The following is a 144,179-nucleotide window of genomic DNA, read 5'->3' as shown; positions in this document are numbered from 1 at the left end:
GTCCACCAAAGCCACTCCAGGCAAACGCTTTCTTCTTGACCTCCACTCAGGCCTGCCCTGGACCTCAGCTCAGAGTAGCTTGAATGTAATTGGCCGTCATCCTTCTGTTTCAGATGACCATCGTTCGGAGTATGCTATGGAGGGGTTTTTCTAGGAATTCTATTCAAAGGACTAAAGAGCTAATTGAAAGATGGAAACTACTAAAATAACCTTACAGAATAAAGCATATACAGTTTAAATATATACTTACTTCCACCCCAAAACTGTAAATGTGTGACGATGTGCGTCAGGTGTTGCATGTCTTGCTGAAACACTTGGTTAGGTGTAGCAAAGAAAATTGGGCCTCCGTCATATCCAGACTTTCCTGTGTGTTCATGACTTTGTGCCCCATCCAGTTCCTACTCCCTCCTGATAGGCACATGCTTTATGCCTTTATACTGACTCTGGGGGATCCTCAGCCTCTCTCATACTGCAATTTCTCAGTGTTTAGACTTGAAGTACAGTCACTTCATCGGCCATTCATATAGTTTAGCTATCTAAGACTCCACAAGCTATTACACAAATCCCTGCAAATCTCAAACTTAATTGCATTTATTTCCACCAAATTACTCTCAGCAAAAACATTAGCAGGAGCTGTGTATTACTCAAGGATAAATTCTCCACTTTCAGGTTGGATTCTCCTCAGTCCTAACACTTTCTGAATCCCACTACTGGAAATAGTCATGGGCATGGCAACCTGAGGGTTTGCCACTTAATCATTTCATATCCAGGTTTTTCATGCCTCCCTGTAATTCTGTTTACTCGATTATGTGAACCAGGAAATTAGCTCCTTGGTGCATGGTGAGATTTGTCTGTGGTCCCAGCAGCAGCTCCCCTTGTTCCCACACTCCTACAGCCCTGGATGCTGCTGCCATTGCCTCATCTTCTCCTCTTCTTTTCTTTTTTTCTTTCTTTCTTTTTTTTTTTTTTTTTTTTTTGAGACGGAGTCTTGCTCTGTCGCCCAGGCTGGAGTGCAGTGGCATGATCTCGGCTCACTGCAAGCTCCGCCTCCCGAGTTCACGCCATTCTCCTGCCTTAGCCTCCCGAGTAGCTGGGACTACAGGTGCCTGCCACCTCGCCCGGTTAATTTTTTTTATTTTTAGTAGAGACGGGGTTTCACCGAGTTAGCGAGGATGTTTTCGATCTCCTGACCCTGTGATCCGCCCGCCTCAGCCTCCCAAAGTGCTGGGATTACAGGCGTGAGCCACCATGCCCGGCCCCTCTCTTATTTCTAATCTGTGACTTGCCTTTTTCTCTTTTTTCATTTCTTTTTTCTTTTCTTTTTTTTTTGTAGAGATGGGGTTTTGCTGTGTTGCCCAGGCTGGTCTTGAACTCCTGGACTCAAGTGACCCACCTGCCTGGGCTTTTCAAAGTTCTGGAATTACAGGCATGAGCCACTGAGCTTCACCTTCCCTCTTTTATTTCTAAAAGCATAGCAACTTCTTCCAAAATGGTAAGGAATAAAATGTGAATAGCTAAAATGTTGCATGTTCTAGCATGTAAAATACTGGAGCAGGGATCTTTTAGATACTACCTAATGTGTTCTTTTGGTGGTGTGCTTTATTTCAATTAAATGTTCCCCAATTAGCATGCCAAACACATTCATATGTTACAATTTGATTTGGGTGCTATCATTGTAACACAAACTAGCATCTTTTTAAAAAAACTGAGTGGTTATTGGTTACATACGTGGGTGTGATTTTATATTTTGCCACCAGCTAAATATGTGTGTAATAGTGAGAAAATGCAGTTTGGTAATAAAGATTTTTCTTTTATAAGACAACGCCCAGAAACATTGCTATGTCACTGCCAGAAACAAGAAGCAGTGTGGCAAAAATCTCAACATTAGGAAAGTCTCAACATTAGCTGGGTTCTCCCAAAATCAAAAGCCAAACAAAGCAAAGCTCTGTGCCAGTGTCCTATGTGGAAGTGTAATGTCAGGGAAGAAGAGTGAAGGGGAAAGGAGAGTGAGGAAGGGAAGGAGGGAAAACAAATTCCAGTCTGTATGTTACTCAACTGGCCGTAGCTTCTCCAGGAAACACAGCTGGTTGCTCTGTCTCATGGGAATCAGCCAACCTGCTGTTTGAAGCCACCGTGTCCACCGGGGAGAAGAAGAGCACCCATTTTTTGGCCAGGCTTTTCTCCAACTCCAGCCTGTCTCATGAAGGCTTAATGTTCCTTTGGGTTATGGAAGTCAGCATCTCTGGGAGGTGCTGGAGACCAGCTCCTCCAGGGGTCCAAGCAGGGCAGACCTGCTGCGGGTCTCACTGTAGCAGGTGCATCAGAGATCATGCCTCAGCCTGGCTCTCATGTCCCACAAATTCCTGGAAGATGACTGCTGTCAGAAAATGAGACAATGACAGGGATGGTTCCAGAGTTTTAGGACTGTGAGAACAACACAAGCTGCTGCAGGGGTCATGCAAACCCTAGTGGAATCCTGGGAGGGCAGGTGGGTCTGAGCAGATGTGAGAAGAGTCATAAGCACGGCCCGATGCATGAGCAGAGCAGGGCATGCGCATCACTGATCCCTTGGTTGTTGCTATGTAACCTCGAGAAGGTCAGGTCATCTCTTTGTGCCCCAGTGGTTGGAGCTGCAAATCCTCAGAAAGGGAGAGGGAAGAAGCCAAACACTGTCCCTGTGTGAAGGAACAGGGCTGGAAGTTCTCCTAGACTCACAGAACTGGAAGGTGATCTGTGATAATCTGGTCCAATGCCCTCATTTTCCACACGAGAAGCAGTCACAGAGGAGGGCCTAGGTCTTCTTTCAGGTATTTTTGAAGTATCTTACACCCATTCAACATTTACTTTTGACAAATAACTCTCACAGTTATCATCTCATTTGATTCTTTTCACGGCCGTTAAAGTAAACTCAGTAGACATTATCCGTATCTGCCAGTACTAGAAATGGAATCTGTGTCTGGACTGCAAAATAAGGATCTTGCTATTACACTTTCTCTCCTGTTTTTCTTGCAGCCCCTTTCAGCTGGATGTGGAAAGGCTTTCTAAGGCATTCTAATCAACCTACACTTGTTGTCTAAGGAGCCCAATGGTTTCCTGTCTGTTAACTCATCCAGTACTCAGTGGATAATAAATTCTAAGTGTTTTAAGTATTTTGGACAATGTGTTTAATCTGTGTTTCCTGGCAGGGAGTCAGGGTGGATTGGCCCAGGTGGTGTTAGTCCCATGAGCTACATTGTGACAGAGGGAATAGCAATTTGTTATTGGCACACATACAAATAGTAAATATCGATTGGGTCCAAGACAGGATGCCAAGAATCCGAGTTGGAGAATAATATTTGGAGATGAAATATAGCATCCAAGCCAGCAATGTAAGAGGTAGGTTTTAGTGGTTAAAGGGCAGAACCAAGGGTTCAGGGAACAAGAGCCCAAGGAATAGGGAGGTTGAAATAAAAGAGGAGAGAGATCTGAGTAAATGAACAAGAAGAGATGGTGGCAGGTTTTGACGTGTTCTGAGAATATATAGCATGGCTGAGTGGAGTCCATTTGAAGAGCTGGTCACAGAACACAAATAATGCATTTTCTGCTGTCCAGTGGAAAATTCTGAATTTGATAATTCTTTTTTAAGTGCTTACTTTGGCTAAATATTTAAGGTTCAACTCTTAAAGTGCTTACATTGCATAAAGAAATATAAAGTATATACATATTCCTAAATCACAGGATAGTGTAAGTACCACATGAATAGTATAAACAACATACTCTAGTTATTCAGAGGAATAAGAGGTCTTTGAAGAGAAGAACATCATGCTTTGTGAATATTTATCTGGAGGCAGAATACAAAATAGATTGCAGGTGAAGTGACTGAGACAGAGAAATCAGTTACGAGATTATGGTAATAGTCCAGGCACGAGAAGAGTTTAGTACACACCTTAGCAGTAAATATGTTTTGGATTTACCCATTTAAGTCATCTTATTAGATTTATTTCCTTAAGGAAAAGGGCAAATATGAAGTACATTTAGCTCGTTAAGTCCATATGGAACTGAATATCTTTTTTTTTTTTTTTTGAAACGAAGTCTCGCTCTGTTGCCCAGGTTGGAGTGCAATGGTGCGATCTCAGCTCACTGCAACCTCTGCCTCCCGGGTTCAAGCAATTCTTCTGCCTTAGCCTCCCAAGTAGGTGCCCGCTGCCATGCCCAGCTAATTTTTGTATTTTTAGAGGGTTTCACCATCTTGGTCAGGCTGGTCTGAATATCTTTTGAGTCACCCTCTCTTCATATACTGGGTTTGCTTTGTTCAGAAGGGCTGGAAATTAGCAGGCAGGTGTTAAATAAAAGAGCAATTATATTTGGAGGAGATGGTATGGTAACATATTTGTGCCTACATAAATTTTGAAATCAGACACATCTGAATTCAAACTCCAAATGTGTTTACCAGTTTGTAATCTCGGGTAAATCACTTAAAAGTTATCTGAACCTGCTTTCTCATCTGTAATATGGGAATAATAATATCAACCTAGTTGTCTTAAAGTAAAATTCAAATGAAACTGCATTATAGCTATCTCTCTAGACAGCCAACGCTCTAGAAATATAACCTCTTGTTACTGTACAATCATTTAACAGGTCACATTTCTGAGTCATCTTTCAGGCTAATGATGACTCTGGAAGATGAGCTGTAACTATGGAGCTCAGAGAACTACATTGGGCAGGACTGTATCCCTTTCCTATTAGGCATAATTGAAGTTGCTGTGAAAACGAATATTGCATCCATCTATTTCATGCTGTGAACTTTACTTTTAAATCATGGTAAGTTCCTCGCTTTTATACTTGAAACTAAGACTATCAAGTCAATTTAACATCTATATCAACACAAAATCAAGTGTCAATCCACGTTATCTATCTTAATAGCTCCAACACTTAAAAATAGTTTTGAAAGGTTTAAATTAAAATACCAGGTACAAAAGTGTATGTCTGCCTTAGCATCTTTTTGAAGCGATTTCTTCTGTGTGTGAACATGTGAGTGCACATAGTTTTGCTGATTAGATCTAAGACATGTCTGAGAATAATTAGACCTCCAAGAATGTGGAAGAGGATTACCTGTTTCTCCTTAGTTTCATGTGACTAAACCCAATGAAGAAGATAATATCCCTGAAAACACTTTGATGCAGAATTTAGGCTACGAAGGAGGAGGGGGACACATAAAGCTGAGAGAGACAGAGGTTTGTTAACAGAAGTGGTTGGTATCCATCAGGTGTTCTGGTCTTTTACCCTGTGATGACTAAGTAAAGCAGGCATCTAATGGAGTTCAACTGTTATCTTTGGTGTTTCCAGGCCCTTCATTAGGGAATCTTTATCCATCTTTTTCCTCTTTCCTGACCGCCAAAACTGGCTATAAATATCAGCACCCATATACACACAAAGACAAAAATTCTTAGATTAATATCAATCTGAGATTACTAAGCCATTTATTTGTATAAAACAGCATTGGGATTGACATGGTTTGGCTGTGTCCCCACCCAAATCTCATTTTAAATTCTAGTTCCCATAATCGCCATGGGTCGTGGGAAGGACCAGGTGGAGATAATTGAATCGTGGGGGCAGTTTCCCCCATGCTATTCTCATGATAGTGAGTGAGTGCTCATGAGATCTGATGGTTTTATAAGGGGATTTCCCCTACTTCACTTAGCACTTCTCCTTGCTGCTGCCATGTGAAGAAGGACGTGTTTGCTTCCCCTTCTGCCATGATTGTAAGTTTCCTGAGGCCTCCCCAGCCACGCTGAACTGTGAGTCAATTAAACCTCTTTCCTTTATAAATTACCAGTGTCGGGTATGTCTTTATTAGCAGTGTGACAATGGACTATTACAAAGATTCATCCAGAAAACAAAAATGAATTATCTATAAGAACCTACAGTTTTAAACAAATGTCAAAGCTGCCTCTTCTATGAGAAGAATGAGGAAAAACTTTAACATATAAAAATATAACTTGTTGGCCAAGTCAGGAAAAATTTAAAAACATGGTAAACATGTTGGTTTGCAGCATGTCTCCAGGAAGCGTATTTCAGACCCATTGGCTCCAGTTTGAGGGGATAGTACAGAAAAGAACAACAACAAAAGAAACTCCCTGAAAAAACTGGCTTATTAAACAGCTCACTGAATACTAAGGATAAGGCTTAATGATCTGTGTGACTCTTCCAGGCACAGACCACCTAGCTTGCATCAGCAAATGCCTTTGATTAGCCTGGCCAGCAGAAATAACCTACTGAGCCTTGAGTAGATGTGGCAGACAGAAATCTAAACATCACCCAAAGCAGTGAAGTCCCAGGCATTAATCTTCAACAAATATTTATTGAAATCTGGCAGTCCTGACATGCTTATTCCAGGAGAAGCTGACAAACTAAAAGAGGGAGAAAGAGAGACAGGCATGTGACCGAGCACAATTTATTTTCACAAGCTGTATGCTAGAGAACAAAGACCTAGGAGAGCACATCAAAAAAGGCACTATGTTCTGGCTTGGGGCTTGGAGTTGTCTGGAAGAACTCACAGAAGTGATGACATTCGAAGAAGGCCTGAGGAAGTAAAGAAATTCACTAGGCAGAGAAAAAGGGGAAGGACATTTTACATCAGAGTGGGAACAGCATGAGCATGTCATGGCAGCAAATAGCATATGGCACTTTTATGACAGAATGTAGGATGCAGAGGTGGGAAGGTGGCAGAGGACATTCAAAAGTGATGTTGCAGTCATATTCTGAGGGATCTGACAGGCGAGCTGTTAAGAAATATGGACTCTATAAGTATTATGAAATCATTGAATCATTCATTCATTGAAATGGTATTTTCGGAGGACCTACTATGTGCTAAGTACTGTGTCAGCCTCCGAAGATTAAAATGAAAAGGAAGGCCCTCCAGGGACTCAGAATCTCATAGGGAGAAAGGCAGGCAAACAGTCCCAGAACGGCTAAGTTTCATGCGAAGACAAAGGGGGGTGTACTGGGGAACTGGGGAGAAGAGATTTAGTCTGCCTGAAAAGTTTGGGAAGAATCACATAGACAACTATGTACGTAGATTTTTTTGTGAGTGCCGGGAACTGTTGTACTACACATGTGCATATATTCATTTAATTGCACAACCATGCACGAGATAGGCTCTCTTGTGTTCTCATCGTGGTCTTATGTAGGTTGTGACAGAAACAGAGAGTTTCAGTGAGTTGTGTGTTCACATGGCTTGTGGGCAGTAGAAGTAGGATTTTAAGCTGGCAGCCTGGTTTCAAGCCTGGACATTTAAAGACTGCACCCTATTGTCTCTTCAGGACAAAATTAATTTGATACGCGACTTATGGTGAGAAAGTTGCCTGCCTTTTGCCTTCGTTCTTTTCTCCTGTCCTTCCTCTACCTCCCTCCTTCTTTCTCCCTTCTCTTTTTCTTGCTTTCTAAATCCCAAACTACATTCCTCCAAATCCCAGGATTCTCAGAGGTAGGGGTGTGTGTGTGTGTGTGTGTGTGTGTGTGTGTGTATTTAAGTAGAAGAGTAAGGCAGTTGGTCGGGGAGGTTCAGAGGCCAGGGAAGTCTCTTCTGCTCTTTGATCCTTACTTCCCAGTTTACGAGGTCAGGGTGGAAAGAGGATCAGAGGAGATGGCCTCCGAGGATTCCTAAGACATTTTGTGCTTGGAACACAGCTCAACAATGAAAGAAATTATTACTGCTTCCAAAGTAATAATGAGGGAACGCTGATACCTTTCAAGGAAGGAAAGTGTATTATCATCTGCTGAATGTGAAAGAGACTTGGAAACAATCGCCAGTAATCTTCAGGGCCTCCTAGAGAAAACTTCTACAGTTTAATATGAGGGCACCCCTCAAACACAGTGAAATACATGAAATTGAAATGGCACCACCCACCTCTCTCAGCACCTATCCTACAGCCTACTCTTTCTTCCAGCTAGCAATCAGCTAATTCCCGTGGATGTGCTAACTGATGACAGCAGGGAGATTTACTGGGATGAGGAACCCTTAAACACCAAAAAAACCTCTAAGATCAGACGGAATAACAGGTTAATAGAGTGAATCCAGGCATGGTGACAGGCATGAGACAGATACTTGAGAGAGAAGAGTTTGCACAGAACCATTAAATTTACATCCCACGGAGGGCTCCTAATGTGTCTAGGTGTACTGCAAGCCCTCCACAGCCACTCTATATCCTCTGCGTGATGAGGTGGGGCATAAGAAAACACATTCTTTAATTAATCTATTAATATAGTTTGAATATTTGTCCCACCCGAATCTCATTTTGAATTGCAATCCCCAGTGTTGCAGGTGGGGCCTGGAGGGAGGTGTTTGGATAACTGGGGCAGATCCCTAATACAGCTTGGGCCATCCCCTTAGTGATAAATGAACTCTCTTTCTGAGCTCACAGGAGATCTGGCCATTTAAAAGAGTGTGGCACTTCCTCTCCCCCGACTCTCTCTCTCTCTCTCTTGCTGCTCATTTCGCCATGTGAAGTGCCTGCTCCCCCTGTCCCTTTCACCATGAGTAAAAGTTTCTGGAGGTCCCCCCAGAAGCAGATGCTGCTGTGCTTCCTGTACAGCCTACAGAACTGTGAGCCAATTAGATTTCTTTTCTTGTAAATTACCCAGTCTCAGGTGTTTCTTTATAGCAGTACAAGAATGACCTAAGGTACCTATACTTTCACATGCTCACAAAACCTTCAGGATTTCCTGGGAAGACAAACTTGTATTTCCAAAATAAACTTTGGAGCTTGAAAATAAAAGCGGTCTGCTACTTTCCCGCATTTGGAGGTGAGCCTGCATCAGCAGCCCATGGCCATGAAAAGAGGCTCTTGGGAGTTGGTTGGTTTCACAGGATACTGATGGTGGAGAATGACTCCCAGGCCACCAGCACAGGTGCAGGAAGCACAGGCAGTTCATGTTGGAGGGGGGTGTTCATGGCAAAACCTACCAGGGGATTACAAAGTAATACAACCTCATTTATAAGGAAAAGATAAATACGGTGATCCTCAGGCATTTGCTTCAGTCGAGTAAAATAGAAATTCAGTAGCCTCGTTGCCCATAAGCTGAACACAGAAAAGGCCCTTCATCTCTACTAATGTTTTGTTGCCCTAGAGATGATGGTTTGCTGGGGAAGAATTTTGCATTAAAAAGCCCCCTTCTTGTTTCTTTTTCAAATTTGGAGAAGGAAAAATTACACATAAGGAAATTTGGTTTCAAAAATTCACAGGTGTAAGTATCAGTTAGCTTTTGCTGAATAACAAACAGCCCCAGAAATTTGTGACCTAACAAAACAACCATTCACTTAGCTCATGATTCTGTAGGTCAGTAATTTCAGCTCATCCACGTGACCCTTTGGGTCTTGACTGGGCTCACTCATGTGTCTGAGGTCAGCTGCCAGATGGGCAGCTCAGGCTCTGGGGGCTTCTGGCTGTCAGCAGGGCCAATAGAAAAACTGCAGGATAGCCTGGGCACGCATATAGGGAAGGGCAGAATTGTGCCCATTTTTGCAACTAACAGTGATACTATTGTGTGCCTCTATAAGACACAAAAATATTGAGGGTAGAAAAGAAGACAGAAATCTTGACATTATAGCTATTTCTTTATTACTGTTCTTACTGAAACAGAATCAGTTTCAAGAGAAGCTTGTTTTCTTTACACCAGCCTAAATCACCTTAGCATATAATATTATATAAAATAGTATAGAATATATTATTATATATTATGTGTATATAAAAGAAATATATTAAATATACATTTGTATTTGTATATTATAGAAATATATAACATATTTATATATTATAGAAATATATATTTATATATTTACTGTATTTCTACTTTAATATATAATATATTTCTTCTTAGTTATAAATATAATTATAAATATAATTCTTATTATATATTATATAATATGTAATATACTGTACATATTATATACTATACATTATTATGTTATATATTATAATTCTTATATGTATTAGATGAAATAAATGCATATGTTATGTTAATGTATATATCTATATATTATTATATATTATTTAAATCTATTATATATAGCATATAATATTACATTAAAATATACTTTTAGCTTGTTTTACTTTCTTCCTATGACTTCACCTTACTAGTCTTTCTAGTCAACTTCCATCTATTGTCAAGATTGGGCTATCACTGAAGAGAAAAGAGGGATCAAATTAAATATTAACATGTGTAATTCCTGCCAGCAATGGAATTGTTCATTTAATGCTTAGAAAACATAAACAATGTGCTCAAAGTTGTTTAAATGGGGAAAGAGTACAAAACCCCAATGTCTTGATGGTTAGTTTAATTCTCTATTTTTTAGACCATGCTGATTACCTGAGCTGATTTTTATGAAACCAACCTAATGATGTAGTTATTTTATTTTTCAGGGGGCAGAGTGTTCATGAACAGTGTCAGGTCCGAAGGAGAGCTCTGTGCTAGAATAAAACAAAATCACCCAGTAGATCAGAATCTACTGACGAATACTTCAAGTGGCTAATGCTGCTTGCCGGTTTCAGCAGCTCTGGTCGGCTTTGGCCCCTATGCCTGTACTGTTGGCTAGAATTTTTGGGGGGTTCTGGGGACTTTGTAGCTGGCAGTAGTGTTCATGCCTCTACTCTACTGGCAATAGCAATTAGAACTGGTCCAGGCTGCACAAAAGAGAAAACCACAAATTACAATTGCATGAGCATCATTTTCTCATGGAACTGTTCTCGCATCACAGAAGTTGAGTTAGGCAGACAGGGCCAGGAAGGAGCCTCGTAGGTTCACTAGCAACCCAGATTTTGTCTGTCTGCAACTTTAGCTTGTCACTTCTATCCTCAGGGGCATCATAAGGCTTCTAAAGCTCCAGCCATTCTACCTGCCATCCAAGCAGTGAGAAGAGGAGAGGGAGAGGAAGAGGAGAGGGAGAGGAGAACAGCTTTCTATACAGCATTCCTGGATGTCTCGCCCAACATTTGTTGGACGTTATGGGATGTGCCATCATACTTGTTGGCCAGGACTTAGTTAAATGGCTACACCTTGCTATAAGGAAGTCTGGGAAATACAGTCTTTCAGCTAGATACTTTCCCCCTGGACTGAATAAAAGCTGGGTTCTCTTACAAAGCACAAAAAGGGGACCGAATATTGGTTAGGCACCTGTTAATCTTTCACATAGGCCCACGCGAGATAGCTAGGGTTTGGTGAAATAAAATGCTGTTTCTCCTCAAAATACTTCTCTCTTCCTGATTGGGGAGGGGCCCTGTTCTCTGCAGAGAAATTCTTTCTCATGACAGGGCCAATATATCTGCCAAAAGACAGCAACAGGACTTCCCAATCGTAAATTTAAGGGAGACTTTTTAAAAACTAAAATACAGTTGAACTCATGCGATTTTTTTTTTGCCATGAAGTTTCTTGTTAAGCATTGAACATTTAAAAGTAAATTTTGCCTAATGTGAAATAAGAAGAATGTTACTTGAAGCAACAAAAAATATAAAGTATCATTAGTCATTAGGAAATGGAAACTTTAATGAGATACCATTACATACCTACTGAACTGGCTACAATGAAAAATACTGACTACGGTATTTTAAAAGATTATTTATTAATAGTGGTCCAGGGGAGCAATTGGAACCCATGTCATTGCTGGTGGAGAGATAAAATTGTACAGCCATTTTGGAAACCTGACTGGTGGTTTTGAAAGATTAAACTCACTCTTACCATATTACCCCCAAATTCTACTTCTAGACATTGGCTCCAAAGAGCTGAAAACAAATGTCCACACAAAGTCTTGAACACCAGTGTCCATAGCAGCCTTAAACTAGAAGCAACAGGTATGTGTCAGCAGGTGAATGTGCATCAACAGGTGAACGGATAAATTGTATGATAGTCACAGAAAGGAATATTACTCAGCACTAAAAAGGGTTGAACTTCTGCCATATGCGATGACACTGGTGAATCTCAAAAATGTTAAAATATACTAAGCAAAAGAAACCAGAGACACAAGAGTACACACTGTATTCTTCCACTTACCGAGCATTCTGGAAAAGGCAGAATTATTGCAAGAGAGAGCAGATCATTTGTGACAGTGGGCCAAGGGTTGAGGAGACTGATGACAGTGTAATAAGAATGTTTAAATCTTAATTGTAGTGGTAATTATATGAGTATATTACTTGTCAAAATTCATTGAAGTGGGCGTAATTTATTGCTTGTAAGTTATACATCAATCAAGTTGATTTTCAAAAGCAGCATCAGGATACTCCTCAAAAGAAATTACCCTCTTGCCCCCAAATAGCCTGTCATTAGCAAGGCCATTGGTGTCCACCCGGGAACCACATGACCCCTATTAGCTCAGGGATCCTGGACTGCAGAGAAGAACCTCACTTTCCCCAGGAGCTGGGAGCGGTGCAGGTAGTACCCCAAGGTGCTAAGTGTGTGTCATGGACCGAATTGTGTCCCTTATATTGTGTACCCATATATTGAAGCCCTAAACCACAGTGCCCCAGAATGTGACTATATTTGGTGATAGGGCCTTTTAACAGATGATTAAGCTAAAATGAGGCCATTAGATTGTGTCCTAATCCAAGCTGACTTATGCCCCTATAGAAAAAAAATATTAAGACACAAGAGACACCAGTGAAATGCACAAAGCAGGAAGATGACTTAAGGTCACAGGGAGAAGGCAGCCATCTACAAGCCACAGAGAGGTCTCAAAAGAAATCTACCCTGCTGACACTTTGATCTTGGACTTCTAGCCTCCAAAACTGTGAGACAACAAACTGATGTTGTTTAAGCTACCCAGTCTGTGGTATTTTACTATGGCAACCCTTGAAAACTACTACAGTGTATATTTGAGAATGGTTAGTGAGACAAATCCTTTAGCTGATGTAATGGGAAATGAGCCAGGGGCTGCCTGAAAATTAATTTCTAAGTAGACACCACCCAAAGGACTGTGTGCATGATCATAGCTGTTTCCTTAACCTGTATCTAGGAAGAGTCATTAATGACAAGGTTGTCAAATGTTGAGCATAGAAGGGACTACTTGACGCAGGGTATGCAAATGGGCTAAACTCCGGGGCCAGGATGACTCCTCAAGCTTAATGAGAGCCTCATGTGAACTGCTTACTCCCAGGTCCTCGACGTCATGTCCAAGTGGGGGTTGTACCAATTCCAGAAAAACTCTAAAGAAATGAGCTATCTGCTTTATACCACTGCGTCTGTCTTTGCATATATTCTTAGGAGATTTGTAAAATCTCTATCACTATTGAAGTGCGGGTGAGCTTGTGGTATAGGTTAAAAGCAACAATTACGGCAACATGGAGATGGGAATGGGAATGATCTTAACTGTGTGGTGTTGACTCATTAAATCCGTTTTTCCCGAGGCCCCACACTTGACTAGGTCCTAGAAGGTCAAATGCATCTGGGAAAAGCTACATATTCTAATGTCCTCTTGCAGATTCACAGGGAATATTTGCACATTAAAGGAATTGAAGAACGCTATATTTTAAAACTCAAAGAAAATATTTCCCAAAGCCTTATGATCAGAACCCCCTTTTTCTCCCCTACCTTTTGTTTCTCACATAGGACATTTTACAAGTCCATGAAATGTACTTTAGGAAATACTACATAAAATGAAAAGTTGATTAAATCACTACAGATGTACTTTCCAAAGGTCACTGCTATATTGGTGTCATATGCATGAAGTGATGACATCCTGATAGGTTTTATGTATGCATTTTACCTTAATTCAATAATTGTATTTCTATGAAGGTAAGATATGGGTGTACATTCAAATACAAAAATTAGTTTCTACATGTAGGGTTAATTTTACACTGTATAAATTTCTAATTTACATTCATAATTTGTCCTTTGCAGATGCAAAATTTGGTACCAAAATGATCATGTAGGAAAGCAGTCCGATGCTGGCAAAATAAACTACTCTGGGTATAATTAGCCACCTGGCATTCAATAAGTGCAGTTGACTAACTGGCTGGCTTACAAGTGGAGGCTGGAACTATTTCACTCTGTTTCCTCCCTGATACCATTTGTGGAGAAAATTTTTTAGGCATAATTTTTAGGGCAAAAATAGGAACATTAGGAAAACATATGAAATCTCCCAAAAGTAATTGCTTGGTCATCCAGGCTGGAGTGCAGTGGTGGGAACACGGCTCACTGCAGCCTTGACCTCCTGGGCTCAGGTGATTCTCCTGCCTCAGCCCCCCAAGTAGCTGGGACTACAGGCAAGAGCACCATGCCTGGCTAATTTTTGTATTTTATTGTAGAGATGGGATTTTGCCATGTTGCTCAGGCTGGTCTCAAACTCCTGAGCTCAAGCGATCCTCCTTCCTCGGCATTCCAAAGTGTTGGGATTACAGGCGTGAACCACCTTGCCCTAAAGTAATTTAATGACTGGCAGAAACTTGTTTTGGCCTAAGCCATTTTAAAAACGTTCAAAAGTGCAAACAACATATTTGCTATAGCATGTTCATTCCATAATGATCTTTGATTTTAAGATCAGTTCATTACAATCATTGATTGATTCCTGCCAGTGGCTTTGGAAAGCACATGGCTACTAAGTCAATAAAGGAACAATGCTAGGATGACCTGAATATAAATATTTAATAAGTTCAAGTATAGTCTTGGTGTGTCTTTCTTTCTTAGATCTGGATATGTCTGTGTTTACATAACCATGCAAAAGTGGCCAAAATATGCTTTTCAAAGTTATAGGCAACTGGTTACGTTCCCCAGTGGCACTCAGAATTCCCAGCTGTTCTGGGACTAAGCCAGATGTAACCCTGAATTTGATTAGAAACATTAATATTAGAAAAACTGACTATGTGATTATGACCAACACTAGGCATTACCACAGACCTCGGACAATTCCAATGAGAAAGAAAAAGTCAATTGAATGAGAAAAGAGTAAAAAGAATCAGAGTTTGGAAGCTCTTAATAGTCCACAGTTTTACTGAGTAGATATTAAGGCCTATACCCCTTATCCATTATGTGTAGAAATAATATCACTTCTATCCAGTGTATGTGAGGATGTATAAAAATTTACTTAGACTTTGCATGAAGCCATAACAGACATAAAACATATATCAAAAATTATGGACATTTCTTCCATATCATTTAGAATAACTGAGAAGGCCATATCATTTTCAATGCTATCAATGGATGACTGGAAGAAAGAAAGGAAAGAATTGGCAATTTGAACTTCACGCTAGGGGTAAGAGGATTTTCAAAGGGGTTCATTAATTTTAAAAAATGCTTATGGTATTGCCTTCACTGAAATGTGTTTATAATTAATCACTATTTTGTGGTTGAAGTGATTTTGAAATGTGTAATATGCTTTACATTGGTGCCCTACTGTATGTAGACTCTACTCCAGCTGCTCATTGGAATGGCCCAGCAGCGCTGGGAGTCATGGCTCATACCTGTAATTCCAACACTTTGGGAGGCATAGTCAGGCAGATCACTTCAACTCAGGAGTTCAAGACCAGCCTGGGTAACATGGTGAAAGCCCAACTCTACCAAAAATTACAAAAAATGAGGCTGTTGTGCTAACGCGTGCCTGCGGTGCCAGCTACCTGGGAGGCTGAGGCAGGAGAATTGCCTGATCCTGGGAGGCAGAGGTTGCAGTGAGCCAAGGTGGTGCCACTGCACTCTAGCCTAGGTGACAAAATGAGACCTTGTGTCAAAAAAAAAAAAAAAAAAAAAAAAAAGGAAAAAGAAAAGAATGTCTCAGGGGCCTTTGAAAGAACACCCAGGTACTCCACTACCTCTGCCAGAATAACTAAACTCTCACAGAGGGTAAGCACCAGGCAGGCCTCTACATTTTCCAAAGATCTGTCTACCCTGCTCTGTGATTCTGTGACCAGAGGGAGTGTAGGACTGCTGGACTATAATTCTTACCATTAGAGAATTATTCCATGCAGCCTCATGAATGCTAACCAATAATATTTACGTCTATTTGCGATACTCTTCATTAGAACAAGCTAATACACATTTTAAAAAATAAATGATGTGCTTGAGTGGATCACAAGGGAAAATCCTAAAATACCCCCAGTAATCGCCCTCATCAGTTTGCCCTAGATTAATTTTCAAAAAATTGAAATGTATATGTTAATGTGATATAAATCTATGTAAATTATATAACCACATAATTAGCATCTTGAGGTTCTTTGCTAAGTTTCTCTTAAGCTGTAGCTGTGAAGCTAAAAATTCTCAAACTGGCTGCAGAGGGAGGATGGTTTCCAATTAGGGTGTTTTCTCTTAACTAAATCATTAAGAGCTCAGTTGATTTGAACAGCCTGTGGGTAAGAAAAGAGAAAAATGGTAATGTCCTCATTAGGGAATAATATGTTCATGCAGGAAAAGAATTAAGAATTCACAAAGATAAAAGAAAGAGAAATGGAAATGGTTTTTAAAGTATGATATCTCTTTAGTGGAATTCTGTTCCATGCCATCACTTAAAGAGATGAAGAAGTTTTGGCTTCTTCATATATTTGATATTAGTCCAAAGTGATTCATTCTAATTCAGAATGCATCAACTCATTTAGACCTATAGAGATTCAAGGAAAAAATATGTATTGGAAGTAAAATACGTTCTTTACAATATATTCTGTTTTGTACTAAATAACTGTCCAAATGTATTCACAGAGTGAGTTTACTTAGCTTTGACTTTGAGTCACTTAAAAGGGTACAGAGTTATTCCAAATACTGCTTATTAAGCTTTAGGTTTTTCTCTAGTTTTTGGCTTCCTTTATGGATCATATTTACCCCAGCTACTTTAGGAGATTATGAAGACTCACACAACTGCAGATTTAACTATTTTAGAATATTATTTATCAGCTGAAAATAATTTTAGGCCAAAAAATTCTTGAAACCAGAAATCTCTTTCAATGTGCCAGATTAATTTCAAGGATGATCTATTCATTGACAATGTTCTATAAAGCATTGTGGGTTAATTAAATAACTCATCTGGTAGAAATCCTGGAATTCAGAGGACACAGTTAATCCAACTTCAAAGAATATAAAAAAATAAGATAAACAAGAGGAAATGGAAAATAAATGAACATAAAATGACGCCGTAGTTTCCTCCTATAAACTGGTCATGGTTCTTTTCAAATGTCACTTGGTGTCTTTTTCATATTTAGGATGAAAAGATAAGACAAAAGCAGAAAACACACTCAAGTAGTTAAGTTTCAATGATATTTAAAAGCAGGAGACTACAACAGAACGCTGATGTGGCAGAGTTTAAAAAAGACGACATGTGCCTCGAGACAGATGTGCAGTTAACAAAAGTTGTCCTTTGTTGTTTTGGTTTTTTGGTTCTGTTTCATCCTGAAGGCTCAGGAAAAAAGACAAGAATATTTATGAAAGGAAACAGATCCTACCCAATTATCTCTCCACAACCTTTATTACTTTAAGATACCATTGATGAAAGAGCCAAGTTGACAACTCTGAGACATTTAGGAAAAAAATTGATCAGATTTGAGACTTACCACAAGAGGCTTCCCATGCAAGCAGAGTGAGCCCCAGGTCTCTCTGGAAATTACCAAAAAGATATTTTGAAAAGTGTACAACCATACCTGTGTTGTTAGTGGCCCAGAAACATTAAGGAATACCTAGAAGATAGAAGTGGATGGATAAATTTAATGCAAAAAGAAGAGGAAACTGTAGCTAAAGTTTCTGTAGTTAAAGAAATAACATTACCAAGAAGAAGCGAATGTTTGAGGAAAACGGAGCATAAGTAATAGAAAGACCAAGCTGGAAAATCCTCATTACTAATTTCAGAGAAAATAGAATTTGCTCAATAAACAGAATAGAACCTTAAAAACGGTCACAGTGTTTCAGAGAGACTGATCTAGAGGATATCACGGGAAACACGTGAGAAAAGGTTATTTGCTTATTTATGTATTCACCAATTTGAAAAATGTCTATTAGTGTCTATCACGTGCCAGGCACCATTCTAGATATCAGGGATAAGGGAGTAACCAAAACAGAAAAAAAATTTCTGCCCTCTTTAAAATTAAAAAAGGGCATGATATTCACTAATTAATTAATAAGATGTGGTATATCATCAGTACATAAAATATTATGGAGAAAAATAAAGCAGAGAATGGAGTAAGAGAGTGATTGGTGGGGTTGGAATCTTAAATAGAAGGACCACAAAAGACATCACTGAGATCTGAATGAATTGGGGAAGCAAGTCACCCACATATCTGGCGGAAGAGTATTCCAGGTGTAAGGGAGAAGTGCAAATGTCCTGGGGTGAGTGTGGTTGAAATAGAGTGAGGGAGAAGGTGATGTGTGGAAGAGGTGATAAAAGAATTGGCGGGGGTCCCTATCAAACAGGACTTAATAGGCCATGGCAAAGACTTCAAATTTTATTCTGAATGAGATGGGAAGCCATTGGAGTATTTAAAGCAGAGGAATGCAATGATGTTACTTACATTTAAAAAAAAAATCACTCTGAACTTCTTCTATGTGGAGAACAGATATTGGGGACAGGGAGGGCAAGGGATATGACGAGTTAGGTTATTTTCATAGTCCAGTTGAAGGCCAGGTGCAGTGGCTTGTGCCTGTAATCTGAGCACTTTGGGAGGCTGAGGCAGGTGGATCACAAGGTCAGGAGTTCAAGATCATCCTGGACAACATGGCGAAACCCTATCGCTACTAAAAACACAAAAATTAGCCAGGTGTGGTGGTGTGTACCTGTAATCCCAGCTACTCAGGAGGCTGAGGCAGGAGAATCGCTTGAACCCAGGAGGCAGAGTCTGCAGTGAGCTGAGATCGTGCCACTGCACTCCAGCCTGAGCGACAGAGCGAGACTCTGTATCAAAAAATAAATAGATAAAAATTAAAACATAGTCTAGTTGAGGGGTGATGTGCCTTAGATCTGGACGTTATAGATAAATAAACTTGGTGAGAAGTAATTGAATTCTGGCCTGGTGGAAGTTTGAATAAAGTGTGCTTGGAAATAAAAATATATGATTTCCTGAAACATACATATATACATTCATTTATACATACATCAGTGGATAGGCTGAATTTAAAAACTGGACAATTTATCACACTATTCAGAATGGAAAAAAAAAGCAGAGTTGAAATTATTAATCTAGAAGGTGAAGTTAAGGAAACATCGTTATAATACCCAAAAGACAAAAAGATTAAAATTTAAAAAAAAATTTAAAAGCCATAGAGGATAGATGCAGGGGATTAAAAATATATCCAGTAGGAATTTTCAGCAAGGAAAAACAGGGAAAAGAAGAGAAGAAATAAGGAAGTAACAGAAAGAAAACTCTTGGAGATTAAAAAACAGAACAGGAATCTTCCGACTGGAATTTCAAATACTAAGACAGGCTAACGAAAACAACAAAAAGCTTCTTGGACAGAGAACTCTAGAGAGAAAGCAAGGTCTCTTACAAAGGAATGATAACAGACTAGCATCAAACTTCTAACTAGAAACCCTAGGTATTTTAGGTTAAAAAAAATTCAAAGTTCTGAGGGAAAACATATTTTGATTCTAGAATATCTTCATTCAGTCAAAATAACAATCAAATGTGAAGGCAAAACAAAACACGTTCGGACATGAAAATTGGATGAAAATATTGCTCTACAGTACTTGTTAGGAACAATGAAAGGTCTGAGAGTTTACCCTACTTGCAAGCTAAGTTAGTCTACCAATTTCAGAGATGCTGGCAGAAGAAATGAGACTCCCAGTCAGAGACAAACAACTTCATTATTCACCGCACAGCAGGCAGCATGAGCTTCCTGTTTGCACTGGTACCTTTGTGCCTCCATAGGGGAGACACAGGGCTGCCCAGGTCGGTGCTGTGTTTACAGTGGGTCTGCATCACAGCCAAGGAACCCTGAGTTTAGGAAACCCCCAATGTTACGGAGGCTGCCAGTACCCCCAGCCACCTTTTCCTGTGGAGGAAGAAGCTATCTTTATTATCCTGGTCAGGAATCAAACTTGCTCTCTGCTGCAGAGGAAGACACTAATCTTGCTGTACAAATGTCCTTGAAAAGAGAGTCCTGGATAACACATGGAGAATTGCCTCCCACCCCTGCAACAATATTCTAGCAAGATAAAGGAATAATCCAAGAAAGAGGGCAATACAGGATACACTGATGTAAAAATTAGTTACCGTTGAATATGACCAGGAGAAATGTATAACATTAGAAAGAAAATAAAATGGAATCGCTCTGAGATGGTTGGAAGACACCCCGTTGACCAGCAGAGTTGAAGTTGCATAGCCTTACATTTACATCTCATTCTATCTGGCTTATGGATGGAACCACATTCTAATTCTATAATGGATAAAGTTTGCATGACTTTTTAATGTGATAAATAACATTTATTTGGTTTGCTTATTCATTTTTTTTTTTTTTTTTAAGATTCAACCTTCAGACCAAGTCTGGAAGTTCTAATTACAAAACACAATCTCAGCATTACAAACTTAAACTTCTACAGCCAGATGTGACAAAATAAAAAGGATAAAACTTAACTTCCCACCACAAAAAAACTAGACAAAAAGGTGTGAAATAATTGTTTCAGACACTGACCAGCAGGCAGCCCAGCACTATGATGTCTAAAAAAAGGAAAACAAAGGAAGCCCTATGATAGTCCCATATTTCTGGCTGCAAGCAATTTCCCAAATGAAGGCATAGGTAGTGGAATTCCAGACAGGGCCCAGTGGCCTCAGTGGGTTGAGGAGACAGAGATCAGGGTTAGAGGTTGAGGTAGTCAGAGCTTGAAGGGCAGAGACACAGGAAAGAACAGAGTGATACCAAAGTGAAATTTCAGAAATCTGTGCAGTTATGCTCCAGAGTCTTTGCTGACTACTGGGCCATGCCTGCAAAGAGTATCTCTCTATAAAACGGTGCAAAAAATGAGTAGGTGAGCTGAACATTTCCAAGATCTCACAGCAGACAGACATTCTAGATCAGAAAGACCAGAATGGAGAGTACTCAGTGATCACTCAGGACATTTAGTAAAGGCCTCAGATGGGTCACTTGTTGGCAGTAACAGAAAGGCTGCACTATTCCTGGAATAAAGGAAGAAAAAGCACGCTCTTGCTACCAAAAACGTAAAAAACAGTCCCTGAAGGATCAACTGCCATGCATGGAAGTTAACTGCATGCCAAAACACAGTTCAGCTCTCATAAAAGGAAAACAATACAATTCGGAGACTTAATACAAACGTGCAACCTCTAGAGTTACTTGATATGCCAAGAAGCAGGCAAATGCAACACACTACCAGAAGAAAAATCAGAAAATAGAAACAGACCCAGAAATTATTGCATGGATCGAGTTACCATACAAGGACATTGAAATAGATTTTCTAACTATGTACAAGTATTTAAAAGAAATATGCTCACATCAAAGAGAGAAATGAGAGACATAAAGTAGAACAGAATGGACCTTCTCGAGATGAACACTGCAATATCCGAAACAACAAAGTAGCCAGATAACATTAACAGCAGATTAGACACTGAAGAAGAAAAGATCAATGAACTCGAAAGAATAGTGATAGAATCTATCCAGAATGTGACGCATAGAGTGGGGAAAATTCTGAAATGCAAAATGAGAAGAGCCTCAATGACCTAGGAGACAATATTCAACAGTCTAACCATGTATACCTGGTGTTCCAAAAATAGAAAAGAAGAGGAAGCAGAAAAAAGTTTGAGGAAACAATGGTCAGAAATTTTCCAGATTTGTTGAAAAGTTTAAACCCATAGATCCAATCTGTCTCAAATAGATTAAATACAGTGCCCTTTCTCTCTCTCTGTTTCTCTCTCTACCTGTAACACACATACACCCCAAGTCATTTCATAATCAAATGACTGAAAATCAGTGGTAAAGAAAAAAAAATCTTAAAGGCAGAGACAGATATATCAGCATTGAAAGGAGACATGGAAGAATTTCTTAGAACTTTGAAATAGAAAAGGCCTTTCTAAGTATGACATGAAATTCAGAAACCATTAAAAAAAGGTTAAAAATTTTGAAAATACTCAGTTCTGTGAAAATGATGCCATGTTTGCAAATGGTTTCATTTTTCTCCTGGGTGTGAAGAAGACTGTGGTTCCCACCTCTCTGACAATTTTGGCAAAGAGATTTTGTTAGTTGTGGCTAGTGGAATATGGACTGAATTGACATACACCTCTTCTAGGACTGGCCCAGAAGAGTCTCCCATGCATGATCACAGTCCTCTCCTCTTTCTCCTTTTACAATAAACTTGGAGGTTTCTGTTGATAATGGCAGTGTCATAGATGGATAGAGCCTGGCTTTTAAATGACTACAAGGTTCAGAGTCCCTATCAGTGCCCCCGTCCCCTCCTGGCAAACAGTATTGACTATAATGAGAGTAAGCAATAAATTTTATTGTACTAAGCTAAGTGAACTATTCAGATTGTATGTTAATAGCAGCTAACATTTTTTTTTTTTCTTTTTCCTGAGACGAAGTCTTGCTCTGTTGTCCAGGCTGGAGTGCAGTGGTGCAATCTCAGCTCACTGCAACCACTGCCTCCCAGGTTCAAACAGTTCTCTTGCCTCAGCCTCCTGAGTAGCTGGGATTACAGGTGGGAGCCATCATGCCCAGCTATTTTTTTTTTTGTATTTTTAGTAGAGACAGGGTTTCACCATGTTGGCCAGGCTGGTCTCGAACTCCTGACCTTGCGATCCCAAAGTGCTGGGATTACAGGCATGAGCCACCGCACCTGGCCAACAGCAGTTAGCATTTCTTACCCTGACAAACATGCATAATATTTTTAAACTTCTACATGGCAAAAGGAAGATACAAATTGTAAAAATGTGTAATATATATCTTAAAGACCTGAAAATCAGTAAGAAAAAACCAACAGCACAATAGAAAAACAGGCAAAAGTTATAAATAAAAAGCGTGCAGGAAAAAATACAAATAGCATTTAAACACACCAGAAGATTCTCAACCTCACTCATCATGAAATAAATGCTAATTAAAATTGCACTTTGGCTTCTATTTTTTAAAGGCAAAGTGAAGCTCATTTTTAACTGAAACTTAAATACATTTAAAATAATAATTTATAAATTTCAAAAATAAATAAAAATGTCCCTCCAAAACGTACATATGTACTTAGACATATGTTATTACTCTAATATAAAGTCATATTAGGTAAAGCTAAAATTGTAAAGTGTTATTCAAGAAATTAAATAACATTAAAATTAGAAGCATGTGATTAATCTTGAAAGCATTTTAATGCAAATATATTATTGAATCTTTTAATGTATGATCTTAAGAAAGAAAGTGAATCACAGCACCACTGTTGAGTCATCAGTGGTATATTGAGCAAATGTGTTCAGCTGCTGAAAAAGCTCTTTCTGACCTCATACCAGTCTTGGGATGGTGAGCAAACAGCATTCCAGATCTCTTCTATCGACACCATCAACTTCAAACACTTCTATCTTGTTAACATAGAGGAGACATTTTTCAACAACTTTTTTTTTTTTTTTTTTTTTTTTTGGTAGCAGAGACTGAGATATTTTCATGAGTTGGAAACTGCAGTCCATCTCTGATTCATCTTTGTTTTATTTAATTCCATCAACTAGGGATGGAATTTCCAATATATTGTCAGCTGCAGCATTTTCAACATTGCCTCATTGATGATTCAATTCTTTGGAAGTCTTTGAACTACAGTGAGGTTTAGGCTTGCAATAGAAGCTTTGTAACATCATATCAGACAATTTTCTGGGGCTCATGCAGCCTCAGTCCTATCTCAACTTGCACAGCATATAGTCTTTTTTTGGGGGGGATATAAATTCATATAATTATGTAATTCTGAATTTAGAATGATTCGCAAAAATAATGGTTTTTTGTCATCCCATACCATATTTTACTACTTTAAAAGCACAATATGCTGGAAAATGGGATTAGAAAAACCGAGCATTATAACTTCTTCCATTTTCATATTCTGTAAATTGGCAGTAATAACTCATAGCTTTTGTGGGAGGATTACAGAGAGGATGAAAATAAAATATCTGGTGCATAGAAGGTACTCAATTCATCTTAGTTTGGTTTGTTTTTCTATTTTTCAAATAAAGATACAAGTATTTCTGTAGGACAAATTTGAGGTAGTATAAAAGAAAGGTGGAATTTTAGTCGTGCTGGATGAGTACTTTGATCAGCAGTGTTCCCTGCTGAAAAGAACACTGTTTTAACAGGGTCTTGTCAGCTCTATTGAGACTTTCTTCAATAATGTGTGATACCAATAGAATTGCCCCAGCTGGGCTCAGTGGCTCATACCTGTAGTCCCAGCTACTCAGGAAGCTAAGGTGGGGGGAATCACTTGAGCCCAGAAGTTCGAGTCCAGCCCGAGCAACATAGTGAGATCCCCATTTCTAAAAAAATAAAAAGTAAAATAGAAGTGTCCCAATAGCAAAGAAAATGGAGGCAGTTTAAGTTGGAATTTAGTGGTGTTAAAGCTAGGAGGCAAGTTCTCATCATGGTTTTACATAGAGTGATTTTGGTTGCAGGGATCATCTTACTAAAATGGTATTAATCATGACGCTTGCCAAATCTCATTCTCTCTTTGTCTCTGTCTCTCTTTGCTTCTCTGTCTCTCTCTCTCACAAACACACACACACATGCACATGCTCTAGTGTAAAGACAATTGCTAAATTCATGGAAGGATTTTGAGAAAAGTTGACATGTATGAGCATGGTTCTTAATATCATGTTTATCAGGAATTATTTCCAAAGATTAAAGAAAAGACAATTTACCATCAACTCATGGCCTGATTCAGGACAGACTTTTCAAGCATTTGGAATCAAATTTGGCTGTAAGACCAAAGTAGTTTCAAAACCTTGGCTCTCTTGAATTATCATAGCTACAAGCACGTTCTCACACTGAGACCCTCAACCCCCATCTTACATTCTAACACCGCTCAAGTAAACGGCACTCCCCACGGCTCACCACATAACTCCCACAGTGTGCTGGTTGGGAAAGAACACCCAAAGCCTGGCAGAATGACAGCAACCACTTCGCCTGTTTTCCCCAGCACTCCGGGGAGGAATAGCTGCTCTCAAGGTCAGATCTCACTAATAACTGAATATTTAAAAAATTTAAGCAAAGGTTTTTTCTGCATGACGTTTAATAAAATGGCACATAAGTGATAAAAGCAGGGCATCCTAATAACTCAGAGAGCCACAGGATACAGCACAGAACTTGCAAAGGACCCAGTTCATCATGGCCAGTTGACATAATATTCTGAGTAGAGGAATGCCTTGTTTCAAACAGTCAAACAGTGGCAGATGGAGTTCAGAATAGATGCTATGAAAAATTCCCCTAGTCACAGAGCAGTCCTGAGGAGATTTCAGATCACTTGCCCTGCCACCTCTCCATCTATTTTTGTCCGGCTGCACTCGTGGTAACTATGCCACTGGAAACCCCCCGTGTCCTCAGCTATCTCTGCCGTGCTCCTCTGCTGGCAGCTGGAAGCTTCTGGAAGGAATGTGCCGAGGTCCATTGGAATATCTGCTGACATCATGTTTCTTGTTGCTAGAGTCCCAACTCTCAAATCAATGAGTCAGAGTGAAAAATCTTAGACAGGGCAACATACTTCTAAATTGTCATGTAAGTATTTGACCTCAAATGCTTCACAAGGGAATCTATAGGAATTGGAGGGGTTACTAGCTGATATATTCCCACAGAAATGAGTACTTGAATGTTTTGACAAGAGGGGATCTGTAAATGCCCTCTACTTTATTACACATTTATTTTCCTTTCTTTTCTTGTCTTTTTATTTCTTTTTGGTTTGTTTTTTGGCTGGTTGAAGACTGCTTGTCTCTCTTCTGGGGGTTCAGGGTATGATCATAATGGGTATGGTTTTTATTTTTTTAACATAAAATTCTAATATTGAATTTGCTTTACATTGAGTATCTTTTTCTTTTCTAACATTGGATGCATCAATGTATAATTTTATATTATTTTCATATGCATTTCTGACAATGTAGCTCAAGAGATATGTGGAGATGATAGTGATGTTATTACATTTGTCCAAAGAAAGATTGAATGAGAAACCTTGATGTGGTGCATATCCTCATTTTATTGGCCGCTCAAAGTGCATATATTACTTGAGAGGTAGAGGCGCCCATGGTAAAGAACAGTGACCCAGGAAGAAGCTATCTGGAGTTTGACACCGTGATCATGGTACCTGCCTCCGAGTTGAGAGTGGCAGCTGAGAAAGCATTTGGGAAAACACACGGTGCTGGGGTCTGACAGCCGTGAAAACTCAATATACGTGCTTCCATTTACTATTCAACACCACACTAGGAAATACAGGTGAGTGAGAATTGAAACCCATGTCTACACAGAAGACCTGGGAGATGACCTAAATGTTTGCAGAGTCTGAAACATAAACTAGAAATGTTCTCTTGACGACATCTCAAGTTCTTGTGTTTTGTCACCCTTGGCTTTTTACTCTGTAAACAGAAAAATACTCAGTTATTTGAACTTTCTTGTCACTGAGACTCTAGATAATTAAAGTTTCATATATCTGTCTGGAAAGATAGACATCAGGTACCCTGTTACATGGTGCTTTACTTGATGGCTATGTGTTTAGTAACATCAAAAGCATGTTTATTAAGCAGGGAAAGGAGAGACCGGATTGATGGTGGAGTCAGACATCGCTTGCCAATCTCCTCAGAAGGGTGTGGTAGTTTAAGTGTGGCTCAGAGAAGCACTGGAATTTGGAAACTCCCAAATTAAAGTAATAAGCATGTTGGGATTCAAATTTAGGCTGAAGAGAGGTGTTTGTCTGAGAAAACTCAACACCCTATGATATCTATAATTCTGCTCTTTGATATCATTTCACTTTTCAATTTCATAAGGAGTGTATGAAAATTCTGTCTCAAGTCAAATAAAAAGATTTTAAAAACAAGACTATATCTTGAAACTGTCCGCAAATGTTACCAGAACTGGTGGTTCCAAACACAGGAGTTGAATTTCTGGCAGAGTTTCTGTTATTAATTTCCATTGTTAGGTTTACAATTTTGTTCTAGAGGCCTGTTCTGACCCAAACCTGACCAACAGGTTCCCAATTATGTGTAAACTGAAAATGTGAAGGAGAAACAGCGGGTCGTGATTTAGTACACATTTTCATGCTAAAACCAAACCAAACCAAAACAATGCTAGAGATTGCAGAAACATAGAGTGTCTGTCTGGGAACACTGGGATACTTGTGTTTACATGCAGGCAAGCAGACATGTCACACACATGATTCCCGTCCACCATCTCCATCCAGAGCAGCCTGTGGTGAAGAGCATTCCATAAATCAGAGATGGAGGATTTCGAGGCTGATGTGTTTCTCAGAGCCCTTTGGCTGATTTAGATATGGGCTCTGTCTCTCTCCAGTTAAACACTTTCTATTCTCCATTTCAGGATTTGGGGAAATTAGGATTTGGGTGTCTTACCAGGGTCAGTATTGTGTACATGCTACTGCTGCTGCTGGTCACTCTACATTTAAGCCTTCTCATAATTCCTTTGATTAGAATTCAGACAGCTTTTTTAGCCATAAAAAAGAACTGAAATCATGTCCTCTGCAGAAACATGGATGGAGCTGGAGGACATTAGCCTAAGTGCACTAACTCAGAAACAGAAAACCAGATACCACATGTTCTCACTGGAAAGTGGGAGCTAAATAACCAGTATACATGGACATAAAGATGGAAATAACAGACACTGGGACTCCAAAGGGAGGAAGTTGGGTGGGAGGGTGAAGGCTGATAAATTACCTCTTGGATACAATGTTCACTATTAGAGTAACAGATATGTAACAAGCCTAATCCCCACCAATGCAATACACCCATGTGATAGAAATGCACATGTGCCCCGTGAATCTAAAAAGAAATAATTTTTTTAATATCTAAAAAATATTCATACAGCTTTTGATTTAAAATAAACAAATATTTTCCGACCAAATTACTTTTCTTCATTTTTATTTGTTTGCTGTCTCCTGCTTTGTTGAGGCCCAAAAGAAATGAGTTTGGACTGTTTATTTTTTATTACAGCCTCTGCCCCATTTATGCAAACTGGCCCTCCTCAGCCTGTTCTTTTTTTCTAATTTTTCTCTTAAGAAAAATGAAGCACATTGTGCCAAGAAAAATATTTCCTTTACTGAACATCTTCCAAGAATCTGAGATTTTGCTCCTAGTTTCTAAATGATACTTCAGAATCTCAGGAAGCCTCCACATTCTATCTCAACCTTCCATTTGGAAACCTTAGTGCCTTTATCTTTGCTGGAGCAGCAGTTTCCAAATGTCAAATACAGTTTATTTCATTTTAAGTAAAGGATTTCAAGTTAATATCTTTTTTTCAAATCTTTCTATCTCTTGGCCGAAACTATAGCTCTCCCTTGAATGATTCTTAGATGTGAGTAAGCCTTTTCCCAGGCTTATCATGTAATTACTGACCCCAAAGAACTCTTCCCCGCTCTGCCTTCCCCCACCTCTTTATTCGTCAGAGCTGAAATATCATAGTCGCTGGAATTCCATTCGGTTGATAACATTTGGTCCTAGGGGGTGTTTCCACATGCTGATCAAATATTGCCAATAGAACTCGATGACCTTGAAAAGGTTTGCAAATCTAGCTGCAGTATTTGAAATTCAAAAAGAGACAAATTCATGGATCCTTCTAGAAGGACATAACGTTCTCCTTCTCCAGCGCATTTTGTGTGTGTTTGGCTAGGATGGCAAGAGCTCCCACAGAAAACGGAGAGATGAAGGAGGGAAGATGAAAAACCCTTAAAAAAAAAAAAAAAAGAAGAAGAAGACAGAGGTCTAATGGGCAAATATCCAAGAAATGAGACAATTTTGGAAAAAGGCAGTCGAACTTTGAGGATTAATCATTCCTTGTCCTCATTTACATATTGCTCATTCTTTGCTTTGAGCCCCGAGGAGGCTAACGTAGACGAAGTGAGATACTTTCCTCAGCAGTTCTGTCCTGGTGACATTCCCATGATCTTCTCGTGGAGCGGGGACACTGCTCCTCTCCTGTGTTGTCGCTGTGGGCACAGCCACAGTACTTCAGGACCTGCACCTTTATACCTGATGCTATTGCAGGTGGCACATCTAAAGGATGTCCCTTTAAATTTACTCCCTTTAAAATAAGTCTCCACTGGCCAGGCATGGCGGCTCACATCTGTAATCCCAGCACTTTGGGAGGCTAAGGCGGGTGGATCACCTGAGGTCGGGAGTTCGAGACCAGCCTGACCAACATGCAGAAACCCCCATCTCTACTAAAAATACAAAAAATTAGCCGGGCGTGGTGGCACATGCCTGTAATCCCAGCTACTCAGGAGGCTGAGGCAGGAGAATTGCTTGAACAGGGGAGGTGGAGGTTGCGGTAAACCGAGATCATGCTATTGCACTCCAGCCTGGGCAACAAGAGTGAAACTCTGTCTCAAAAGAAATAAATAAATAAGTCTCCACTTTCCAACGGACTGTTGGAACATAGCTGGAAGGATAGGATCCTCCGTGCTTGACATTCCTGACACTGAACTCGCTGCCTATTGTCCTGTTTCTTACATGACCTCTGGGATATGAAGCAGTCCACAGGATAAATGGCATCAATTTTCCTCAAAAATGTGGGAGGGTGGGGGAGAAATTAAAGCAATATAACTTGTAACTTAAAATGTTTCTGTAACAAAAAGCGCAATGGTTCTATTTTCAAGTGGAATGTGGAAATTGCACTTTCTCTAATAGAACACAGGCTGCAAGAATGATAATAATGTTCAGGGGGTTTGCTTAGAGATGCTTTTCTGATGACTTCGGCAAAAATATTTCAGCAACACTGACTTAAATCAGCATAGATAAATGCACATCTTTAGTTATACTTATCTATTAATGGGTGGCAGGTTAAATACCTGTTTAAAAAAATAAGTTGTGATCACACAGGAGGGAAAAGAGCTTGAAGCTGGAGGAGCTGATGTTTCTAGAGCCTGGTGGATGAGAGAGATCCACTGAGAACTGCGGGTAGAGAAGAGTTGTTCAAAGAATAGAACTTTGAGAGTAATTTTCATTAAAAGAAGAAATCTACACCCTTAAATCCCAGGAGCTGTTCCAGTGAAATGAGGTTTTATTCCTTTTCATTTACAGTTTCTGGTGGTTTCTGCTCTGCTCTATTTTTTATCATTATTTTACTCAACTGAATGTGTTAAAACATTTTCTAATACTTTTTGGCTAAATTTACAATTGTAAGTGGTTTACTGAATTCCTTTGTGATCTCAGGGCCAATTTATTTTCTCTTCGTGGAACACATTGTTGAAATTAAATGTCAACTGACAGTATGATCCAATTTACAAAGATTTATACTAGATTTCCACAGAAATTTTATTTGCATTAATCAAGGTGGCCAAGAGATGCCTGGGCTTTCTCTCTGGCCTGCTCCCTCCCTCCCACAGTGGGGGTGCCTTCCACTTTGTACCCTGGAGGTGCAGGGCTGCACACGGGACAAAGGAAGAGAGAACCCTCTGCCCCTCCATGTCTCAAAGTTCTCTTAGGTGGTATGATTTGAGAGGTACCAGGATTTAGGAGCAGCCTATGTGACTTTTGTTCCTCTTCTGCTGATGTCTCATTCATTCCTTGAAGCTTCAATCAATCCTCTTAAAAAGAAAAGGAAACAAAAGAAAGTATTAACACAAATATTTGGAATATATGTGGACTTTGGTGTTATTGACAAATACGGTTTGTATTTCTGATCCACCACTTGTAGCAAAGACTGTATGGTTGCCTAATCACTTTGGATGAAAATAAAGACTCAGGCTGAGACAGGATGGAATGGTGGTTCTCACCAGGCTCCTGATAAAGGCTGTGTCGTTCTCTACATATGAAAACAGAGAAGTTTATCAGGCTCTCTTTTTTTTCTGCTGTTATAGACTCACATACTGTTCAGTGGAAGTGGAGGATGAGTAGGAGGGAAGGAACTGGCTCAAAGGCTACGGAAGGATTCAGAAAAGACTTGCAGAGAATAATAATATCTCAGGGGTGAAGCTTGAGCTGAAATTGCCATTAAAAGTTTCCATTGAGCACTGACCATGCGAATACTTCATACAGTAGTTCATTGATTCCTCACAGGAACACGATGCAATAGATATTGTCGTGATCATCCCAGCTTTCCATATGGAGAAATGGAGGCTTCATGAGTTGAACTGGCATGTCTAAAGTCAGCCTGCTTGTAAATGGCGAAGCTGTGAATTCAAATCAGACAAGCAGGTGTCTGAGCTCCCGGCTGCCCCGCTGCCATGCTGGACAATGATCAGCCACCCCAAAGTGCCTTCAGTCCCTCTGCAACTGGTTGGCCCAGCAATGGTAGGTGGCCATTTTGTCTATGTCCAGTGACATCCATGAACTGACCTACTGATGTCCAAAGACAGGAAGACAGAGGAGGAGATGGAAGGATGGGGAGGGCAGAAGGCATGACAAGGATGAGACAAGAATAGCTGGAGTGAGACTGCAGGGATCTTGGGATCTGCTGGGGCCCTGTTCAGTCTAAGGGTCAAGTAGAGTCATGGGACCCAGCCATGGGAAGGGAGCAGGCTGAGGTTCACATTGGCACCTTGGCCCTGATTTGCTCAGAGTTCCTGCAGGCCTGAAATAGAGGGGGAAAGGAAGCCTCCATCTGTCAGAAGTGCTTCCACAGTGGAACTGTAAGCAGCCTCAGGTTTCCTCCTGGCTTCTCTAGTGTTTTCTTAACACAGACCGCCAATTTTAGCTGTTAAGGAAAATGTATTTTTTTTTTAATGGAAGGACTTAGATTCTTATTCTTTCAAAAGGTTTTTGTTCATCTTTTGTGATATTCCTGAACATGCTTAGCCTTTTATTTTATACAAAGCTCACCCTCTCGCATACATGTAAAATTGAAATTGTTATAACAGATTATAGATGGGTGTTTTGTTTGTTTTAATGTGTAGTAAGCAATGTCTTGGGATGGTGCATTATTTTATTATGATGTAGCCATGTCACATAACAATAAATGTTGGAAAATAAAGGAAATATTAATAACTTCAAGTTACTAATATAAAGACTGTTATAATTTTGGTCTTTTCCTTCCAGTCTATTTTTTTCATACACATGTCATCATAATATTTGCATAATTTTACACTTCTCCTTTTTTCACTTATTATGTTGAAAGTGTAGTTCCATTTGGCTACATAGTCCTCATGTTATTTAAAAATGTTTAATATAGCATTAAGTAGCTACATCTTTTTCTTAACTATTATATTATTGGAAATTAAGTGGTGAGGCAAATTTTGATTAATAATATTTGTGACATTAAAAAAAGACATTGTGACTTTAAGGTAGAAACCAAAAACTTTTTTGTTAGCTATACTAGACAGCCAGTGCAGAAATGCTTGTGAAAATAAAACCATGGAATCCTTCTATGGTAACTACTGTTTTTCTTTCATAAGTTACTAGAAATTACAAACAGCTTGTATTTATGGATCACCTACTATGTGTTTGGCAGTAGTCTAAGTGCTTTTCAATATTAGCTAATTCATTTTATCCCCACCCTATTTAAGGAAAGCCCTATTTACAGCCCTATATCGATACACATAGCTAACACCTCTGAGACACAGAAGGCTAAGTTATCTGCCCAAGTCGATTCAGCTAACAGATGACAGAGTAGGGACCCAAATTTACGCTGCCTGATTCCACAGTTTGTGTTCTTACCACCATGTTTTTCTTTTATTCTATATTATTTTCCAATTGACAAGTAAATATTTTATATATATATATTTATGGAGTACAGCATGACATTTTGATAGATGTACACGTTGTGGAATGGTTAACTCAAGCCGTTGGATATGAGCATTACCTCAGATGCTTATCAGTTTTTTTTGTTTTTTGTTTTTTTTTTGCAGTAAGAACACTTAATGTCTTCTCTTCAGAAATATTCAAGGTAATAATACATAATGTGTTCTTATTTTTTGCAGTCAAATGAGGTGCAATAGACCTCTTGAACTTATTCCTCCTGCCTACCTGAAATTTTGTGTCCTTAGATCAACATCTCCCAACCTCCCCACCCCAAACCTCTGGTAACTATCATTTTTGTCCTCTCTTCTTATGAGTTTGACTTTTTTATACTCCATATATAAGTTGGGATATGTGGCATTTGTCTTTCTGTGCCAGGCTTATTTTACTTAACATGATACTTCCAGGTTTATCCATGTTGTCACAAATGACAAAATGTCTTTCTTTTTAAAGGTTGAATAGTATTCCATTGTGTATATACAGCACATTTTCTCTGTCCATTCATCCACTGATGGACGCTTAAGTTAATTCTATATCCAGGCTATTGTAAAAAGTGCTGCAATGAATGTAGGAGTGCAGGCATCTCTTTGATATACTGATTTCCTTTCCTTTGGATAAATACCCAAGTAGGTGGATTGCTGGTTAGTATGGTAATTCTATTTTTACTTTTTTGAGGAACTTCCACGCGGTTTTCCATAATGGCTCTACTAATTTACATTTTCACCAGCAGTGTACAGGGTTCCTTTCTCTCCACATTCTCACCAACATTTGTCACCTTCCATCTATTTGATAACGGCCATTCTAACAGATGTGAGGTGACATCTCATTGTGGGTTTTTTTTTTTGAGATGGAGTCTCGCTCTGTTGCCAGGCTGGAGTGCAGTGGTGCAATCTCAGCTCACTGTAACCTCTGCCTCCCGGGTTCAAGCTATTCCCTTGCCTCAGCCTCCTGAGTAGTTGAGACTACAGATGCACACCACCACGCCCCACTATTTTTTTTTTTTTTTGTATTTTAGTAGAAATGGAGTTTCACTATGTTGGCCAGGCTGGTCTTGATATCCTGACCTCATGATCCACTGGGCTTGGGCTCCCAAAGTGCTGGGATCACAGGCGTGAGCCACTGTGCCTGGCCCTCATTGTGGTTTTAATTTGCATTTTCCTGTTCATTAGTGATGCTGAGCATTTTTTTCATATACCTGTTGGCCATTTACACGTCTGTTTTTGAGAAATGTCTATTTAGGCTCTTTGTCTATTTTAATATCATGTTATTTGTCTTCTTACTATTGAGTTTTCTGAGTTCCTTACATGTTTTGGATATTAGTCCCTTATCAGATGCATGGTTTGCAAATATATTCTCCTATTCTATGGGTTATTTCTTCACTCTGTTGATGGTTTCCTTTGTTGTGTGGAAGCTTTCTAGTTTGAATTGATCCTATTTGTCTATTTTTGCCTTTGTTGCCTATGCTTCTGGTATCATATCCAAAAAATCTTTGCCTAGACCTTTGTCATGGAGCTTTCCCCATATGTTTTCTTCTAGTAGTTTTACAGTTTCACGTTTTACATTTAAGTCTTTAATTCACTTTGAATTGATTTCTGTATATGGTGTGAGATTAGGATCTAATTTCACTCTTCTGCATGTGAATATCCAGTTTTCCCAGGAATATTTATTGAAGAGACTGTCTTTTGCCCAATTGTGTGTTCTTATTGCCATCTTCATAAAAACCAATTGGCCATGAGTACGTGGATTTATTTCTGGGCTGTCTATTCCATCCCATTGGTTTATGTGTCTGTTTTTATGCCATCACCATGCTGTTTTGGCTAACATAGCTTTGTAGTATATTTTCAATACATGTAACATGATGCTTCCAGGTTTGTTCTTTTCGCTAAGGATTGCTTTGGCTATTTGGGGTCTTTTGTGGTTCCATACAAATTTTAGGATTGTTCTTCTGTTTCTGTGAAAAATGTTGATTTTGTATCCTGTGACTTTACTGAGTTTGTTATTAGTTCCAACACCATGTTTTTAAATTGGCAGAAAACCTGTGCACATTTTTGGAAAGAGCTTGACTTGGTAGGTTACACAGATCTGGATCCAGTTTTGACTCTGCTTCTTATCAGTTGTGCACGCTTTGGCAAGTTACTAAAGCTCTATGAACTTGAGTTTCTTTAGCCATAAAATAAAATTAAATTTATAAAGGTGATATAAAGTATAAATGAAATAATACAAGTAAAGTCCTTGGCACAGTAGTAGATGTCCAACCAATGTTAGTCCCCACCGCTTCTCTGATTGCCAGTCTGATCAGCAGCATGAGAAGGAGCAAGAGGACATTTCCCAAAGCTGATAATAGACGCTAAAGAAGCCTAAGCTTGGCCAGAGGTTGACACCATTCCTAGGCAGTCACTTATTCTTCCAAAGGCTGCTCTGAGACAACAGTTATTACCTGAGATTTTTTTTTATCTGAATAACAGGACAACCTTAATCACTATACAACTCCTCCTCTTACCCTCCCATAGCTTCCCCATAACTTGTCACCCCTACCCCTGCCCCCCAAAAACCAGGAGGAGCCTCAAGCTCCTATTCTTTTCTATAGCTCAGGATGCAGTGTGAGCTTCAATCATCTGACCCTTCTTTGAGTCTCATATTTTTTGGGCCTCCTGAGCAGGGATATGTAATTAAAATTGTCTTTTTCCTCTTGTTTATTTGCCTTACGTTAACTTACTTCATAACCCAGCCAAAGAGCCTAAAAGGGTGGATGGAAGTCTGTTCGTATTTCCCTGCTCTCTTCTCTGGTGGTTAAGACAACTCATTTCTCTGAAAGGATTTTATTGTGGTTGTTCCTAATGATAAGTGACCCCTAGAAGTTTGCCTATGGCCTTTTCTGGTCCTAAGGTCAGAAGATTCCACACTAATATGAGCAGAGATCTAGGGGGTAATTTCTCATGCAACCCTAAGGATATTTCTCTTCTGGTGTCTTAATCTGTGCTGAATGATGGGGTGGGGGTCCTCCGAGGAAGAGGGAGCCATGCCCCAAAATAGGCCCAAGTGATCGATGTTCAGTTTGTTTATGTTCAGACCCGTCATGCTTTTGAAGGATAGCCTCGGCCTTGGGGTGGGCCGGGCTCTCCACTCTATTTTAGAATTGCCCACGACCTTGTGCCATTGTTCTGCCCCTCCGAATCTGGTCTCATACTTCCATGAAATCATGAGTATTTTCTATTTTCAGCAGAGAAACGAACAATGCGGGGAATATTCTCATTCTCTCTAACATGTAAACAAGCAGAGAAGAAAACAGCAGGGCTCTCCCCTCATTTCACTCCAGCCACACTGGGCTGTTTTCTGGTGTTTTCCTTGAGGTCCTTTGCTCATGCTGAAGTGCTTTCCCCTGTCTGGCTCCTCCTATGGCTTCTTTTCCTTCAAGCTTGGGCTTAGCAATTACATCCTCAGAGAAGTCATCCCTGACTTCATGACCTTAAAGAGTGTCAGGGCTTTATTAACATGCCACAGCACTCAGCTCTATCCCTTATTAGTACTGACCCAATTTGAAACGAATTCACTAACTTTGTACATGAAAGTGCTGATTTTTCTGCATGTGCCCGCAGACAAAGAGAGGGTGGAATCCGTGTACGTGGCCTTCTGCTCCATCCACCCAGGTGAGTGTCAGGCTGCAGCCTAGAGAAAAAGCTGGGGTCCAGAGTGGCTCCCAGCCATGTCAGAGATATTATGGGATAGATGCTGCATGGATTCAGATTGAATTGACTCAATTAGGCAGTACGAGTTAGTATGCTTTCATTTTAGATTCAGTACTTTTTGATAAACCTAGAAAGGAAGAAACAGGTGAGAGGATTTTATAGCAATTCATATATACTCATGGATTCTTTTGCCACAATCATACTTTAAAAATACAGTTTTGGCCGGTGGCAGTGGCTCACACCTGTAATCCTAGCACTTTAGGAGGCCAAGGCAGGTGGATCACCTGAGGTCGGAAGTTCGAGACGTGCCTGACCAACATGGCGAAACCCCGTCTCTACTAAAAATACAAACTTAGCTGGGCGTGGTGGCGCATGCCTATAGTCCCAGCTACTCGGGAGGCTGAGGCAGGAGAATTGCTTGAATCCAGGAGGCGGAGGTCGTGGTGAGCCAAGATTGTACCATTGCATACCAACCTGGCAACAAGGGTGAAACTCCATCTTAAAAAAAAAAAAAAAAAAAAAAAAGTACAGTTTTGGTCATGCCATTGTCCAGCTGAAAATCCTTGGTTATTTTCCATCTCTGAAAAAGCAAGTGTGAGACTCACTCCTCCTACATGTGGCAGTCAGCCAGATGCTGCTCCCTGGACGTCCCCGCCTCCCCTCCTCTGTCTCTTTGCACATGGCCTGCTATTTGCCCCAGGAGCCTTCCTCCCATTTTCATTTGGTTAACTGTTTGTGTTCCAGTGCCCATTTTAAACACAGTAACTCTCCGTAGCCTCCCTGATCCTTCAGCTAGGAAATGAGATGTTCCTAATCCATTCTTTCATAGGAAAAGCAAAAAGATAAAATGTATTGAGTTTGACTACACATCAGGCACCATTCTAGTTTCAGATATGTTCACAGATATAATTTCCGAAACAACTCCATGAGAGCGGAACCAAGGAGGACACCAAGGCACAAAGAGATGAAATAAATGTCTCCAGGCCACCTAGCTGGTAAGTGGTGGGTTTAGGATTAATGCCCAGAGAGTCTGGGCCCATAATGACTACCCTTCACAGGCCGAGCGTGGTGGCTCATGCCTGTAATCCCAACACTTTGGGAGGCCGAGGCGGGTGAATCATGAGGTCAGGAGATCGAGACCAGCCTGGCCAATATGGTGCAACCCTGTCTCTACTAAAAATACAAAAAATTAGCTGGGTATGGTGGCACGCAGCTGTAATCTCAACTACTTGGGAGGCTGAGGCAGGAGAATCACTTGAACCCGGGAGGTGAGGTTGCAGTGAGCCGAGATGGTGCCACTGCACTCCAGCCCAGGCGACAGTGCAAGACTGTTTCCAAAAAAAAACACTACCCTTCCTTCACCTTCTTGGTAAGGTTTTTATTGCCTTTTCCCCTAGCTTGGACTATGCCTTGATGCCTTGTTCATCTTTTTAGTTTTTAAGAGCGTGCAATAATGGGGGGCTTATAACAGATGATCACTAAGTATTGCTTAAATGAATACATTAATTAATATTCAACCTGGGAAAATCCTAGGTTGAACTTTTCAAAATCACATGAAATATTCAGTCTTCGTGTCAAATATTCTATTGCTCAGGCTGATTCATTTTCTTTTTCCCCCAGGCAAGCTTTCCCACTTCTGCCCAGACTTGGTATTCAGAAGCCCGGACGATGAAGCTCAGCCAGCGTAATAATGGGGGAACAGGGACAAAGCTCCCTCTGGCCTCTCTGAAGGAGAGCAGGGACTTTGCTTTGTGGGGCTGGGGGTGGGAGTTCAACAGAGTCTTTGCTGTTGTTCTACTCCTCCTAATCTAGTCTCCTACTTCCAACAAGTTATGAGTATTTTCTATTTTCAGCAGAATGTTTGTGTCCTCCCAGAATTCATATGTTGAAACCTCCCCCAATTCCTCCGTTGTGATGGTATTAGGAGGCGGAGCCTTTAGGAGGCAGTTAGGTCATGGGGACAGAGCCCTCATGAATGGGATTAGTGCCATGTGAAGACACAGCGAGAAAGTGCTATCTATGAGGAACAAGCCCTCATCAAACACCAAATCTGCCAGTGTCTGGATCTTGGACTTCCCAGCCTCCAAAACTACAAGAAATAAGTGTTTGTTGTTTATAAATCACCCAGGTCATGGTATTTTTGTTGTAGCAACTCAAATGGATTAAGACAGGCCTGATCACTGACCCACTTCTCCTTTGGCATTTTCATTTTTCTTTAGACCCTCAGCACATTTGCTTCTGCCCAGTACTTTCGGGAGTAATTCCAGAGTTGGGATGCCAAATATTTGGCAAGATATTGCCAGTCTTCATCCAACTTCTTTTCACAGAGATCTCTGATCAACCATAGATCCTCTCTCCTGCTAACCTTTAACATAACCTTAGAATCTTTCTCAGCCAAGCCTCCAGTAATCTAATTGAAATTGACACACAAAATGAAATATATTTGCCATCACTAGCTGGGCTTAAGCAAAGCATTTGGAGGAACCCATTCATGCAAGTAAGCCTACAGTGGCAGCAGCAGATCCTGCAATGTCTTGCCCAGATGCCCCTGTTCTTACAGTGTCAGTGCACAGTTGCTAGATTTCCATCTACAAGCCCCTGAGCTTCTCTGCTTGAGGGTCTTCAACAGCTAAAGGAATCCACTTTGCCATCTCCACACAGTAATCTAGAAATGCTAAGGGATTAATAATAAAAAGGTTGAATGGCTTGTGAGAATTGGTTGTATAAATACCCCAGCTCCCTCATCCCTCAGATATAACAACTGTGTAATGTAGCTCCTAGAGTACTCCAACAGAAGGATTTATGCTCCAATTACTCAAAGTGGTAATTTGCTTGATAATGAATGTTATTTTTTGGTTCTTTTGCTTTCCTGTTTTACGTCTCTACTCCCCTACTGTGTTTCCTGGGATTTCCTCCCAAATGAACTACTTGCATTCAAATGGTGGTCTTAGGGTCTGTTTAGGGGAGTACCCCAAGAGTCCAAAGAATGACATCACTGTCATGGCCCTCGTTATGCTCAAGAAATGTTGATTGGGAGATAAGTGCTTCTGATGGGAGCTCATAAGTAGGGATGAATGGCATGGGAGGGTGAGAACGAAGGGAGTCTAAAGTCAAGGAAAAGGAAAGGTCAAGGGGTTTGTTCAATAAGTTAGTGCTACTAGAGGTTCGGGAACATGGAAAGTAATTTGAGCTGTGTAGAGGACAGGAAGCCTGCAACCAAGTATTGCCTGCTGGGAAATCATGAAATCTGACTGAAAGAGTCATCCATATGAGCTCTTTTTTGTTCTATGCCCTTTCTTCTTGGGGAGCTTGCATATTCCCTAAGAAGAGAGATATAAATCATCATGGAAAACATTAAGAAGTAAACCATTGTGTAATGCCATTAGTTTTGAAGAGCAAGAATCCTATTTTCTCATTTCCTTTGGAAATCTAACTGAATATTCCATATGAAAAATTGCTTGAGGAAAGCGCTTAAAATCTGTTGCTATCCACCCTGCTCCTAATGTTTTCTTGTCATTATTTACGTACGCAAAAAGCATATAGATTAAGATGATGACCTTGTAGCTGACAAGTGAAATGGTATTATGATTGTTTTGGTTTGCACTATTGAATGTGCTGTTGTCTTTACCATAGAAGAAATACCTACGCCCAAATAATTGCCTGAAAGTCACTAGATCTTTTGACATAAAATGGTAAAATCTTTTAATAGATGATATAGTAAGACCAAGGATAAAGTGAGTTCAACAAAAATCAATTGCTATGAGATTGAGTTTGTCTACTTTGATGTTCCTTATCTTTTCTGCTGGGAAGAGGAGCAGATATTGTACCAAAACTAAGGATGGAGAAAGCACTGGGGGAGTTCTTTTGTCTTTTTCCATGCAGGCCTCTCCTAGAGCCTCTTCCTCCATGGGCCTGCGATAGGAGCCCAGCATGCAAGGTCGCTCAGGGAAGGACAGTCTTGGTGTAGCTCTCTGTGGGGAAAGGGGCAGGCATGGGGACAGGGAGAGAAGTATGTGTGAGAAAATAATACACACTTCTTATCATGCTAGGGAAAGGGAAGGGAGGAAAGGCAAGAATGGGGAAACTGGGGAGTTGCACAGTAGGGCTCATAAAATGGGATGTTTGCTTTGGGTTGGAATGGTAAGAATGCATGCAGCTCCATAGTACATGCTGTGCCCAAGAGGGCACATTTCAGTTGGAAGAGCTTAAAGAATGTGAGGAGGGCCACCACGTATAGAGAATGGGCGAATTTGGAGTGATTTCTGCAAACGCAAATCATTGCGTAATCATTACTGGTAATCAAATTACTGGATTACCAGTAAGGCTGACAGCACCGCCTGGCATGTATTTCAGTGGGACATTTAAGGTGAAGCTGGAGAAACTATACCCAAAAGACCTTATACGTACAATGACCGGGGTGTCTCAGAACGAGCTCTGGCTTGGAGAGAAGCAAAGAGAAGGGAATGAGAGGCAACCTAGAATTACAGAGAACCCTCCCCAACACTCAGCTTAGGCTGATCCCATCTTGGAAGAGTCAGACTGTACAGTTGAGGAAATGTACAGGTAAGGAAATGTACAGGTGAGGAAATGTACAGGTGAGGAAATGCATGACAGGTCACCAAGGTAATGAGTGGTGGAGGAGAAACTCAGCCCAGAACCATCTGGCCCACATTGGTGCCTTTTCTACATGGCAGTGGAAAAGATAGAGAGGAAGCTATAAAATCCAACACAAGATTGACTTGGTGAGGATGCACGCAAACCTGAAGTGTGAGCCTAGATCACGCCATTGCACTCCAGCCTGGATGACGGAGCAAGACTCCATCTCAAAAAAAAAAAAAAAAAAAAAAAAAAAAAAAAAAAAAAAAAAAAAAAAAAGCTGCTTGTGTCCGTCATTTTTTAAAGACATTAACCATGATTGTGATCTCAATGTGCATAGACAGAAGGGGTCCAGGCAGATCACTTCACCCAGACACCAATACTTCTTTCATTTGTGTCTCAGACTGGTGAATTTCCACAAAGCTCTTCCCTGAAAAAATTTGACAGTGACTTCCCCAGAGCTCAATTACACATGGAGCTTCTGAGTGCAACTTCACAGTCACACCTGACAGATAACTGAGGCCCTAGGGGTGAAACTCAGGCATTGGTAGTTTTTAAAGCTTCTCAAGTTATTCTGAGGTGCAGCTAAGGTTAAGAAGTTCTACTTAGGCTTAGTCCTTTTGGTTTGCCAAAGATTGTTTCTCAGATGGTGCAGTAAGATAGTTTTTCTTTCCTGAAGGATTGAGACCATTTCAGAAGAGAAGCACAATGATCTTGGTGTTCCACATGTCCTGATGGTGGATGCCCTCCCTCAATTCCCACCAGATGCAACATCTGCTTTTGTCTCCTGCGGCTATGTGGTGACGAGCCTCATTAATGTTGGAAGACAGCCTGGACCCAGGACTTCTTTATTGGGAAGGATGTGTCAGGACCTGTCTCTGCGATTTATGATGCAAAGGATGCCAGTGTCACCAAGCTTTGTGCTGAAACTTCATGCTATGTTGGGACTCTGACAAAATGAAACGCCAATATTTTCCTCCTCAAATTTGTTCTATACTTTTTGGTGAGCATTACTGAACAGTGTGTTGCTAAAATACCTGAATTTAGTTCGCTGTCTCTGATTAAAAAATCTTAAGCTGGTATGAGATTTGAGTCTCCTTCAGGCTCACTGTCAGCTCACAGGACTGTGTTGCTCTCCTAAGTAGTCCCGATTGCAAGTCTTGTTGTACACACATAGCAAAATAACTCCATGATCATCCACATGACTTTTAAAATGAATACAGTCTACAGAAATAGAAGAGCTTGTTGGATTTTTGAAAATAAATGCCATAAGCTTCCAAGTTCCTTGTTGTATGCTCTAACATGGCTGCATCAAAATTGTCAAATTGGCAAAAACTGACAAATCTCTGCTACTCTTGAGCTTGAAGGAGAATGTGGGTTTTGGAATCACACAGCCCTGGGCATCAGGCTTGATTTTGTCACTTACCACTGGGAAAGGGAAAGCTTCTTCAGCGCTTTTTAAAAGACAGTAGAAAATAGGGTCATCTTAGCTCCGCTGAGCCTGCCTTTTCTGGAATGCTCTCTTTACAATGAGGGGACCTCATCTCCCTGCTGCAGCCCAGGTGGATTCCCTTCCTCTAGTCACTCCAACATCAGAGACAGCCGGGTGCAGGTTGCTATCTCGTTCCTGAAACTAAGGTCCCCTAGCTACCAAGTTGGCCCTTTCAAATTGAGATCTGAAGCCATATTTCAGTTCTAGGCCTGCTCCACCAGTTCTCTCTCCTGGTATTTCTACTTCATGCACTCCAACACTCTTTTTATCTCTGATTCCATCTTTTCTTTAGGTTTTATTCCAGCTCCTATATTTCCAGGCAACCCTATCAGCTAATAGTCTTCCTACTTTCTCCTTATGGGCGTTTTAGAGTGAAGCTTCCTATTGGGCCACATCTTTGTAGGGAGCTAACAGTGCCCATCCATGGCTAGTTATGGTGAACGTGAGGAAGCCATATAAAGTAATGGTCAATAACAGGCCCGGGGACTCACCGGCTCTATTCTCAGCTCTGCTCCTCCGTGACTGTGTGACCGTGGGCAAGTGAACTGACCTTTTCACGTCTCTGTATAGTTGCCTTGTTTGGTCTATCCCATTGGGCAATCCCAAGTTGGATAATTATAGGTTAGTTGATGACTTCCAATTGATTGAGCTTAAGTTTCACTTTTCTCTGAGACGGGCATTGTAAGAAATAGCCCATGTTAAGTTGTAGTTGTGTTTGCAAGTCAAGCTTTCCGGGTCTAACTGGCTTCATGTACAAGGGGATTTCTTCAAGCCTGTTCGCCACTTTATGTTTTTTTTTTTAACACTACACAGTGGCAACGCTAAGGTAAGAACTTGAGTTTTGCTAGTAAGATGGTTAATTTTATGTGTCAACTTGACTGGATCACGAGATGGCCAGATATTTGGTTAAACATTATTTCTGGTTGTGTCTGTGGGGCTGTTTCCAGAAGAAATGGGCATGTGAATGGGTAGACCAAGGAAATGAATTGTCTGTGCCAGTGTGTGTGGGCATGATCTAATCCACTGAGGGCCAGGACAGGGCAAAAAGGTGGAGCAGGTGAGTTCATGCTGCCTGACTGCTCGAGCTGGGACATTGATCTCCTACCCTCAGTACTCCTGGTTCTCAGTCCTCCAAGCCAGACTAGAATCTACACCATTGGCTCTCTGGCTCTCAGGCCTTCAGAATCCTCAGGCCGACCCCACCAGCTTTTCTGGTTCTCTAGCTTGCCAATCATGGGATTTCTCAGCTTCGATAATTGTGTGAGCAAATACCTTATAATAAATCTCTTAGTGGATACCTTATTGGTTCTGTTTCTCTGGAGAACTCTGACTAATCTATGATATACCTAGCCTTCATATTAAGGCATAGCTGGCCTGCTTGTCATCCCAGGAAAGCCATCGTTACACACCAGTGGGAGAGCAACCTCCCTTCATTGCTCAAGCTTCCATGAAATCCAATGAACAATTATTCACGTCCTCCTCTCTGATTCTAAGCACTTCATACTCACCCCAATTGCCATCATACTGTATTGTTTGCTGGCTTATAGCATCTGTTTCATCAACTGGAATATCTTCCAAGACAAGCACTATTTCTCATTCCTCTGTCACTAGCCCAGTAGAGGGACTGGCATAAGGAAAAAAAGTTAATCAGTAGTTGTTCAAGAAGGGGCACCAGGGGTGGGGTAAGACAAGAATTTATAAACTCAACAAATAATTCAAATAACAGAGCAGAATGTGCTCAGTGCTGCTCAGGAGGTGCCGACAGAGTTCAGGAGTTCCAGGGAGGCCTTCGGTTTCCGACAAAGTGGCAATTCTCTTTCTCTCTGTGTTATTTCTGTGTTGGCACTGAGCCCTTGGGCATTGCTGTCCTTGTTACCTCGGGATGTAGTGGAAACAAATGGTCGCTGGTTAAGCCCTCAGCTACCAGGTGGCCAAGCAGCTGCACAGGAGGGCTGCCAGGTAGTGTCTGTGCCAGGTGGGGTCCTGGGAAGGAGAGGACGTGGCGCCCACAGAAAGGCTGTATATTTAAGGAGCCTCTTTCTCCCCGGCATTTCTCATTGTCTACAGGAAGGTTGGTTGCTGACACTCTTGGTGATCATTTATTGGGTGGATTAATGACATCTCAGTTAACCAAGCAGGCTAGGAGGCGGAGGTCTTATGATAAGGACCTTCTTCAGCTGATAGAAGGAATATTCACCGGTGTGGGGGCCCTGTCCGGCAAAGCTCCCCTTCTCACAGGCACGAGTGTTTCTGTTAATGTTTCAATCTTATATTTACTTCACTTTCTCAACCCCATCTCTTCAGTCTTTTGAAACATCCTCAGAATATTTTTAAAGGCTTCATGAAAGTACAGCTTTGGCTTGCCTTTGATGACTTTGAGGTAACAGAATCTTATTGAGGGAAACCAATATCATTTCTCAGTAGATAGGAAGAGAAAACAGTCCTGGAGGAAAAACATTGATTAGAAAGTAAGCAGTTGCAGTAGCTCCAGAACACAATGGGGGAACTGTGAACACAATGAGCAGTTAGAATGTAAATATCAAGTTGCCTCCTAATCCCTTTGCCGGGCCTGGTTGAATAAACAACATTGAAAAGGTGAAATTACTTTTCCCCTTGAAATCAGAGTTTGAAGGGTAGCCAGCAGAAAACTCCAGAAATCATTGATAATTGTGTTCAGTATATCTCTTATCAACCTAATCTGCTATCCAAAACAGCGACTGGGCCATATCCATGGTAACTCCAGAAGCTGTTTTCTTTTCTCTGTAGTAGGTGGATAAAAAGCTCTCCATGGTGCCTCCTTTGGGGGTTTGACTTTCCCAAGCTCCATGCTGGGCAGGAAGTTACGTCCTGGCGGCGTAGATCAATTGAAGATGTTCATTGTCTAGATGCTGCATATTCGAGCATAAGGAAATTCATCAAACTGTCATTAGAAAATAAAAACATGTTTCCTATTATACTGCAGTAAATTCCAAAATGCCCCATGGTTCAATTTTTGGATATATTTGTCCTTATTTCCTTTGGGGTCTCTAAAGAACCTAACACTCGGCACAAATTAAACACTGACTCCATGGCAGCTATGACTACACAGTCATCTAAGCTGTGACTTTAGATGTCTTTGGACAATGGTTATAGCTGTAGGAAGAAGGATGGGTCTGATTCGGAAGTTTCTGGCTGGGATGAAGAACCGCTGCTGCAATCTCTTGGCCTCTTCAGGGACTGAGCCTCATCTCTCATTTAAATTGTGCTGTCTAACACAAAGCTTGGTCCTGAGGAAGCGCCCACTAACCCCAAATGTGCAGAGATTCCTCTTCTCCGTCGACACAGGATGGCCAAATGGACTAACTCCGGAGTTGTTAATAAGAGAAATCTTCAAACGTAGGTGCCCAGTTCAGCTATGAGAATCAACCCATTCAACTTTTCCGAGGCAACGTTTTCTAATCTGTAAGTTAGGAATCATAGAACTTAGCCTGTAGGGTTATCAGGGGAGAGAAATGAGATAAGGTATTTAAAGCCTCTGAGCACTAAGCGCTCAATCTGTGTTCCTTCTCTTCCCCCGTCATTCTCACTGGCAATCCCTTTCCATCCTCAGTTCTGCTTACCCCTTCGTGGGAGATTGGCTTGTGGCAGCCACAGCTTTTCCCGTTCGAGTTTTAAAACGCCAGTTGCCCCAAATGACTCTGGCTTGTCTGCAGCACACACATTCATGAGGCACTGGATGATTCAGAGAGAAGTTTCTGTGCTTTGCAGGCAGCCAACAGATCCAGTTACCCAGATTTCAGTACACCATGTTTACACAGTGTTGTATATTTTTATGTTAGCTTGTATTTCAGAATTGACTTTTTTTTTTTTTTAATAGGAAGGCAAGATTCTAGCCAACTCTAACTACTATATTATGATTTATACATCCAAAAACCTATTTTTTAAACTACAGTTCTGACATCTGAAAAATAAATCTTGCTCTTGGGAAATATATAGCTACTGTGTAGATTTCAGAGACATAGATGTGGGTGACGTATGGGCAAGGATTGCAGGCCCGCCACTCTGCCCCACCCTTCCACGCTGCCAAGGGATGTCCAGTGCACTGTCCACCATCTGACTGTCACACTGCAACTCTCAAGGTGATAGCCCCTGCCAAGGAAGCTTCTTTAATTTCAAACCCTTAGCTGGAAATGTAACAAATATTTCTGGTGACTCCTCATTATATTTTATAAAGTACATTATGATTCAGTTATTCAAAATTCCTTGGTAACCTCAACCAATCTCATCCTTTAAAAATTATTATTATTTTAGAGACAGGGTCTTGCTCTGTTGCCTAGGCTGTAATGCAGTAGCACAGTGATAGCTCACTGCAGCCTTGAACTCATGGGTTCAAGGTATCCTCTCGGCTTAGCCTCCCTAGTAGCTGGGACTACAGGCATGCACCACCATGCCCAGCTATTTTGTAATTTTTCTGTAGGGACAGGATCTGACTATGTAATTCAGAAGGGTCTCAAGCTTTTGGCCTCAACCAATCCTCCTCCCTTGGCCTCTCAAAACACTTGGATTACAGCCATGAGTCACTGCACCTGCACCCACCCTCAATTGTTTAAAAATAACCCAGGACAGGAAATTTGACAGGTTGAAATATGGCAAATGAGTCTTTTCGCCTTAAGAGAGTGTTGGGCTGGGCTGGTGGACAGGTAAGTGTCTTTGGGCAGCCTTCCAAGGACGCAGGAATTGCTTGAATGCAGAAGAAAGTTGCTAAAATGACATGCATTATCAGCCAGCTCTAACAGAAAGGATAGGAAAACAGCTTGTCCTCTCGACTTGCTCTGAAAGTATATGACATACGTTGTATAGATATTATTCTATTTTACAGTATATGCTTGACATTTGAAAGTGCGTAGCACATTTTGTTTATTTTTTTTTTTTTTTTTTTTTTTTTTTTTGAGATGGCGTCTCACTCAGCTGCCCACTGGCATGATCTCGGCTCACTGCAACCTCCGCCCTCCAGTGATTCTTCTGCCTCAGCCTCCCGAGTAGCTGGGACTACAGGTGCACACCATCATGCCCAGCTAATTTTTGTATTTTTGGTAGAGACAGGGTTTCACCATGTTGGCCAAGACAGTCTTGATCTCTTGACCTGGTGATCCGCCCACCTCAGCCTCCCAAAGTGCTGGGATTACAAGTGTGAGCCACAGTACCCAGCCTGTTTATTTTTTTAAAGAATCATTACTCATATATTATCTGACTATCAGTTCTCTAAATAAATGTAAATTCTCAAAGACCCTTTCTTAAATGACACAAACTGACATTTGAAGTTTTCAGAATTGTCAAAGGATTTCAGCTGAAGGATGTGTCACAGCTGCAGCTATAAAACCTATTTATGTTCAACTGCCACACTGTATATATTATAGCTACATTTTTCCAGTGCATCCCATGCTGATAAATGGATGGCATTCCCATAGGCTGTTTGTCAAGTTTTATGTTCTGGGCAAAAGGGTACTATGCTATCATGTTAGCTGTGAACACAAAACATTCAAAATCAAAGTCCAACAGGGTTTGTTTTATGGGATGCTTACGTATGTCTCAGGTTCATTTGTCTTGGGGGTTTACACATCATAAAAATGTTCCTGAGTGGTACTAATGCCAATCTAATGGAACCTAAGGTCCATAATGTGGTAATATTCATAGTGCAACGTTAGAATCATGTTCAATGAACAGCTAGATACATAAAGTTTAGTCAGAGAACAAACTTTTTTTTTTTTTTTTTTTTTTTTTTTTTTTTTTTTTTTTTTTGAGACGGAGTCTTGCTCTGTGCCCCAGGCTGGAGTGCAGTGGCGCGATCTCGGCTCACTGCAAGCTCCGCCTCCCCGGATTCACGCCATTCTCCTGCCTCAGCCTCCCGAGTAGCTGGGACTACAGGCGCCCGCCACCTCGCCCAGCTAATTTTCTTGTATTTTTAGTAGAGACGGGGTTTCACCGTGTTAGCCAGGATGGTCTCGATCTCCTGACCTCGTGATCCGCCCGTCTCGGCCTCCCAAAGTGCTGGGATTACAGGCTTGAGCCACCGCGCCCGGCCTGAGAACAAACTTTTCAAGCTCTGAACAACTTAATTATTTGCTGGCTATCAGTATAAGAATTGCTTTCTAAGAAATACTCCCCTGAGGGAAGATGTGCAGGTGATGATAACAACAAGAAAAACAGTCCTGCAGAATTTTTGGAACCTGAACTTCCCACCCTGAGTAGGAGTTCTTTGTTCCCTATTCCCAACCCTACACTCTTCCCTCTTACTGTATCCTGTGGAGGTTCTGGCCTTCTCTTTGGAGACCATTTGCTATCTGCTCCACCATTCATTCATTCACTTACACATTCACCTAACAGACATTTATTGAGCATCTACCACGTGCCAACTCCCTGCTCTCTGACTCTGTGGAGTTTACAATGCAATGCAGGTCCTCTGAAGTCATCCAGTCTGGTGGCTGCTCAGCTTCCTCTTCCTGTGTCCGTTACCAGGTCTGAGGGACACTGCAAAGGTCCAGTGGAGAACCGATGATTTTGCATTGCTGCTTTGAGCCTGAAATACCCTGAAATACCTCCAGCTGCAAACCTGTGTTCTCTCCCTGGCTCTCAGCTTCCCAACCTCAGGCCCACGGACCAGGCAGGGACCAAGAGAAGCTGGCATGGCCTCCAGTGCCACAGGAGCCAGGTAGCCTTCCAATTTCCAGCTCAGAACCCAGCCCAAGATCGAGCAGGCTTACTTCTGACCTACGCTAGCTAGGTTAAACTGGCTTAAGAAATTCTTTCTTTTATACAGTACTCAGTACAACTGTTTGCATCTCTTACAGGAAATAACCTAAAGTATACTGAAGGGCTAATGACATGTAACTGGGTTCTCCTGGCCTATCAGGCAACTTTGTATTAGAAAAAACAAAAGGCTCCCCTCTGGGTGAATGAATTAGAAACCCGTGCCCCATTTGGGGTGGGTGTATGCAGCCTCTTGGATGCAGATCAGCCTAATGTCCATGTGCTGGACTCCAGCCCCGGCTTCTCTTCTGCTGGTACCTTTTGCAGCACATTCCCCTGGGTGGCAGCCCTGGCGTCTCTCGCTTTAGTGGGAAACATTACTCCAGAAGACAGACTGAGTTCTGGAAGTGCTGCATTCTCTCAGCCTCAGCAGGTCTCTCTTCCAGGAATACCACACCTACACTCAGCCAACTCTCACTGCCTCAACTCCAGGGTCATTGCTGCTGGAGGCTGTGCCCGGAGTGCCTCCCCCGGTTTTAGCGGGCCTCCCATGCAGTCCTCCGCTTCCCTCTCCCTCAGCCCACAGCACCTTCTATTCCAATACGGAGTCTATTTGCAGGTTTGCTTCATGTGTCTGACAGTGACCCTGTGAGGACAGAGATGTTATTCTACTTAATACTGGTTCTGTCACTTTCAGCTGATGATCTTGTTTCTCACTGGAAACAACAGAAACAGTTAGGACAGAGCTTACAGATGCTTCTGGAAAAAATTTTAAGAGATAGGGTCCAGGCCAGGCACAGTGGCCCACGCTTGTAATCCCAGCACTCTGGGAGACTGAGGCAGGCAGATCACCTGAGGTCAGGAGTTCCAGATCAGCCTGGCCAACATAGCAAAAACCCGTCTGTACTAGGGATACAAAAATTAGCCAGGTGTGGTGGCCCATGTCTGTAATCACAGCTACTTGGAAGGCTGAGGCAGGAGAATCGCTTGAACCTGGGAGTCGGAGGTTGCAGTGAGCCGAGATCACACCACTGCACTCCAGCCTGGGCCACAAGAGAAAAACTCCATCTAAAAAGGAAAAAAAAGGAGAGAGAGAGAGAGCATCTGGCTATGCTGCTCAGGCTGGAGTGCAGTGCCTATTCACAGGCAGGATCTATTAGTATGAGAGTTTTGACTTGCTCTGGTTTTGACATGGGCTGGTTCACCCCTCCTTAGGCAACCTATGGTTTCTGCTCCTGAGAGGTCATCGTATTGATGCCAAACCTAGTGTAGACACTTGATTGGCATAGAACACTATGGCCCAGGGCTCCTGGATTCAAGCCCATCTTGGGCTTCAGTCTCCCAAGTAGCTGGGACTACAGGCATGTGCCACCATGCCCAGCAGAACTCATACATGCTTCTTTGACCAAACTTACTACCCACCTGCAACTGTATTCTGCCTTTTCTCCCCATACTATGAAAGCATGGGCTTGTCTATGGCCACACCCTCTCATCCACTACAGGACGACACTTCCAAAATCACCCCTGCCTATGCATCATCAGGTTTTCTCCTTATCCCCATCAGAATAATAGAATACTAATAACGCTTCACCCATATCACTAAAAAAAATCTATCTCCCACTACTGTCCAATTTCTGTTGCATTTTACAGCACAATTGCTTTAAAGAATGTGTACTCTGTCTACACTTCCCCTCTTCCCATTCTCTCTTGGACAGATTCTCATCACCATCACTCCACAGATACTGCTCTCATTGAGGCCATGGTGGCCTCCATGTTGCCAGATCCAATGTTCTGTTCTCAGTCTTCATCATATTGATCTACTGACAGCATTGATTGTAAGTGATCGATCTCTTTCTTGAAATGCTTTGTTCATTTGACTTCCAGAGGACTCTCTCCTTTCCTGTGTTCCCTGACTGGGGCTGCTTCTCTGACTCCTGCTGCACCTGGCCGTCTTCCCAATTTCCAATACTGGAGTACTCCAGGACTCAGTCTGTCCTCCAGCTACCCTCATGCCTTCTGTAACGGTGTCCAGCTCCAGAGCTTTACAAATAAACTACAAGCTGGCAATTCTCAAATTTATATCTCAAGCCCAGACTTCACCTCTGAATTCTGGAATCATATTCCCAGATGATTACTCCAGGCCGTCACTGGGATTTCTGTCAGGCATCTCTAACTTACAATGTCCAGAATTAAACTTTTGGTTGTTTTCTTTTCTTTTCTTTTTAACTCCTAAACAAGTTCTTTCTGAGATCACGTCTTCATAAAATGGTGCTTCTGTGTGTTTCAGTGCTTGGTCCAAAACCTCATTGATTTATCTCATACCTCACCTGCAATTCACCAACAATCCTGTTGGCTCTTCCTTCAAAGTAGATTCAAAATCTGAGGATTTCTCATGCATTTCACCACTATCTTGCAAGCCACTGTTCTATGCCACTTATACCCTTGCCACTCAAAGGGTGGTCTGTGGCCCAGCAGCTCCAGCTTGCCTGGGTGCTTGTTGGAAATGCGAGATCTCAGTCTCACCTCCAACAGAATGAATCAGAATGACATTTTCTCTTGATGCCCAGGTGGTTCATGTGTATGTTACAGTTAGATGTACTCTGACCTAAACTACTGTGACAGTCTGCGATTTTCTTCTGTCCTTGCCACTCTTTATTTTTCTGACTGATACTTAGAAAAATAGTTTTTCTAAGTTAGAGCGATCTTTAAAAAGTATAAATCAGGGGACAGGTGCCGTGGCTCACGCCTGTAATCCCAACACTTTGGGAGGACAAGGTGGGCAGATCACGAGGTCAGGAGATCGAGACCATCCTGGCCAACATGGCAAAATCCCATCTCTACTAAAAATACAAAAATTGGCTCGGTGTGGTGATGTGAGCCTGCAATCCCAGCTACTCAGGAGGCTGAGGCATGAGTATCGCTTGAACCCGGGAGGCAGAGGTTGCAGTGAGCCGAGATCATACCATTGCATGCCAGCCTGGGTGACAGAGTGAGACTCTGTCTCAAAAAAAAAAAAAATATATATATATGTCGGAGGATGCCACTCTTTTGCCCCAGGCTCTCCAGTGGCTTTTCCTTTCTGGGAGTGGGTGGGGGGTAGGGGGGCGGGCGGGATGCTAATGCTCTTAATGGCCCCTAAGCTTTGCTTTAATCCATGTCCCTACCTTCTGACCTCATTTCCTACTAGTCTTCCCCTTGATCACTTCACTTCAGCCATGGTGGCCTCCATGACACCTCTGCTATCCCACCTACTAGATAGAAAATGCACAAACCTCAGATCTTTGCCCTTGTTGCCTGGAACCTCTTCCCCAGATATGGACAACTTATTCTTTCACTTCATTCAGACCTGTTCAAATGATATCTTTATAGGAGAGACTTTTCATGACATTCTAAATAAAATAATATCCCTCCATTACTCTCTATCCCTTTTCCTTATCTTATTTTCTGCATATTTCCTTATATCATATACTTATTTGTTTATTGCTACTCTCTGCTCATTAGAACGTAAGTTCCATGAGGTCAGGGACTTTTGCTATTGTGTTAATGCTGTTAGAATAGTGCCTGACACATATAGGTGCTCCTTAAATATTTACTGAATGGAAAAACGAATCTCCAGTTTCTCATTGAGTATTGTGTTCACTTTGTAAGACTAACTCTATTTGGTAAAAGCCTTGGGATTATTAGATAACGTGCCCTGAGTAGGCTGTGACTTGGGAGAGGGCTTTTAACAGTAAGGATTGCTTTGGAGCTTCGGGCTTGTCAACTGATGCATTTATCATCCATCCTTCCCCAATGGCCTAAGCACAAGAGTGCAGGAATGGAGACCCAGAGCTGACCGGGGTGGGGCAGGATGGCTGGAACCGTCACACTGTGTGACACTGGCCAGGGCTGGCTGGAGGATTTACTCCTATAAATGTGGTTAAAAGCCAGCCCCAATCCAGCCCCAGGTGTTTCAAGCGCTCACCCCATCTCCTGAGCTGACTTTCCTTTTATTTTAGGCTGAGCTGTAGGTTTACATTCAGCAGCATCCAGCTGAGGTTTTGTAGTCAACAGAGAAGGTGAAAAGCCTGAGCAAACCTGCAGGAACAGAGGAAGGCAGGCTAATGGCACCCAGGATGCAGAAGGTCCCAGTAACCATAAAAGACAGCAGAACAGTAAATAACCCCTAGGTTTGTGGCATCCACAGAACCAGGGCATAACCCTTTCACCCTTTCATCTCTCAGTCATGCAAAGTACCAAAGCTAATGTCCTTAAAATGCTTAGGAAAGAGTTGCAGCCCGACAGCATCACAATCTTGGCTGTTTACTGACCAGAGGTAGTAGAGGCCAGAAAGACTGCATTTAACAGGCAGAATTATTTGGTAGATTTACCTATATTTGAGTGGAATTTCTCTTTGGGTAGAATTTGCTTTTTCTCTTTCCCCTCTCTAGTGCTTGTAACAAGCTGTTTTCCCTCGCATGTTACTATTGTTCATTACCTTCTGAGTTTCTTAGTCACATAGCACTGGTGCTGGAGAAGACCTGAGAAGGATTCTTCCCCAAACCCCTTGTCCTGTAGATAAGGTAGCAGAAGTTCAGCAATGTGAAGCACTCACTCTAGCTTGTAAGTGACGACAGTTAGGAATGGTCCATGGGCCTTCTGATGAATATATTAACCCCATCTGTCACCCAGGGTTGAAGCCACACTTAGATATAAGGTGTCTTTGCTTGAAAGCCAAGGCCAGGCATAGCCTTCAGGTTCTACCACCTTTCCTCATCTTTCTCCACCTCCAGTCCCAAGCCCCCAGAGCCCCGATCAGGGTTCTTGGCCTGAGGCCTAACACTGCCCTCCTTTCCTGGCTCCTTGTCCAAGGACAAAGCACAGAGTTCAATCTCTGCCTCTCCAAGCTTCACCCTGGGAAAATTCCTTCATTTCTCAGTTTCCTCCTTTGAAAAATTGGGAATAATGCTACTAACCTTGTAAGGCTGCTGTGCTGCTGTCCACAAGAAATGAAATGAGAGAATTTCCTATGACTTTGTAGATAAATACCAGGCAGCGTCTCCCCTCCTCCACCAAATCCCACGTCTTCATTGTCTTGCCTTCAGTTATTATTAAGTAGGAAATGACTGTGATAAAAGAACTCACAGCCCCTGTTTGACCTTCGGCAAGGTGCAAATAAGTGATAAAGCTTAATGTGTTTGAATAGCCAGAGGCTGTTAAGACCCCTGAGCAGAAAGAGTTGGCTCTCTTTCCCCAAAGCCCTGAAGCACCAGGCAGGCCCTGAGCTGCTCCAAGCCCTGCTGGGACCTACCAGCTGTCTGAAAGAGAATCCCAGGAGAGGTGATCTGCCAGCTTCACCTCTGAGGTCCCTGTTCCCTCTGCATCTTTGATGACAAACGGCCTCTATGCAATTCTCCCCCATACTCCCACCATTCATTACTGTAGAGGTGTCCAGAAAATTTGTCCAAAACTTTGAAATGGGCATAAAAGATTACTAAGAAAGGTTTTTCAATGAAATGCTAGATGCACTCTACGAGATTATTCGACTGTATACAGTCTGTGCTCTCATTGTCTTTGAGTTACTTTATACCTCTGTAAATTGTAGAAAACTCATAGTAATTCCAGTGATTCTCATCAATAGAGATGATGCAAATGAATCTTGTCCAGGTGTGGGGGCAACTGACTCCCACCTGGGGGAGAGGCTGGTTTTGCATCCATTGGCAAACCTATATTAACATTCCTGGTTGCCTAAATATATCCTTTGGATCTTCTTTGGAATCATTTAAAAATATTGTAATGATTCTATCATTAGTTAATGAGTGGAATAAAATTTTGGACATGTGTTCATTAAATATTTTTAAGATAGTCATGATTTTACCTTTTCAAAAAGTTATTTATCCTTTGCCGGGTGGGGTGGCTCACGCCTGTAATCCCACCACTTTGGGAGCCCGAGGTAGATGGATCACTTGAGGTCAGGAGTTGGAGACCAGCCTGGCCAACACGGTGAAACCCCGTCTCTACTAAAAACACAAAAATTAGCTGGGGGTGGTGGTGCACATCTGTAATCCTAGCTACTCGGGAGGTTGAGGCAGAAGAATCACTTGAACCTGAGAGGCGGAGGTTGCGGTGAGCTGAGATCGCACCACTGTACTCTAGCCTGGGCGACAGAGCGAGACTCTGTCTCAAAAAAAAAAAAAAAAAAAATTTCCTTCGACATTAGAGACCTCCTACCCTGAAGAGCTTGGCTCACACGAACTTCTTGGAGGGAGCCTCCTCGGTTTCATTCACTGCGTCCCAGAAGCTCTTACTGTCCCTGCAACATTTTAGGTCCATGGCTTCATCCTAGCATCTTTGTTTCCGCATTACCTCCCCAACAGACCATCATCCTGAAGACCGCTTGGTGGAATCCTGGATGCCCTCGCAGCTCCTAGCCCCATGCCTTACACAGGATAGACACAGTATTGAGTCAACGCTTTTATTTGCCTTGCAAAGTCTCAGCCATCTTGAAATCCTTGAATTAGTTCCTGATTACTAAATATTGACTAGACATCCAAGTGTTAGTTTGGGTTAAAAAATAATAATAAATAATAAATGTAAAAATGCCTAACCCTTGAATATTGTCTACTACGTGTCAGAAACTACCGTCAGCACTTATGTATATCTACTTATTTAATCCTCACAATAACATTTTGAGGTTGTTCTACTCCAGCCTGATGTGATAAATAAGGAAGTGAGACAGAGAAAATGTACATAACACACCTGTGTATAGATACAGATATGCACAAGCCTTGCAGGGCAGGGCCATGGGCACCAGCAGCCTGCGCTGGCCTCTGGATGGCTCTGAGCCCATGAGGGAGCACATTTCATAGCAAACAAAAAGTGCCATCACAGATGAAGAGTGGCTGGGAAGAAAGGGAAACATTGCATATTTCTGCATTTGAACAGCACTTTGTTTCTGCCTTTTGAACGAAAGCCCTACCTTTTCCATTCGCATTGGTCCCTGCAGATCTGTTAGCTGGTGCTGGCTAGAGAGACTGGCTTATTAGCGACGGTCTCTTCCTGTCAGTCCCTCAGATCCCAGAACACTCAGTCCCTGTGCCCCCACACGCACATGTGGGGTTTTCAGATGTTTCTGCATCTGAACTTCAGAAGTAGATAAAGGGGCCTTGGGCCGTCCTGGGATCACAGCCTGGATGTGGAAGCGCTTCACACAGTGAACGGAGAGTTTGCCGCTGGCTATTTACGGTGCTGAGAAGGTTGTGGAGAGTAACAACTCTGGAGCCGACCCCCTGAGTTTGTATCCCAGACTCTGCCATTTACCATCTGTGTTACCTTGGGCAATTTTCTTAGATTTCCTCTGTATATTAGAACGCAAGTAAAAATAGTACTTGCATCCTAGGGCTGTGTCTGCAGCATGGTAAGCCTTCAATACCTGCTAGCTGTTTTTATACATTTATTGAACATTTATAAGTCCTGGAGCCAGAGAGTTAAGATATAGAGATAGATAGATAGATAGATAGATAGATAGATAGATAGATAGATAGATAGATAATAGATATATGGATACATATATACATACATCATAGATGAGTTAGAGAGAGATTTGGATATATAGATATAGATACATGTGTGACTCTGCAAAGATAAAACTGACTGGGAGCAGAGGAACATTTGCAACAATGGAGAAAACATGCCCTGCCTAGAGACATTCATAGTCAATGTTTAGAAAGAAACCACCGAGTGGTCAAAGAACAAATGTTGCCAAATGTTATGGGCCATATTTTGTCTGTAGACTACCCTATAAGTGAACGTGATTTTTTTTTTTGAAAGATAGGTTTCCTCATATACTGAGCCATATTCATTGAATCTATCATTCTGGATAATAGAAATGGCAAAACACCCAATAGTATGTTGAGCAATTTTCCCAGGTTTTGAAAAGAAAATGAATCTAGAATATTTAAACTCTTCAACAATGCATTATACAGATTTGAAAATGTTGAGCATGGACACTTCTATGGTTTGAATGTGTGTGTCCCACCAAAATTCATATGTTGGAACCTAAGGCCCCATACAGTAGTACTAAGAGGAGGGGCTTTTAGGAGGTGATTAAGTTATGAGGACTCCAGCTTCATGAATGGGATTGGTACCCTTAACTAACTGGCCCCTTTTGCCCTTCTGCCTTCCCCATGTGAGGGTATAGCGTTCGCCCCTTCTGCCATGTGAAGGCACAGCATCCACCCCCCACCCCCGCCACACAAAGACACAACCAGAGGGAGCCATCTTGGAAGCAGAGAGCAGTCCACACCAGACATGAAGTCTGCCAATGCCTTGATCTTGGGCTTCCCGGCCTCCAGATCTGTGAAATAAATACGTGTTATTTATAAATTACCCTGTCTCAGATATATTGTTATAGCAGCACAAACAGACTAAGACAGATACTTATTTTTTAAGGGAGTTGCTTGTTTTGAAACTAGTGATCTCCAGTGAATGATATAGTTTGGCTCTGTTTCCCTACTCAAATCTCATGTCAAATTATAATCCTCAATGTTGGAGGAGAGGCCTGCTGGAAGGTGACTTGGTCATGGGGATGGATTTCCCCCTTGCTGTTCTTATGATAGTGAGTTCCCACAAGATCTGGTTGTTTTAAAAGTAGGTAGCCCTTCTCCCTTCTTTCTCTTCCTCATTCTCCACCCCTGTAAGATGTGCCTGCTTCCCCTTTGCCTTCTGCCATGATTGTAAGTTTCCTGAGGCCTCTCCAACCGTGCATCCTGTATAGCCTGTGGAACTGTGAGTCTGTTAAACCTTTTTTCTTAATAAATTACCCAATTTCAGGTAGTTCTCTGTAACAATGCAAGAATGGACTAATACATGATATTGTCAGCCAAAGATGATACCAGCAGGCACAAGACAAAGGAAAGTAATCCACAACCAGAATTTTTGGACTCTTTGTCTCCTTGAGTATAATACCCCAACACTGCCCCCCCAGCAAGGTAGATATCCACAGACTACCCAGGTAATTTCTGCTCTGATTAACTCCAGATTCTTTCTGCTCTATACTCACACTGACTCTGGTTCCTTCTTCTGACCACCCAGTCCCATGTGACCACAATATGTGGGTCCCACCCCTTTTCTGCCTATTGTTAGTCCACTCTTGACTGACTAGCATTTGCAGTCCTCACGCCAGCATCCCCCAAACCCACACTTTTAACACACACATAAGATCTGTCTCATCAAGTATAAAAGGGTATAACTCAGATGTACACATGACTGGGGGAGGGGAGCCATTCATGCCTAAAATACATCAAATCAGATGGATAAGCCATTAGTTTCTGCAGCTAATCTTGTAGTAATCATCCATTTAAATCATTATGAATAAGAAGTCCAAGCAGATGTTATGAAACACAAGTTTTTCTGGCTACAAATATTTTAAGTGAGAGACGAGATGTCAACTGATGTCCAACTATTCATTTCTAAACAATATCAATTTTTTTTTTTTTTTTTTTGAGACAGAGTCTGGCTCTGTTGCCCAGGCTGGAGTGCAATGGCCGGATCTCAGCTCACTGCAAGCTCTGCCTCCGGGGTTTACGCCATTCTCCTGCCTCAGCCTCCCGAGTAGCTGGGACTACAGGCGCCCACCACATCGCCTGGCTAGTTTTTTGTATTTTTTTTTTTTGAGTAGAGACGGGGTTTCAACGTGTTAGCCAGGATGGTCTCGATCTCCTGACCTTGTGATCCGCCCATCTCGGCCTCCCAAAGTGCTGGGATTACAGGCTTGAGCCACCGCGCCCGGCCAACAATATCAATTTTAAATAAAGATGCCTTTCACGATATAAGCAAATGCATAATGTATGGTTGATAAGATAGAGGATGAAACACACAGCAGATTATCTCTGAAGGATATATCAATTCCCACAGGATATAATGGAAATTCCTGAAACTTCTAGGGAAAGAGATAAAACAATGTGTTCCCTACTTTGATGGATAGGATACTAATGTTTTCTCTTCCGGAGCACACATTCCTTAGGAAACAGAAACACAAGGTAATGGCTTGAATTTTTAACTACATTGCTGCCTCCCACTCTGCACATTTGCAGCTCTGGAAGTTCAGATTTGTTTTGGTTACCTGTTTGCAGAGGAAATTCACTTCCCTGAGATTTAAATGGCCTTGAGAACTCTCTTTGGTTGTTCCAAAGCTGTACTAGCATACTCTTATATTTGTAGGTACACACACATGCACCCCCAACACACATGCACATACACACACACACACACGGGAACATGAGCTACCTTGGACTTACACTGCAAGATTGTATTAGGTTGGTGCAAAAGTAATTTTGTGATTTTTGACATTAAATGTAACGGCAAGAGGCACAATTCATTCTGCACCAACCTAATAAAAGGCATGTAGCCCCTGGTTCCCAACACCTGCTTGTTAAACCAGTGAGGAAATGCATGGTCAAGATATGTACAACTGTTCAACATGGGAACACTTGAAAGAAGTAAATAAAACACAGGTACAGGTGACTAACATTACAATAAGCTGGTGACCTTGGAGGTGGCGGGGATTGGATTTACTTAATTTTTTTGGTAAGGCACCTATAAGACAGAGTACCACAGTTAATAAGTCACCCCAGTGAATTTCCCAGGGTGCATTGAATCAGCCTTCTCCATCCCTTGCCTTCTGCCCTTGGCTCTATAGCCTTCACTTTCAATGACCCTGAGGGCCAGCTGGAGGAACTGGACTTCCCAAGGTTTTCTGAGATTGTCTCTGTTACTCATGTACACCCTGTGCTTGTAGAGCAGCCAGTTGCGAACAGCATTCAGAACAGGGAATTGGGCACATTGCTGACATTTAGAAAATGTAAACAAAGAGAATCCAAGCAACTTTACCAGTTAGCAATTCCTGACGATCAACCCCTCTTACCTTCACCACTGCCCCTCCTTTAAAATGGGGGCACAGAGAGAGATTCTTGTGAGTTTAACAGTGTAAGATTAAAACAAAAAGAGTCACAACAAGGATCTAGTCATGCCTTGATAACATTTCCCTCTTATAAAGCTGTAAAAATATATATTTGTGTGTGTGTGTGTGTATGTATGCGTGCACGAGCACGCAACTACACTACAAATAATCTTTTGCAATAAAGACGTTACTCTATTTGATTTTATTTTGCTTGGACCCATTTTAACTCTTCAGTTTTAAAAATCAGAGTTCTATTAAATATTAAAGAACAAGACCAAGCATAGCTTCTCACAACCCAACCATGAAGTTGTATTAGTAGCCAAGATAATGTATAGAAGACATAGTCGGATCCCCTCCTATTTTAAATATCTTTCTTGTGTTGTACACAAGAATAACCACTCTTTTTCTTCTGGCTCATGAGTATTCCCAATGTAGAAAACAACGGCTATTGTACAGTAACAAATGTTGAATAGTTCTAAGAACATTTCTGCATGACCCCATCATACTTCTCCTCTGAGTGTTCAGGGCCAAAAATGCTTTTATAGATTCGCTCATATGCGTCTCATCTGTGAAGGAGTAGGTTCCAGAATGATGGCATTTCCAAGAGTAACTATTTACTTAGAAAATGACTAATGGGCCATGAATGCTTTCTCAATTTGAGATTTATTCTCTCTGATTTCTCATCAAATTCTCACAGGTAGTGAGACTACTTAAACCTGTGCAATAAAGCTGTCAAAGAGGGAAAGAAAGAGATTCGATTTTGAGAAAAGAGTAAAAGAAATACAATTTGTGATGTTCCCCTAAAGTCTTTAAAAAACAAATCTGGAAAAGAAATTGAATGTAAACTCTATGCAGAACATGCAAAAGGTGCATTCTTTGGCCTATAGTCAGGCAAGAAAATTGGTGGTGGGCAGTGAACATTTTTGCAAAGACAAGTGCACAGATGTACAGATCCAGAGAGCCATCTTGAGTTCGCCAGGTCCTTGCTCTTTGGCCTTAAGCAACCTCCTTAATCTCCTGGCACCTCTGCTCTCTCTACTGTAAAAGGAGACCTCCCTCATAGGGTTATGAGAAGATTTAATGAGGAAACATAGCAAAGCGCCTGGTTCAGTGCTGCTACACAGTAGGCTCTGAGTCTTCTGGGGAAAACGTAGGGGGAAAAGAACTAGCACAGCAAGCCCTTGACTAGAGGGTCAGGCGAAGATGAGCAGTTGGAGCTTATGCTTGGGTTCCTCAAAAAATCTCAAACCGAAGTGGGTGGATCATGAGGTCAGGAGATTGAGACCATCCTGGCTAACACGGTGAAACCCTGTCTCTACTAAAAATACAAAAAATTAGCCAGGTGTGGTGGCATGTGCCTGTAGGCCCCGCTACTTGGGAGGCTGTGGCAGGAGAATTGCTTGAACCCAGGAGGCGGAGGTTGCAGTGAGCCGAGATCGCGCCACTGCACTCCAGCCTGGGCTACATAGCTAGGCTCCATCTCAAAAAAGCTCAAACCCTAGGAAGTCATCAAAGACTGATTAAAATGATTAAAATGTCAGTGCCTCAGGCTGTGTGTATGGCTTAATGTATGTAAAAGAAAACACTTAATTATTTAGAAAATCACTCTGCTCTCCACCACTGTTTTAGCTGAGGTTAAGTTCCATTCTGTTTCCACAGCAGAGCCTCTCCATTTGCAGGATCCATACAGACATCCAGCTGCCCCGTACCTTGACGTTTACTTAGCAGCAGCTGCAAAGAAAACAAGAATATTGCTAATAGTTGTATTCTGTTCCTCTCCAATAATAGAAATGGACTTTCGCCACCTCTTACTCATTATGTTTTTCATTAGGCAATTTCTGAGTTTTGAAAGTAAGCATGTTTTACCTAGCACAAGAACATCTTAAGTTCAGTCTACCTAATGTCTACTGTGGTTAATACTCTTATTGCATCTTCAACTCAATTTATGGATAAGATACAGACCTTTGATGTCTACTGATGAGAAGATGGTTTCAATTTCTTTTTACTTTCTATTCACCATTCCTCCACCACTTAGTCACTCATTATATCATTAATAAGCTGCTTGATGATTCCTACTGTACTAAAATGCTAGAGAACAAACTCTAAGTGGAAAATATCATAATAGAAGATTTTAGCATTACATCAGTTGTAGTTAATTGAATCCATATAATGTTAAGCATATTTCAGAACAGAATTATTTTAACGTAGTTATAAATGGGGGCTGAATAGAGCTCAGATGAAGTAGGTGCAGGCTGCAGAGGCAAGTACTCCAAGGTTCTGATCTCATTTTAAACACTTCAACTTCCCACAAGCTGTGTGACCTACTGCAGATTACTTAACACGTGTATGCCTCAGCGTCTTCATCTATATATTGAGAATAGTCATACCTATCTAGAGATTAAATGAGATAACATACAAACTCTAAAAATTAGAGTTGATAAAAATAGAAAATGACGATAACCACCGAGAATGATTTTTTTTTCAGTAAAAAATGATCAGCTGTATATTTTTGATAAAATGTTTAGAGTACTCTTCCAAATCAAGGGATTTGGGCAGTGATGAGACTAGCCAAGTGAATGAAAATCAAAACTAAGAAAACATATACAGCAAAAGTTTATTGTACAAAATCGGTGCAACAAATCAGTGTCCAGAGATCCACAGAAGGTAGAGATGAAGAATGAGACAAAAGGGATCTCAGGATTAGTCTGACAAACAGGAACAGGCAGCATGGAGAGGCCAAAAGGAACAAGCCAGGAAGCTACAAATGACACTAACACCAAAACTAAGTACCTTAATTCCAAGGAAACTTTCCTCTTCACCTACATGAGAACCAAGGGATATTATTATTATCATCATCATCATCAACAGATAATATTCGCTAAACACTCACTAAGTGCCAGGTACTAGTAGAACCCTTTGCATATATTAAGTATTTCTCTAACAACCTTATAAGGTCCACTAGACTTACCAGTCTTATCTGCAGATGAGGAGGCCTAGGTTTAGAGCATTTAAGCAACTTACCCAGCATCAAACCTCTATGGCAGAGCCCATGTTCCTGCCAGATTGGTCTGACATTAAACTCCATCCTCTTAACCAAAACAAACAAATAATGACAATGACAACACACAGAGAAACAGGATTTCTGGAGCTTCCTATAAGTGCATGGCAGACTGTAGCAATACTGGCCATTTCAGTACTAGGCCTGGTATGCTGGAGTCAACCGGATCCAGTTCCCAATTCCATGTTCAGTGACTTTGCATTGATAGCATAATAGAAGTATTTACACTTCGGAAATTTGTAAATACCACAAATTGGGCTTTTTTGTTTTATCCTGGAGAGCTGGTTATTAAACACTCCCCAATACACACTGCCCGCAGACCTTTGGTGGTGATACTCACCAACATTTTGAGGGTCTGGCCAATGAATTCACTACCGTCCTGTTCATTGTTTCACTTCTATTTTGAGGAAAGTAAACATCTCAATCAATTAAATTCCACACGTTCATTTATCCATTCTTTCTTTCCAACAGCTTGTTATTGATTAAAGAGAAACTTATTTGAGCCAAAACTCAAGTGATATTTAGTCTAGGAGCTAGGATGAATAACTCTATGTTTTCAGGAAATATACTATTGATTTTCTGTACCATATGATACCACACTTCCTGTGAGTTATTATGAATGGGTAAGTCTATTAAAAGAAATGTTTTTAAAATTAAATTTCAGTTTTTACTTATAGATACAGAGGGTACATGTGTAGGATTGCTACTTGAGTATATTGGACCCAGGTTCTGAGCCTAGTACCCAATAGGCAGTTTTTCAATCCATGCCCTCCTCCCTCCCCCTACTTTTGAGAGTCACAGTGTCTACTATTCCCATGTTTACGTCCACATGTGCTCAATGTTTAGCTCCCTCTTATAAGTAAGAGCATATGGTATTTGGTTTTCCATTTCTGCATTAATTCACTTAGGATTGTGGCCTCCAGACCCATCCAGGTTGCTGCAAAGGACATGATTTTAGTCTTTTTTATGGCTGCATAGTATTCCATGATGTATATGTACCACATTTTCTTTATCCAATCCACCATCAATGGGAACCTGGGTTGATTTCATGTCTTTGCCATTGCAAGTATCACAGCGATTAACATACAAGTACATGCGTCTTTTTGGTGTAATGATCTATATATACTCTGAGTATAGACCCAGTAATGGGATTGCAGGTCAAATGGTAGCTCTGTTTTAAGTTCTTTGGGAAATCTCCACACTACTTTCCACAGTGGTTGAACCAACTTACATTCCCACCAATAGTGTATAAGCCTTCCCTTTTCTCTGCAGCCTTGCCAGCATCTGTTGTTTTTTGTCTTTTTAATAATAGCCATTCTGACTGGTGTGAGATAAAATCTCACTGTGGTTTTTACTTGCACTTCTCTGATTACTAGTGATGATGAGCATTTTTCATACATTTGCTCTTTGCTAGTATGTCTTCTTTTGAGAAGTGTCTTTTCTTGTCTTTTGAGCACTTTTTAATGGAGTTATTTGTCTTTTGCTTGTTGATTTATTTAAATTTCTTATAGATTCTGGATATTAACCTTTGTCAGATGCATAGTTTGTGAATATTTTATCCCTTTTATAGGTTGTCTGTTTACTCTGTTGATGGTTTATTTTGCTGTGCAGAAACTCTTTAGTTTAATTAGGTCCCACGTGTCAAGTTTTGTTTTTGTAACAATCGGGTTTGGGCACTTGGCCATAAATTCATAACCAAGGCCAATGTTAACAAGGGTATTTCCTAGGTTTTCCTCTAGAATTCTTTTTTTTTTTTTTTTTTTTTTTTTGAGACGGAGTCTCGCTCTGTCGCCCAGGTTATAATTTGAGGTCTTACATTTAATTTGAATCTTTGATCTTTTTTTTTTTTTTTTTTTTTTTTTTTTTTGAGACCAAGTCTCTCTCTGTCGCCCAGGCTGGAGTGCAGTGGTGTGATCTCGGCTCACTGCAACCTCCACCTCTCCTGGGTTCAAGCGATTCTTCTGCCTCAGACTCCCAAGTAGCTGGGACTACAGGTGCGTGCCGCCATGCCTGGCTGATCTTTGTATTTTTAGTAGAGATGGGTTTTTGCCAGGTTTGGCCAGGATGGTCTCGATCTCTTGACCTCAGCCTCCCAAAGTGCTGGGATTACAAGTGTGAGCCACCATGCCCAGCCTGATTGATCTTAAGTTAATTTTTGTATATGGTGAAAAGTAAGGGTTTAGTTTCATTCTTCTGCATATTGCTAGCTGGTTATCCCAGCACCATTTATTGAATAGGGTGTCCTTTCCCCATTGCTTCTTTTTGCTGGTCTTGTCAAAGGTCAGATGGTTGTAGGTGTGTGGCTTTATTTCTGAGTTGTTTACTTTGTTCCATTGGTCCATGAGTCTGTTTCTATGCCAATATCATGATATTTTGGCTACTAAAGCCTTGAGTGAACTCAGGTAGTGTGATGCCTCCAGCTTTGTTCTTTTTGCTTAGGATTGTTTTGGCTATTCAGGCTCTTCTTTTGGTTCCATATGAATTTTAGAATAGATTTTTCTTATTCTGTGAAGAATGACGTTAGTAGTTTGATAAGAATAGCATTGAATCTGTACATTGCTGTGAGTAGTATGGCCATTTTAAAGATATGGATTCTTCTAATCCATGAGCATGGGATATTTTTCCATATTTTTGTTTCATCTCTGATTTCTTTCTGCTGTGTCTTGTAGTTCTCCTTGTATAGATCTTTCATCTCCTTCGTTAGTTATATTCCTAGATATTTCATTTTCTGTGTGGCTATTATAAATGGGATCGTGTTCTTGATTTGACTCAGCCTGAACATTTTGGTGTACAGAAATGTTACTGATATTTGTACATTGACTTCGTATCCTGAAACCTGAAACCTTGCTAATATCATGTATTGGTTCTAGTAGTCTTTTGATAGAGTCTTTAGGGTTTTCTAAGTATAGAACCATATCAGATAGTTTGACTTCTTTTGCCATTTGGATGCCTTTTGTTTCTTTCTCTTACCTGATTGCTCTGGCTAGGACCTCCAGTGCAATGTTGAATAGAAGTGGGGAGAGTGGGCTCCTTGCCTTACTCCAGTTCTCAAGGGGAATGGTTACAGCTTTTGCCTGTTCAGTATGATGTTGGCTGTGTGTTTGGCATAGATGACTGCTATTATTTTGAGGTACATTCCTTCTGTAGCCAGTCTGTTGAGGGTTTCTACGGTGAAGGGATATTGGATTTTATTGATAGCTTTTTGTGCATCTATTGAGATGATCGCATGGTTTTTGCTTTTAATTCTGTTATGTGGTGAATCATATTTATTGATTTGTGTATGTTGAACCAACCTCTCATTCCAGTAATAAAGCTACTAGATTATGGTAAATTAACTTTTTGATGTGCTACTGGATTCAATTTGCTAGCATTTTGGCATTTTGTTGAGGATTTTTGCATCTATGTTCATCAGGGATATTGGCCTGAAGTTTTCTTTGTTTGTCATGTCAGCCATATTTTGGTAGTAGTAGGCTGATGCTGGCTCCATAAAATGAGTTAGAGAGGAGTCCTTCCTCCTTGATTTTTTGGAATAGTTTCAGGAGGATTGTTACTACTTCTTCTTTATATATTTGGTAGAATTAGGCTGTGAATCCATCTGGTTCATGGTTTTTTTTTTGGTTGGTAGGTTTTTTTAAAATTACTGACTCAATTTCAGAGCTTAATATTGATCTATACGGTATTTCAATCTCTTCCTGATTCAATCTTGGGAGATTGTGTGTTTCTAGGAATGTATCCATGTCCTGCAAATGTTCTAGTCTGTGTGCATAGAGTTCACAGTATTCTCTAAGGATCTTTTGTATATCTGTAGAATCAGTTGTAATGTCATCTTTGTCATTTCTGATTGTACTTATTTGGATCTTATCTTTTTTCTTTGTTAATCTAGCTAACAGTCTATCAACCTTTTTCTGTATAATCAACTTTGGTTTCATTGATCTTTTGCAGAAATTTTTGCATTTCAATTTTATTAAGTTCTTTAATTTTAGTTATTTTCTTCTCTAGCTTAGAAGTTGGTTTACTCTTTTTCTTTCAGTTCCTTCAGGTGCACAATTAGATTGTTAATTTGAGATCTTTCTAACTCTTTGATAAAGGTGTTTAAGACTATAAACTTTCCTCTTAACTCTGCTTTGGCTGCATCCTGGAGATTTTGGTAAGTTGTGTATCTATTTTCATTAATTTCAAATAACTTTGTTTTTGCCTTAATTTCAATGTTCATCCAGGAATTATTCAGGAGCATGTTGTTTAATTTCCATGTATTTTTATAGTTTCAAGAAATAGTCTTGATATCAACTTCTATTTTTATCACACTGTGGTCTGAGAGTGTGCTTGGTATGATTTCAACTGTTTTGAATGTATTGAGCTTGCTTTATGACTTAGCATGCAGCCAATCTTAGAATACATTCTGTGTGCAGATGAGAAGAATGTATGTGGTTGTTGGGTGGAATGTTCTGTGGAAGTCTATTAGGTCTAATTGGTCAAGTGTCAAGTTCAAGTCCCATTTTTTTTGTTGTTAGTTTTCTGCCTTGATGATCTGTCTAACGCTGCCAGTAGGGTGTTGAGGTCTCCCACTATTGTTGTGTGGTTGTCTAAGTCTTTTTTGTAGGCTAAGAAGAACTTGTTTTATGAATCTGGGTGTTCCAATATTGGGGACATATAAATTTAGGATAGTTAAGGCTTCTTATTGAATTGTGCCCTTTATCATTATGGAATGCCTTTCCTTGTCCTTAAGTTTTGTCGTTTTAAAGTCTGTTTTATCTAATACAGGAATAGCAATGCCTGCTCTTTTTTTGTTTTGTTTTCTGCTTGCATGGTAAGTCTTTCTTCATCCTTTTACTTTGAGCCTGTGGGTGCCATTACATGTGAGATGGGTCTCTTAAAGACAACAGATGGTTGGGTCTTGTTTTTTTACCCAATCTGTCACACTTTGTCTTTTAAGTGAGGAATTTTGCCTATTTAGATTCAAGGTTAGTATTTATATCTGTGATTTTGGTCCTGTCATTGTGTTGTTAGCTTGTTGTTATGTAGACTTGATTACATAGTTGCTTTGTAATGCCTGTGGGCTGTGTGCTTAGGTGTGTTTTTGTGGTAGTAGGTATTTCTTTTTTGGATTCCATGTTTAGTGCTTCCTTAAGGACCTCTTGTAAGGCTGGTCTAGTTAAGATATACTCCCTCAGCATTTGCTTGTCTGAGAATAATTTTATTTTTCTTTCACTTATGAAGCTTAGTTTGACAGAATATGGACTTCTTAAGGTTGAAATTTCTTTTCTTTAAGGATGTTGAAAATAGGCCCCCAATCTCTTCTGGCTTGTAAGGTTTCTGCTGAGAGGTTTGCTGCTAGCTTGATGAAATTCCCTCTGTATGTGACCTGACCCTCTCTACAGCTTCCTTGAAGATTTTTTCTTTTGCATTAACCTTGGTGAATCTGATGACTACGTGCCTTGGGGATGGTCATCTTTTATAGTATCTAGCTGGGGTTCTCTGTATTTCTTGGGTTTGCATATCAACCTCTGTAGTGAGATTAAGGAAATTTTCATGGACTATATCCTAAGATATATTTTCCAAGTTGCCCATTCTCTTTCCTCTCTCAGTTATGCCAGTGAATCATAGGTTTGATCTTTTTACACAATCCCATATTTCTCTTAATTCTTTTTTCTTTTTGTCTGACTGAATTGATTCAAATAACTTGTCTTTGAGCTCTGAGATTCTTTTCTCAGCTTGTATATTCTGCTATTAATACTTCTGATTGTGATAGAAAATTCTTATAGTGAGTTTTTCAGCTTTAGAAGTTCAGATTGGTTCTTTCTCACAATGGCTCTTTCATCTTTCAGCTTTTGGATTGTTTTAATGGGTTCTTTGGATTCCTTGAATTGGGTTTCAACTGTCTCCTGAATCTCAGTAAGTTTCCTTGCCATCCAGATTTTGACCTCTACATCTGTCATTTCAGTCATTTCAGACTGGTTAAGAACCATTGCTCGGGAGCCAGTGGACTCACTTGAAGGTAAGGGGACACTCTGGCTTTTTGGGGTGTCAGAGTTCTTGTGCTGATTCTTTCTTATTTGGGGTGGAGGGTATTGGTGTTCCTTTAATTGTGGTGTAAGTTGAGTATAGTCTGTTGGCTTCATTTCTGGATGCTTTCAGAGGATCATGGCTCTGTACAGGATCTTCATGTATGTGTAAATTCTTGCACTTGGTTTCATAGCTGTATATATTAGCAAGATACATTTTTCGTGTTGTAGTTTGGCCTGTGATCTAGTCGATGGAGCTGAAGAATAGTGGCCAGTAGCTAGGTTAATACCCAGTCATGCAGCTCTTTTGTCCTTTTTACCTTCACAGATGTGCTCACCAGGTCCACTCCTGAGCCTTTGGGGAGCCCCTCTGATCCCTGACACTATGCCTCTGTTTCTTTTGTTAGGTGTTCTGGGCCACAGGCTCCCCTTAGGCAGAGGCTGCAGCAGGGAGATACGCCACACTCTTTCTGGACCACCATGTGGAGACAGGCATGCCCTGCTCCTGCCCCAGCCCAGGAACCAATGGATCTCGCCCCTCTCAGTGCTCTGAAGGTGGGGAGCTCCTCTCTTGCTCAAGTGCCAGCCACAGATCTCTTCTTTGTACTCCCACATTGCGAGTTGCAGCCCTGGAGGCACCAGGATGTCCTATAGCTTGGGTTTGGGTTCTGGCTGCACTAGGGAATCTGATGTGCTCTTGGGCCACCAGGAAAGTACTCAAGTGCAGCAACACAGTCAGGCTGAGCTGCAGGAGCTGTACTGTGCATCTGCTTCTGCAGGGTGGCTAGGTATGAACCCTGGGAGGGGCCGGCAGGCAGGAGGCCTTCAGAGCAGATGTACTCCAGTCCCACAGGGAAGCTGGCCCCACTGTCTCCTGGCTCTGAGGTCAGCTGGGGTCCATGACTCCCTGAGGGGAGTGGGGAACCCTAGGGGATGAGCATCTATGGCCACTCTCCCCTGGAGTTTCCCAGTGTGCAAAAGCTTCCAGGTTCCATGCCACCCAAAGGCCTGTCTCTGCCTGCTTCCTGGGAGAAATCCCTGCCAGCTTACACATCCGTGGGGGGTGCAGGGTCACCTGTAGCTCGGATCCCAAAGATCTGTGATGAGAGTAAGTCATCCTTCAGTTCCCTCACTCCCCCCCTTACCCAGGATCCATTCAGAGTCGGGAACTGGCCCTGGCATCCAGATACCTCGTACAGAGTTCCCAGCTTCCTTCCTTTTTAGCCTCACCTTCAGCGTTGCCTTCCCATCCACTCTCAACATCTTTCTCCAAAGATCTGCCCAAATTATGGTGGTTTACTCAATAATTTGGTCTCTCTCGGTGGGAACATCACTTCCTGGCTGCATCTAGTTGGCCATCTTGTCCCCTGTCTTCAGAAATGATATTTTTTAAAGCATCCATTGTTACAAAAACAATGCTGTTTTGACTGAGTTCTGACTCCTCAGTTAGTATATTGGGGGATTTCTTCACATATGCTGAATGCCGTTCTAAACCAGGGACTCTGTCATTGGCTGGTAATAGAAAGTTCTTATTCATAAGAATCTGATATTGCATTAATAGGGAGACAGAAACACGAGCAACATTTATAATTCCTTGTGCTAAGTGCTGTAAGAGAGGTCTGTATGAAGGATTCTGGGAGACCAGAAGCCATACACTTGCTTGGGTGGGCAAGTCACGGGAAGATAGGAATCCAATGAAGAAAGGCATGGAAAATGGAAAAAAGACAATGTGATTAAAGATAAACTAAGCATTGTGTTGCTTCTTAGAGGGTAGTCAGAGTTTCTACTGGAATGATAAATTAGGCCACATCAAGAAGAATCTGGACAACCGGAAAAGAAATGCCTCCTCCATCACTGCCGATGGGCTATTGCTGTGGTGGTCACATGCAAGGCTGATGAAAGCAGAGAGAGGAGATGGAACTGGAGATACTTAGTCTCCAGAATTAATAAGAAGAAATGAAACTCAAGACTGGCAGGGAAGAGAGAATGGATTGGAGGGAGGCTTAAGGGATGTGAATAGGCAACCTTCAATGCCTGACTTAGGGATAAAGGAGGAGGTGTGGGTAGGAAGAGCCCAGGCTTCAGAATGCTCTCCTATTCTATAACTTCAGCAATAAGGCTGGAACTATGTCCTTCCATGTAAACAAGGATGAACACACCTATCCCACCAGTGATGTGGAGCATCAGATGGCAATAAGGACAACCTGTAATATGCTCCCATTCACTTGGCATTAGTGCATATGACCTTTCTCGCCCCTGGCACATTGTTTGGGATATAATATACCCTCAATAAATCTTTGTTCAGAGAGGAAGAAAGAGGGAACAAAGGTGGCTTGCAGGACAGAGTTTAAGTAAAAACACGCAGCTAAGTTCCTTAGCTTGTCAGAGGGCAAGCTGTATTTCTGAAAACATGGAGAGAATATTGACGTGCTCCTGGCATGTGGTTCTAAGTGGTGCTTTCTTCTATTTCAGCTGCTCTAGTTCTACACCAGGGAAGTTCAGAGAGGATCATTCCATCACAGTGCTTTCCCCTGTAAAGGCTAACCTGTTTATAGTTGAGGGACAACAAAACACCTATTTTTAGAAGCAGCCAAATAATGGATCTTCTAACTACTGATGTGGAGATAAGCTTAGAAGTTTTAAACACAGTCTGCAGCTATAAAATTGCCCATGCATGATGGAACAGGGTAAGTGAAAGCCTCTATTCCCTCGAGACTCATCCTGTCATGGGTTGTAGCCTTCTTATGCGTGTGTTAAATGCTGATCTCAGAAAGCATAGAGCCATTTCTCCTGGGAGCTGCTATCATCTCTCTGCCACTCAGCCGGTCCATTTTTGTACCTGCATGCTCCTCGATATATATTAAATGATTTTTGGGAGGTGTAGAGGACAGATCAAAGCCTTAGGAAATAGAGGAAGGTAAAAGAAAATTTATAATTCAGGGAAAGTCCGTGTGGATGGTCTCTTCTTAAGACTGAAAAGTAGACACATCCAATTTAATCATTTCTAGCCAATTCTGCTTGTAGCCCCTGTGTTTGGAAGACCGTTAAACACTCTTACCCTCTTAAAGGCAGAATGTTTAACTTGAAAGTTTCAACAGACTGTTTGTTTCCTTCTCATCCTATCATAGCAGGCTTTTGTTTTTTAACTATATTGTTTAAGTATGAGAAAATAGACAAATAAAATAGTGGTTTTTCCAGCAGTAAATCTTATTTTATTTGAAGTTTTATCAATCAGTCGTCCATCTTCCAAAGAAAAGTGTCTTGATGAGTAGAATGCTAAGTGGACCCAAATGTGAATGCATGGCCATGGCCTTTTCTGTATTAACATTTTCCTCTTTGTCCATTCGTAAAATGTAAATTTAATTGTCTGGAAAAGCTGTCTGGGTTTTAAAATTTTTCTTTGCATGGTATTATACCAAGACTCATTTATTCATGTCCTAAACTATGACGCAAGCTTCCTAGCAGTAAATAGCTCTAATTATGATCAGGTCCCTAGCCATTTCATGTTAAATAGCTTTGATAGCCCAACAGATTGGGAGGAAATTGTTCTTCAGTTGATTCGGCCCCCTGTTTCTCTCCTCTTTCCCTGAGATTTATTCCCTGACAATTGAGGTGTTTCTGTCATTTATAATATGTATTATTTTAGTCCTGATTTCAATTTAAACCTCTGAGGCTGTATAACTTGAGGTTAAACTGCAGATTTCCTTCCTGCTTAATACAGGAAACCAGGTTCAAAATATCTGGCCTTGGGATACTGAACCATCCTTTAAAAATAAACCACGCAATTTTAAAATAATAAACAAACCTAGTTTCATATACCTAGACAATTTCCACTTCGAACAGAAATCTTAAATGAAAACAATTGTCTTCAGGTTTTCTTATTTTATCTGAAAACTAAGGATCGAGTAAGTAATTATTATTCAATAATTTTGCCTTAGGTCATAGAATTTCAGGCAAGGTAAGTGATTGCATAAAAGGAAGGAAATACATAAGTGGCTGAGAGTCTGAGTCTCGGGGGAAAATATTTGATACATCAATTAACTAGCTTTCCAAATGATTATTTCTAAAGAAAATGGGAAGCCAATCTATCCAGTGACATTCTGATCCAGTTCACTTCATCTCGTTCACTGCAGCACACCTCCCTCCCCCACCCCCACACAGGCAGGATTAGAGAGCTAGGTCTTCATGTACGGTCAGCAGAAACGAACCTGAAAACAACCTGTGAGTTCTCATCTCCCTAGAGTTCCTGGGAAGCAGTCACCCCCTCTCTCCCTGGCATCAAATACAGATAAAGAGTTTCAAGATTATTGTTACAAAAGGATTTGTTTTTCAAGTTCATTTCTTCCCCTTACAGACACATTCTGCAGTGTGATGACAATACAGGAGATTTTCTTGAAAGATTAAGCTTGGGAATTTAAACCACTTCGGAATTTACTTAAAGAGATAGGACTCAAGATAGAGATTTACTAATTCCATAGATAATCTGCTGTGATTTTCCAAGAAAACCTTTCTTCATTTTTCAAAGGAAATTAAATTGAAGCAGAATTATCTTTCAGAAAGACTAACTTGGGTGGATTCCCAGTTGCCTTGCCTAGGTAGTCTTCTTACTTCTCAAAGTGCCCAGTCCCTGCTCCCCTAGTCACTTGAGCCCCACCATCTCCTGCTGTTCCACTTGCAAATGTCTCACACTGCCTGAGCCTGTGGCGAAAAAATTACACACATCACACCTAACCAATAAAATGCACTGGGTTCTCTGGTTGACCTCTAGCTTTTCATATATTCTTTATTGCTTGAAACCTGCTTTTTTCTTCTATTAGGGATGTACCCTACTTATAGAAATGTTTTGAGAATCTCTAATGCATGTATATTCATTTATAAGCGATAAATATATATTACCCTCTGAATATATTGTGTATATTTAAAAATATACACAAAAATAGAACTTTAAAAGTTGTTAGGCCTGGTGTGGTGGCTCACGCCTGTGATTCCAGCACTTCGGGAGGCCAAGGTGGGTGGATCATCTGAGGTCAGGAGTTCGAGACCAGTCTGGCCAACGTGGAGAAACCCCGTCTCTACTAAAAATGCAAAAATTAGCCGACTGTGGTGGCAGGCGCCTGTAATCCCAGCTACTTGGGAGGCTGAGTCAGGAGAATCGCTTGAACCTGGGAGGCGGAGGTTGCAGGGAGCCGAGATCCGGCCACTGCACTCCATCCTGGGAGAGAGAACAAGATTGATCTCAAAAAAAAAAAAAGTTGTTAAATAAAATGTATGAAAGGTCATTGCTATGGTTTGAATGTGTCCCCTATATTTCATGAAACTTATTCCCCAATGTGGTAGTATTGAAACATGGGGTCAGTTGCAGTGGTCCATGCCTATAATCCCAGCACTTTGGGAAGCTGAGGCAGGAGGATTGCTTGAGCCCAGGAGTTTGAGACCAGCCTGGGCAATGTGGCAAGACTCTATCTCTACAAAAAACAAAACAAAAAAAAAAAGAAAAAGAAAAAAGAAAAAGAAAAGAAACATGGGGCATTTAAGTGGTGACTATATCATAAGAGCTCTTCCTTCCAGAAGGGATTAATTTATTCACGGATTAATGGGTTATCACAGGGAGAGAAGTGGTGGCTTTATAAGAAGGGGAAGGGAGACCTGAGCCAGCACCATGCTCAGCTCCATGTCATGTGATACCCTGCACCACCTGGGGACTTTGCAAAGAGACCCCACCAGCAAGAAGACTGTCACCAGATGCAGCCTCTTGACCTTGGACTTCTCAGCCTCCATAACTGTAGGAAGCAAGTTCCTTTTTTTACACAAAGTATCCAGTTTTGGCTATTGTGTTATAAGCAACAGAAAACAGCCTAATACAGCCATCGATTTGGACTGAGTTCCTGCATTAGGCCCCAACAAACCAGTCCAAAATGGACTCACTCATTTTATGATGGAGTCCCCTCTGCTTTAACTTATTCAAGAAACGTAACCTGACGTTAACCATTCTGCTTTTTGTACTTGCTGTCTCCTTGTTTCTGTTCAAACAAGCATACAAAAAATGACTGCTATGCCACACCTAGCAAAGTGCCTGCCTATTCTGTAGACCGAATGCTGCCCAGTTCATGAATCACTGACAAAAGCCAATTTGATCTTTAAAACTCAGTTTGCTGAAATTTTGTTCTTTGATGAAGTATTAAAATAACCATAAATAGAAGTTCTAATATTTTCTTTGTTGCATTCCTGCTGGGATCTGGGCAGCTGACTTTGCATGCCACTGAGTAGGACAGGGATCCCAGAGTTCAGGGATGACTGAGGTGATGTGGTTCAGGCTGGCAGACTGAGAGCAGGCAACAGTGCTCTTGAGACCTGGCTTGTGAGTGGCTGCATCCAAATTCATTCTGAGTCATTTTTGACCATCCCCACTCCCACTAAGCTCAAGGGTGTCATGCATCCAAATGACTAACAGTTGAGCTAATAATAAATCTATCTAATAGCACATACCTCAGAATTGTTTCAACAGAAGGAAAAATTTTTAGGGAATATGACACTATTCAACTCTGCCTGCTAGAAACATACAGTTCTCCCTCTTTTTCTAAGATACATTGTAAAAATAGACCACTAGAACATGGGAGGGTTATAACCAGAAACCGCAAAACACACAATAAAACCAATATCCTGATGACATTGTAGCATGGATGAAGATGGTGAACTTTCAGAAATTGATTGATTTTAGATAAAACATTTAAAGAGACCTATTTTGTTTTCCTTAACATTATTTGAAAAATCATTAAAATGGTGTGGTTCTTTAACAACAACAAAAAACATGCAGAGCTTTGCTAGTAAAATGTTGAGTTTGTTTGTAGTTGGTTAGAAAAAAATACTATCCCAGATCTCTATTATCTTTATTATCTCTAAAATCACCATTGATCTCTAGGAGATGACAGCAGGCCGATGCTCAGACAGAAGCCTCGCTTCAGGGAGAAATGTGGGGAAAACTGCTCGCTCCAGGGGAAAGATCAAAGGGAGACATTCACATGTCCTCTCGTTTGTTTGCCAGGTTTCTATGGAATCCCTAAAATGTGTTAGGCACTTAGGGCACAGAGCTGAGAGAGACGCCGTTCTTAATAAGTTCTCAGTAGACTTACAGGCTAGTGGGAGAGACAAGTAAACTAGCAATTACCTGGGAGAAGACCTCGCCTGCAGAAACGCACAGGGAGCAGTTGTGACAGCCCAGCAGAGCAGCACAGAGCACGGAGCAGATTGCAGCATTTGGGAGACCCTCCGTCTTGTTGACAGGGTTGAATTCTAAGGAATAAGATAAAGTTATGAAAAAGATAAATTAATAAACATTGACTTAGCAAGTACTGTGCATCACATACTCTGCTACAAATATAATGAATATAGTTTCATGATAGGAATACACTGATATTAGGACAGACCTGAGATGCAGACTTCCAGAGTTCATACCCAGCTGTACATTTAATTTTTTTTTTTTTTTGAGACAGAATCTTATTCTATTGCTCAACCTGGAGTGCGGTGGCATGATCTTGGCTCACTGCAACCTCTGTCTCCCGGGTTCAAGCGATTCTCCTGCCTCAGCGTCCCAAGTAGCTGGGATTACAGGCACCTGCCACCACACCCGGCTAATTTTGTATTTTTAGTAGAGACAGGGTTTCGCTATGTTGGTCGGGCTGGTCTTGAACTCCTGACCTCAGGTGATCCACCCGCCTCGACCTCCCAAAGTGTTGGGATTATAGGCATGAGCCACCACACCTGGCCCACATTTACTATTAATAGCTGGGTGTAGTTGGGTAAGTTAGCTCACTTCTCTAAATGTCAATTTTGCCATATGTTTGATGGGATAATAACAGTATCCCATTTAGAGGTAAATAAGATACTTATGAGGAAGGAACTAGACAATGTATGAGCAGCACTTAGGACTATGCCTAACATGATAGATATTAGCTATTATATATCTGTCAATCCTAGTAACTCATGAGGTAGCTGTTACTGTTACTGTTATTGTTCTCTCCATTTCAAAGATCAGGAGACCCAGGCCTAGGGAGCATTAGTAACTTTCAGTGCTACTACCGTGGTGTGGAATCCAGGCTGCCTGGGGACTTCCAGGCAGAGGCACTGGCCTAGGAAAGGTAACGTAAACACACAGTGATTTAGGGAAGAAGGGAATAGGGGATGCTTGTCTCTCTAGTTCCTTCACTTTTGGTTGTTCCTCCAGTGTAGCTTCATCTTTACCTTCACTTTATTTATTTATTTATTGAGATGAGTTTTGCTGTTGTTACCCAGGCTGGGGTACAATGGTGTGGTCTTGGCTCACTGCAACCTCTGCCTTCTGGGTTCAAGCGATTCTCCTGCCTCAGCCTCCCAAGTAGCTGGGATTATAGGCACCTGCCACAACGCCTGGAGAATTTTTGTATTTTTAGTAGAGATGGCGTTTCACCATGTTGACCAGGCTGGTCTTGAACTCCTGACCTCAAGTGACCTGCCCTCCTCTGCCTCCCAAAGTGCCGGGATTACAGACATGAGCCACTGTATCCGGCCTCCACCTTCACTTTAAACTTCTTTTGAGCCACTTTAACCCTCTGAGAATGTACATATATAGGTAACTCGTGGGCCAGACATGATAAAAATGATGAGACAGCTACTGTCTAGGGAGAAAGGTGATGGGATGTGGAGAGAGAAGGGTGTTACACAGGACACTCCAATTAATAGGGAATCTGGCTTTTTGCACAGAATTCAAGACTTGAATTTGCTTTAGTCTTCAGAAGTTTGGGAGCTGGCTCATGTATGTGTTTGCAAGGTAACATTTACATTCGCCGCTGTAGACGTATGCTACACAAATGTTACCTAAGAGGTAATGCCGTCCAGAGCATCCCTGAAAGCACAGTCTGATTCCAACCCTGGAGGCAGGCATTTATTTGGTAAAGGAGGGACTGCGATGAAGGGCAGAGGGAGTGGAAGAAGAAAGGAAGGGAAGCTGATACAAGATGGCTCTGGGGCTCCACCCTTGCACCTTCTGAGCAGCTTCTTGAGATGTGCTGGAGGACATGGGTATGCATAGTTCTGTAGGTGTGAACTTTCCTACACTGCCTGGCAGGTTTCCTTAGGCATCCATAGTGAACCCTACGGCAGGAAGCCAGAAGCACAGGGAGCGGCCCGCAGCAAAGGGGCTGGCAGGTGCCACCTGCTCAAAGCTGGTCAGTGCCTGTAGGAAGCAAGTCACTTCAACAGTGGCCACAGTGGGAATGACAGACCGCCCAGAGGACTAGCAGGGGCACAGGGAGTGGCCAATAGGGGAGGACGGTCTGCTGTCACAGCACAAGAATAAAAGTGTAATGCAGGGGAGCAGAGAGTACTTGTTCTTAGTTACCCTGAAAGCTTAAACTTACTGATCTTTTTGTTTTCCCTACAATAAATTTCTCTGAAAAACCTTCACACACATAAAATATTCGCAATGTTCTTAAGAGTTTATTGTGAAACACAGAAGACCAAGACTTCGTGAATATCGGTGGTCATGGGATAGTCTCCAGCATTCCTTCCATCCCTCACCCATTGTGTAGGATGTGGGTGGTGGGAAACTGATCTCATCCTCCACTCCACAGGTGGAGCCCTGACTATTTAACTCAATCAAGGTCATCCCAGCCTCCTTTCCACAAAGATTAATTTAAGGAATTCAGGTTGAAGCCAATCAGTACCTGTCATTCCCATGGTATATGGATTAGTACTAGAGGTTCCAGAAACCTCTTCCCCAGGATGTTGTGTAAATGGATATGAGGCCTGGAATGACCATACTTATTTTTACCCCCTTGAGTGAAGCCAGCCTATAAACAGAAAATTGAGAGACAGTCCCTGGATGGAGCCAACCTTGAAGCCATTCCACCCTGGACTTCCAGCTGGGCAGATACCATTTCTTACCATTGAAGCCACGGTGAATCAGATTTGCAGCCTAAAGAATCTTAACTGACATTTCAGCAGTCTTTGCCTCCCCAACGTTTAATCAATGACTTAATTTCATGGAGCATTTTGATTCCAGAGAAGGAAAAGTTGTCCCTTTCTTAGGCTGGGGTGCACTTCTTCCTTTGGGTTCACATACTGACTTGTTTGCAGACTGCATTGGTTTGAGGTCAAGATGGAACTGTTTAGCGTTAGCCCTTCCAGAACTCTTTCAAATTGTCATTTTTTCTTCTACTGAAACAGTCTGACCAACTAAGTTGCAATTTGCCTTGAAACTATTTGTCACCCATAACCTGTACAGTTAGACTGTATTGATGGAAAAGATTTCAAGGCATTTTCCAAGGAAGGAAAAAAGGCCCGAAACTCAGTGTTATTTTTTTTAAGCATCACTTATGTAATACAGTGTATACTCAATTGTTTCTTATTATGGTAATTCTCATCACATTAATATTTCATATCCCAAAGATTTCGTTTGTTGGCCCTAATTTTTAGTAGTTACCTAGAGAAGTTGTCCTTAATCTATGTGGGGCTCTCAGAAATGCCTCCTTAGTGGAAAGGAGACCAACTTTATAGGCAGGTCCCTGGGGAGAGGCACAGCTTTCTCTATTACAGAAGATTGTGTTGTAGAAGCTGTTCCTCTGTCATCGTGTCCCTGAGTGTGACTCATTCCTCACAGCCTTTGCAGTAAATCCATTAGAAGCCGAGCAAGGGACCATTTCTGTGTGACAGATACTAGGACAATGAAGCTGGTTCATGCTAAATGTCTATGGCAAGAGACATTCCAAATCTGTCAAATGTTCAGGCAAAATTGTCCACCGTTCCTGCAAGTGCAGATTAGACTTAGTGGAATATGACGTTTGACTTCACATCTATGTATGATTAACTGTCAGGTAATTCAAGGGACCTTTAGCTCTTGACTCAGAAAAGCTACTGCGTCAGGAGCTAACAAATGTCAGCTTACTGAAATTCACAAAAGGGGGTTATAAATATTCACTTTCCATCAATTCATATTTAGTAAGTATTGTTCAAATTTAAATCAATTTGTTCTAAGAGTTTAGAACTCTTTCAAATTACAGTTTCTGGATCTAATTCTCTTATGGACTGCTGCATGCACACATTTTTACTCTCACAAATACATATTCTATTATTTTATAGGATACTGCATTTAATGCAAGTGTATGAGGCACCAAAGCTCTGCCATGTAGTCAAAACTTATAATTTCATTTTTTCCAGGGACTTGGGTAGTATAGTATCGATCTAGCCATATAACAGAGATTCCAAAATTTTAATTTTCAATGGACTTAGTGAAATTATTCTGTCAAAATAACTTAAGCAATAATTTATAAGGGTTTTTGGAGGTGCCCAACAAACAGAAAGTTTTAAAGAAGATGTTCTTGTCCTGCCCATCCCTGGGACACAGGGGAGCCAACACTGGGTGCGAGTCAGAATTCTGGGTTCTGACCCGGGACCCCCAGTCATTGGTCACAGGGCGGGTGAGTCCTTTTCTCTGAGCCTTGGTTTCTTTTCTTGAGGAATGGAGACAATAATACCCTTAAGATTGTTGAAGGAATTAAATGAGGTAACAGTAGATGCTAATTTCCTTTCTCCTTTTTCTTCCCTTAGAAACACTTCAAGAGAAAGAAAACTGAGGTTTCTGATTTCAAGATTTCTTAAGTCTTCATACCATGCCTTACATGATGTTCTCCTGACAACTTGTGACTACAAACAGAGGATTACCGCGGAATCATAAGCAAGCACGGGGACAGACTGATTTTGAGATATTCTCTAAGACAGTCAGTTGACTGCGGAAACATGCAGACTGGAGCTTGTGTTTTGCAAACAAGCATGCTAGAGACTAAACAAGACATGAAAGCTTTGCCTTTCTTGGTCTAGAACACATTTCTTTTAACGATTTACCATCATAAATACTTCTTTTTGAAAAGCTTTGTTGCAAACCAACCTGTAAATTTTAAAATGCTCTGGAAAAATTGTTTGTCAATGCAAAAGTTCAGCTTGGTTGCTTGGAATGATGACCAGATACATCACTAGAATCCTCTCTTCTGTTTTCTTTCCTCTGTTTAGGCTCTGGCTCATGTCTTGGTTTTGGTTGACGTGAGGTTCACCTTGGGGGGTTTTGGAGGGATTTTCTGGAAAACATGTGACATAAGCACGTCAGGAGAAGAATTCAAATCTTTCTTCTTAGGTGAAAGGGGTTAAAATACTCTTAATTAGTCATCTATCAGGGCATTGGGCTGTCAGTACAGATGACAATTTTTTTTTTTTTTTTGAGATGGAGTCTCGTTCTGTCACCCAGCCTGGAGTGCAGTGGCACGATCTTGGCTCACTGCAACCTCTGCCTCCTGGGTTCAAGCAATTCTCCCACCTCAGTCTCCCGAGCAGCTGGGATTACAGGTGTACACCACCACGCCCAGTTAATTTTTGTCTTTTTAGTAGAAATGGGGTTTCACCCTGTTGACCAGGCTGGTCTCAAACTCCTGACCTCAGGTGATCCACCCGCCTCAGCCTCCCAAAATGCTGGGATTACAGGCATGAGCCACCTTGCCTGGCCAACAATGTTTTAAATAGTTAAGACTGCAGTATTTGGAACCAGGGGCAAATGTTTGTGTGGTCTTGAGCAAGTTACCTAAACTCTCAACAAAGTGGAGACTACGATATTATTGCCTAATTCACCAAGCTGTTAATGAAGACTAAGCAAAGAAAGGTACATGAAGTGCCTAACCTACATTGTCCAGAGTATGCAAAGGCCTCAGCACATAGATGAAAATATTGCCCGTCTGGGTGCCTTGGATGGATTTATTACAGTCAGGCTTGCATTGCAGCTACAGAAAACTCCCAGCACAGTTATTGATTGCTCTTGTAGTCAATACCCCATACCAACAAATACTTTGGAAACCTGTTGGAGAAATACTCTTTCTGGGAGTTCTGGGCTACGCTCAGGGATCACTTGGGAGTTCTAGAAGCTGGGAAGAATCTCTCAAAGGTAAAAGATTGAAAACAATATAGGGAAACATGGAGAAGAATGGAGTGAGCTTCTTCCACGTGGGTGAAACAAGACAGTCATGACTAATGCTAGATTTACTCTTCCTTGGCTGAGAGCACAGTGTTTATTCAAAGTTGAATCTAGAGGGAAAGAGAATACACATGTATGCAAAACATCATAAGGGAGAGTTTTCTTAAAGACATTGGCTCCTCATCTCAAATTCATTAGCACATATATGCCCACACAAGAACACACAAGAACTTTCTGCTCCGACCAATTACAAATATCAAAAAGGAGAAATGAAAACAGATTTTCTGTCTTACCAAAATATTTTTCTTATCATTTTCGTTTCCTGGGTTATGGATGTTAATAAATGCAAAAAGCATTTCTAAATCTAGCAATCCATCCCAAAAGATGCTTTTCTAAAGTTCACAAAAATCATACAGTTCTAGAGACCAATGTATTCTAATTTTAATTTGAAGTAAGGAAACTATGAACAACGGAGGTAGAGTTAATATGAGTAGAGAAAGGGTCTAACACCAAGTGGCACAAATGCAATTAAAATCTGGTTCACATGACCCCCCAATTCACAGCTTTACTTTTATCAACATCCCACCATTCAGGAAATTTATAGTGCACTAAATTCCTTTATTTGGTGAAAAAAAATTATCATGTGAAAAGGCTGCTGTATAGGATAGCAAATTAAATTTGAGTGTCAAAAACTGACTTTCTTTAAACACAGCAAAGCCCTCCAAAGGTAAGCAATCTAAAAGTATTTTTTCCTGATCCCTGATTCACTCTGCTATTAACACTATCTATCAGGTTCTCATGATTACATTGCAAGCAATGCCAGAACTGGAGCCCAGGTGGCTGTGACTCACCAACCGGTATCACTGGTAGAAAGAAAGAAATCTGAGGTTTCAAAGTGGAATGGGAAAGGAAATGAAGGCCACTTTCCCCTTAATCCACAATGAAGGAAGTATTGATACTGGGACTCACCTGGTGCCACAGTGAAGAAACAGCTGGATTTTATTTGTTCCTTTTGCCTGCTGCTTAGAACAATGGAAGCTGCACTAACCGGCTTCACAAAGAGGTTTGATTGATGGCAGTTTTTCAGATATCTCTGTGGCTTAGTCTTATCTTGTTTGGTATCTCCATTGTTTCTTAACTGTAAACACCAAAGGAAGGACCCATTCAAAATGCAAGTACTAGGCTTATTCACACGACTCAAGATATTCTTTTCCAAAGTTGAGTAATAGAATGTGTCATAAAGACATCGAAATCTGGTAGACCCGATTTTAAAACTTGATTCGTGCCCGTCTTGACTGTCTTGTTTCGCCCACGTGGAAGAAGCTCATACCCATTCTCCTCCATGTTTTCCTACATTGTTTTCAATGGTTTAGCTTTGAGGAGATTCCGCCCAGCTTTTAAGACCCCCAGGTGATCCCTGAGCGAGCCCAGAACTGTCAGAAAGAGTGGCTTCTGAAGCGTTTGTCAGTAAGGGGTATTGACTAGAAGAGCAATCAGGTAGGTATAAAAAAACTGCTTGGAATTTTCTATAGCTGCAATGCAAGCCTGATTTGAGTAAATCTATCTGAGGTATCCAGACATACAGCCAATATTTCCATCCATGCAGAGTCATAGACTGACATACATTGAGGACTTTCCGTATTCCAGACATTGCATTAGGCACTTCATGTACATTTGCTTGCTTAGGAGAACTTTGAAATCTTAGGTCTCATTAAGAGTCTTTGATCATTTACCCACATGCATGCACACTCACACACACAAACACACACAAAAGGCACTGGACTGGACTGCCTTTGAGTTGAATGCTGATCTCGAGATAACCCCTTGTCTGCATTTTTACCACCCAAATTTCAATTGGTTAAACTTTGTGTCTGTTTCCCCTGCTAGAAAATTATTGAGCAATAATGATTTTAGATAACAATTTAAAAGGAATCTGTATATCTCTAATTCCAAAAATTTAAAACTATTCATACCCATGGGGAAGATGATTCCCTTAAAATTATGTATTCTTTGTAACGTCACCTTTGTAGAACAAAATTCCTTTCTTTTCTTTTTTTTTTTTGAGACAGAGTCTTGCTCTGTCACCCAGGCTGGAGTGCAGTGGAGTGATCTCAGCTCACTGCAGCCGTTGCCTCCTGGGTTCAAGTGATTCTCATGCCTCAGCTTCCCAAGTAGCTGGGATTACAGGATCATGCCACCACACATGGCTACTTTTTGCATTTTTAGTAGAGACAGGTTTTCGCCATGTTGGCTAAGATGATCTCAGACTCCTGGCCTTAAGCTACATCCCGTCTCAGCTTCCCAAAGTGCGGGGATTGCAGGTGTGAGCCACTGTGCCCAGCCCTAAATTTCTTTATAGTGTCACCTTAAGTATCTCTATGGATGAAACAGAAACTTGCTCAATCTGTTACCTCATTTTTGGTCTGAAGTCTAGAATAATAAGATACCAGGATTATGAAGCAATATATGAGTTGTTTGGAACACAATGCAACTCTGTTTATTGTATGCAACTTCGGATAAGCTAAACAAGGATTTAAACTAACACTCCTTTTTGTTTGTATATTTGTTATCGCTAGGACTTCCTTTTTCATTTTAAAGATTGTGCCTTATGTGAGAGATCCATTCAAACCAAGCGAAATGTTTAGCAGACTACAAAGCATTTAGCTTGCCTTGTCTATTTACATAACTGAGTTGAGTACTGGACTATAAAATCTTGCATAACATTATTTTGATTAAAAGTAACTGGTTCAACTTGTTGCATGACAAGAATGAAACTTGTAAATATAATGCATTTATTCATGAGAAATGTTCATGTTTCATATAAAACTTTTTTTAAAAAAATAAAACTTTAAAATAGTTCAGTGCTGCTTTTACCTTTATATAATGAAGAAAGAGTCTCCCCTGCAGCAGAGTTTGAAAATTAAACTACTCCCAGCATGAAAAACGTCTGATTTGTGTATCAAATGGGACAAAGCTTGTAACTGCAGGAGTTGGGGAGGTCTTATTTCCACACTTAGTTTTGGAATCAGAAACAACCAATAACTACGCTAACCCCTTAGCCCTTGGAAAGTCATGATTTAGATGTGGTATTTGTACAACCTCGAGCAGGTAGAATAAAGCTGATGACATCATTTGGCTGGGCACAGTGGCTCACGCCTGTAATCCCAGCACTTTGAGAGGCCTAGGTGGGCAGATCACTTGAGGTCAGGAGTTTGAGACCACCCTGGCCAACATGGTGAAACCCCGTCTCTAGTAAAAATGCAAAAATTAGCCGGGTGTGGTGGTGCACACCTGTAATCACAGCTACTTGGGAGGCTGAGGCATGAGAAACCCTCGAACCTGGGAGGTGGAAGTTGCAGTGATCCAAGATAGTAGCACTGCACTTCAGCCTGGACGATAAAGTGAGACTCTGTCTCAAAAAAAAAAAAAAAAAGCTGATGACATCATTTAACAAAAGGTTGGGTTCCTTAATGTTACTGACATCACATCAGCCTGGTACTGACCTACTTGCCCTGTTATCTTGTCCTTGCTCTTACTGGTCTATTCTTGTCAATTCCAAAGAGAAGAAGTTGTTTCAGTGTATTCATTACCACTTTCCCCCTCCAAATCTATACTTCAGAGGTTGTGCAAAGCTCCGACTTTTCCATTCCAACAAGGTTTACGGTCTTTTTGCCCTCCTCTGTAGGAAAGGAGGGTATTCCAGTTTTCCCGGACACATTAAATGGTGTGACTTGCTTCCCACTGTTTCATTTACATAATATATGAAACATTCAAAGTATTTGTATCTCAAGTGAAAACAGAAATTCAATTATACCAAAATTTCCATCAGGGCATTTTATAATAAGTTAAAGATCTTTCTATTATTTTTTACTTATGAGTATAATAGTGTGTCAGAAATAGCAATTTGGTGAATATACTACAAAATTATCAAAATTTTAATGCTTAAAAAACATAATTTCTTTAATGCAACTATCAGAATTTGAGTTAACTACATTATTTTGTCAAGCTTCTAGGTAATATTAGAATGGCTTATTTAAGCCTATGGATACCAAAAAATGGTGACTAAAAGCACACAATATCTTGGGAAGCACTTTTTTATCATGATTTATAAGAGATCTGTCTTCGGTCACTTCCCTGGGAAACATTCTCCAAGATTTGTGCACTGAGACTGCGCACTGGAAATTTCTTTCGGAGGCCCCTCTAAGTCAGTGCTGTGAGTGAAGGGAGTACATTTTAGCAGAGGAAGTTGCTGAACTGTGATGTCTGCACAATGCACAAAAAACAAGGCAGAAAACTGAACCTCTCCCAAAGGAAGCTCTGGAGCTAAGATCAGAACTGTCCTGCTTTGAAGCAAGGGCAGAACATTCTGTACTCCCTCACTTCCCCCAACCCACCCACTGCCCTGTCCCGTAGACTCATAGAAGGAGGCCATCCTTGGGCAAGGTAGCCTAAGATAATTCACGGAGAAGGACTCAGATGAGAATGTTGACTGCCAATGCTTCCAGCAGCTTGGAAACGAGTGTCCCAGCTCTGAAGGTAACATCTGAATGGAGCACCCCAGTCTCCACGCTAACATTCAACGAAAAACAACTGGGTAGACAAGTGGTTTGGTTCATAAGCCCAGGAGATTCACTGCACTGCGCTAAACCCTTCTCTGCCTTCCTTTAGCCCTTTATTTATTTTTTTTTTTTGAGACAGAGTCTCACTCTGTTGCCCAGGCTGGCCTGCAGTGGCGCTGTCTTGGCTCACTGCGGCCTCTGCCTTCTGGGTTCAAGTGATACTCCTGCCTCAGCCTCCCAAATAGCTGGGATTCCTGCACACCACCATGCCCGGCTAATATTTGTATTTTTCAGTAGAGACAGGGTTTCACCATGTTGGCCAGGCTGGTCTCAAACTCCTGACCTCAAGTGATCTGCTCACCTCGGCCTCCTAAAGTCTTGGGATTATAGGCGTGAGCCACCGTGCCCGGTCTATTTTAGCCCCTTTTCTAATCTAGTCCCTCCTACTGTCATGAAATAGAACAAATGCAAACTAAGTTAGCAGGCCACATCCCGGGGAAGCTGGTAGAAGACATGAGACTCCTGGGAGAGAGACAAAAGGATGGTTTATTTTTCGCAGCAATACAGTAGCTGAGGCATCTGCATTTCTGTTGGTTCTCCATTCCCCAGTTCCCACAGGACAATGTAAAGAGGGCCAGAAGACATGTGCAGACACAGCAGTCACGATGTGGTAGAGGAAACTTGAATGTAGGGAACCCGGGCTTTTTAAACTAGGCAGTAGGCATGCCTGCCCTTTGCTTCAGAGGTACTGTCATCTCTGTCTTCCAAGACTATTTGCTATATAAGCATTCTTGAAGATATAGCCCAGAACGCAGATGGCTAGTGCCTCTTTTAGCAAAATGCAGATATTCAGAAACACCAGAGACCCATGAAGAATTTCCACCAGCAGCTCCCGCCTCATCAGCTGCCACAGAGAGAGAGAGAGAGAGAGAGAGAGAGAGAGAGAGAGAGAGAGAGAGAGAGAGAGCACTGTACGCTGTAGTGAGTGTAGTGAGCGCATGCGCTAAGGCCAGCTGTTTGAATTTCAGTACTGGTTCTATTACTCCAAAGAATGTGACTTGAGGCGAGTTCCTTAACCTCTGTAAGCCTTAGCTTACTCATCTGTGAAATGGAAATAGTGGCAGTACCTATGGCCTATGGGTTGTGTAAGCATACACTGAGATAAGCCCCATGAAATGGCTGGCATGTGGTAATCAGGTGCCGAGTAAATGGTAATCCTGTTATTCCAGTAGCCTGGACACAGACCAACTACCTGGTTATTTTCCCCAAGCAGTATCAGAAATAGGAAAAAGGGTGTTTGAAGTTTTTAGCTAGCAGGGAAGTGGCTGGCCGCTCATAAGACCCTGCAGGCCCTCCTTCACCTTGCGTGTGTGTGTAAGTTCCTGCCCCTGCACTCCACAGCCATGCGTTTTCACTCAGGTTTGGCTTCAGTAAGGCAGACAGCTGTTTGTGTTTCACATACTGTGACTCGAGTAGTTCCATAAGCTTCGGTGACCTGAAGTGTTCCTCTGGCAGCCAGCTGTAAATCTCTTGCTCAATCTCCTTTTAACTCCTCAACCTTAGAGGCCAAGCTGACATAATCCGTATCTGTGGGCTCAGCCCCACCGCAGTGGCCTGAGCTAATCCTACTCTTGCAAAGAAGAAACACAAAGATCTCTGTTTTGTTTGTTTTTGTTTTTTGACAGAGCCTCACTCTGTTGCCCAGGCTAGAACGCAGTTGCACAGTCATGGCTTGCTTCAGCCTCAAACTCCTGGGCTCAAGCAGTCCTCCCACCTCAGCCTCCTGAGTAGCTGGGACTGCAGGTGTGTGCCAACAAACCCAGCTAATTTTAAAATATCTTGTAGAGACAGGGTTGGGCTATGTTTCTCAGGCTCATCTTGAACTCCTGGCCTCAGGTAATCCTCCAGCCTCGGTCTCCCAAAATGCTGGGATTTACAAGCGTAAGTCACCACACCCGGCCTCCTCAACTGTTTCAAGTGCCAAGTTTTTTTTCTCACTGACGGAGCATATCATCCTGCGGTAGCTGCCAGGGCCTGGAATTACATTTTAAGCTCAATTTGAATTGAATGGAAATGAGACCTAATCTCCTGCTCCAAGGCAGTCGCTTAAGGAAAATATTTTAAAGGGGAGACACTTTTCTTTCAACATCATCACTTTCTCCAAACATGACAAAATCACGTATCAAAACCAAATCTCAAGTTCCAGTTGTTGTAGAGCTTTGTTGCATTGTAGCAGGGATTTAGTAAATCTCACAGGCTTTGACAGGTGGTTAGGTACTAAGATATCTTTCAGAAGGGATTTAGTTATTCCTTTTCTGTGAAGTCTGTCTCTAAAATTTTTGCTACAAATACTCTGTCTCTCAGTTTTATAACGACATAAATGTATGTCAGAAAGTATCTAAAGCAGGCTGGGTGCGGTAGCTTATGCCCATAATCCCCAGCACTTTGGGAGGTGGAGGCGGGTGAATCACCTGAGGTCAGGAGTTCAAGATCAGCCTGGTCAACCTGGTGAAACCCCATCTCTACTAAAAAAAAAAAAAAAAATAGCTGGGCAAGGTGGCGAGCGCCTGTAATCCCAGCTGCTTGGGAGGCTGAGGCAGGAGAATTGCTTGAACCTGGGAGGCAGAGGTTGCAGTGAGCCAAGGTCGCACCACGGCACTCCAGCCTGGGCAACAAGAGGAAAACTCTGTCTCAAAAGAAAAAAAAAAAAAGAGTTAATAGATAAATAGATGATAGATAGAGATTTTGCTTTTTTAAACCTCTTCATCCACTGTAATAGCCTACATGGTTTGTTAAAAGGGTAAGTATTATCTTTTCATCTCAACCCACATTTCATTCGGAATATTAATGGCTATTCCTAGAATCCTCCTTTTTCCATCCCTGAAAAGCAAACATACTCATATTCTTTGTTTTGGCAAAGGTCTTTATTATAGCCATAAAAGATAATGGGTTTATCTAATTCTATCGTTTTTACTAACCAAAGTTACAAAGTTTTAATTCTGCCTAGATGTTGCCAGTCAGAGTATAATGTGTTTTCAACCTAAATTATCACAAAATAGGTAAAAATTTGGCTTCATAATTCTCAGGATAATTTAGGTTATTGGTTTAATCCATCTACAATAGCCTCTGAACTTACAAATTGAAGTACACTATACCTGTTTCCTTTCATGTTTTAGGTACTATGGTAAGTTGCCAATAATTTATAAGAGAATGAACAAGAAAAGCCACAATCTCTTTCAAGTGTTTTTCACTATTTTCAAAAGACAAAGTTAAATATTTTTTATTTTTAAGGTACTATTTAGTTTTCCTTTTGTTATTTTTCCAAATTTTTTTAAAAATTAATTTTTTATTTTGAGATAATTGTAGATTCACAAGCAATTACAATAAATAATACAGAGGAATCTCATGTACTTTTTAACCTAGTTTCTCCCAGTGATAACATCTTGTAAAACTGTGGTACAATATCAAAGCCAGGAAATTGACACTAATGTAATCCACTGATCTTATTCAGATTTCCCAGTTTTTCCTGTATTCCTTTGTGTGTGTGTTTATTTCTATGCATAAATGTTCTATTTTTTTCTTCCATTAAGTTTTCAACCAAAAGAAAATCAGACCGCATTTGTGTTTCTGCTTCTGGAAATGGGAGATAGTGATTTTAGCCACAGAAATCAGAGTCCACCCTGGAGTGTGCTGTTTTCCTGTGATAGCAAGAAAATGTTCCATTTGAAAACTGCGCCACAAAGAATCATCAGAAACCACAGAAAACAAATGATGGTGTTGGCGGCTTTTCTGTACAGCTCAGTCTTTTATTTCAGAACTCTATATGCTAAAAGGGCAGGATTCTCTCTCATCTCCTCCTTCCTTTTTTCTTTCTATTCGTTTTTGACAGACAAAGCAAAAACAGCCTTTGGAAAAATCACAACTAAAGTAAATCTATTCTTTAGAGAGTTAAATGTGGATGATTAACTTAAGAGAAAACTGGTTAATGGCATGTACTAAGAGATCTGATCTTTCTAATGAACACATCTACAAAAAGTTACAAAGTAGTATGTTATTCTTTAATGCAAACTTGAAAAAAACAAAATTATAAAAGGTCTTTGGGAATAAAAATGAAGAACTCATCCCCTAAAAATAGTTGTAGTGCTTTCTTACATCTCGGAGAGTGTCCGTACCTTAACACAAATACACAGACAGCACACACCTACACAGACATGCACCCACGTTCACACACACACATACATACCCACACATATACACACGCACATACATGCACACACCAAGAGCTCAAATGCAAAAGGCAAAATCAAACACCCCAGCGAGGGTAGTGGTTTTACCAAATTGCAGATACTGTAGCTCTTACAACAAATGGGGGGGAGAAAGGATTGTTGTTGGCAAAGCATGGAGGACAGTGATTATTTTCTCAGGAAAAAAAGGTTAGATGTCATATTTTCCTCTGTTTTAACACAAATGACCAAACATTTAGAAAAATAAGATGCTTAAATCTTGCTGGGATAGAGTAATCTCATCTCATTTCGCTTAAGAGTAAAACCCAAAGTCTGCTTACCCCAGAGATTTTTCCATAAGGGCACGTCATTGTCACTTGATCGACTTTTCCCACCAGGCTCTTTTCTTTCCACGTTTTCTGAAGTAGATACGCTTGAGAGGAAGAAAATAGGGAGACATACTGAAAAAAGGAAGGGGTTGAGAGGGAAGCACTCACAGAAACCTGCCCATTTGAACTGTTCGTTCATCTTTGAATAATCTGAGAATGTTTGCAGCACAGTCTCCGAGTATTATCTACAGAAAGCAGACCACACGGGCTATCACAGACGTGCTCAGTGATGGAGTTTCACCAGGGATCCAGGCCGAATACCCTCTCACAGGGCCACCTCCTGATCTTGAGCTCTGTGAGCCTTTGCTGTTTCATGCTGGAGCTTTTAGTTGAAAGTAAAATGAAAGAAGTCCTCAGACTTCATGAATTCCAGGTGTCTGTGAAGTGAGACTGGCAACATTTTTTCCTCCCACAATAAAAACGTTCTCCAGTCGGAGAAAGTATTCTGAAGCTTCTCTGTTCAGACCCTGGCGTTCTGAAACCCACAGAGAGGTTCACAGGACGGAAGCAAATGAGGTCAGTGGATTCTCTTTTTGCACTCAGAAAAGGACACCCTGCTAGGTGCTGGGTCACAAAAGGCGTGCTCTGAAGTGGCTCCATGCTGCCCTGGAGCATGGGTGGCAGAGATACTGCATCAGCAAAGAAATTGTGTAAAAATCGAAATTTGTCAGCAGGAAGTCATTCTGCATTAATAACGAAACATAAACCTTTTAAAACCATCCGTTCCTTTCAATTCGGAAGCACATGATAGAGGCAGCAATTTATAAGCCAACCAAATCGTTTTGCAGTTAGGCAGACGTGAGGCCTTTCCTGATGGTTGCAAAGCCAAGCATAACCCGACGGTCGGTTGCCACATGGGATGTGGGAGCCAGAGGCCCCGGCTTTCCTCTGGCCCTGGTGCAAACTGGCTGGTGGGTGAGATGGGCCTGTTTCTGATTAGCCCAGTTCACCTAGTTCCAAAGAGGACTCTGGCTCCTTCTAGATCTGGCGGCATAATTCATGAGACGCATGGATTTTGGACAGCACCCCAGGGCAGCACTCAGAAGAAAGGTCTCCAACAGTGAAGTCTTCCTAAGGAGGAAACAGAGGAGACAAGCACCCCTGTCTCCACACACTGCACCTCCTTCGGATGATTCAGCTTCTGGTCTGAAAGACGTGGATTAATGGCTTGCCTTTGAGTTAGAATGTTCCTTAAGTCATTTGCATTCGTTTACTGGGGCCCTTAAACCAAACTGATCTGACCAATAAATTAAAGCTAGGGCCTCCTTAGTTCCGGAGACATACCAGCTGAAAATCATCAATCTTGTCAACTGTCGGGAGCCTTAGCTAGTGTTCAGAATCAGAGGCTAGGTTTATGCTTATCTCTGCCCCGCAGGCGGGACGCACGCTCCCAGGATGCCAGGCCAGGAGCGGCATTCCAGGGCGAGGGCTGTTTAATGTCAGCAAGGGGTCAGGAGGGCAAGCCACTGCGTTCTGGCAGCTAAACCGCTGGTCTGTTCTGTCTTAGGGTTTTCATTCATGTTCCTGAGCAATCGCGCCTCTAGGAAACTGGCAATCTCTCTCTGAAGCTGCGGCGGGTAAATGCCTGCACACCTGCGTGTACACATGCACACTCCTACACGTACACATACGCGTTCCGAAAACTCTCTGCCAGTCTACAGTCTTCAAAGCTAATATCTGATCTTTCATTGCAGGGGCTTGCTGATCACATTCTTGTTTCCTTGAAAATGTATTAAAAAATGTACATTTTTTTCCATTGATTATTCTCAAATAAGCATGTAATTTGCAAAAGTACTTAATGCTACAGAAAGCTTTATAAATGCTCAAACACACTAATAAAAAACTCTGATTTCAGTCTTAAATAGAAAGTGTAGTATAGTGGTTAACTATTTAGGAACAAGAACTGGACACTCTGGGTTCAAAGCTAATTCTGCCATTTACTAGAGATAAAGATGTAATTTTGGCCAACCTGCTTATTATCAAGTCACCTTGTGCCTTTTTTTCCCTCATTTTTAGAAAGGGGCTAGCATTAACAGTACTTACCTTATAGGGCTATTATAAGAAGAAGATTGAACGAGTTAATATAGACAAACAGCTTAGAACAGTGTCTGGCACATAGTAAGTAGCTAATGAATGTTGCTGTCCAGGCTATTACTATTATTATTTTTGACTAATGTGCTCTACAAGCAGGCTTCTGCAGACACACTTAAGTAACAATTTACTGTTATTCATTTATTTATTTATTTATTGAGGCGGAGTCTCACTCTTGTTGCCTAGACTGGAGTGCAATGGTGCCATTTCAGCTCACTGCAACCTCGTCCTCCTGGGTTCGAATGATTCTCCTATCTCAGTCTCCTGAGTAGCTGGGATTACAGGTGCATGCCACCATGTCCGGCTAATTTTTTTATATTTTTAATAGAGACGGGGTTTCACCACATTGACCAGGCTGGTTTTGAACTCCTGACCTCAAATGATCCACTTACCTCGGCCTCCCAAAGTGCTGGGATTACAGGCATGAGCCAGCGTGCCGGAGTCACAATTCACTGTTTGTATCATTTCACTATTTTCAAACTCTAATCACATCCATTATCCTATTCAAATCCTTATCACAGCCCTCCAATGAGTGAGCTGATCATGGGATCTGCATCTACTCACTGCAGAAAATTAACCTCAGAGAAGATAACTTATTTGTTCATGGACAGGAAGCAAATTTCTGAGTCATAACCTTTGGACCAGCACTCTTCCAATAACACTGAAGTCTTCAGCACCCGAATACGCTGCTGTTAACATAAATTATAATTTTAAATTTTATCTGCTTTATAGTCTTCTAGGATATCTTTTAGGACTCACAAAGGCAAATTATTACTATTTTTCTTGTAAACACGAAAAAGCTCCTAGAAGAATCTGTGCACCCATGTAGAGCCATGAGTTTCACACAGTGGGCCACCATCCTTTAGTGGATAATGAAATCAATTTAGTATATTATAACGAGAATTTTTAAAGAAAACTGAAATAAGATAGAATAGAAAATACCGGAGTGCAATATTATTTTGTGAAGTTCCTATCTGAGTTAAATTTTCTTTGCATTTGTGTATACTAGGCTGTAATTTAAAATGTAAATCGTTTTATAAAATGTATTCTTCCGCACCCCCAGGATGGCTATAGTGTTTTTAAAAAACAGAAAATAAAAATTTCACTGGTATGAGGAACTTTCCCACACGTGGCCAAATGCCTACCATTCTGTCCCACAAATGCCAGTTTACCCCCAATTGTAGCAACTAAAAATGACCCCACCCATATTTCTAAAGCAGCTCCTAGGGTCAATATAGCTTCTGTTGACAGCCACTGTTGACAGCCACTGTTCTCAGACTGGTGCCTAAATTGGACTCTGCAAGTCACAATGCAGAACACCAGATCCTTTAAATACGACAGGGCCTCTTCTGTGCTGCATAGTGAGTAAAAACTAAATTAAATGTGCTGTGTATGAAATTGCAAGACTTTTCCAACCCTTCAACTTAACTGCCACCCACCCCACACATGCCTGAAGAGCAGAAAATGGAAGCTGTGAGTGGGGGAATTCAAAAGCTCCTGCCACTGTCCTACCCTCTTGGGGACTCCATAGCCATACCGGTCACACTGGGTAACAAAGCCTTCTTCATTTACTCCGTCATCTTACAGGGTTAAGGCATTGTGAAGATAAAATATGGTAACTGTTGTTGAAAGCATTAGAAAACTCTACCACATTCTATAAATGTTACCTAGTGCCTTCATCACTAGCCAAAAATGTGAGTGTGGAAACAATTTTAAATAAAACAAAAGGTAGTAAATGATACATCAAACCGATGCGATAGTCAGTGAACTCCTGTTAATATTGTTCTCACACAATTGCTGTGGTTCTTCAGGCAATATTTCCTTGGTCTGCTGAAAACCTTACAAAGTGGTGTGACTAACTTTGCCAATTAAGAAAATAACTCTGGCTTGTAAATTATCAAAGTGAAAGTTATGAAGATAAGTTGGGGACTAAGAAAACACTACCTCACAGAATCCTGGCAATAGCATATTTTTCACTCAATAAGGAAAAACATGCCAGTGACTAGGATGCTAGAGAAAAAAATTTAGTAGTGTTTCTTTAAATCCAGTAGCTCTTACTTTAAGTCTGCTAACTCTTCCTTAATCCTCAATAATATGGAGAGCCAAGTACCAGATGGCTTTTCTGTTTCTGTTAGTTTCATTCCTGCTGTTAATAAACGTTTGTCTCATTAGAAAGAAAAGGTACACTGCTTACAGGTGGCTACATGGATAGTCTTAAAAGGATTGATAGATTATTTTGCAAAAGTCTACACTAATCCTAAAATAATTAGTAACTACTAATACAACTGCCACAAAAATTAAGGGAAATTTTTTTGTTCAGAATTTGCCAACAGTGAAAATAAAGACTAAAGTAAGAGATAACTAAATTTTTAAATTCACATCTTTCTAAATATCAAAAGATACACCAGAGAGAGAGAGACAGAGAGAGAGAGCAAATAAACTGTCAAGGACATATTTTTATATTTGACATAAAAATAAAGCTATGTAAACAGTGTCTTCTTATATTTAAAAAACAATGATAGCATAAACCAATACAAATAAAACAAAACAGTTGAAATGGTTACCCATAGGACGAGGGAAGAAACAATTGGAGGAGATGGAGATGAATACTAAACTTCTTAAATATGCTTTGGAATCATGCCATATTTTATATACTATTACACTAAATTTAGCTCAATCAAAGCAAAAATGTAAATCCTCAAAGTAAATGATATGGTTTGGATGGTTTGTCTCCTCCAGATCTCATGTTGAAATGTGGTCACTAATGTTGGAGCTGAGGCCTAGTGGGCGGTGATTGGGTCATGGAGGTGGATCTCTCATGAATGGCTTAGTGCCACCCCCTTGGTGATAAGTGGGTTCTCCTGTTCTCGCTCACTTAGTTCACACAAGATCTGGTCATTTAAGAGTCTGGGACCTCCTCCTTTTCTCTCTCTTGCTTCGTCTTTTGCCATGTGATATGTCAACTCCGTCTTCACCGTCTGCCATGATTATAAGCTTGCTGAGGCCTCACCAGAAGCAGATGCCAGCACCATACTTCCTGTGCAGCCTACAGAACTGTGAGCCCAAACAAACCTCTTTTCTTTATAAGAGTATCCAGCGTCAGGTATTCCATTACAGCAATGCAAACAGACCGGCACAGAAAATTGGTACCAAGGAGGGGATGTTGTTACAAGATACCTGAAAATGTGGAGGCAGCTTGGAACTGGGTAACAGGCAGAGGTGTGAAGAGTTTGGAGGGCTCAGAAGAAGACAGGAAGATGAAGGAATGTTAATCTTCTTAGAGACATGTCAAGTGGTTGTGACCAAAATAATGATAGTGATATGGACAGCGAAGGCCAGGCTGACAGTTCTCAGGTAGAAATGATCAACTTATTGGGAACTGGAGCAAAGACCACCCATGTTACACCTTAGCAAATAATTTGGCTGCATTGTGTCGCTCCCCTAGGGATCTGTGGAAGTTTGAACTTACAAGTGATGACCTAGGGTATCTGACAGAAGAAATGTCTAAGCAGCAAAGCATTCAAGAGGTGATCTGGCTGCATCTAACAGCCTAATATCAAATATGGGGGCAAAGAAATGACTTAAATTTGGAACTTCTATTTAAAAGGGAAGCAAAGTGTAAAAATTTAGAAAAGTCACAACCTGGCCATATGCTAGAGAAGGAAACAGCATTTTCAGGGAAGGAATTCAAGCAGGCTGTGGAACAATCACTTGCTAGAGAGATTAGCATAACTAAAAAGGAGCCAAGTACAAATATCCAAGACAATGGGGGAAGGCCTGGAAAGCATTTCAGAGACCTTAGAGACAGCCCTTCTCATCACAGGCCCAGAGACCTAAGAGGAAAGAATGGTTTCAGGGGCCAGGCCTCGTCTCAGCTGCTCTGCTCTGCCTGGAGACACTGTTCTCTGCATCCCAGCAGCTCTGGTTCCAGCCTTCTCTCAAGGACCCCAGATATAGCTTAAGCTGCTGCTTCAGAGGGCCCAAGCCATAAGAGTTGGCAGCTTCCACGTGGTGTCAAGTCTGCAGGCACACAGAATGCAAGCCTGAAAGAAGCTTGACAGCTTCCTTGTAGATTTCAGAGGCTGCATCAGAAAGCCCAGGCAGAAGCCTGCCACAAGGACAGAAGGACTCTACTAGGGCAGTGCTGAGGGGAAATGTGAGGTTGGAGCCCCCACACGGAGTCCTCACCAGGGCACTGACTGGTGGAGCTTTGCGGGGAGCCAATGCCTGCCAGTCCCAAGAATGGTAGAGCCACTGGTAGCTTGCAGCCTGTACCTGGAAAGACTGTCGGCACGCAACTCCAGCCCACAAGAGCAGCCACAGGGGATGCACCCTACAAAGCCACAGGGGCAGACTGCCTGAGGCCTTGAGAGCCCACTCCTTGTACCAGTGTGCCCTGGATGAGGAACATGGAGTCACAGATTATTTTGTTTTGGGTTTTTTTTCCATATACATATTTCCTTCCTTCCTTCCTCTCTCCCTCCCTCCCTCCCTTCCTTCCTAAAATCTTTCAGGGAAAAAGGATTATTATGGAGCTTTAAAGTTTAATGTCTGCCCTGCTGGGTTTTGGACTTGTGTGGGTTTTGAACTTGCTCCTTTCTTTTGGCTGATTTCTCCCTTTTTGAAAGGGAATGTTTACCCAATGCCTGTACCACAACTGTATCTTGGAAATAACATGTTTTGATATTACAGGCTCATAGGTGAAAGGAACTTACCGAGTCTCAGGTAAGATTTTGGATTTTGGACTACTGTATTTTGTGATGTGAGGACATGAGATGTGGGGGGGCGGGGGCAGGAGTGGAATTATATGGTTTGGATGTGTGTCCTTTACAAATCTCATGTTGAAATGTGAACTCCAATGATGGAGGTGGAGCCTAGTGGGTGGTATTGGATCATGGGGCAGATCCGTCATGAATGCCTTAGTGCCATACCCTTAGTGGTGAGTGATTTCACACTCAGTTAGTTCATGCAAAAACTGCTGGTTTAAAGAGCCTAGAACCTTCCCCTTCTCTCTCTTGCTCCCTGTCTTGCCATGTGATACGCTTGCTCTCCCTTTTCCTTTTGTCATGATTGGAAGCTTCCTGAGGCCCTCACCAGGATCAGATGCTGATACTATGCTTCCTGTTCAGCATGTTGAACCTATGTTCAGCCTGCATAACCATGAGTCAAAATAAACCTCTTTTCTTTATGAATTACCCAGTTTCAGGCATTCTTTTATAGCAATGCAAATGGACTAATACAGTTATATATAATACTCAACAATGAACTAAGACTCTAGTTCATGGCGTAACCACACAGAAAACAATACTTAATGATTTTTCTTTGAATAATTCTAGTAGGCCTTACTTTAAGTAAAATAATAATAATAATATAATAATTTAAAAACTTTTTCTAGTAATCATATTGTTGGTGGGATTGTTGGTGGTGTTGTTCTGTTATTGTATGTATAATGTGAGACATGGTAAAAGTAATTATATTTCTATTTTTGAATACTGAGATTTTTGGTGTGGGAGACAGAAGGTAAAAATATAGGACTGATTAATTGCTAAATTTAAAGTGGAAGTGTCAGTATGAACCCCTGATATATTGTATCTTTAAAAAACTAACCATATTTCCCAGTTCTGCTTGCTGAAAGACTTAGAAACAATGATCAATCCAATAACAATGCATATTCATAGATCCCAGATTGTGTTCTCTAAGTATCACATCTCACCAAAAGGAGTCAGAGCTTAGAACATCTTTTCTTTTCTTTTCTTTTCTTTTCTTTTCTTTTCTTTTCTTTTCTTTTCTTTTCTTTTCCCTCCCCTCCCCTCCCCTCCCCTCCCCTTCCCTTCTCTTCTCTTTTTTTTTTGATATGGAGTCTCACTCTGTCACCCAGGCTGGAGTGCAGTGGTGCAATCTCGGCTCATTGCAACCTCTGCCTCCTGGGTTTATGCCGTTCTCCTGACTCAGCCTCCCAAGCAGCTGGGACTACAGGAGCCTGCCATCGTGCCTGGCTAATTTTTTGTATTTTTAGTAGAGACGGGGTTTCACCATCTTAGCCAGGATGGTCTAGATCTCTTGACCTCATGATCCGCCTGCCTCAGCCTCCCAAAGTGTTGGGATTACAGGCGTGAGTTACTGTGCCCGGCCGGAACATTTTTTCAAACCGGGTGTCAAACAATCTATTGAATATTACTAGGATCACACCAAAAGGACTCAGTTTATAAATTAAATAAACTTTATGGCTAACTATAGGACATTTTGAGCATCAATAATTATAATGCACTGGATCAAAACATATCAACTATGTTAAGTGTTTGGTTGTGTTTAAAGACATTAGGGAACCTGCTTATTTTGAAAACTAATAATTAAAGGGAAATAATCAAGAATTTATCCTGTCTTTCCAATATCAGCTTTACCTCAAAGAATTAAATAGTTGTTGAGAGAAATGTCTCTTTTGTAGAACTATTCCACCTGATAAATAATGATGACATGATAAAGTATAATCATTTTGTAAACTCTAGTAGATTAAAAACTCCAGACAATAATCATCAATGTAGCTAACATCATATAGAGAGTCAACCAGATATTATTTATCTCCAGATGGATGTATACAGTGCTATCTATGAAGAGTTCTTGGGGAGAAAACAAACTGAAATCTAATCAAGATTTTAGATGTAAATACAACTTTACAGGAAGTACAAGAGATGGAGGAGCAGGTCTGTTCAATGACACCATGGGATGGAATTAGCAAATCCACATTGTGGGAAACCACAGGACAAACAATCCAGTTTATGAGAGAAGGAGTGGAGGTGGGGAGGAGTGTGAGAGCCTATAAATAAAAGGAGACTTCAGTGACTCATTCATCAGAGGCTATGTATGAACAATCAAACTATACAAGACATATATGTACAATAAGGGAGGTCTGAATACTGACAAGATGTTTGACAATATTGTGAAATTGCTCTTTGGGGGAGTAGTTATTGATATTGTACTTATGTTAAAAAGGGAAGTACTTTTTTTAAAAAACATACATAAGCACACATATCATGCACAAATATTTCTCTAATATTCACAGACAATATAATGTGATAGGATACCTGAAATTTGCTTCAAAATAATTCAGACAGGAGGCAGGTACTGTGTCGGAGGATAGAGGAAACAAGATTGGCCATGAGTTGATAATTATTGAAGCTAGGAGATGAATACATATTGGTTTATTGTTTCAACTTTTGAACACGTTTGGAATTTACCATAAAAAAATTTTTAAATCAAAACCAAAATATCATACATAAAGCATTCCAAAAATAAACTACGAATAATTGTTAACTAAATGACAACAGAGCCTAGAATAGTGATAGGATAATATGATGGATTTTCAGGATGGGAGTTTTGAAGTGATAAACCATATGGTGCACAAGATTTATGCATCTAAGGAAGACAGTGAAATCTTTGTTTATGTTAACCATGTGCCTTTTTGAAAAAGTCATTTAGAAAAATCCTCACAAAGCAACTAGAGAATTGAATATGCCAAAATGTATGACAAACTATGAAGCTGGACTTTTACCAGGTTAGACATGCCTAAAGAAGATGTACAATCTTCACTGTAGCCAAACTGACACTGGAAAATTAAGCTAGTCACTCAAATAGATTAAAAAAAGTGACGTCTTGTGTTACATCTGCACCATCAAACATTTTAAAAAATGGATACATTTATTTGTATGGTTTTCTTTTTAAATTAATAGAGAATACACAAAGAAATTTAAGTATGAACCCCTGACATAAATGTGTTCTAAGACAAGAGAAGCTATTGCATTTCTGCAGATATAAGGGAGTCATTGATTCACCCGGCCTCGGTCAGCCAGCCAATCTCTTGAAAAGTGGCCATTAAAAGTGCATGAAGCTTATAAAGCAAAACCTCTGAAACAGTTCTCTGCATCACTACTGAGATTTGGCAAACTAAACTTCCTTTAATAGTTCTTCCACATGCCTAAGTAATTCCCCCTGGGATATCGACTTACCCAGTTATGAGAAAGAAGAAAGAAGAGGATACCACAATTTACATTCATCCACAGAGTAACTTGGAAAACCATTAAGTGGTACCATGTGGGGATGATGACATGTCCACGTGAAGTGGCCTTTATGCTTTTTTCATTTGTAAGAGCAGAACCATGGAAAGCACACTGAATTGGCATTTGGATACTTGATGTAAGGCCAAGAGTCTACTACTTATTAGCTGTGCAACCTTGAGCTGTTCTGACTTGCCTCATTTATAAACTGAGGACTCCACGAGTGGAAGAACAGAGTAATAAACGAAGTCTGCTATGTTTGCCACAGGTTTTATGCCAGTGAGTTCAACCACGCTTGACTCAATTTTTCATCAATAATGGGAAACACTTATTAAATGCCCATGAATTTACAAGTACTGTGTATGCAAAGTACTAGGATGCAAAGATAAGTAAGAAGTACTCCTTCTGGCCGGGCATGATGGCTCATGCCTGTAATCCCAACACTTTGGGAGGTTGGGGCAGGGGGATTGCTTGCGGACACGAGTTGGAGGCCAGCCTGGGCGACATGGACAGACTCTGTCTCTACAGAAAATACAGAAATAATAAAAGAGGTAATAATCCTTCCCCGAAACCCATCAGAGTTCACAAACGAGAATGGTAAAAATACAGAATGATTAAAGTGGTCTGATGTAAAATGTGTTAGAACAGCACAGAAAGTCTCCTTGGAGTAGTGTTTATTTATATTGGGCCTTTGAGAATGAGTAGACTGTTAACCAGCAGAGAACGGCAGAGAAGGATGAGGTGGGGAGAAAGGATATTCAAGGCAATGGAAAGACTGAGAGACAGAATTCAAGAAAAATCTGATGATATTAAACGAGTATCCCAAAGTGGGTGACAGATAGGGAGATGAGACTGAAAATAGGTAGGTTGGGAGGAGACTGTACAGGGCCAGGACCACCCTGCTGCAGAACTGGGCTTTGTCTTGTGGGCTCGTAGAGACTATCAGAGATTTTTCCACAAGGGAAGTCCATGATCAGTTTGTTGTTCCATTCAATTGGCTGATTGATTGATCAGTTGATTGACCTTCGTTGACTAATCATCTGCTCTTGCCAGCCACTTTGCCAACATGACCCTATTTTTCCCGCTCAGAAACAACGTAGGCAGCTTTTTACAGAGCACTATGGGCATGGTTCCCCCATGCTACTAATTTTGACGAAATATAGCTGAGGTTGATCTTAGTTTATGCAATTACTTTTTAGGATGGATTTTTATTTTAGAACTTATGTGCACAAAATGTGAAGAAATCCTCCATCGGATTATATGTGGAAAGATTTGTTCATTGTATAATCCCTGCCTCCAGCTCTTTCAAACCATCAAGATTAATTTCATTTCTTGGGTCATATCCAATGTATTTGTTTTCTGAAAGGATTCATGCAACTCCCAAATGTGTCTAACCTATTCCCTGAGAATATCTGAACTACCATAGAAGAATCTTTCTTATTTAGAGCTAAGAAAACCTGCATGCTTTTAACATCTTTAAACACAGCACTTACTATGCAAGTCATCAGCTTCATGAAGATTACGAAGAAAGAAAAAACAGGAGAAAGGTTGATTTCTGTCCCTGAGCGTTGACAATCTAGGAGGAGAGGCTGCACAATCACGAATAAAATGATTGAAAACACTTTGCTAAAGATATATTAAGAAGAAATTTGAAGGTGACACACTTGGAACAAACAAGTTCCCCAAAACAAGATTTCCACATGTTTTTGGTGTTGTCTTTCCTAGAACATTGTGCCTCTATCAATGCTTTTAAGATAAAATTGCCTGGGAGAAAAAATTTAACTATGATTTTACTTGGTAAATGCTATTATTCTAAATTTAAGCTCATCATGCCTGCTCTAATATAAGCCTTTTTCTTCATCAAGAGTTATGCTTGGGTACAGAAAATTACCTATTTTCCCCTGCTTTTTATGCAGTCATTTTGTCAGACGCAAGTTCTGAAAACAAAATTCTCTAGAGGGAGTAGTCAGCATAGCAGTTTACCCAGGATGATGAGAACGATGTGGAAGTAAAAGGGGGTGGCTCAATGTTCTCCCCACCCCTACTTGGGGGATTCATGCTTATTGGCATACAGGACCTGCACACAGGGCCATGTAGACATGGTTTATAGACAGATAGTTCCGACCCACAATCCCTTATCTACAATCCCCAAATCTCCAAAACTCTAAACACCAAGAATTTGTCTAACTCATTTGGTGACCTTTGACCTGAACTGATATTTGGATATATAATGTATTCTGTTTAGTATGAATATATTTTGCTACAGAAATATAAATGTGTTTATTATAGAGTACTGCCCCACACTCACTCAGCCCAAGTATATGATTTATGTTTTATTTTATTATTTGAACATTTGAAAAATTCTGGATGACCTGGAAAATTCTGTACTAGCAGTCATTTGAAGCACCTTTTATATGCAAGGTGCTCTACACACAGCATCTCATTCCATTCTGACCCACGAAGGAGGTATTACTACTATTGCTGCATTAATGATCAGGAAACTGAGGCCTGGCAAATTCATCCAAGATCCCAAGCAATTCATCCAAGATCCCATACCTAGCTAGTGAGGGAGCAAAGACCCAAACTCAGGTATGCTTGATTCCAAAGCTCAAGTTCATTTCACTCTATCTAGGGCTTGCTAGCTGCACCCTGCTCATCATTTTCCTATCCACTGGCCCTGTCAAGCCACGGCCTCGATGGTGAGCAATGGTTTTGCGTAATCTCCAGGGCCACGTGGATGCTGAGGGGAAGGAAGGTGTTGAGCATCTACGAAGAGACTGTCTTGTTGACCCTTTGAACTATTAGTGGGCATCTTCTTGCCAGACCTACATTTTTATGCCAATTCACTGCCATCTAGTGGTAATTTCAGTAGCAGTTTTACGTAAAATGCTAGGATGACATAGCATCATTTCTAACAAGCTGCAGATTTGGTCCTTAGAGGTCGTAAAAAAAAAATAATAAAATAAATAAAAACGAGATGTGCAGGAAAAAGGAAACTAATCTAAGTAAATATTTATAAAATAAAGTACATTTTATTTTTCTATTCTTCAGGTAAGGGACTAGCAAGATGAATGGGTTTTGCTAAGGCTTTGTAAAAGCTCATCTTTACGAACTTAACTAAATAATCAGATTAAATCTCTATGTAGGCTGCTTAGGAAAATAAAAGCTTTCTCTGAAAAGATTTCACCAGCCTTTCTTCAAAGATTGCCAGGGATTGTCTCTGCTCTAATTATAATATTTACAATGCAAATTGTTGGTTGCAATGTACGTTTTCTTCATGAAATTAAAAGTAGTCATTCATATCCTCATTTACATATGTTCCTCTCCAAGACAGATAAACTCTCATTCATCTTTGGTAACAATAATATGATTTATAAATTTGAAGTTCAGACAAAAGAAATCAAAATATGCACATCAAAAGAAAAGGTTTTTGGCATTGTAAGTACTTATTTAGTGTATTTCAGTTTAATAATATTTATTGAGCTTCTGGAAAGTCCCAAAAAAGATTCAAATATAGACTCAGCAGTTTCTTGGCCCAGTTGCTTAGAACCTAGAGGAGAAAGATTGGCAACACTGCAGTTCAGGTGACATGCAGACTGCAGTGCAAGGGAGTCTGTCCAGTATGTTTGGAGATTGTAATAAAACAGGACTAAAATCCTGAAGACACTCCCCAGCTTGCTGGTTTCAGATGTCATAGACTGGGAGCTTCTTAACACCAAAACATCCTCTCAGATAAATTGGGATCAACCTTTAGTACCTATTAAGGGGCCAACAAGAACGTCAAAGTTACTTTGAGATTAAAAATGTTTTGGTGAGCAATGCATAGGCTTGTACTTGCAGGCCAGTCCTGTCGGGAGGAATAGCACGTGAATAACACATGAATGTCAGGATCATGTGAGTCTTCTATTACACACTGCCTACTATTTAAACAGCGAGTCTTGTTAGGATGGAATACTAAAATACTAAATTGAAGCAGATCCTTAAAAAATTACTTTATTTTAACACTATGTGACTTAGAAAAAATAATGAAGCCAGTTATTTGCCTTAATCACAAGAATGCGATGAGGGGCCGCCACGAGCCAGGGGAGCCTAAGGTTTGGGTTTTGTTGTTTGTTTGTTTGTTTTTTCTTTTGAGATGGAGTCTCACTCTATCTCCCAGGCTGGAGTGCAGTGGCGCGACCTCGGCTCACCGCAACCTCTGCCTCCCGGGTTCAAGTGATTCTTCTGCCTCAGCCTCCCGAGTAGCTGGGACTACAGGTGCCTGCCCCTGTGCCTGGCTAATTTTTATATTTTTAGTAGAGACGGGGTTTCACCATTTGGCCTAGCTTTCTCCAACTCCTTGTCTTAAGTGATCCGCCCGCCTCCGCCTCCAAAAGTGCTGAGATTACAAGCGTGAGCCAGTACACCTGGCTTTTTTTTCTTTTTTCTTTTTTTTAATTAGAGCCCCTAAACTATTTTCTTTTTTGAAACTTCACAATGCTTATCACAACTTCATAATAGAGGATGCCCTTGTCTCTGCTTTTTTCCCCTTGGCATGCTTCCCTCATGCCTCTTGGTCTCTTAGTTCTGAATTGTGATGGTGGCTTGCTTTGGTTGAAACATGTGTTCATGGGGTCACATTCACAGACTTCATTCCACCCAAACATAGGTAAAAATGCAGGAGTAATGTCTTTCCTTATTTTTGCCTCTGGGTGTGTGATGGCCCCAAAAGAACAAAGACAATAAAGGGCAAGACTCAGTGCAGAGCGGAAAACCCCAGTAATTTGCAACAGGAAAGTGCTCTCCGGGAGGGTTCTCTGGAACCCCGGCTCCAGGCAGTGTGCGAGGCTGGGAACAGACGGAAGGAGGCCGTTCGTAGCAGCCTGGGTCAGACAAGGGACACCTCCGAGTACACAACTGCTCCACTCTTCATGAAGACCAACTACATCCCGACTTACGCCTGAAACATCTAAATCCTCATTAGAGAAACAGAAGTTCTCATGTAGGGAAGGCCAGCGCACAATGCGGCCCTTTTGTCTGTTTGGAAAATTAAAGTAATAAAATTATCAAAATCATTTCTACAGTTCCGAAGATCTGTATACACGGCATCTGAACCCTTTAAAAAGTAAGGCTTTGGATGAGGTTTAAAGTTTCGTAATGTATTTACTCATGACACGTACAGGAGGCTGCGCTATGGGATGACAAATAGATACATGCATAATTTTCAGGTGATCTAGCTTGTTTTAAGGAGACAGTTTGGAAAATCCAATGCGACAAATGTTAGGTGTATCCTTTGGAAAATTTCCCTTCATATACCAGTTGTTTGACTGGGGTTTCTTCGGGAGCCAGTCAGTAATCAATTTAGCATTGAGCTCTCAGAAAACAGCAAAAGTCCTAAAGAACCAGGGCGTAAACCTGTTCAGGATTCAGTGCAACTTCCTCCATTTTTTTTATTAAAAATATTTTTTAAATGCCAGCACTCACCAACTGGGCAAAGAAAAAGTCATAAAAAGTAAACTCCCAACCTACAGTGTGTACAGGAAACGGTGAGATGAAAATCAATAAAAAAACAAAATCAGGTTTTGGCTTCCACGGAGTTCCACATGCCAACAATATTTGAAAATCTTTTAGAACGATGAGATCAGCAATGTCTGAGACATTCCTAATAGTTCACTGGTTTATTGGAAGCCTAGGAAAGCACATGAACAGCGGAGTACTTGTCACCGGGAGAATGTGAGGGTTGAGGTAATGTTGTAAAATGTTTCGAACTTTACAAACTCTTGTAAACATTTTAGAGAAGTGGCAGAAACTAAGCCTTAGTGTTCTGTTTAGCTTTTCTTTCCTTCTTTTTTCCACCCTCTCCAGCCTTGGAGAAAAGCACACTCTCTCTCTCTCTCTCTCTCTCTCTCTCTCTCTCTCTCGCACACACACACACCCCACCCTCTCTCTCCACGTCCCTAAGAAGTCCCATTTTGTATCTCCAGCCCACAAGTCTCTCCTCAGCTCATATTCAACCCTGCCTCCCACATCACCTCAAATCTTACACAATCACAACAGACCAATCTACTTTTGTCACAGTCCTGCCCATTGTTAACAAATGACAACTTCATTCTTCTAACTGCTCAGGTGTAAAGCTTTGGAATCATCCTTCATTCCTTCCTTTCCCTCAAAACTTGTCAGCTCTGCCTTTAAAATCGATCCTGAATCCGGCCATTTTCCCCCCATGTCACAGCCACCTGGCTCGTTGCAGCAGCCTTCCAACTGGTCACCCGCTTCCTCAATTGTTGTCCTTTGATCTGTTTTCAAAACACCAGTTAGGGCCGGGAGTGGTGGCTCACACCTCTAATCCCAACACTTTGGAAGGCCAAGGCAGGAGAATCACTTGAGACCAGTAGTTCAAGACCAGCTTGGGCAACGCTGCGAGACCCAGTCTCTACAAAAAATAAAAAATAAAAAAAATATCAGCCACGTGTGGTGGCACCACCTGTGGTCTCAGCTACTTGGGAGGCTGAGGTGGGAGGATTGCTTGAGACTGGGAGGTGGAGGCTGCAGTGAACTATGATCGCACCACTGCACTCCAGCCTGGGCAACAGAGGGAGAACCTGTCTCAGAAATAAAAACAAAAAAGCCACCAAAAAAAGACACCGCCAGTTAGAGTGACTTGGTTTCAGTGTTAAGACAGATCATGTCATGCTGTTGCCCCAGATCTTCCAATATCTCCCTTCCCGCTCAGTAACAGCCAACTTCCTCGAAATGGCCAAAAGCCCTGTGCTATATCACTGGGTTCCTGCTCCCTTGGTTCTCCGAACTCATCTCTCCTGCTTTCCTCCTCTCTCTCCCCACTCTGGACACTTGGCACACTAGGCTTGCCCACGGGCTGTACTGGTTTTTCCCCCTGCCTGAGATCCAATTTGCTCCAGACAGCTCATTCCCTCCCTGCTCCTTTCTTTTGGTATCTATCTTCTCTCAAGGTATGTAAGATGCGGAACCCACCCTCTCGGCACTATTTCATCCCCCTCCTTACTCTGCTTTTCTTTGGAGCGTCTATCATCGTCGAATTTATTACCTGTCTTATTTAGGTGTCTAACAGCTCACAGTCTTAGAATGTAAACTTCCAGAAGTGGAGGGAATTTTTGTATTCCCAGTGCTCTATCACTGGTGCCTTGTAAGAGGTAAGACGGTCGAATCCAGGTTTATGAGGAGGGAAACTTACATCTCTGAAGGATCTGCTTAAAGAAAAAGAGAACGCAAATGTAAAAATACAAAATTAGGTATAAAAGTGAATACTTACTTAGAATTTGAAATCACAATACTTTTTTTTTATTTAAAAAGATTTTTCTTAGAGACAGAGTCTTGCTCTGTTGCCCAGGCTGGAGCACAGTGGTGCGATCATAGCTCACTGTGACCTTGTGAACTCTTGGGTTCAAGTGATCCTCCTGCCTCAAGCCTCAAAGTGTTGGGATTACAGGCATAAGCCAGCATGCCCAGTCCAAATTATTATTATTATTATTTTTGAGACAGACTCTTGCTCTGACACCCAGGCTGGAGTGCAGTGGTGTGATCTCAGCTCATTGCAACCTCTGCCTCCCAGGTTCAAGCATTTTTCATGCCTCAGCCTCCTGAGTAGCTGGGATTAAGGCAGCCACCATCACGGCTGGCTAATTTTTGTATTTTTAGTACAGACAGGGTTATAGACATGAGCCACCTTGCCCAGCCCCAAATTATTTTTTAAATAGCCAACACTAACAAAAAAAAAAACCACACACACAAAGTCCAGAAAAAGGACATAATATGTTCATTAGTCAGTCAACTGCCTATTCATTTCTACAATACCCTTTTTTCCACATTTTTGGCTATATCCTCTTTAATCACTTCTTTCTATGATAATAATTTTATAATTTTTTTCTATACAAATAATTAAAATGTAACTCAATCTTCCCTCTAGCATAGTTGAAAGTTTTATTTATTTTTTTTTTGTTTTACTTTTTTTGGAATTGATTACTTAATTGCTTAGTTTGCATTAATAGCTCAGCTTTACAATTTGTTACTGGTAATGTCACATATGTTATTAGGATTGTTGTCTGATTTGGAAACATGATCACCAAGTTTCTTTCATGCAGAGCTGTAGGAATTCAGGTCATTTCAAGTATTTTGTGAAGTGACCAGTCTTAAATACTATGAACTGATGACACTCAACAGTTTGTCATTGACATCCTCATTGTAATGGCCCAATAGGAGTTTCATATTATCTTTGTCAATAACAGTATTTCATAAGGATACAACTTGCAGCTTCACACACAAACTCACTGTTTGTTAGGGCACAACTTTATGCCCTACAAAAATAGGAAATCTTTTAAAACATATTTCATGTATTCTCATCAGAAAGAAAACATTGTTTTGTGCCTTTACAATTGTATCTGTTGCATTTTTCAGCATATTGCTACTCAAACTGAACTTCTGTTTTGACCAGGAGTCAATGAAAGCTGAATTTTCTACTTTCAGTTTTACATGACTGGTGGTTGGAAGAATTCTCCAAAGGCTGCCTCTGGCTAGTTTCCCCTCTACTATCTACATGCCTATGGTATCAAGCACTGTTGTATTAGCCTGTTTTCATGCTGCTGATAAAGACAAACCTAATATTGGGTAATTTATAAAGAAAAAGAGGTTTAATGGACTCATAGTTCCACCTGGCTGGGGAGGCCTCAGAATCATGATGGAAGGCAAAAGGCACGTCTTACATGGCAGCGGGCAAGAGAAAGAATGAGAATGAATTGAAAGGGGAAACCCCTTATAAAACCATAGGATCTCATGAGAGTTATTCACTACCAGGAGAACCATATGGGGTAACCGCCCCCATGATCCAATTATCTCCCACCAGGTCCCTCCCACAACACGTGGAAATTATGGGAGCTACAATTCAAGATGAGATTTGGGTGAGGACACAGCCAAACCATGTTAACTGTAGGACATATTCACAGTCCACTGTGACCTCTGGCCTTGCCATTTCATGGCAAAACCCTGGGTAGATTGATGCAGCAGGCAGTAGGAGTATTGCTGGAAACCTTCCTATCCCAGGGTGGTTACACACAGAACCCATGAAACCCAGACTAAATGCATCCTCGATCAGCTTTCCTTCAGCCAGAACCCCAGCAACGCCTTCAGTCCTCCACTCCCAGGGAACACAAGGGAAAGTCTGAGAGGAAAGAGACAGTGGTCTTAACTGATTCTGGGGAAAAGGTCTTACTATTACTAGTTTCACAAAAATGTCTGACCAAATGAGTACACTGATAGAGCCTCTCTCAAGGCTTTGGGGAGGATCTGTGCAAGTGCAGAGCCTTGAAGACCATTTCCATTAGCTTCGTAATAAGTTAACTTTTGACATTCAATAATAAATATTTCTTGAATAAAGGAAGGAAGGAATATGCAATATCCAATACTCAAAACCAAATCTCCAAAATCCAAAGACCATGCTACTTCTGTAACACTGCTGGATGTAGTACAATCTTTTGTGACGGTGAAGTCAAGCTACTCACTCATGGAGCTGTTGGGAGTGCTCTCAGTATCCCCATAGTTAAGGGGACAAAGTTGTGAGGCGTATTTGGTAGGGGAGAGGACAGCAAAGAAACACCGAAGAAATTGCGGGGATAGTATTTTAAAACTGGGAAACATTTTATTCATGCCCCTGGAACAGTCCTGGAGTCAGAGAGGCCAGGAGCTGAATGACTGCATGGCTTTTGGCAAGTTCCTTTACTTCTTGAAGCCTCAGATTCTCCATCTAAAAAAGGCTGGCCCGTAGAAGGTAGTCAATAAATGGTAGCCATGGGCTGGACACGGTGGCTCATGCCCGTAATCCCACCACTTTGGGAGGCTGAGGAGAGATTGTGGCTTGAGCCCAGGAATTCGAGGCTGCAGCAAGCTGTGATCACACTACTGCACTCCAGCCTGGGTGGTAGAGCAAGACCTTGTCTCTAAAAAAATTAAAAATATGTTGTAGCCACCATTGTTACTCTTGTTGCTGTAAGGAAAAGCCTGCCTTGATACAAGAATTGATTATTCACCTCAACTTCCTCTGGCCTCACTTCTGGAATTTGCCATTTCTTCTTCTTTGGCCCATGCCCCAAAACAACCAAGATGGGGTTGGGGGCCGGCATACTGGCTGCTGGCTGTCCCTTGTGCCTGGTACATCTGAGCCCCAAGAATAGGGCCCCTCACAAATCAGGAAATATACCTTTAAATTATGTTTTTCACTATTTCTGCCTTCATGTTTCAGTGGTTGTTTTTGTCCACAGCTAAGAGCTTTTCCTGAAGCTAATCAAGCTCCTAACTGGCTGCCTTACTTAAGGTCTTTGTTGCCTTTTCCAGGAAGTTAGAGTGATACTAGAGAAGGAGGAAAAATATCTAAGCCAAAATGTTTTTCCTGCATGCTATGTAAGGGAGAATTTCTAAACTGCGGGATTAATGAGTTTTCACTAGACGCAGCTCACTCAGTGGGCCTCCGGTTGACCAGTCCGTGCTGGCTACATTTTTAGCCTTAAATTTTGGAAAAGAAAATGAAATTGAAGTCTCTTGTGATCAAAACGATCTACAATTACTGACAAAATATTATAGCAATGAAGAAAAAAAGGTGCCCCCTGTTAGAGTCAATGACAGTCTTTGTGAATTACACTTCATAGCTAAAGTCTATTTTAATTTAATGGCATTTGAAGCTCTTTATTCACTTCTGTGTGGTGGAAAAATCCCGTTTACGTAGCTGGGGTGTTTTCAGTGGTCGTGCAATGGGAAGGAAGGACTATTATGACCCTCCCGTGGGGAGATGTGAGAGCTTTGGTCGTAGCAATGACAGATGCATCGCTTGACTCTGCCATTATTAGGTTGAATCTTCTCCAGGCACAAATAGAATTCTTATTGTCATCAGATGCAAATGCACACATAGCCATTGAGGAAGAAATCTGGGGAGCTCTATCTTGGTGATATGAAGATTTAATAAAAATACAAAGAAATTATTTGGAAAGCAAAAAGTATATACTAATAAAACTGTCTCTGAAATTTAAATGAATTTTGAAGCAAATACAGAAATCTATTCCAATTACTGTCACTTTCGTGGACCAGTAATTTTAAAATAAAATGATCCTTTCCTTTGTAGCATTTGAGATCCACACATCAAATCTCTAACTTTTGTTTCTGATTTTATGCCTATTTGCTAGCCTTTAACAGTGCAGTGACCTCTTGGCATTGACAGTTGCCCATGTTCAGTCTCAAGGCAAGTGATTTTTTCCAGGTGCAATTTTTTTTTTTTTTTTTTTTTTGGTTTCTAGTCAATTTCATGATCAACTTTGGCCTTAATTATACACTTTCTAAAATCACTGAGAAAGAGTTATGACCCCCTTTTCCTGATGTAGCACACAAATTAGTGAGGCAATAGTCTTGTCTAATTTTATATATATTTTTTTCTTTCCAGTAATATTGATTGCCCCATTTTTCTCCCTTCTCTCTGTGAAAACTCATGGGAGAGGGGAATGAGGGTGGCTTATTTGTTAAATGAACCCCGCAGCAGATGAAATTCATCTACACTTATTTCCAGAGGCTTTCTCTGCCAGGCTTTAAGTCATTTTTTTTAGAAACAAAGACCCCAAGTGCCAATGATGCATTGAAGATAAAATGAGTCCCAAGACCAAGGATAACAACAATTAAAGCAGGAGGCCTGCCACCGGATACTATTATTTATCCTGAAGGTTGGACCTTAATTTCCAGCAGGAGGTTTTTAAAAGTGTTGCAAAATTAGAACAGATTAATTATAACAGTCTATTCTTATAGCCTTTAGCAGCTACACACTAGGCTCACAGTCTATAAAACTCATAAACCTACACCTTCCACCATAGCCTGAGACTGTGAATAGTCATGAGTAAATAGATCATCCTCTATAGAATTTGCTTTCTTACATAGGCTGTGGCTTGTCCCTCAAAGGACAAGATTAAAGTTTAAAAGGAATATTTCTGAATACCAAATATTTCTGTTAAAGGGATCAGTTGTCTCTTCCTATCTAAGCACAATTCTCATGCATGGGATGGTAAATGTTAACACCTTTAAGATTTGTACTTTACAATGACAAGAATAATCAGTAATGTCATTTCTGGGGAGTTAGCCCATGGCTGAATGCTCTGGCCTGTCACACAGCAAATACAAGATGCATAGTTAAATTTGAATTTTAATAAACAATGAATAATTTTTCTATATAAGTATAATATTTTGGTCATGCTTCTACTAAAAATTTATTCATTGTTTATCTGAAATTCAAATTTAACTAGGTGTCTTGCATTTTACTTGCAAATCTGGAAACTATTGCACTCTTTTGATCTAACATCTCAAAACATGTGCCATCAACATTCAGAAAATATGTAACCATCCAACATCAATACAGGAGAGTTGTATTCATCCGTTTTCATGCTGCTGGTAAAGGCCTACCCAAGACTGGGCAATTTACAAAAGAAAGAGATTTAATGGACTTACACTTCCATGTGGCTGGGGAGGCCTCACAATCATGGTGGAAGGCAAGGAGGAACAAGTCACATCTTACAGGGATGGCAGCAGGCAAAGAGAGAGGGCTTGTGCTGGGAAGCTCCCATTTTTAAAACCATCAGATCTCGTGAGACTTATTCACTATCACAAGACCAGCATGAGAAAGACCCACCCCCATGATTCAGTTATCTCTTACTGGGTCCCTCCCACAACACAAGGGAATTATGGGAGCTACAAGATGAGATTTGGCTGGGGACACAGAGCCAAAGCATATCACGAGTCAAACTTAAATAGTGTTGACATATGGAAGGGGGATATTCTAGTCCAGTCCCAGATAGCAAGTCATTTGAGAAGTTTCTGAAAGATCTAGGTCTTGAGCCAATATTATGTTCTCCCTTTGAACAGCTGCAGAAGACAATGAGGATTGATCACCCAGAGCCATTCACAATTGCTTTTATTCTTGCTTTCTTTTATTACAGGAGTTCGGAAGACAAAATGTTTACTTTTCCAGAATGTCAGTAGCAAGAGGTGACCACCTGATGTGGTTCTAGTCGATGAAATGCAAGTTGGAGTCACTGGGTTATACTTCCAGGAAATCTTTTATGAAAAGGCCAGACCCCATTCACTTGTATCCTTTGGACTTTTTGCTCCTTCCCCATTTTTTTCTGCTGGACATGCAATCATGCAATCATGAGGACATGACATTCAATCATGAGGCTACAAAACCTGAGAAGAAGGTCTTTGCACTCCAGTAGGGAAGAAAGAAGGAAAGAGGCAGCCCTCCTAGAACTTCTTGTTACTGGAAATACATAAGCCTTTTACTTGTTGCTGTGGGTTGAACGGTGGTCCCCAAGAAGGTAAGCCCACATCCTGAACACTGGAGCCTACGAACGTGACCTTATTTTTTTAAGGGTTTTTCGTGCAGATGTAATAAATTTAGGAATTCAAGATGAGGTCATCCTGAATTATCTAGGTGGGCCCTAAATGCAATGACAAGTACCCTTATAAGAGACAGAAGAGGAGAAGACACAAGTGATGCAGGACTTTTACTCCTTAGTTCAGCTAAATCTGGGTTCTTGTCTCATAACCAGGAAAAATTAGGCATGTGAACGCACTGAAGGGTGAAAAGGGCAGAATCTGTTAAGCAAAAACAAAGCTCTCGCAAAGAGAGGGAGTCCCACCAACAGATTTCCACCTCTCTAATTGAATATCAGGGTCACCATACACAAGCTGAAGAGGCCAGGCTCTTCCCTGCATAAGGCGTGAATTCCTGGTGGCTCCACCCCATTCCCTCAGTGCACACATGGGCATGCTCAGGCAAGCTATACGTAGTATCGGAAAGGCAACATTCAGTTGGCTAAAAGGCATTATTCAGAAAGAATCAATTGGGAAAGGGCAGGCGAACTGGGGCAGACATTCTCCCTCTGGATCGCAGGTTTCATCTGGGACCAGCAGTCTGGTCTTTCAGCCTTCAGGATGTTTTAGGCTTGAAGGTGGGGTTTTCACCAGGGACCCTTCCCTATCTGCCTAGGCATTTGTCTGCCTCCTGCCTCTATCACAAGGACAATAAAGGCCAAGTAAAGACGAAAGGTAGAGATTGGAGTGATCCAGCCGCAAGCCAAGAAACACCTGAAGCCAACAGAAACTGAAAGAGGCAAGGAAGGATTCTCCTCTAGAGCCTTCAGAGAGACCATGGCCCTGCAGACACATTGATTTCACATTTCTGTCCTCTATAACTATAAGAGAATACATTTCTGTTGTTTTAAGCTCTCAAATTTATGGTAAATTGTTATGGCAGCCCTGGGAAACTAACATACTTGCTTATGACGTTTTTTGTCGTGTCTTCTGCTATATGCTTCCAAACACAACTTGACACAATTGTCTTTATCATTTTTTCTTTTTTGTCTTTTTCTAAATTCAAATTATAAAAATATGTCATGTACTAATAAGTAGAACTAGATGAGTCAAATAAAAAGATACTATATAGTGTAATATTGTTTGTCCTTATGATGAAGGTTGATATATTTTATAATTATATATTTTCCAATTAATTCTCTCCTTCTCTACACCCCACCTACTCCATATAGGTACATGTGTACATAAACTGCTAGACCACTATTAAAAATAGGTACAAATTCTTCAAAATATTTCGTCTTTTATGAGCATACACACAAATAATGATATTTATAAAAATGTAAAACATTCCATTTAAAAATAACATTAAAAGAAATCCTGCCTTTAAAATATACATATCATCATTAGAATTTTTTTTTTTTTTTGAGACAGATTCTTACTCTGTCACCCAGGATGGAGTGCAGTGGTACAATCTCAGCTCGTTGCAGCCTCTACCTACTGGGTTCAAGTGATTCTTGTGCTACAGCCTCCCAAGTAGCTGGAATTACAGGCATGCGCCACCATGCCCTGCCAGTTTTGTATTTTTAATAGAGACGGAGTTTTACCATGTTGCCCAGACTGGTCTCGAACTCCTGAGCTCAAGTGATCCCCTCACCTCAGCCTCCCATAGTGCTGGGATTACAGGCATGAGCCACTATACCCAGCCTAGAAAATAATTTTTAGTCTCATCAAATTTTCAGCAGTGTAGGTACTTCTAAAATGAACTTTGATTGCTATAAGTGGCATCTATGTTAGTATTACATTAAGAGGCGAAAGGAATGATAACTTCAAAATTTCAAGTTGAATTTTGTTTTTCTTGTTTTAGAGAATTCTAGAAACTAATATTACTAAAAATAAAAAGACCATTGGAAGTCTGGGTGCAGTGGTTCACACCTGTAATCCTAGCTTTGGGAGGCCAAGGTGGGAGGATTGCTTAAGGCCAGGAATTTGAGACCAGCCTGGGCAACATAGTAAGATCCCATCTCTAAAAAATACCTAAATAAAAACCATTACCTGGGCATGGTGGCATGGACCTGTAGTTCTAGCTAATCTGGAGGCTGAGGCAGGAGGTTGTCTTGAGCCCAGGAGTTCAAGGTTACAGGGAGCAATGATCATGCCACTACTCCAGCTTTGGTGACAGAACCAGATTCTGTCTCAAAAAAAAAAAAAGTATTGCAACATAGAGTGCTTTAGAAGCTAAGGATAGCTAGTGTTCAAGAGACTCATCTCACATTCAATGACACCCATAGGCTTAATGTAAAGGAATGGAGAAAGATCTGTCAAGCAACAGAAAACAAAAAAAAAGCAGGGCTGCTATTTTTACTTCAGACAAAACAGACTTTAAACCAACAACATTCAATAAGAACAAACAAGGACATTACATACTGATAAAGGGTTCAGTTCCACAGAGAGACTTAACTATCCTAAATATATATGTGCTTAGCACTGGAGTACTCAGATTCACAAAACAAGTTCTTAGAGACCTATGAAAAGACTTCTATAACCACACAATAATAATGGGAGACTTCAGCACCCCACTGACAGTGTTAGATCATGGAGGCAGAAAACTAACAAAGATGTTTGAAACCTAAACTCGACACTTGACCAAAGAGACCTAATATACATCTACAGAGTATTCCACCCAACAACGTCATATACATTTTTCTCATCTGCACATGGCATATACTCTAAGACTGGCCTCATGCTCAGCCATAAAGTTATTCTCAACAAATTCAAACAAACCAAAATTGTACCAACCATACTCTCAGACCATAGCACAATAAAAATAGAAATCAATACCAAGAAGATCTCTAAAAACTATACAATTTCATGGAAATTAAGCAATTTGTCCCTGAATGGCTTCTGGATAAATAATAAAATTGAAGCAGAAATTAAAAAAAATCATTTGAAATGAATGAAAAATTAAAAAAAAAAAAACTACAGCATACCAGAATCTCTGGGACACAGTTAAATAAGCATTAGAGGAAAGTTTATAGTGCTAAATGCCTACATCAAGAAGTAAAAGTTCTCGAATTAACAACCTAACATCACATCTAGAGAAGCTAAAACATCCAAGACCAAACCAACCCCAAAGTTAGCAGAAGAAAAGAAATAACCAAAATCAGAGCTGAACTGAATGCAATTGAGACATAAAAATTCATACAAAAGATCAATGAAACCAAAGGTTGGTTTTTTAGAAGAACAAATAATATTGATAGACTGCTAGCTTGATTAACAGAGAAAAAAAGAGAGAAGATCCAAATGGACTGAATCAGAAATGACAAGGTGACATTATCCCCGACTCCACAGAAGTACAAAAAATGCTCAGAGACTATTATGAACACCTCTATGCACACAAACTAGAAAACCTACAAGAAACTGATAAATTCCTGGAAACATAAAACGTCTCAAGATTGAGCCAGGAATAAGTTGAAATCCTCAACAGACCAATACTGAGCTCTGAAATGGAATCAGTAATAAAAAGCCTTCCAACCAGAAAGAGCCCTGGACCAGACGGATTCACAGCCAAATTCTACCAGATATATAAAAAGGAGCTAGTACCAATCCTACTAAAATTATTCCAAAAAAAGCAAGGAGGAAGGACTTTTCCTAACTCATTCTATGAGACCAGCATCATTCTGATACCAAAACCTGGCAGTGACATAATGAATAAAGAAAACTTCAGGCCAATATCTCTGATGAACACAGATGGCAAAATCCTCTCCTGAATGCAGCAGCACATTAAAAAGCTAATCCACCATGTTCGAATAGGTTTTATTCCTGAGATGCAACGTTGATTAAACACATGCACATCAATACATGGAAAAGACTTTCGATTAAAATGCAACATCTCTTCAGGTTAAAAACCCTAGTTCAAAACCCTACTTTGTTAAAAGCAAGCTAGGCATTGAAGGAATACACCTCAAAATAATAAAGCCATCTATGACAAACCAATAGCCGACACCACACTGAATGGGCAAAAGCTGGAAGTGTTCCCCCTGAGAACTGGAACAAGACAAGGTTGCCCACTCTCACCACTCCTATTCAACATAGTACTAGAAGTCCTAGCCAGAGCAATCAGGCAAGAGAAAGAAGTAAAAGGCATCTAAATAGGAAGAGAGGAAGTCAAATTATCTCCCTTCACAGAGGACATCATTCTATACCTAAGACAACTAGGCATAGCAGTTTCAAGAAATGGACATAAGTGTCTGTGTGTGTTGGGGGGAGTATTGCTAATTAACCTAGACTAGAGGGTCTTAATCTTGACTACACATGAGAATCAGCTGGGAAGCTTTACAAGATATGCGGGCCCCACTCAGAATATCCTGATTCTATCATTCTGGAGTGGGCACCTGTCAGGGGTATTTGTAAAAGCTTCCAGGCAATTCTCACGCACAGCCAGGTCTAAGACTCACTGATCCAGATTGATGGTGTGGGAGAGTCCCCAGACCTCGCTTTGAGGAAGGAATACTCACAAATACAGGGTCATGATAACAGCCCTGCCATTATTAGGCCTCCAGCCAGGAGTCATGAGCTGTTTCAGTGTTTTTATGGTTTATTTGCTCCTCACAACAGTCATATCAAGTAGATACTGTCTTTATTTTACATATGAGAAAAGTGAGAACCAGGAATTGTAATAATGTGTTCAAAGTCACACTGCTAAAAGCAGTCAAGGCAGATTTGAATAAAGCTTCACCTTCATCTGAAGGCCGTGCTTTCTCCATTATGTTTCCTTGTATGCCCGCTATTGCTGGTATTGAGGAAAAGATGTAAAATTTTAATTTGGGGATCACTGCTGACCCTATGAAATGTGTGGAGCTGGCTGCACGCTGTAACAAATAAAAGAAATAAAATTCTCATTCCAACTGCAATTTTCATCTTCAAAAGCCAAACTGGCTGATCCTTATAAAGGTCTGTGAAGGCTTTGGAATAGGTGTGCTTGGCTAGGCTGAACTGAAGTCCCAGTTATTCAGTCAAGTACTTTACCTTTGAAAGGCATTCTCCTGAATGGGGCAATCAAGCTTTGCCTGTAAAATAGTGACCAGTGCAGACTGGTGTTTCCCACTCCAGAGGTCTGGTGTCCACATGATGGTGGTTTTGACTTTATGTGCCCTTGTTCACTATCCAGTTCTCTGCAGTAACTGGAAGGTTGTCACTTGGCCCCAATAAACTAAGATAACAGTCATATTCATCCAGAATCCCTCCTATTCCTGCTTCCCTTCTTGCATTCCCATCTGCAAGGCTTGGCCTTCTCCCAGCTCATAGGCCTGTATGTGTAGGTAACAATTAGATTAGTGTCTCCCAAATTAACTTAGCTGATGACAGGTGGGTGCTCATGGAGCTTAATGAGTGCATTTGATGCCGACTTTGATCCATTTATTGTACTCGACCCAGTATCCATAGGCTGAACTTCTTACTCCAGGTCATGTCAGAAATCTGTGGGTTTTGTCCCAAGTGCAACTGGGCAAGACAGGTCGTTGTAGACACATCACTCCTTGGAAAATTAATTCAAGGTGTTCAACCAAGGGTGGCCCAGTGGCATTACCTCAAGCCCTCCTTAAACACGAGAAGGAAATCCAATCTGCAATCTGGAAGTCCAAACCTAGGAGCCCTTCCCATATTTGCATTCTCCCAGGAAGTAAAACTTTTTGGTGCTTATTTGTGTACTTGGTTTTCTGTTCTGAAGCAATGTCATCTTGATGTCTCAACCTGAGGAGGAATGAAATCGAAGATGATAGTGTTGGCCTGGCGTGGTGGCTCACGCCTGTAATCCCAGCACTTTGGGAGGCCGAGGTGCACAGATCACCTGAGCATAGAAGTTCAAGACCAGCCTGTCCAACATGGTGAAACCCTGTTTCTACTAAAAAATACAAAAATTAGCCAGGCGTGGTGGTGGGCTCCTATAATCCCAGCCACTTGGGAGGCTGAGGCAGGGAGAATTGCTTGAACCCAGGAGGCAGAGGCGGCAGTGAGCCAAGATCGCACCATTGCACTCCAGCCTGAGCAACAGAGTGAGACTCTGTCTCAAAATAAATAAATAAATAAATTACAGTGTTGATGTAAATTTGAATAACCCAGTTTACTCAAGTTCAACATCTTTGCATTTCCAAATTCAATTCCATTTAAATAATAATGCTTTATTTCTTGTCTAAGATAAGAATTTATGCACATTGCTGTTATCACTAGCCACCTTACTGGATGGTTTGGGGTGAAGCAAAAATGTAGCAAAAGGGTATTATCATTCTAAAAACACCTTCTTTAAAGTTAATAGTAATTTTTATAATATATATTCACATCACAGCCCATTTGAGATTTGTCAATATTCTTTTCTCTATATAGATTCGGGTGAGAGGGAATAAAGAAAACCTAAACTGAACAAGTTAAGTCAAATGTTATACTTTCATGAGGTAAGTAACGCATTCATTCATTCATTCATTCATTTCTTCATGTATTTAGTGAGTATTTGTTGAGTGCTAGGCTTCAATTATGAAATAATTTGGTTGGGGTGCATGTGTGTGTACATGAGAAGGATATACTTTAAAAATTCTTATAATTGTTAACATATCTGTTATTTTATAGTCTTTATGCATGCATTATTCTGTATTGTTTTACCATTAGGAACAATTAATTTAACATTCTCACACATATAAAATCAAGAAAATCTCATTCCCTTAGGAAAAAAGCTTCACGCTACCACTCATCTTGAAATAGCAATTTAGTGTGTTAAAATGCCCAAGATTCATATTAGGGAGGCAAACGCACGCACTAAAGCTGCACAAAACACTGTTACCAGGCAGATGAATATTTAATCAATTCTTATTTGTTTTCTTGGTCTTTTAGATGTGGCTAGTGCCTATGTATATGGCCGGCTTTGGACAAATGGAGTCAGTGGAGGCGGCGTTAGCACTTCATCAGCTGAAAAGTCCTGTTTGAACAATCCTGCAGCTCCGAGCTTCAGGCTGTCAGCACAGTCAGGCTGTAAAGGAAACTATTCTTGAGTTTCCCAAGTGTCTGTAAAGCATCGTGCCCTGACTTTTCTGGGCAAAGTCTTCCTCCATGGTAAGAAAGACTATCCTAAGGAAGAGGATGGAACTTAAATTAAGCGGCATAATGGGTCCAGTGCTTTTTTCAAATCTCGAGTTGTGAAATCAGCATAGTATGGCATGACCAGCATAGAATGCAATAGAAGAGACTGATAAAGGATTGAAATCATCAGAACGCCTAGCATGGCATGGCCAAAGGTATTGTTTTGGGAAAACCTTTTCCTTAATATATAATCTCCTGTATCATCTTTTTCTCTCTCTACGGAATCTTTGCATTATTATAAACATAAACATGCAATCTTTTTCTTGAGATGGAAACTCACTCTGTCCCCCAGGCTGGAGTGCGGTGGCGCGATCTCGGCTCACTGCAACCCCTGCCTCCCGCATTCAAGTGATTCTCCTGCCTCAGCCTCCCAGGTAGCTGGGACTGCAGGCGTGTGCCACCACACCCAGCTAGTTTTTGCATATTTAGTAGAGACAGGGTTTCACCATGTTGGCCAGGCTGGTGTCAAACTCCTGACAGGTGATCCATCTGCCTCACCCTCCCAAAGTGCTGGGATTAGAGGCATGAGCCACCACACCTGGCCAGCAATCATTTCATTTTAAAACAAAACAAAACCTTTCCTGATCCCAATAATCCCCCTAGTTACTGCTTCAATTCTTTCCTTCCTTTTGAAGCAAATTCCCTGAAAGTGGTACGACACTTTCTCATTTCTCTCCTTTCATTCTGTCTTAACTGTCTTTCCCTTAGGATTTCAAGCCCATTATTCCAGCAAAATTGCTATTGTCAAAGTCAGCAATGATGTCTACATTTCCAAATTCAATGGTGAATTCTCAGGCCTCAACTTGCTTGGCTGATCAGCAGTACTGAGTATGGTGGTTCACTCTCTCCTCTTTGAAGCACCTCCTCTCATCCCTTCCATTGTTCCCATGATGGTCCAAGTTGCCTTCTGTTGCCACTATATTATAGGACTAGGCTCCTAATTGCATCCTCACCCACTACCCCTGTTGCGTTCTATATTATATTCTCAACATAACAGTTAACACATCTCATTCCTTTGATTAAAACCCTCTACTAAGGCCGGGTATAGTGGCTCATGCCTGTAATCCCAGTACTTTGGGAGGTTGAGGCAGGCAGATCACGAGGTCAGGCGTTCAAGACCAGCCTGACCAGCATGGTGAAACCCCGTCTCTACTAAAAATACAAAAAAAATGAGCCAGCGTGGTGGCTCAGGCCTGTAATCCCAGCTACTCAGGAGGTTGAGGCAGGAGAATCGCTTGACCCTGGGAGGCGGAGGTTGCAGTGAGCCAAGATCGCACCACTGCACTCCAGCCTGGGCGACAGAGTGAGACTCTGTCTCAAAATAAATAAATAAAACCCTCTACTAACTCCCATGTCATTCAGAGTTAAAGCCAGTATCTTTGCAGTAGCCTACAAGGTCCTATACCATCTGCTCCCAACTCTGACGTCACTGCCCACTGCTCTCATTCTATGCTACCATCTCTGGCCACACTGACTTTCTCCCTGTTCCTCAAACCCACCAGGTATGCTCCCCTTGCAGAAGCTCTGCATTTTCTACTCCCATGCCTGGAAGCCTCTCCCCTAAACAGGTGCCTGGCTCACTCCTTAATTTCTACCAGGTCTTAACTCAAATCCACCATCTCCGTGAGGCCCTCCCTGGAAATTCAATCTAAACTTTAACATATACACTCACTTTATACTCCTCTTTCCTTAGCACTGTCAGCCAAAATTTCAACAAATTTCGTTTAAAAATCACTAGGTAGCCATAGAAATGTATTTTTCAATGTAAGTTGTGGTCAAAAAGTCTCTGGTGTAATAAAACACAGCTTGAGCTAAGAACTCAGATGAACCTAGGCTCACATGTGGCACTGAGCGCAGTCCTTTGACAGCATTCTCTGAGCTACTGCCCACGTAGATCCCTTCCTCGAGCCAGAAAGGTCTCTTCTCCACCCCACACTTCCTAAAGAACATAATCAAATTATTCCTTCAAAAGACAGATCATCAGTAAAATACTATGTAGTCATTAAAAATGATGTTCTTGAAGAATATTTAATGTTATAAAGTGATAATTCTAGTACGGTACTAAGTAAAAAGTCAATTTATAGCTCCATTTATAAAAGCATGTATATTGTCCCACAGTTCTTGAGGAGTAACAAATAGTACACAATTAATTTTTCTACATTAAATTATGATTAGCTTGCCAAGGTGAGAGAAATAATATCCATCATGTTTTTGTGACTCCCTTTTCACTCCTGTGTGGCCAGGACAGGGAACTCAGATGGTCCAAGAAAATGGCAGTTACTCAACAATCCTGTTCAGTGCTGAAAAACCTCTCCTCTGGCCCCTTGTAGTTCATCAGAGCAAGAACTGGTGATGCTGACCATGTGCCCTCAGGGAAAGCCCCATCCCTGGACCTCTGTGGTCAGTGCCAGGCTGCCACAGATCTCCACACCAGCATCTCCTCACCAGGTGGCCTGTGGGTGAGGCCCAGATCTCCATCCCTCCTGGGACCACATACTTAGCTTCCTCTCTGCGTCCTGCTCCAACGACCTGGCTTAAAATCCTTCTGAGATGAGATCACAACCTCACACACAGACTTCAGACCCTCTCTCTTCACCATAATCCACTCATTTAAAGCAAGAGTCTGTGGAGGAGTTTCAAGGCAGCCCATTTCACACATCTGAAACCCCAAAAAAGCTATTAACTGTTCTGATTTAAAGGAGCATGGAGGAAAGGCAGGGCTGTACTGTCTTCCTGTGGGAAGGACAAGGAAAATAATGTGTTACGTGTTTTGTTAATGAGAGTCTATATAGCTGGAAAACAGATTTATTTTGTAAGTAATACCTACAGTAATTGAGAGAGAGAGAAAAAATACGTACCTCACCTCTTACTTAGCTGGTGATGAGTTCTAATAATTTAATTGTTTCTTCTCCCATTCATATGTGTGGAAATAATAGTGGTGATTTTAGGTAGCATGAGTGACTCAAGGAAGAAAGGGACACGGTTGGGTAGGGAGCCTTCGAGGCTCAGTAGCAGCTCCATGCTTCCTCCATCTATTATTAGAGTAGGTGGGACCGGCAGAGAACTTCTTCAGACATCTTTTCCACAGCAAAAGAAGAAATGGTTTTCATAAGGAGAATCTATTGCAGCTAAAATGCAGAACTGAAAAAAATATCCAGGTGTGACATCAGCAAGATGGACTAGAAAGCTCCAGGCCCCCTCTAGTTACCACAGAGACATGGAACTAATAACAATGTACGGACTGGAATACCTTTGTGAGAACTCTAGAGACCAGTTGAGAAGCTCCAGCACCCAGGCCAAGGTAAAACCAAGAAGGGATTCCAGCAGATAGAAAAACGCACGGTATTTCGCGTGTGCCCATCAGTGCCTCTCTGTCTACGCAGCATAGCACAGGCAACCAAGAGGAAAACCTCCATACTAAGGGTCCTCTCTCATAATAAAATAAAAGAGTAGACCATGTTTCTAACATTCTGGATTGTCTGGAGGCTGCCTGAGAAACTGGCTTCTGTTTCTCCTGACTTGGAGCACTAAAGGAACCAGTGATAGAGTTGGAAGATGCTTGAAAAGAGGCAAGCTGTACATTAGAATTGCAGTTCCACAGTTGGAAAGCAGAAGGAGCAAGATAACAGAAAAGGTTTGAAAGGTCCTAGAACCTCTGGCTGGGCTGATGGGTGAAAGTCTTCCTCACATGAAGCCGTTATGTAAAGACTGGGAGATGTGGTTGATTTTTCAAATGCCCAAATTTCAGCAGAGGATTATAAGGCATAAATATGAAAAAAGAAAACACAACCTAATCAACAAAACAAAATGCATCTCTCAAAACTGATCCCAAAGAACTGCAAATCTATGAACTGCTTGACAAAGAATTTAAAATAATAGTCATAAAGATGACCAATGAGCTTTTAAAAAAGAGAACACATATAGACAATTAAAAATAAATCAGGAAAACGATGCATGAGCAAAATAAGAAAATCAACAGAGATGGAAACTATAAAAAAAGAACCAATCAAATTTTTATTCTTCCTTTAAAAGACAGTTATTTGAAAAAAAAAAAACCCAAAAATATCTGACTAAAAAATTCACTAAAGGGGTTCAACAGTAGACTTGATCAGACAGAAGAAAAAAATCAGTGAATTTGAAGGCAGGTCATTTGAAATCATCCAGTCAGAGGAATGAAAAGAAAAAAGAATGAAGAGAAGTGACATAAGGGAACACAATCAAGTGAGCCCAATGTATATATTATAGAAATCCAAGAAGAAGAGAGAGAGAAAGGAGCAGAGAACTTATTAAAGAAATAATGGTCCCAAACTTCCCAAATTTGAAGAAAGAAGTAAATTCAAACTCTAACTAGCTTTGGGATAAACCTAAAAAAACCACACTGAGATACAGTATAGCCAAACTGTCTAAACTCAAAGACAAAGAGAGACTCCTGAAAGCAATAAGAGGAAGGTAACTTATCACATATAAAAGGAGCTTCCATAAGATTATCAGCAGATTTCCCAGCAGAAACTCTGTAGGCCAAAGGAAGTAGGATGATATATTCAAAGTGCTGGGGCCAGGGAGAACTTGTCAAACAACAATACTGCATCTGGCAAAATTGTCCTTCAAAAATGAAAGACTTCCCCAGATAAATAAAACCTAAAGGAGTTTATTACCACTAGAACTTCTCTGCAAGAAACACTAATTAGAATCTTTCAAGTAGAAACAAAAGGATTTAGACAGCAACACAGAGTCATAAGAAAATATAAGGTTCTCAAGCAAAGGTAAAGACATGGACAAATGTAACAACTTGTATTATCGTTAATTTGGTACACATAATTTAAATGATGAAAATATTTTTAAAATTATATCTTTTGCATGAATATCTTTATACAACACAAATATCTGTGGCATCAATAATAATGGTGATTTTATAGTATATGATTTAACACTTTGTTAAGTGTTGTATAAAGATATTCATGCACATACTGTAAAGCATATTGTATGCTTTGTAAATCATATACTATAAAACATGTATGTGATTGAAGTTAGGTTATTACTTGTTTAAAATATTATGCTGTTTTCTTTGTCTTTGTAGTCAGAAAAAATAAAATAGTGTGCCGTTAAGTTTAATAGCATTTTATAACATTTAATAAAATGCTATAACTTTTTTGTTTTATGTAATTGCAATGGTAGCCCCCCAAAAATCTGTAAAATATACACAAAATGAAATTAAAAGTAAGTCAAAGCATGCCATTACAAAAAATTTTAATGAAACAAAAAGGAGGCAGTAAGAGAGGAAAGGAGGAACAGAAAAGCTACAAGACATACAGAAAAGAATGAACAAAATGGCAATAGCATGTCCTTCCCTATAAGTAATTACTTTAATGTAAATGGACTAAACTCCCCAGTCAAAAGATAAAGAGTCATCGAATGGATAAAAATCACAGGATCCAACCATATGCTGTCTATAAGAGTCACTTACATCTGAAGATGACACAGGGTTGGAAGCGAAAGAATGGAAGAAGATATTCCATGCCAGTGGCAGCCAAAAGAGAGTAGGAGTGGCCATACTGACATCAGACAAAATAGACTTTAAGTCAAAAACAATTACAAGGACAATGAAAGACACTATATAATGATAAAAGGGTCAATTCACTAAGAAGATATAACAATTATAAATATTTGTGCACCAAATCAAAGCCACAACATATGAAAGGAATTTTGACAGAATCAAAGGGAGAAATAGAGAGCAACAAAACAGTAGGAGATTTCAGGACCTCCTCTTTCAGTAATGAATAGAACAACCAGACAGAAGATCAATAAGGAAATAAAGGACTTAAATAACACTATAGACCAATTGGATCTGACAGACTTATACAGAATATTTCACCCAATAACAGCCAATATTTCACCCAATATGCATTCTTCTCTCAAGTATACAGAAAACATTCTGCAAAATAGCCCACATCTTAACAAATTCAAGAAAGTTGACATTATATAAAAAGTCTTTTCTGCAACTACTTTTAACTTCATATGGAACTAAAAAAGAGTCCACACAGCCAAGACAATCCTCAGCAAAAAGAACAAAGCTGGAGGCATCACACTACCTGACTTCAAACTATACAACAAGGCTACAGTAACCAAAACAGCATGGTACTGGTACCAAAACAGATATATAGACCAGTAGAACAGAACAAAGGCCTCAGAAAAAACACCACACATCTACAACCATCTGATCTTTGACAAACCTGACACAAACAAGAAATGGGGAAAGGATTCCCTATTTAATAAATGGTGTTGGGAAAACTGGCTAGCCATATGCAGAAAACTGAAACTGGATCCCTTCCTTACACCTTATACAAAAATGAACTCAAGATGGATTAAAGACTTAAACATAAGACCTAAAGCCATAAAAATCCTAGAAGAAAACCTAGGCAATACCTTTCAGGACATAGGCATGGGTAAAGACTTAATGTCCAAAACACCAAAAGCAATGGCAACAAAAGCCAAAATTGACAAATGGGATCTAATTAAACTAAAGAGCTTCTGCACAGCAAAAGAAACTATCATCAGAGTGAACAGGCAACCTACAGAATGGGAGAAAATCTTTGCAATCTATCCATCTGACAAAGGGCTAATATTCAGAATCTACAAATAACTTAAACAAATTTACAAGAAAAAAACAACCCCATCAAAAAGTGGGTAAAGAATATGAACAGACACTTCTCAAAAGAAGACATTTATGCAGCCAACAAACATATGAAAAAATGTTCATCACCACTGGATATTAGAGAAATGCAAATCAAAACCATAATGAGATACCATCTTAACGCCAGTTAGAATGGCGATCATTAAAAAGTCAGGAAACAACAGATGCTGGAGAGGATGTGGAGAAATTGGAATGCCTTTACACTGTTGGTGGGCGTGTAAATTAGTTTAACCATGTGGAAGACAGTGTGGCAATTCCTCAAGGATTTAGAACTAGAAATACCATTTGACCCAGCCATCCCATTACTGGGTATATACCCAAAGCATTATAAATCATCCTACTATAAAGACATATGCACCTGTATTTTTATTGAGGCACTATTCGCAACAGCAAAGACTTGGAACCAACCTAAATGCCCATCAGTGATAGACTGGATAAAGAAAACGTGGCACATATACACCATAGAATACCATGCAGCCATAAAAAAAGGATGAATTCATGTCCTTTGCAGGGACATGGATGAAGCTGGAAACCATCATTTTCAGCAAACTAACACAGGAACAGAAAATCAAACACCGCGTATTCTTGCTGATAAGTGGGAGTTGAACAATGAGAGCACATGGACACAGGGAGGGGATCATCACATACAGGGGCCTGTCAGGGGTTGAGGGGCTGGGGGATGGACAGCAATAGGAGAAATACCTAATGTAGGTGATGGATTGATGGGTGCATCAAACCACCATGGCACGTGTATACCTATGTAACAAAACTGAACTTTTTGCACATGTACCCCAGAACTTAAAGTATAATAAAAAACAGAAAAGAGAAAAAATAAACCCAGGAAAAAATTTTCAACAGTCTTTTCTGATCTCAATGGAATAAAACTAGAACTCAAAAGCACAAAGAAAATTAGAAAAACCCTCAAATATGTGGAATTTTAAACATACTCTTAAACAATCAATGGTCCCAAAAAAAGTAACAAGATAAATTAGCAAATACCTTGAGACAAATGAAAACAAAAACACAACACACAAAAAGTTATGAAACATAGCAAAAGCAGTGCTAAGAGGGGCATTTATAACTGTAAACACCTATATCAAAAAATTAAAAGGTCTTAAATCAAACCTAACTTTACACTTCAAAAATCTAGAAAAAGAACAGACTGAAACCAAAGCTAACAGAAAGAAGGAAATAATAAAGATTAAAGCAGAGGTAAATAAAATTGACAGTAGGAAAACAATTTAAAAATCAATCAAACTAAAGTTTTTTTTTTTAAAAGATCAACAAAATTGATAAATCTTTAGCTAAATTGTGAGGGGAAAATGAGAAAACTAAAATCAGAAATAAAATATGGGATATTACAGGGAATGCTACCTACATAAAAAGGAATTACAAGAGAGTATTATGATCAATTGTACATCAACAAATTGGCTAACCTAGAAGAAATGAGTAAATTTCTAGAAACACAGAACCTACCAAGAGTGAATCAGGAAGAAACATAATCTGAACAAACTAATAACTAGGAAGGTGACTGAATCAGTCATCAAAACCCTGCCAACAAACAAAAGCCTAGGACCAGAATACTTTGCAGAAAACTCCACTAAACATTTAAAATTAGGCTGAGCGTGGTGGTTCACACCTATAATCTCAGCACTTTGGGAGGCTGAGGTGGGGGAGTTACTTGAGCTCAGGAGTTTGAGACCAGCGTGGGCTACATAGAGAGATTCTACCTCTACAAAGAAATTAAAATTTAGCTGGGTGTGGTAGCACATGCCTGTGCTCCCAGCTCTGTGGGAGGCTGAGGTGGGAGGATCACTTAAACATGGGAGGTTGAGGCTGCAGTGAGCCATGATTGCACCACTGCATTTCAGCCTGGGTGGCAGAGTAAGACCTTGTCTCAAAAAGTAAAAAATAAAAACAAAAGAAGAATTAACACAAATTCTCCAGAAACTCTTCTAAAATATTGAAAACCAGGGACCACTTTCAAGCTCATTTTATGAGGCCAGTGTTATCCTTGTATCAAAGTCAGACAAAGACATTACAAGAGAAGAAAACTACAGGCCAATATCTCCGATGAATATTGATGCAAAAATACTCTTAAAAAACTAGTAAATTAAATTCAAGGCACACTCATGAAACACACACACAAACACACACACAATCTCACACACACACACACACACACACACACAACAAACTGGGACTTAAAGGAAACAACCTCAACATGATAAAGCCCAAAGTTAACATCATACTTAAGGTACAAAACTGAAAGCATTTCCTCTAAGATTAGTAACAAAGACGCCCACTCTCACCACTCTCCTCCTTCTCCCCCTCCTCCTCCTCCTCCTCTTCCTCCTCTTTCTTCTTTTTTTAAGACAGCATCTCACTCTGTTGTCCAGGCTGGGCTGCAACAGTTCAATCACAGTTCACTGTAATTGAGCTCCTGAGATCAAGTGATCCTTCTGCCTCAGCCTCCCAAATAGCTAGCTGCAGGCGCACATCACTGGGCCCAGCTGTTTTTTTTTAAGGTAGAGATAGGGTCATGCCATGTTGCCCAGGCTGGTTTCAAACTCCTGGCTTCAAGTGATCCTCCCCCCTCAGCCTCCCAAAGCTCTGGGATTACAGAAGTGAGCCACCATGTCCAGCCTCCTTTCCCACCATCTGTTCAACACAGTATCAGAAGTCCTAGATAGGGCATTAGGCAAGAAAAAGACATTAAAGGCATCCAAATTGAAACAAAAGAAGTAAAATAATCTCTGATGATGTGTTCACAGATGACATGATCTTATATGTAGAAAACTCAAAAGATTTCACAAAAAAACCTGTTTAATAAACAAATTCAGCAAAGTTGCAGAATACAAAAGCAATATACAAAAATCAGATACATTTTTATACACTAACAATGAGCAATCTGAAAAGGAAATTAAGAAAACAATTCAATTTACTATAGCATCAAAAACAATAAAATACTTAGGAATAAGCCTCACCAGGGAGATGAAAGACTCATACAGTAAAAACTATAAAACATTGCTGAAAGAAGTTAAAGAAAACAAAAATAAATGGAACAGTGTCTCATTCTCATGGACTGGAAGATTAACATTAGTTGTTAATATATTTGTGCTATTCAAAATTATCTATAAGTTCAACACAATCCCTATCAAAATCTCCAAGGCACTTTTTGCAGAAATAGAAGTTTTTATTCTAAAATTTATATGAAATCCCAAGGACCCCCAAATAGCCAAAAAAAAATTCTGGAAAATAAGGAAGTTGGAAGAATCACATTTTCTGTTTCAAAACATATTACAAAGCTATAGTAACAGAAACAGTACCAGCATGAAGACAGATACATAGACCAATAGAATAGAATAGAGAGCCCAGAAAATAAAACTCATGGATATGGTCAAATGATCCTTGATGAGAGTGTCAAGACAACTCAATGGAAAAAAAGCAGTCTCTTCAACAAATGATATTGGGAAAACTATTGCAAAAGAATGAAGTTTGACCCTTATTTTATACCATATACAAAGATTAACAAAGTGCATTAAAGACATATATAAGACCCCAAACTATGAAACTCCTAGAATACAATATAGGGGGAAAGCTTTTCTGCATTTTATTTGGCAATATATTTTGGATATGACACCAAAAACACAGGCAACAAAAGCAAAAATAGACACATGGAACTATATCAAACTTAAACGTTTGTATATCAAAGGATACAATCAACAGAGTGAAAGGCAACCTACAATTCTTTGCAAATCATAGAAAATATTTGCAAATCATACATTTGATGAGTAGTTAATAGGCAGTATATATAAAGAATTCCTACAATTAAAAAAAAAACACAATTCAAAAAACAGGCAAAGGACTTGAATAGTCATTTCTCCAAAGATGACATACAAATAGCCGACAAGCATATGAAAATATATGCAACATCATTAATCATCAGAGAAATTTGAATCCAAACCACAATGAGATATCACCTCACATCCATTAACACAGCTATTCTAAAACACAGAAAGTCAGTGTTGGTGAGGATACGGAAAAATTGTAACCCTTGTGCATTGTTGGTGGGATTGTAAAATGGTGCAAATGCCATAGAAAACAGTATGGAAAATCCTCCAATACTGAAAATAGAAATATCATATGATCCAGAAATCTCACTTTCAAGTACGTATCCAGTATCCAAAAAATTGAATACAGTGCTCAAAGAGGTATTAGCATTCCTGTGATCATTGCAGCATTATTCACAACAGCCCAGAGGTGAAAACACCTAAATGTTTGTTGACAGATAAATGGACAGTCAAACTGTGGTCTCTACATATGATGGAGTATTATTCAGTCATCAGAAGGAAGTTCTGACACATGTTACAGCATGGACATGCTACAGCATGGATGAACCTTGTAGACATTATGCCAAGCAAAATAAGCCAGTCACAAAAAGACAAATGTGGTATGATTATACTGATATGAGGTATGTGCCTGGTAGCGTCAAATTCATGGGAAGTAGAATGGTACCGTGCCAGGTACCGAGGGATGGGGAATGGTGAGCTGTTGTTTAGTGGGTACAGAGTTTCAGTTTGGCATGAAGAAAAGGTTCTGAAGGACTGTTTTACAACAATGTAAATACACTTAACACTACTAAACTATCCACTTAAAAACAGTTAAGATGGTAAATTTAATGTTGTGTATATTTTACCACAATAAAAAAAATACAAAAGCCACTCTATATCTTTAAGAAATTAGTTGGTTGTGGTGGCACACACCTGTAATCTCAGTTACTGAGGTGGGAGGATCCCTTGAGCCCAGAAGTTCCAGGCCAGACGAAGCAACAGAGTTAAGACTCTGTCTAAAAAATAATTAATGTATTTTAAAAAGCAGATAGGGAATACGGGCAGATGTTTTCTGAAACAGCTATGTGCCCAACGTTTCTTTATCAGCTACTAGTTGACTTTCAACTGCCTTTCTTAGTTTCTCATCTTTTGGGGTTACCGAGGAATCTATTATCAACTGCCACAATCCAGTAGCCTTTAGCTGCCTCATATTTTTGTGGCAATTTCTGGGAGAATATGATAAGGCATAACGCTAATTTCTGGATGTCTTTCGTGCACAAAGAAAAGAAAAGCAGATGTCACCTTGGAGGGATTGCAAGTAGTACCAGAGTCCACCTCGCTTCAAGTGACTGTTTCCGCAGGGCCTCAGGGGACCTGGAGCTGCCAGAGTCTGGAGGAGCATAATGAACGTTTCAGGAACAACCTTCCAGGTCTCAAAGGTGGCTGGCTGCCTGCAAGCAGTTGTCATTTTTCTCTGCAGTAACCATCTCTATAAAGCTAACTGCTGCTGACGGCTGCTTTAGGGAAGCCAACGCAAACACCAAGCCCCTTGCCAGACAATAAAACGGATCCCTTTATTTCTGCTGATCAGCCATAGACTCTTTCCCGGAGTGAGGAGGCTGGTGTACCTGGTGAAAACGGCTATTTAATTCGCTTTTTCTCCCCTGGGGAAGGATAGCTTAGCCAAAAAGGCTAAATTCTGAGAAGTTTAAATTAGTTTGCATAAAAGGTAGTGAATTTCTGGGTAATTTGTTCAGGCACCTGTGTGTGCCACTTGGATTACTTTCCCCAATTATGCAGGGTAGTCTACAGGTCTTTAGGGGATTGGGTGTTAATACCCTCACTTTCCTGATGATAGCGTCCTAGGGTTTATGTGCCCCTCCAAAGGAAATGCTGCTTTAGCAGATTTGGGGATGAACTCATGCTGGTTGGAAAGTTTCAAGTGTTGAGTAAACTCTTCCATATTGTGAAGACATATATAACACTCCCTGTTTAGGATCAGATCACCACAGGTTGCATGGCTGTTTGCTACTTTCAGACAATGCTTACAAAATATTTCCTTTCTCTAATTCTTTATCCCTATATTAATCGTATACCCCTCTTCACATTCAACTGCACTAAAAACAGACAAAAACAAAACATGCAGTTGACCTCCCAGTTCCTGCCACTGCTCATCAGCTGCCTATAATTTCTCAGATTCACAACTTGTTGTATTTCAGTTAGGATATATTAAAATCCAGAAACTAAGGTACAAGTTGTGTTCTTACTCTACAGAGAAGAAGGGCACCCACTCCATCCCTGAGAGGTGGATGTCCTTTAGATTTTCCTGACCCATACAGTCTCCCCTCCCCTGCAGTCAGGGCCAGAACTGACTCCCCGCCCCTCCACTGGCCGCACACATATATACACACATATGTACATATATATGTATAATATACACACACTATATATATACATATATATACATGTGTGTTTACGTGGGTGTGTGTATGTATATATATTTACTTATTTATTTCCAAATATCCCTAGTACACTCCTGTGATTAGAAGCCTGCTGCTCAGGGAGTCGAGTTCAGGGTGGGAGTTGGGTCTGGGTTTTAATCGGGAGCAAAATAAAGACTGGGTTTTAAATTTCAGGATAGAGCAAGGAGGAGAGTTTCAGGAGTGAGAGGTTGAGAGGTGTATCTAGGAGTTAGGTAAGTGTGGAGTGATAGGAGGGGAAGGGTGAAAGTTGCAAGACCTAGAAGGAATATGAAATCTGGGCCCATAGTGTGCTTAGGCTGGTCCTCAAGCTAGGAGGATGAGCTACAAGGTTCTTTTTCCCACCACTTTGCCCTTTTCCCACTCATCCGCCAGGTTCCCTCCACTTTACTCCCAGCAAAGGACGAGGGTGTTTACATTGAGAGAGTTGATCAAAACAACACACATCCCTCTGTAGACTGCTGTGGACATACACTGCTGGAGGCTGCAGGTCAGAGGATGCAATTGCCTGTAGTCCAGGCGAGAAGCCTTGGTAAGGGAGTTACTGGGCTCCCACCCACTGTGGGAGGTGGAGAAGCATGGCCAGCTGGAGCTGGTATGCCCTGCCTGATGTCAATGAAGATAATTCTGTGTTGTCAAAATATGTCTCCCAACTGCCCATCTTAAGACCCTGTTGGTCTTCATAGCTCATTCCAAACAACCAGCAGGCAGCAGCGACCCTGAGAATGGTTCTCCTTCCCATGAAGGGAAATTCCTGTGCAACCTCACAAGCTGAATGCTGTAATCAATGTGCAGGCACCTGGAACACTGCTCAGCACCCCGTGGGTTCTCAGTGGGGGTTCAGATGAGACCTGAATGTCACCACCAAAGAGCACTTCTGCGTGCCCCAGTTATAAACCCCATAAACATCTGAGCATAACTTACCCTGAACTTCGGTGTGAGAAACACGAATCTGTATTCATCCAAGGATACTTAGATCCCATTGTGGCACCGGGTTTCCCAAGGCCCCAAATAAGGGAGGCGCTGGCACCATGTCTGTACGTCAGTGTGTGATGTCCACAGTTACTGCAGGATGAGAGGGCACCGCTCATCCCCAGGACCCAGAGAGCTTTGAAATACTCATCCCAGTAGCTGTTAGACCAGTCTGAAGTGAGTCCCAGTATTATCCCTGAGTTGTCCATAGAAGGAAAGGGAAGAACCAAAGAAGCAAAGTCTTCTCAGCTTATATGCAATTTAACTCATTCATTCATGTATTCATCAACTTGGTTTGAACTCCTAAGTCCCAGGTGTGGTCTAGGTGTGGGGTTCTGTAGTCAACACAAAACACATAAAGGTGAGTGAGGGGAAGAGGAGAGCCCGCAGAAGCAGTCTCTTCAACTGGCCAATGACTTGCATCCTGCACACGGCAGTCATATGCAGCCCTGCAGTGGGGGCCCTGCCTGCTCCCCCAACCCCTCACCTCCACACCACAAGGCTGCTTACCGTGAACACCTGCAACTCTGCCTGAGGGATTATTTTTCTGATGGCAGGAATACACTTAGCTCTTATCTCTCTTACAAAGCAAGTCAAAGTGCTAGGAAGATGAACTTCTAGAAGCAGCCCTCAAAAGCTGATAAACAGCTGGTGGATATATACCCCAAATGTCTCACCCCTCATTGGGATAACTCTGAGGCATGCTCTATGCTGCCTCCCAGTGACTGGGGGAACTTTATAGACTTTATTTTCCCTTCCCTGTCTGGCTTCCCCACTCCCCTACCAGTGTTTCCTGGGTTCAACTACCAAATAAACTATTTGTACGCAGATCCTTGTCTCAGGATCTGCCTCTGAGGGAACCCAAATCAAAGGACCATATTACTTCGATTTTTCTGGCTAGTGTCAGTTTTAAAAATTCCATCCCATACCACTACATGTCACATTTCAGGTTGTGAAAACCTGTTTGCCATGTATATAGGCCACAGAAGATATCTATGAAAGAATAATCCTTGTTTGAAATCAGTAAAAGCTACCTTACCCCTGCATTGTGGCATCTGTGTCTATGAATAACAGAAATTAAAATATGATAGAAAAGGTTGTTTTAGGATTCGTTTTTATTAAGTAATTTTCTTTATATTTCAATTTCTAAAAATGGAGTCTGGCTTTTTTTGCTCCATGCCTAGGATCGTAGGAAATTTTCTAGTATAAAGGTCAAGGCACACCTCTAGCCATGGTAAAGTGTGCTGGGTTAATAAGCCCCACTGGGCTGGCTCGGCTCAGCCCTCACTCCTGTCTGCCCACCGTTTGCTCTCCTGATGGCTGTTGTCACCAAGTACCATGTTACAGAGTCTCCTTGAAGGCAAAAGAAAAAAAAAATCATCATCTTGGTTCCAGACAGTCCGGAAAAAAATACACATATGGAAACCAATATGGACAAAAAGACAAACAGCAAGCTTCAGAATTCGTTTAGTGTCATGTCACTTGTCTCCCAAAAGTCCTGATTTTAGCCAGACTTCCCTCAGGCTAGTGTGAAATAAGGACATTTTGAACTGTTGAATCATAGCCAAGCTGCATAAAAAGCCTGCTGATATGCTATTTCTGTGTTTTATGCAAGGGCTAGTGGGGGAAAAACATTTTTCAAACAGGTCTAACCACAAAGAAGTCACGAAACTTTATGAAAATCTGCTGAAGAGATTTGGCTAAGGGCCTTGTCCTGTAAGAAATTTTGTACGTCGGAGAAGACACAATAGCAGAGATAAACACACACACACACCCCCCACACCCCACCTGGTTTAACATTTTCTCTGAGGCATATATCAACAAGCAGGACACTGCCTACTTATCTTATAAAAGATAGATTCATCTACAGCAGCCACCTACTTGGCATCCCTAAATCCGCTGGCGCAGCCAAAACCGGCTTCTGCCTTCACAGGTGACTCTGAGAGCCTGTCTCCAGGGGTTGCACTCAGAAGTGACACAGCAGACAGTTTTAAGAACATTGACCTTGCAATCTCAGCCCCCGAGGAAAAGAAAAGAAAGAAGATTCCAGAGAAAAGACTAATGGCTTTTGTTAAAATACAATGACCATTGAACACCAGACAGACTATGCTTAGAATGTGGAAAAGCAACAGAGAAATGTCTTCATGAATTATGATGAGACAAAACCACTGAAAAGGTATTAAAACATTAGAAATCGTCAAATACGTAGCACAAGAGTTCTATTTCATGTTGTTTTGAAACCATCGTGTGCAGACTTCACATAAACATTGTGGAAAACACTTCAATTTCTGAAATAAATAAAAGGTCAAAATAGAGGCCAGGCACAGTGGGTCACGCTTGTAATCCCAGCACTTTGGGAGGCCAAGGTGGGCGGATCATGAGGTCAAGAGATCGAGACCATCCTGGCCAACATGGTGAAACCCCATCTCTACTAAAAACACAAAAAATTAGCTGGGCATGGTGGCGGGCACCTGTAGTCCCAGTTACTTGGGAGGCTGAGGCAGGAGAATCACTTGAACCCAGGAGGCAGAGGTTGCAGTGAGACGAGATTGCACCACTGTACTCCAGCCTGGCGATGTGAGACTCTGTCTCAAAAAAAGAAAAAAAAAAATCAAACTAGAACATTTTTTTATGTATGTCAAAACTGGATTAAGGCCAGGTGTAGTAGCTCACGCTTGTAATCCCAGCAGTCTGGGAGGCTGAGGTGGGTGGAACACCTGAGGTCAGGAGTTCTAGACCAGCCTGGCCAACACGGTGAAACCCTGTCTCTATGAAAAAAAAAAAAATTAGCTGGGTGTGGTGGCGGACGCCTTCCCAGCTACTTGGAAGGCTGAGGCAGGAGAATTGCTTAAAACCAGGAGGCGGCGGTTGCAGTGAACTGAGATTGCACCACTGCACTCCAACCTGGGGGACAGAATGAGACTCTGTCTCCCCACCACCAAACAAACAAACAAACAAACAAAGAAACAAGGTCGGTTGTGATGGCTCAAGCCTATAATCCCAGCACTTTGGGAGGCCAAGGCCGGTGGATCATCTGAGGTCAGGAGTTCAAGACTCTCCTGGCCAACATGGCGAAACTCTGCCTCTATTAAAAATACAAAAATTTGGTGGCTCACGCCTGTAATCCCAGCACTTTGGGAGGCCGAGGCAGGCGGATCACGAGGTCAGGAGATCGAGACCATCCTGGCTAACACGGTGAAAGCCCGTCTCTGCTAAAAATACAAAACATTAGCCAGGCGTGGTGGCGGGCGCCTGTAGTCCCAGCTACTCAGGAGGCTGAGACAGGAGAATGGCGTGAACCGGGAGGTGGAGCTTGCAGTGAGCTGAGATCACGCCACTGCACTCCAGCCTGGGCGATGAACAAGACTCCATCTCAAAAAAAAAAAAAAAAAAAAAAAAAAAAAAAAAATTAGCCAGGCTTGGTGGTGCATGCCTATAGTCCCAGCTACTCCAGGGCAGGGTGCTGAGGCAGGAGAATCACTTGAACCCGGATAGCAGAGGCTGCAGTGAGCCGAGATTGTGCCACTGAACTCCAGCCTGGGTGACAGAGTAAGACTCTGTCTCAAAAAAAAAAAAAAAAAAAAAAAAAATCAGATTAAGACTCACATCATTGAGCCTCTTTCCAAGAGGTAAAATTCAATTCAATCAATTGAATTTAGTGAATATTTACCAAAAGCATACCAGCATCTGGATATTCTATGTAACCTCTCCATTCCTCAGTTTCCTTATCTATAAAATGGGCATAGTCATAGTATCCACCTTCTAAGGTTGTTTATAAGTGAAAAACACTTGGAATAATGCCTGTGTTAGCAATCAACAGCAGCAGCACCTACATCATCACTATTATTAGGGGACGGAGCACTACTGGAGATAGAAAGTGGAGACAGGCACAGCCCTGCCTCCATAGGGGTTGGCACTTATCAGGGGGAAATACGTTAAATATACAGGTAATTATAACACAAAGCCACACGTGGAAGGTTCCCTCAGTAGCAATCACAGCACACTCACATGTGGAACGTCTGTTCAGTAAGACAGAATTATGTAAGGGACATTGCTCACCTGGAATCGCTCACTCTAGGCGTCAGAACTCCCACTCCAACAGTCAAAGGGCCCGCCCCGTTCAGCTATCTAATGCCAGAAATGTTCTTTCAACTTGGGATGTCATGAAAATGAAAGAGTGGGTTGTTTTTTGTTTGGATGTTTTGGTTTTTGAGATAGGGTCTCGCTCTTTCATCTAGTCTGGAGTGCCGTGGCATCATCTCGGCTTATTGCTACCTCGAACTCCTGGGCTCAAGTGATCCTCCCACTTCGGCCTCCTGAGTAGCTGAGACTGACGGGAAAACAGGTTAGCTGTTCACCGCATGTAGAGTCTGATGAATGACAACGAGGCCTGGTCCAAGAAAAGTGAATTTATTTCCAAAGCCAGCTTGGGGGCAGGACACAAGGTGCACTGACTTAAATGTGCCACTTTGCCTTAGGAGCAAAAAGTGGACACTTTTATAAGGTTAGAGGGGAAGGGAGCCAGGGCACAGCTCTACTGGACAGTTGAGTTGGAGCCTTCCTGGGCAGAAATAAGTTGTAAAAGTGGCCGAGTGGCCGTGCTTTTGACATGCCCTCCTAAGGTGACTTTCTGGAGGTCTGAGTTCCGTGGAGACATGCTCTGATCTGCAAATCGACTGTCAGCTCCGGAAGAGACATTCATCTTGGGACACATAAATGAACTTGCCCTCTAGGGAATGTCTGGTGAGAGGGAGGTGAGAGGTTATTTTGCGTTTTAAAAAGGGCTAAGTAGGAAGCAGGGGGAAAAGAGAAAGGAGAACAGAAGAGAAGAAAAAATAATTAAACTACCTCTTAGAAAAATGGATGTACTTGGTTACAGGACTACAGGTGCATACCAGCACACTTGGCTAATTTTCAAATTTTTAAAGAGACAGGGTTTTGCTATGTTGCTTAGGCTGGTCTTGAACTCCTAGTCTCAAGCGGTCCTCCTGCCTTGACCTTTCAAAGTGCTGTGATTACAGCCATGAGCCACTGCGCCCGCCAAAGGGTTTATTCGAATGAATAAACCTATGCCCTGTTACAAGAACACGTATCCTTATGCACAATGAGTAATAAAGGATATACATGCTGGTGACCAGAACCCTTCCTATGGGCGCTCATCATCAGTTTACCTCCTCTCCTGTGGTCTCCAGACACTGGAGTGTCTGCTTCTTACTTCAGGGCACTCAGGATTGACCACAGATAGTTTTCAGCTCTTGCTTTTTAACCTAGAAATGGCTGCATAACGAACACTGCAGCTCTGTGTACTCTAAGTGCATGTTGAGATCCACCTGGCCGCCTGTTTGTCCCATCTGCAGGATGAGCAGTTGGCCATCCTGATCACCGTGTTCTTGACCACAGGAAATATATCACATGGGTTGCGATGGAAGATGATACCAAAGCTATAGGGTTTCAAAGGTGAGAGAGACCACCGGTGCATAGGTTGGTAGATGGAGGTGGAGGTTGGAACATATGTCAGGAAAGGTGAGGAAGTAGCATTTGATAAGGTCTTGAAACAATCAATATGAAGATGGAGAAGAGGTGAACTGGGAAGTAGAGAAACATTCTAGACGCTGGCAGCTCCCAGAGAGCAGCCCCGCTCTCCACTACACACCTAGCATCTTGCACGGCGGCACATTGTAGGTGTTTGATAAATATTTACTGAATGAATGAATGAATGAATGAGTCAAGGGAAGAGAACATGAAAGCTGCAATGGTGACCAATGATAAGGCAGAGTTTCACACATTTTAATTCTACTACTTGGACTCTAATACGAAAGTCAAGTTGGATCGCAGGAGGAAATTTTAAGTGCTGCTTTATAGTGATATATCACAATAAGCAAAAATCATTCAGTATTTTTAATGTCGAGGCATCAATTTTAAATTTAACCAGAATCTCTTATTTGCTCCTCAATTTCTGTTCTTTATTTTCCCTCCCTTTCTTTTCTCCTCCCCTCCACAGTGTTTCACTCTTAAAATGCCTACTATATATTGCTTCATTTACAAAGCACTAATAAAAAAATTTAAAACAGAATCTAATGCAGCAATCAGTTGTCATAATTTTCTAACAGATGTGATGGACTGTTCCAGACAATGACACAAAGATGACTCTTCCTTGCCCTTCAAATCACTGTCTTAAAGTCAGCCAAATGGAACATGGCTCCTAGGATAGACGCTCTGCAAGGTTAGAAACCCTCTATTATGGTTACAAATCTGTGTGTCATAAATAATACTGCATTTACAGATAGGCTTGAAAAAGGTCAGTGCATTTTCTCTGCTCTTTTAAAGCTGTTCTCTTTATTTATTAAAGTGTTTGGGTTACAGATTGGCTTTCTAACTTTATTAATGTCTCGTCTGCCTTGAAACCAAAACTGTACTTGGAAACAGTGAATGACTGACTTATTTTATTACATATTTAGGTGCCTTTAAAAATCGTGACGTTTGTGATTTTGATTACTGTCTTGGGGGAAAACATTTACCAGCCAAGGAGAGGAGTCAAGAGACAGATCCTAATGCTCAGGAAGATGTGAAGTCTCATCGCAGGAAAATATTAGACAAAAATGTAATCTCACCCCTTAGAAAAACAATTCATTTTTTAAGGGCTCAGTGCTCTGAAAATTTATGTTACAGATAATTAATAATGAAAGTTGAAGTTTCCACATTTTTAAAAAAATAATGGTAGTTTACTAGCATACTTTTTGAAAAAACTCCCTGAAAGCAAAAAATGGTGGCTGTACCTAGAGTCTGATGGAGGTTTTGTCCTTTCCTGGGACCAGCTGACTCACTCAGCATCTGTGTCACTCAAATCCTCCACACACCTCTCAACCCCCACCCTGCCCTGCCCTTGGAAGCAGAAAAGGTCAGTCACTTCAAGAGGTGGCTGGAGTGTCCTCCCTCTACGGGGAAGTCATCTGTGGCAGAGCTGGAACTTGAAGCAGCTCTGCAGTTCTCCAGGCCTGCCCAGCAGAGGTATGGCTTGCTTGCCTGCTTGTCTTCCTTCCTTCCTTCCTTCCTTCCTTCCTTCCTTCCTTCCTTCCTTCCTTCCTTCCTTCCTTCCTTCCTCCCTCCCTCCCTCCCTCCTCCTTCCTTCCTTCCGTCCTCCCTCTCACCTTCCTTCCTTCCTTCTTTCCTTCCTTCCTTCCTCCCTCTCTTCTTCCTTCTTTTCTCCTTCCTTCCTTCCTCCCTCCCTCCCCCCTCTCTCCCTCCTCCCTCCTTCCTCCCTCCTTCCTTCCTTCCTTCTTTCCTTCCTTCCTTCCTCCCTTTCCTTCTTTTTTCCTTCCTTCCATCCTTCCTTCCTTCCTCCCTCCCTCCTTCCTTCTTTTTTCCTTCCTTCATTCCTTCCTTTCTTCCTTCCTTCTTTCCTTTCTTTCTTCCTTCCTCCTTCTTCCCTCCTTCCTTCCTTCTTTCCTTCTTTCCCTCCTCCCTTCCTTCATTCCTTCCTTCTTTCCTTCCTTCCTTCCTCTTTCTCTCCTTCCTCCTTTCCTTCCTTCTGAACCAGCTTTGTTGTCTGGGGTGACATCATAGCCATGGAGATCAAGGACATGGACACACACAAAGAGTGAAGTTTAGAGCAGAATTTTAGTAGGTGAAAGAAAGAGAATAGTTCTTTGTTATAGAGAAGAGTCCCAGAAAAAATGGTTTGCTGATGCGCAGTGAAATGCAAGGCTTTTTATAGATAAGCTAGTTGGGAAGCGGTATCCATCTGATCTACACATGATGTAAAATGCCAGTTAGGACCAAATGTGTCATCTATATAGGGTGTGAGTTTCTGGCAGCCTCCACCTCAATCTTTTATTATGTAGGTGGGCAGTTACTCCATGTTGCTATAAAAGAGGGGAGGAGGAACCCCCATGGTGGACATGCCTGGTCCCAGGTAGCCCCTTCTGTCTGTGCCACTGTCAGCATCCCGTCGTGCAAGCTTCCAGCTTCCTTATCTATGCTTGCAGCTCAATATTTCAAGCAGCTCTTTGTTAGAAAAGAAGTGATTTCTAGGGCTGCTTTTTGGTAGAAGGGAAGTCCTTCCTTCCTTCCCTCCCTCCTTCCTTCCTTCCTTCCTTCCTTCCTTCCTTCCTTCCTCCCTCCCTCCCTCCCTCCCTCCCTTCCTTCCTT

General features: G+C 41.0%; 1 long non-coding RNA gene across 1 annotated transcript; it reads right to left on the bottom strand.

Annotated features, from left to right (window-relative positions):
- Positions 1 to 61,831: 61,831 nt before the first annotated feature.
- LOC126941189 (uncharacterized) lies at positions 61,832 to 136,178 on the bottom strand. Its single transcript, XR_007721129.1, has 6 exons — positions 135,984 to 136,178; positions 133,882 to 133,969; positions 76,445 to 76,569; positions 63,618 to 63,674; positions 63,010 to 63,038; positions 61,832 to 61,950 (listed from the first exon to the last, which is right to left on the bottom strand). It is a non-coding gene; the product is annotated as an uncharacterized LOC126941189 (long non-coding RNA).
- Positions 136,179 to 144,179: the final 8,001 nt, after the last annotated feature.

Source organism: Macaca thibetana, chromosome 18 (assembly GCF_024542745.1).
Source record: "Macaca thibetana thibetana isolate TM-01 chromosome 18, ASM2454274v1, whole genome shotgun sequence".
Lineage (NCBI taxonomy): Eukaryota > Metazoa > Chordata > Mammalia > Primates > Cercopithecidae > Macaca > Macaca thibetana.
Note: the sequence above shows the minus strand (reverse complement) of the source record. Positions and strands in the feature narration are given on the sequence as shown.